The sequence below is a fragment of the Gymnodraco acuticeps genome, unplaced genomic scaffold, assembly GCF_902827175.1.
Source record: "Gymnodraco acuticeps unplaced genomic scaffold, fGymAcu1.1, whole genome shotgun sequence".
NCBI classification, from domain to species: Eukaryota; Metazoa; Chordata; class Actinopteri; order Perciformes; family Bathydraconidae; genus Gymnodraco; species Gymnodraco acuticeps.
Genome location: NW_022991390.1, coordinates 33823 through 178001, shown reverse-complemented (window position 1 = coordinate 178001; position 144179 = coordinate 33823). Strand labels below are relative to the sequence as shown.

The 144179-nt window shown below is 41.2% G+C and overlaps 4 protein-coding genes across 7 annotated transcripts; all 4 read right to left on the bottom strand.

Annotated features, from left to right (window-relative positions):
• Window positions 1–54228: 54228 nt before the first annotated feature.
• inhbb (inhibin subunit beta B) lies at window positions 54229–64088 on the bottom strand. Its single transcript, XM_034241354.1, has 2 exons — window positions 63044–64088; window positions 54229–56525 (listed from the first exon to the last, which is right to left on the bottom strand). The coding sequence occupies exons 1-2, from the start codon at window positions 63429–63431 to the stop codon at window positions 55705–55707; spliced, it is 1209 nt and encodes a 402-aa protein (XP_034097245.1). The 5' UTR covers window positions 63432–64088; the 3' UTR covers window positions 54229–55704.
• A 9057-nt stretch (window positions 64089–73145) lies between these two features.
• On the bottom strand, window positions 73146–92895 carry si:dkey-3d4.3 (ras guanine nucleotide exchange factor F). The gene is made up of 8 exons (XM_034241360.1): window positions 92818–92895; window positions 83077–83267; window positions 81323–81405; window positions 81110–81188; window positions 80339–80385; window positions 78372–78489; window positions 77428–77617; window positions 73146–75083 (listed from the first exon to the last, which is right to left on the bottom strand). The coding sequence occupies exons 2-8, from the start codon at window positions 83243–83245 to the stop codon at window positions 74468–74470; spliced, it is 1302 nt and encodes a 433-aa protein (XP_034097251.1). The 5' UTR covers window positions 83246–83267; window positions 92818–92895; the 3' UTR covers window positions 73146–74467.
• A 2180-nt stretch (window positions 92896–95075) lies between these two features.
• slc10a2 (solute carrier family 10 member 2) lies at window positions 95076–99697 on the bottom strand. Its single transcript, XM_034241361.1, has 7 exons — window positions 99634–99697; window positions 97496–97934; window positions 96894–97012; window positions 96718–96806; window positions 96423–96598; window positions 96129–96286; window positions 95076–95269 (listed from the first exon to the last, which is right to left on the bottom strand). The coding sequence occupies exons 2-7, from the start codon at window positions 97885–97887 to the stop codon at window positions 95076–95078; spliced, it is 1128 nt and encodes a 375-aa protein (XP_034097252.1). The 5' UTR covers window positions 97888–97934; window positions 99634–99697.
• Window positions 99698–106655: 6958 nt separating this feature from the next.
• Window positions 106656–132106, bottom strand: gtpbp8 (GTP binding protein 8 (putative)). 4 transcript variants are annotated; one of them, XM_034241355.1, is made up of 8 exons: window positions 132051–132106; window positions 131059–131255; window positions 129900–130053; window positions 127359–127457; window positions 124818–124948; window positions 123752–123851; window positions 119149–119267; window positions 106656–106821 (listed from the first exon to the last, which is right to left on the bottom strand). In XM_034241355.1, exons 1-8 carry the CDS (start codon window positions 132057–132059, stop codon window positions 106731–106733), a joined length of 900 nt encoding a protein of 299 aa, XP_034097246.1. In that variant the 5' UTR covers window positions 132060–132106; the 3' UTR covers window positions 106656–106730. The 4 variants fall into 4 exon arrangements, with proteins under 4 accessions (XP_034097246.1, XP_034097247.1, XP_034097248.1 ...); XM_034241356.1 differs by having other exon boundaries at window positions 131960–132093; XM_034241357.1 differs by having other exon boundaries at window positions 131059–131233; window positions 131960–132078.
• Between the last annotated feature and the right edge of the window lie 12073 nt (window positions 132107–144179).

Genomic DNA, 144179 nt, shown 5'->3' with positions numbered 1-144179 from the left:
TCAGCACGAGGCGAGAAGATTTATCGCCACGGGGAACAGCTGGGCATTGCCGCCCAGGGAATAAAAGAGCTGGTAGGACACCAGGCAGAGTTTCAGGAAAACTTTTCTATACAGATGCAACAACTGGCTGTAGAGATGAATCGTTTGATCACTCACCTACGGACTGCTCCAATACCGGCCCAAGCAGCCATGGTTCCGGCTTCACTATCGGCCCCAGTAACCATGGTCCCGACTCCAGTTTCGGCTCCAGTACTGGCTCTTCGGCCGATGCCAGCTTCCTGTGTCCTGTCGGCTTACCGACCGTCTCAAGTCTCCTCTCGAGTCTCTTCTCGAGTCCCCTGTCAAGGTATTTTTCAAGTTCCCTCTCGAGTCCCCTGTCAAGGTCCTTTTCAAGTCATCTCTCGAGAGCCCTCTCAAGTCACCTCTCAAGTCCCCTCTCGAGTCTCCTCTTGAGTCCCCTGTCAAGTTCCTTTTCAAGTTCCCTCTCGAGTCCCCTGTCAAGGTCCTTTTCAAGTTCCCTCTCGAGTCCCCTGTCAAGGTCCTTTTCAAGTCATCTCTCGAGAGCCCTCTCAAGTCACCTCTCAAGTCCCCTCTCGAGTCTCCTCTTGAGTCCCCTGTCAAGTTCCTTCTCAAGTCCCCTCTCGAGTCCCCTGTCAAGTTCCTTCTCAAGTCCCCTCTCGAGTCCCCTGTCAAGGTCCTTTTCAAGTTCCCTCTCCAGTCCCCTCTCGAGTTCCCTTTCAAGTAGGGATGCACGATAATTATCGGCCCGATAATTATCGGTCCGATATTAGGAATTATGACGTCATCCCGATAAACCCGATACCAGTATTAATAGCCCCGATAATATACAATATATTTTTTGGGTAAAAAAAAAGAAAAAAATACTGCGGTGTGGGTGGATTGGGATGAGGGGCGCTTGTTTTTCACTCGGCTCCTCCCGTTATGCCAGTACTGTGGTATTAGTGGTTTAGGAAGAGGGGAGTTCTTCACAAATCCAGCGCTCCCTAACTCATGCCTGGCTGTGACGTAAATGGTGTGCGGCCGTGAAGCCAGGACAGTAAACAAACATGTCGTCGGTGGTATGGGCGTTGGAGCTATGTGCAACTCAAGCATATATGCTCGAACCGGAGCTGCCTGGACGCTGCAATCATGTTGCGCACTATCCGTGCTGAGTATGCTGACTTTTCGTACAATGTCCCACTGTCTAGCTTCCTGCATAAAGTCAAGTGCTCGGCGCAGTTGTGGCGAAATGTCGCTCCTCTGTTTTCATTTAAACAGCTCCGTATATCCGTTAGCTCAGCTAGCTAGCACCAGATGCTAACAACAACAATGCACGTAAGGTCTCTCTCTCGCTCGCTCGGGCCACACATACACACACCCTCCCGGTCCTCCAGATGGCCAGTCGGTGCCTGCCGGTGAGCGTGGAAGTGTGGTCTGCCACAAGCGGGCGACAGGAGCGGGGCTGTCAGCATCAGCTTGTAGATGGTATTTTAAACTCGATGCGCTCTGAAACTACGGGGCGGCCGAGGAAAAAAAATACACATGCGTTAATCGCGTTAAAATAATTAGTGGCGTACATTTTTTTTTTTTATCGGTATCGGTATCGGTCTTGAGAATTAGGAAGTTATCGGTATCGGTATCGGTTTCAAAAAAACAATATCGTGCATCCCTACTTTCAAGTCATCTCTCGAGAGCCCTCTCAAGTCACCTCTCAAGTCTCCTCTCGAGTTCCCTCTCAAGCCACCTCTCAGTTTCCCCCTCGAGTCCCCGCTCAAGTTCCCTCTCGAGTCACCTCTCAAGTTTCCTCTCGAGTTCCCTCTCAAGCCCTCTCTCGAGTCCACACTCAAGTCCCTATTCAAGTGCCGTTGGAGGTAGTGCTGTGTACTAGTGTTAATTTCGTTGACTAAAACTATGACGAAATATGTTCGTCAACGACCTTTTTTTCCATGACGAAAACGAGACGATGACGAGACGGCACCGACGGCAGTAAACAATAACTGCAACGAAATCATCATGCAAGTGACGAGACGAAAATGTAGTTTACTAAATAAAAACTATGCCAAAATCTCTCTTTACTTTCGTCGACGAAAAATGAGGAGACAAAATATTATCAAAGATAACGTTACATCTCTGATAGTCAGTTTTTCTCCAAGCAGTTCCATTTCAGGTGCTGCGGCAGGGCAGCAGCTGTGTGTCTGTGCTGCACGCGGCGGTAGATTTGAATTACACCGGGCAGCGGCACAATATGAACTGTCAAGAAGACTCGGGTCTAACTCATGGTCTAACTAACCTTATTTAACAGAAAATAAAATGGCAACAACAGGGCTTAGGAGCATTGGTCGCACTTGCGTTAACCGAATACCCCCCGTCAGCGCGAGTGAGTGATAAATTGTGCACTCGACGGATAATAATGGATTATGACGGAAATGTTACGATCCTGTCCGTCAAAATGACTGACAACGAAAAAGTCTAAAGCCACCACTGCTTGGGAGAAAGAAACGATGTGATATTTGGGCCCATTTTCGGTACAATGAGGCGGAGAAAAAAAGCGAATGCATTGTTTCATCAGAAGGGAAGCAATGTGGCCATAATACAAAAACACCACAAACCTGAGCAGATACTCTCTGCAAAGCTTCTTAATCATTCAACCTGTGTTTTTCATCAAATAAGGACAAGATATAATCTTATTGTGAAATACGTTTGACTAAAATGACAAAATATTGGTTTTGGCTGGACTAGTTTGACTAAAATGTTCTATATAATCTGATGACTAAAAAATACTCAATAGTTTTCATTGACAAAAAGTAGACTAAAATAATTAGTTTGCTTTGACTAAAATAAGACTAAAATGCTCAGACTTTTAGTCGACTAAATCTTGACTAAATAAAAACAGGATGAAGGTGACTAAATATGACTAAAACTAAAAAGGAAATGTAACACAGGACTAAGACTAAAACTAAATAAAAAAATAGCTGACGAAATTAACACTACTGTGTACCTGGACTCACATTCAGGTTCAGGTCCGGACTTATAAGTCCGGACCTGTACCTGGACTCACATTCAGGTTCAGGTCCGGACTTATAAGTCCGGACCTGAACCCATGGCTTGTGTCAAGTTGTGTGAGTAACTAAAGTGAACTTATTGTGAGCTAATTATCAATTGAAAATTAACTCATAATCAACTCAAACTCATCAGGTTTATTGTGCTCCCGTCCAACTTGTGTCTACATTTCTCTACAAAGTACAAATGTAAAAAAAACACTTTTTGCCACTTAGTCTACAAATGACTTATGACAGCAACTACAGTGAACTACTACAAAGTTCAAACATTTATTTCATTTACCAAACTAAAGTAACCAAACAGTCCCTGAGCTGACTGAGCCTAAATCCCTAAAACGTTGCTGAAAGGTAGAGTGTACAGTAGACTATACGCATTACACTGTTACACATCTACTATACAGTATAGGCTACACTGTAGTGACTGTACAGTCAGAGTGTACTGTACTGTCTGTACACCATGTATTTTCTACAACTCTACATGTTTACATTATACAGTACATAGTGATGTACATACATACTGTTAGAAATTAAAATCAATGTTGATATGGCGTAATTTTGAATTAAATACACTATTTAATTTAAATCAGTTTTATTCTGAAAAAACCGGAAGTTCACACTATTAACTTAATAATTTTATTCTGAAAATTATTCACTTCCGGTTAGCATTAGCATGTGGCGAAATGCTACGTTTTTTTTCAAACTGTGAATCGAAGGTAAAATTACATGTGATGTTGCACACTGAGCACACTGGGATTAGCACTCATTTATTGACGCTGAATAACGTTTATCAGGGAATGTTTAAATAACCACAGACACCAGAATATACGTAAGTGCTAGTTTTTTTGCGAGTCCAAGTACCGGTTCCCGACGTTCCGGTTTTAACCGGACTTGAACCGAAACTTTTTACAAGTCCAGTACCGGTTCGGCGTACCGGTACGCAGCACTAGTTGGAGGTTCCGCTGGGGGTCTTGCCAACTCCATGTCCTGTCCCGTTAGGGGTCCCGCCGATTACTCTTCTGCCAGGGGTCCTGCCAACCCTGTGTCCTGTGCCGTTGGAGGCCCCGCCAACTGCTCTCCTGCCGGGGGTCCTGCCAACCCTATGTCCTGTGCCGTTGGAGGTCCAGCCGACACCTGTTTCGTCGGGGGTCCTGCCGGCTCCATATCCTGTTCCGTTGGGGGTCCCGCAGAGACCTGCTGCGCCGAGTTTCCTGCCAACACCGTGTCCTGTCCTGTTTCGGGTCACATCGACACCAGCCCTTGCTCCGTCGTGGGTCCCACTGACACCAGCCCAGGTTCCGTCCAGGGTCTCATCTACGCCTGACCCGCCAGGGGTTCCACCTGCTCCTGTCCGTCCTTGTGCCCGGCCTCCTGAGTTCCCAGAGGCTTTCGCCCTAGAGCCCGTGCCCCTGGACGTTCCGCCCGAGGACTCAACCATGAACTCTGCCTTGCCCCCGGGCCGTCCGCTCGAGAACTCTATTATGAGCTCTGCCTTGACCCCGGGCCGTCCGCCCGAGGACTCTATTATGAACTCTGCCTTGCCCCCGGGCCATCCGCCCGAGAGATCCATTATGGACTTTGCCTTGCCCCTGGGTCGTCCGCCCGAGACACCCATCATGGACTCTGCCTTGCCCCTGGGTCGTCCGCCCGAGACACCCATCATGGACTGTACTTTGCCTCTGGGTGTCGTCACGGACCCGTCCTCTGGACCCCCTCCACCCACCCTTTTTTGATTATTTTTTTTGTACGTCTGGAATCCGTCCCTTGAGGGGGGGGTTCTCTCACGATTCTTGTGTTGTGTCACGTTTTTAGTTTTGTGTGTCTGGTAGTGGGTGTTTTGCTTGTCTCCTTGTCATGTTTTCCTCCCTGTGTATTGTCTGGTCTTTTCCCCTGAGTTTTCATGTCTGTCGTTCGTTTCCCTGGTGTGTCTAATTTCCTGATTGTTTTCACCTGTCACCCCTTCTGTGTCTCCTGTGCTCATCAGTGTCAGCCCCGCCCCTGATTGTTCCCACCTGTGTCTTGTTACCCTGTGTTTAAATTCTCCTGTCTCCCAGTGTTCAGTGTCAGTTCGTTTTATGGTCATGGTCAGGTCTATGCTCCTTGTCTTTTGCCTTGGTCAGGTCTATGCTCTTTTGTGCTCTAGAAAAGTTTTGTTCCTCACCACGTGAGCGATTATCATTTTGTTCTCAATTTGTCATCTCATCCTGAGATTAGTTATTGACCATTTGTTACTGTATTTTGGAAAATAAAGTATTCTACCAATACTTTACCTCTGTCTCCCGGGTCGTGCAATTGGGTCCTACCTCCTAAGTCTCTGAGCTCTAACAAGTAGTTGTTACATTTACTTTTATTAGGTTATTATTAGGGCCGGGACTCGATTAAAAAAATTAATCTAATTAATTAGAGGCTTTGTAATTAATTAATCAAAATTAATCGCATTTTTAATCACATATAAATATTTGACCTAAGAACAGTGAGAAGCAATTTTTTTCACATGGATTTTAGTATACCATTAGGCGCATTCACACCGCAGTACTTTTCCCACAAAGGTTCATGAGAACTCTTTGAACCTGGGGGAGGATTAGGCAAATGAAGCCGCTGACGTCACTTATTCTTCTTCTGCTTTGGGTTTACTGGCAGGCCGCAAACCACTTCACGGCGTATACTGCCGCCCAAAGTCCCCGGCCGGAAGTCCCCGGAGTTGGGGACTGGCTTCAGTAGAAGCTGCTGGGAGTCCCAGCAGCTTCTACTGAAGCCTTCCGAGTAAATCACCAGAACGCCGACACCTCCTCATCTCCACCGCTCCCATGTTTTATTTTGTGTTGCCATAAATTAGTCTTTCTGCGTTTCTGCGCTGGGCTAATGCTAATGCTAATAATGCTAATGCGAGGATAATAAAATGGCGGCTTCACAAAACTTTTTTTGGAGTTTTACGGGGCGTGGTTTGCAATCCGCCCAGCCAATCAGAAATATAGCTCTTTTCTCACAAGAGAGCCGTACGAAAGTCCCTGCTCTCTAGCAGGGACTTTCGTGGGGGTAAAAAGGTTCTCATGAACTAATTTTAGTACCGGCTCTTTTTGGTGTGAACGCGATAAAAGAGGCTAACGTCCACGCTAGCTTCCACGCTAGCTGCTATATGTTTTGCATTGAGGTGATACTTGAGGCTTGATGTGCTGCGGTGATATGCAAATTCCTTTTTGCATAATTTGCACACAACCGTGCTCTTATCGACGCTTCCATCCGTCCGTTTTTTAAAACAACATTTCCCACTGTTGTTCACTGTGGTTTGTTGTTGTCTGAAGTCATGAATGTTAGTTGGTGCTCCAGTATAATCGGTATTCCTGAAACTCATCCAGTGAGAAACGTTCCGCGGTGCAAAAATAAGTGCGATTAAAATGCGTAATTTTTTTAACGCGTTAATTTTTGTGTAATTAATTAATCTTAATTAACGCGTTAAAGTCCCGGCCCTAGTTATTATGTATGACACCTCTATTAGGTTTTACCTTAAATTGTCCTTGGGCAGACACACACACCGTTAATATTGGGTATTTTATTGGGTTCGGGATTCCTATGGATGACTGCCTAGGAGAGAGCGCAGAGAAGCGTGTAAGACTGCGACTCCGCCTCCTGGTCTCAACTCCAGTTTGTCATGGATTAATAATAATAAATAATAATGCATTACATTTTTTATTAGAGCGCTTTTACAGGTGCTCAAAGCGCTTTACAATTACACATTACACATATTAGACATGTAAGAGTCATTACTGCGGACATTACTACCCACAGGAGCAAATGCGGGTGAAGTGTCTTGCCCAAGGACACAACGGCCTGACGCAAGTCCACAAAGCCCTGAAATGTTTGCCGAAATGAGATTTGCACCTTCCAAGATAGGATGAATGCCGTCTCTCTTAATCAGACTAGGTTTTCCCCAGAAGGCTGTCCAATTATTTACGAATCCCACATTGTTTGCTGGGCACCACCAAGACAACCGGCGCTGAAATGATGACATGCGGCTATACATGTCATCATTGATCAGATTGGGGAGGGGACCAGAGAAGATTACGGTGTCCGACATTGTTTTAGCATAACTACACACCGACTCCACATTAAGTTTGGTGCATTCTGATTGGCGTAAACGAACATCATTACCACCTACGTGAATAACAATCCTACTGTATTCACGTTTATTTTTAGCCAGCAGTTTAATTTACAGTTTTTTACTATGTTCAATCTGAATTTTCTTTAAAATAAAAAACATCTATATTGATTCTGACTATCCAACTCACAGGTTTATCATTACTTTGAGAAAAAATATTATTAATTTAACCCTTTTAGAAGGGAAGATATGGTCATTTGTTCTGGGAATGTCATGTTCGAGCCTGATACCTGAAAAACAGGCTCAGGGCTTAACAGGTTAACCACTCTCAATTACTCTTTTCTCTTGTTTGCTCAGAGAAATCTTGTTTTTACTGGTAACTGCTGAACTGCTGTGTAATTAGTTTGCATTACTTGCATCCTTTGTCACAAGCATTATGATGTCACACAAAAGGAAATTATAAAGTGCTCATGCTTAACTACGTGCTTAACGTGTAAGCAGATTATTGCCTATTTACATATCTAGCAGAGACGGACATTAGCTTTCCAACAAGTCCTCCAACTCACATAACCAAATAGGTCGATTGTTTAAGCGCTTATTATGACGAAATAGGTTGATTGTTCAAGCGCTTATTACGACCTATAATCATGTTTTAAAGTTTTCGACCTCTAGTGCTCCCGTTGACTGCAAACGCTCCGGTGGGTCGTATATTCACAAATAACCCTCTCTGGAAAATCCTAAATTGTAGGATAGTTTGGCCATTAAAATGCTTTTTGATTAGATTTCTAGCGAGAAGTGTATATTGTACGTTTAGAATCCACGTCCAGTGTATGTGTAGGATCTATAGTTTGATAGATATTACGAAGATTATTTGAGGTCTCGCCAGGAGAACGTGTATATACTACGTCTTTCCCCCTATTCATTTCTATTGACGGCAGCGTCCATGTAAAGTTAGCGTCAACCCTCACGGGGTGAAAACAGTATTTCCGGTCTCGAAGTTTTCATAATAAAACCGTATTCCCCTCACTGTCAAATTATTTTACAATGATATCTGCAGTACTCATCCACTAAAAAACATCAGTTTATCCTTGTTAATTACACAACATTAATTGGTTTAAATTGTGTTTTTCCCATAGGTGTCTCTCAGAATCGAAAGGGAAAACCCTTTTGATTCTGAGAGACACATTTATTTTTTCAGAGGTTTTGATAGGCTAAAACATCGAACTAGCCATAATCCTCAGCTACCGTTGACACTCGGTGATTGGATGTTTTAGCCGCAAAGCACGTTAGGATATGGTGTTTATGCGATATGAAATCATAATAATAAAAAAAAAAAAGAAGATAATGCTTTATTCCGAGTTTACTTGCTTTTCTCTTTGAAAGTCATCACATAACGGCATTGTAAATGCACGGTTTGGCTGCATTAAATGTTACACATCTGCCGTAGTTCTTTATTTATAGAGCCCTGATTAGAAGACCTTTGGACAAACTGTAAGAAATGCCACCAAAACTGAATATGTGACGTGGATCATAAATATATCAGCAATTAAACAACATCTTCAATTTCTCTTCACAATACATCTCCTTGCAGTATCAACACTAATTCGGCTGACTTTTATATTTGATCCAATTCGTAAATAGGTTATATTTACCCCATAACGGTGCACAGCTGATAGACAGGGACTTGTAGTCTTTAAAGATATTACTGATTTTCTTTTAATTAAAGGCAAGGCAATTTTATTTATATAGCACTTTTCAGCACGTGGCGATTCAAAGTGCTTTACAGATTAAAAGCAAAAGACATTTAAGAACAAATACAGCATACATTATTAAAAAGGCATTTAACGCGTTAAGCCCGAAAGACCCCGGTTCCGGGGGCCTCCTGCAATATCTTGCAGAAAACAGTGTTTGAGGGCATGTTCATTTAATAAACTATGAATGTTTTATATCCATGTAACGGAAAGAAACTCCTTTCACATCGTTAGGGGACACATAATCGATGGTTATCCTCATTATCACTCAATCCTACGAACTCTCGGAGATAATACCAAGAACACACAACAAAATATATGGAGCTAGTTAGCCAAAAACGGCAAAATGGCTCACCTGTATGGTAGTCTGGTCAAAAGTGGTCTTCAATGGCATTAAAACGATAAAAACGATGCTTAGGTTAATCCAATGTGTCTGTGTCACTTTGAATGATTTCTGATAATCCATAAGTAATAAATCTGCTTTTCCGTTTTGAGATGTCAGACCTAGAGACAGCTTCACTATGGAGCAAAACTGCTAACGCAAAGACGCCATTTTTTTTTAACATGAGTGTGTGCGGGACGATTCCCCTTCGATTCTATTGGCTCTAACGGTCAGAAAGAGATGTCACATGTCAAAATCGAACAAGGGGGGCCAGAGATAAGGAAAATCCACCCAAATGGCCCCAGAAGAGTTTTTTTTGCTAAATCTGTCTAAAAAGGTCAAATATCACTTGTTTTGCATCAATCTTGATACAGGGTACTTATTATATGTTGTACTTTGGATTCCTAAAGCTTTTAGTCTACTAACCCATCATCTAAGGTTAGTTTTCACTATAAGTACAAAATATATTTTGGACAGACACTATAATTAACAGTTTTTTTACCATGTTCAATCTGAATTTTCTTTAAAATAAAAACATCTATATTGATTCTGACTTTTCTACATCCAACTCACAGGTTTATCATTACTTTGAGAAAAAAGATTATTAATTTAACCCTTTTAGAAGGGAAGATATGGTCATTTGTTCTGGGAATGTCATTTTCGAGCCTGAGACCTGAAAAACAGGCTTAGGGCTAAACTGGTTAAAAACAGGCATAATAAGCAAAGGTAATGAAATAAATTAAATAATAAACACAGCAGCAGGTACAGAATACATGACTAAAAAGGCATACTGTAGTGTGAGTATGGGCAGCTCAATTAAAAGCAGCGACAAATAGGTGCGTTTTTAGTCGGGATTTAAAAATAGGAATTGTTTTGGCGGACGTGCACGATTTGGGCAATTTGTTCCAAATTGTTGGGGCATAATAACTAAAAGCTGCTTCTCCATGTTTAGTGGTTATTCTCAGAACAGAGAGCAGACCCGACCCAGAAGACCTGAGACTCCTGGATGCTTCATAGTGATGGAGTAGGTCGTCTATATACCTTGTTCCTAAGCCATTTAGTGATTTAAAAACTAGCAGTAGTATTTTAAAATCAATTATTTGGCCGACTGGAAGCCAGTGTAATGATCTCAGAACCGGAGTGAGGTGATCCACTTTTCTAGTGTCAGTGAGTACTCGAGCAGCAGCGTTCTGAATCAGCTGCAGCTTTCTGATAGATTTTTTAGTGAGCCCTGTGAATACACTATTGCAGTAGTCGAGTCTACTGAAAATAAAAGCATGGACAAGTTTTTCTAAATCCTGTTGCGACATTAGTTTTTTAATCCTTGATATATTCTTCAGGTGGTAGTATGCAGACCTAATAACTGTTGTAATGTGACTGTTAAAATTCAGGTCTGAGTCCATCACTACACCCAGATTTCTTGCTTTGTGAGTTACTTTGTAGTCTGCAGATTGAAGCTCTGTGATTACTTTTAATCGGTCCTTCTTTGCTCCAAAAACAATGATCTTAGTTTTTTGTTTGTTCAGTTGGAGAAAGTTCTGAGTCATCCAGTCAGTGATGTGCTCAATGCACTTGTTCAGTGTTCTAATCAGAGAGTAGTCTCCCGGTGTAATTTTAAAATAAATCTGGGTGTTGTCTGCATAGATGTGATAGATTAGATCGCTCTTTTTTAATATTTCAGCCAGAGGTAGCATATCAATATTAAAAAGCAAAGGTCCTAAGATGGAGCCTTGAGGAACCCCACATGACATATTTATCAGGGTTGATTTGTAATTGCCTATTGAGACAAATTTGTTCTGTCCTTCAAGTAGGAGCTAAACCAGTTTAGAGCTGTTGCTGAAACTCCCACCCAGTTTTCAAGACGGTCTAGCAATATGTTGTGGTCAACAGTATCAAAGGCAGTGCTGAGATCTAATAATACTAACACTGATATTCTGCCACTGTCTGCGTTCAAATGGATGTCATTTAAGACCTTAACAAGTGAAGTCTCAGTGCTGTAGTTAGGTCTAAAGCCCGACTGAAACACATAAAAACCGTCAGTTAAAAACATGAAATTACTCAACTGTTGAAAAACTGCTTTTTCAATCAAATTGCTTAAAAAGGGAAGGTTCGATATTGGCCTGTAATTATTCATTATGGTTTTGTCTAGGTTATGCTTTTTTAGGAGCGGTTTAATTATTGCAGTTTTCAGGGCCTGTGGAAATACACCTGATTGAAGAGACTTGTTTACTATGTGTAGTATATCTGAGGCCAAGCAATGAAAAAAAGTTTTGAAAAATCCTGTCGGGATGATGTCGAGGCTACAGGAGGAGGATTTCAGATGTTGGATAATGTCTTCCAGGTCTTTAGCATTTATCAGACGGAATTGTGACATGGTGTCTGAATTGGCTTTAGGTGAACACAGGGACAAAACATTGGCTGTACCTGATGCAGAGGCACTGACTGCTTGTCTAATTTGCATGATTTTGTCAGTGAAGAAGGAGGCAAAATCATTGCAGGCCCTGGTGGATAGACATTCTGAGGCTATCGACACTATCGACGTCTGTTGACGGCAGCAAACAAGGCACGTGAGTTGTTTTTATTTTTGGTAATGATGTCAGAAAAGAAAGACTGTCGTGCCTTTTTTATTTCCTGACTATAGAAACCAAGTTTCTCTTTATATATTTCCAAGTGAACCTTGAGATTTGTTTTTATCCACCTGCGTTCAGCTTTTCTGCACTCAGTTTTTGCTGTTCTCACAGTCATGGCTTTTCTCCATGGAGATATTTTCTTGCCAGATACTTCCTTTATTTTAATGGGAGCGATGGTATCCATGACATTTGTTATTTTAGAATTAAAATGAGCTCATTTACTGAGAAGTTAGCATGGGCAAGTGAGGGAGTAAAAATCTGGGCAAACATTTCCTCTGCATTTTCAGTTAAGTGACGTCTAGTGGTTATCTCTTTCTTAACAGTTGTATGGACGGTAATAGAGCTCTCAAAGAAAACACAAGAATGGTCGAAGAGCGCTACATCAGTCACCACAAGCTTAAAGAATGTAAATACTGAGTTGAGAGAATAGTCAGGGGTTTTGGGTGATGGGAGACACATCTATTGAATCAGAATTTCTATAGCTTACCATTAAATGACGGATATACTTTTCTGTCTATGATGTTTTACAAATCAGATATTAACCTGTTTAGCCCTGAGCCTGTTTTTCAATGACATTCCCAGAACAAATGACCATATCTTCCCTTCTAAAAGGGTTAAATTAATAATATTTGTTCTCAAAGTAATGATAAACCTGTGAGTTGGATGTAGAAAAGTCAGAATCAATATAGATGTTTTTTATTTTAAAGAATTGAACAGATTGAACATAGTGAAAAACTGTAAATGATAGTGTCCGTCCAAAAGACATGTTGTACTTATAGTGAAAACTACCCTTGGATGATGTAAGGTAGACTAAAAGCTTTAGGAATCCAAAGTACAACATATAATAAGTACCCTGTATCAAGATTGATGCAAAACAAGTGACATTTGACCTTTTAGAGAGGTTTAGCAAAAAAACGACACCTCTGAGGTGATTTGGGTGGAAATGGGGGTTTTACCGTTTCTCTGGAACCCATTGGTAAATGTTGGTGATTGACATCTCTTTCTGACCGTTAGAGCCAATAAAATCGATGGGGAATCTCCTCACTCACACACAGTCTAAAACAAAAAGGTGTGGGCTTCGTGCACGCAGTTTTGCACCAGAGTGAAGCTGTCTGTAGCTCTGACTTCTAGAAACGGAAACGCAGGTTTATTGCTTATGGATTATCAGAAATTATTTCAAAGGGGCACAGACACATTGGATTAACCTATGGATTAACTTCAGCAGTGTTTTTATCGTTTTAATGCCATTGAAGACCACTTTTGACCAGACTTTCGGCAAACATTTCAGGGCTTTGTGGACTTAATCCATGACAAACTGGAGTTGAGACCAGGAGGCGGAGTCGCAGTCTTACACGCTTCTCTGTGCTCTCTCCTAGGCAGTCATCCATAGGAATCCCGAACCCAATAAAATACCCAATATTAACGGTGTGTGTGTCTGCCCAAGGACAATTTAAGGTAAAACCTACTGTAATAGAGGTGTCATACATAATAACCTAATAAAAGTTAATGTAACAACTACTACAGTGCAACAAAACAGGAAGATTAAATGTGGTCTCTTAAACATAAGATCTCTAGCATCTAAAGCAATATTGGTAAATTATTTAATATCAGATTATAATATTGATATATCCTGTCTCACTGAAACTTGGTTGAGACATGAAGAATATGTCAGCATAAATGAGGCCACTCCACCCAGCCATATCAATACTCATATTGCCCGAAGCACGGGTCGAGGAGGTGGAGTTGCAGCAATCTTTGACTCAAGTTTACTTATCAATACTAAACCAACATTTTATTATACCTCCTTTGAAAGCCTCGTTTTTAGTGTTACGCATCCGACCTGGAAAACTTTGCAGCCAATCTTATTTGTTACAGTGTACCGTGCACCAGGTCCTTATTCAGAATTCTTATCAGAATTCTCTGAGTTTTTATCAACTTTGGTACTTAAAACAGATAAATAATTATCGTAGGTGACTTTAATATTCATGTTGGCAATGATAAAAATAGCCTTACTGTTGCATTTAACTCTATATTAGATTCTGTTGGTTTTCGTCAGAGTGTAAATAAACCAACCCACTGCTATAATCACACTCTCGACCTTGTTCTGACTTATGGTATTGAAATTGAGCAACTATTAGTCGAACCGCATAATCCTGCTTTATCCGACCATTTTTTGGTAACTTTTGAAGTACTGTTACTAGACTACAATGCATTAGTCAAAAGCTCCTGCAGCAGAAACCTATCTGTTAGTGCTATAGCCAAATTTAAGGAAGAGATTCCACCAATACTTAACTCGATAGCATGTCTGCATGTAAGGGAGGAAACTTATACAAAATGTACACCACCCCAAATTGATCATGTTGTTGATAGTGCTACAGATATGCTGCGAATAAAATTAGACTCTGTTGCTCCTTTGAAAAAGAAGAAAATAAAACAACATAGATTAGCTCCATGGCATAATGCCGAAACCCTCAAAATAAAGCAAAAGTCGAGACAACTTGAAAGGATATGGCGTTCCACTAAACTTGAAGAATCTTGTTTAATTTGACATATTACTCTCAATGAATATAAGAAAGCACTGTGTAAAGCAAGAGCAGCTAACTACTCTTCATTAATAGATGAGAATAAGAATAATGCAAGATTTCTTTTCAGCACTGTAGCCAGGCTGACAGAGAGCCATAGCTCGATTGAGCCTTCTATTCCCATAGCACTCAGTAGTAATGATTTTATGTGCTTTTTTAATGATACAATTGTTACTCTTAGAAACAAAATTAATGACCTCTTGCCTTTGACCAGTATAGTGTTATCAACAGCTCCAGGAAACGTAAGTTCTAATATTACACTAGATAGTAAACTGGAATGCTTTTCAGCCATAAACCTTGAACAATTAAATGCAATGATTATCTCTTCTAAACCATCAACGTGCATGTTAGACCCAATTCCAACTAAGCTGTTGAAGGAAGTTTTTCCATTAATTAGCACTTCTTTATTAAATATTATGAATATGTCTTTATTATCAGGCTATGTTCCACAATCATTCAGAGTAGCAGTGATAAAACCTCTTCTTAAAAAGCACAACCTCAATCCAGAGGTTTTAGCCAACTATAGACCTATTTATAATCTTCCGTTCCTCTCAAAAATTCTTTAGAAAGCAGTCGCAAAACAGCTGTGTGATTACTTAAAAAACAATGATTTATTTGAAGATTTTCAGTCTGGCTTTAGAACACATCATAGCACAGAGACAGCTCTGGTTAAAGTCACAAATGACATTCTAATAGCCTCAGACAAGGGACTTGTCTCTATTCTTGTTTTGCTCGATCACAGTGCTGCATTTGATACTATCGACCATGATATCCTATTGCAAAGACTAGAGCACTTAGTTGTCATAAAGGGAACTGCTTTAGGCTGGTTTAGGTCCTATCTATCTGAACGCTCTCAGTTTGTACGTGTCAACGATGAATCTTCCACGTAAACCAAAGTTAGCCATGGAGTGCCACAGGGCTCAGTGCTCGGACCTATTTTGTTCACATTATATATGCTTCCGTTAGGCAATATTACAAGGAATCATTCTGTAAACTTTCATTGTTATGCGGATGATACTCAACTATATTTATCAATCAAGCCTGATGAAATTAATAATCTAAATAAAATTCAAGACTGCCTCAAGGACTTAAAAACGTGGATGACCTTACATTTTTTCATGTTAAACACGACCAAAACTGAAGTTATTGTACTTGGCCCGAAGAATCTACGAAACTAATTATCTAAAGATATACTAACTATGGATGGCATTCATTTGGCCTCCAGTGAGACTGTAAGGAATCTTGGTGTTATATTTGATCAGGATTTATCCTTTAACGCCCACATAAAATCAATTTCAAGGACCGCCTACTTCCATCTACGTAACATTGCAAAAATCAGGCATATCTTGCCTCAAAACGATGCATAGAAACTAGTCCATGCATTTGTTACTTCAAGGCTGGATTATTGTAACTCCTTATTATCAGGGTGTACCAAAAAGTCAGTCAAGTCGCTTCAGCTGATTCAAAATGCTGCAGCTCGTGTAGTAACCAGAGTTAGGAAAAGGGACCACATTACTCCTGTTCTGACTGCCTTACACTGGCTCCCTATAGAACACAGGATAGAATTTAAAATTCTTCTTCTCGCCTACAAAGCCCTTAATGGGCAGGCGCCATCTTACCTTAAAGAACTCATTATACCCTACTGTCCTACTAGGGCATTGCGTTCCAAGAATGCAGGGTTGTTGGTTGTTCCTAGAGTCTCTAAAAGTACAATGGGAGCCAGAGCCTTTTCTTATCAAGCTCCACATTTGTGGAATCAGCTTCCAGTTTGTGTTCGGGCGGCAGACACCCTATCCGTTTTTAAGAGTGCACTTAAGACCTTCCTTTTTGATAAAGCTTATAGTTAGGGCTGATTAGATTCAGCCCCTAGTTTTGCTGATATATATATATATATATATATATATATTGTCGGCGGGACATCTTACTTCTTCCTTCTCTCTGTCTATACCTGTGTACTCTCATGTTCCTATTAACCCAGCTTCCCCAAATGTCTTTCTTTTTGGTGTCTATATACGCCGGGATCCGGAGTCATGGATGATCCTGCGGTCCTGTGTTCTGGATCGCGAGCCCTGGATCTTGAGTCGTGGCTGTGGTCCTGGATCATAAGTCCTGGATGGATATCCTCATGGATTCATCTTCCTATTATACACACATGCATTTCCAAACATGTGGACTACCTATGTTGCAAATGTATTATCTTTTCAATTTACACACGGCATCTATTGCACGTCTGTCCGTCCTGGGAGACTCTCCCTGAGGTTTCTCCCATTTTTCCCTTTAAACTGTGGGTTTTCTCCGGAAGTTTTTCCTTGTACGATGTGAGGGTCTAAGGACAGAGGGTGTCGTATTGTCATACTGATATTCTGTACAAACTGTGAAGTCCACTGAGACAAATGTAACATTTGTGATATTGGCTATATAAATAAACATTGATTGATTACGACACAGGTGAGCCATGTTAGCGTTTTTAGCTACCTAGCGCCACATGTTTTGATGTCTGTTCTTGTTATTATCTCCGCGAGTTTGTATAATTGAGTGATAATGATTCTGTGTCACCTCACGATGTGAAACGATGGGTTGGATGTGCAGCAAAGATAAATAATAAGGTTTTGTGAGTGAATTTCGGTGCAGTAATCTGTTAGCATTTTTCGCTCGTTGCTAATTCAGAGGCTCAGCATTAGCATTGTGGTTTTTTTTGTTGAAAAAACAATTAAAATGATCAGTTAGATGAGTTTCTTCCCGTTACATGGATATAAAACATTCATAGTTTATTAAGTGAACATGCCCTCAGACACTGTTTCCTGCAAGATGTTGCGGAAGTGCCCCGGTACCGGGGTCTCTCGGGCTTAACAGGTTAATGTGTAGAACTACAATATGTGGAATAATATAGCAATATCCTGTAACATTATGTGAAAACATGAATAAAACTACACATATTCAGATGTTATACATACATAAGTGTCCTGCATCCCGCAGGCAATAAGACTGTTAAACAACTGAACTGCTGAAACAATTTCATAACATTCATCTGCTACTTAGTAATTATTTATCTATTATCTAATATATCATTCCAATAGACTCGTATTGCACTATTCCACCTTTTTTTTTCTCACTTTTTTAAAAACAATTTTTCTTTTTGTATTACTTTTAATATAGTATTGTAGTGATCACTAATTTACTCATGTTACATAATTCACTCATGGAACTACAGGTTGGGGGTATTGTTTAGACCCTCCAGAACGCGATTCTGCGATCGCAGAATTTACCCCATAATCAGCAAAATGGCGCAGATTTTTAAAAGGCCGCATATTTATCAAAAGGCCGCATAATCCCCGCATTTTTCCACACAAAGTTGAGGGGAAAAAGAGTGAACTCGTCTTGACGTGAAGTGATGATGATGACGCAACGTCATCAGCTCGCGCATCACAGAAGGTAAACAACACCGTAGAGTGAACGTGTGGAGCTCACACGAGAGAGAAAACACCAAGATGAAAAAATCGAATCCATCTAATTTACCGACGAACATTTCTGCTAAAGACCGGGCAAAGCAGTACCCCGATGTCTTGCACGAAAGTGGGGGGGAACTATTCTGCACCCCGTGCAACTGTGTTGGAGCATAAGAGAACATCGACGGTGACTACCCACTTTGATTCATTCAAAGATTTGAAAATGCTTTCTGCTGCTGCGGACAAGAAAGCTAAACAACTCACGTTCACCGAGGCATCAACCTCCAAAACCCTTTCGAGGGCTACAAGAAACGAGGTGAGAAGCCTACAAGATTGAAGCTGGTCAGATAACGAACGAGTAAATGAAAACAGAATGAGGCGGAGAAGTGTGTGTGTGTGTGTGTGTGTGAGAGAGAGTGTGATTAAAATAGCCCAATTTATTTTAACGTTAGTGGCGGGTTGTGTGTGAGAGAGAATAAATAAATAAGACAGCCCAATATTTATTTTTTCCGCATATTTCGCAATTTCACCGCATAAAATCACATAACACCCTGCATGTTTGATCGCATAATCAAGGATTTTTGCCCGCGTTTTTCTGGAGGGTCTAATTGTTTCCACACTGACACATATGAGGTGTGCCCCCCTTTCTTCTTTCTCTTGTCTTCCCGGGCTGCAACCCGACAACAGGTGGTTTTCTCCTGCTTAATAAAGCCAACTTTGCACCTTCGATGCACCGCCTCTGACTCCCTTTTCTCGGCACTACAGTATATTTTAATATTGTTTTAATATTGTCTGCTTATCTGTATTATTGTGTTGCATTGTTGGAGAAGCCTGTGACCTAAGATTTTCAACGACATAATTAATCTGTAGCTATGTTAGTTTGACAATAAAGAACCTTGAACCTTGAATTCAAAGTTATTATGGCATTGTATGCTGTGTGTTATTTGTAACATCTTCAGAAACTACCTTTCCAACTCCTCACCAGTTGACTTTTACAGGTCTATACAGGTTCATGGTAAAATATATAAGCTTCAAATCGAGAGACTGAAACTGTATTTTTCTTTACCGTTCTGTTTTAATTTCACAATAAAGTTAATAGTCATATTATGTTTGATATTATTATATTTTATTAAGACCACTGGGTCATGTTAAGACCATCTTTTCTGTTGGTTTGGTGTTACAAATATCAAAACAATATATGTGTGGATAACAAAATAAATCCGTCATAAACTAAACTGAAAATTATACTGGAATGTATAATTTATTGTGTTAACACTGTAAACTTGACAGTTTTTTTAACCCGCACCACCTAGTGGTTAAAGCACGTTATTTATTTTTTGTGTTGAATATGTTATAGTTGATGAAAACATTTAAATATTAAGAGTAGCCTACATACAAAATAGGGGGAAAGTAGAAGGTCAATGATAGAAATATAGAATAGAAAATATCAAGAAGATACTGTAGTGATCTCTACAATAAAACAGTTTAGTGCAGGATGTCCAAAGATATTAATAGGAGGATGTGAAAAACAGACAAACTAATAAGGGTTTATTTAAACATTAAAGAATACTTTAAGGTCTTCTTTTGATACCACAAAGAACTTAACGTCAGGCTTAATATTTATATAGAAGTCCTGGTCAATGCATTTGTCACGTCCCGCATCGACTGTACATCCCGCGTCAACTACTGTAACGCCATCGACTACTGTAACGCCATCCTCTCAGGCATTCCCACCAAACTCATCAATAAACTTCAAATCATACAGAACTCTGCAGCCCGGATCATCACCGGCACCAAGGCCTCCGAACACATCACCCCCATCCTCATCCAACTCCACTGGCTCCCTGTTCAATCCCGTATCAACTTCAAAAACCTACTGCTCACTTACAAAGCCCTACATAACCTGCCCCCCCCCCCCTATCTGGCTGACCTTCTTCAGGAGTACACCCCCTCTCACTCCCTCCGCTCCTCCTCTGCTGGTCTGCTAACCGCCCCCACCCCACGTCTCGCGTGGGTGCTCGGGCTTTTAGCTGCACTGCTCCCAGACTCTGGAACTCCCTCCCCCCGCACATCCGACAGTCAGACACAATCACCATATTCAAATCCCAATTAAAACTCCACCTGTTCAAATCTGCCTACTCAGTGTAGTGCTCCCCATTATATGTTTCATTTGTGTCCACTTGACTGTCTCCTCCATGATTTCCTGTTTGTGTTTTTATCATGTTCTGTTGCCTATTAGCATTTTCTTTTTTAACAAATTGTACGGTGTCCTTGGGTGTAATGAAAGGCGCCTAAAATAAAATGTATTATTATTTACGTCTAATATATTGCACTTGACAATGACTTTCCCTGAATTTGACTCAGGTGTAACTAAAGTCTGCTTTAAGGGTTGTTTATATTTCACATCATTAATCAGAATCTGCAAAGTAACTCAAATAAATGTAGTGGAGTAAAAATACCAGGTTAACCTCTGAATTGTAGTGGAGTAGAATTACAAAGTAACAATGAGCTCTCATGTGGGTATATATTAATGCTGCTCATTATGGACACAAGCGATTTTCACCCATTTATTAATGATATGTTTTACATTTGATAACACCAATGTGTTTCCCATCGCCTAAACCTCCAGGGGTGTACAGTTTAATGAACTTCTAACTATGGGAAATACGAAAACGTCTTTTAAAACTACAATTCCCAGTAGAGACTTGTCATAGAACATGTTGCGAAACACAATTAGCCAGCATGTATAGATCTGGGGGGTGGGAGGTGTGGCTGGACACGTTCAAGTCCAGTTTTGAATAGTCTGCTGTGGTTTCATTCCATTTCAAAGAGCTGCTAGACGCTCGGCGTAACCTTGGCGCACTGCCACTCCGACATCCAATCACAGAGCTTGAGGACTAATCACAGGGTTTGTCAAGCAAAGCAGATGTTATAGTCCCAAATGATAGCTGAGGATTATGGGTAGTGTAGTGTCTTCGGCCATCCTTAACTCCGAAAAAACTATTTGTTTCTCCGAATCGAAGGTTAAAAACACAAAAGCAGTGTACACAATTTAAACCAATCAATGTTGTGTAATTAACAAGGATAAACTGATGTTTTTTAGTGGATGAGTACTGCAGATATCACTGTAAAATCATTTGACAGTGAGGGGAATACTTCTGGGTTTTATTATGAAAACTTCGAGACCGGAAATACTGTTTTCACCCCGTGAGGGTTGACGCTAACTTTACATATACAAATGAATAGGGGGAAAGACGTAGTATATACACGTTCTCCTGGCGAGACCTCAAATAATCTTCGTAATATCTATCAAACTATAGATCCTACACATCCACTGGACGTGGATTCTAAACGTACAATATACATTTCTCGCTAGAAATCGAATCAAAAAGCATTTTAATGGCCAAACTATTCCACAATTTAGGATTTTCCAGAGAGGGTTATTTGTGAATATACGAACGACCCACCGGAGCGTTTGCAATCAACGGGAGCATCAGCCCATATGCCGCAAATTGTTGTTTCTTACACGACCACTAGAGGTGCTAAACTTTAAAACGTGACTATGGGCCGTAATAAGCTGCTGAACAATCAACCTATTTGGTCGTTCTTTGGAGGAGGACAGGCTGTAGCTTTCATATGGAGCTGTATTTCTTGCCGACTAGCTAGCCAACAAAAAACCTGCCGATTAGTCCATTATGTAAAACTTGACACTCAAGAGAAAAACAGAAAGTCATTATTTTCTACTGGCAATGGTCATGTGTGAGTGTAGGTGTGGATGGCAATGGGAAAATGGTCTATTGCTGTTTTTCTAGCATGTGTACCATGTTCCCATTACCCACATATGTGACCAAATATACAAAATATTAAGCCTTGAGCCCCCTCTTAAAATAACGTTGGCTAAAAACGTGCAAACATCGATTACACTCATTACTTTATGTTAAATAATTTGCTGAATATTTGGAGAACAAACACAATAAAGATATATTTTGAAAGTTTAAATTCTCCTCCAACGGTGTATGTAACTCAACATGTGTTCCAGGGTCTAAGTGAGTGATTTTGATAGAGCAGGTCACAGCTTGTTTTGGTGGGAAAGGGGTAAAATGACTTTCTTCATTGGCTGTCTTTGTCTGCTGTTAGTGGTAGCATGTACCAAGTTTAAGTTGTTCATTTGAATCTTTTTGCAGTGAAGGCTTAGACTTAGAGTTTTAAAAAAGGCCAAAATGCCTTGCGTTGTTGAGAAGGTTGTTCATACCCTGGGATTTTGTTACAAAAGAAGAAGCAATGTGGTTGCAGATATGCATATTGGACCTTTAACTGAGGATGGGAATGGTTGCAGGGTGATAGAGACAGCTTGCAGCTTGCAGTGCAGTGTGGGTAGAGCTGCCCTCCGTGTGGCCAGTGCGCTGAAAGGCTGGTGGGCAGGCGTGACTCTGCCCTTTCCTCATTGTTCCCAGAGCTTGGTATTCCTCTCATAGCATGCCCCGGGCTCTAGAGGATATACTTTTAAAGATCCCAGGCCCTCCTAATGGCCCCACTCACCTCCCCAACTCACACTTTTTAACAAACACACCCCTTGAACTTACTTTCTTTATGTTTTACCTCCAAACTGATAGTGAGTGTATACAAACAAACGATGTAGCAACAAAAACACTAGCACTCCTGGATTATTATATATTTTTTAATCACACCCTCCTTTCTACCTTCTCCAAATATCTCCCTCTCTTCCTCTCCTTCTTTCATGCTTCCTCTCTCAGGCCTCTCACTCTGTCTCTCCTTCCTTTTCGCTGAGTGTCCCGCTCAGCTGGCCAGCACCTTTTCACTCTTTGCCTGGGGAATTGTCCCCTGCATGTCAAGTGTAGCCATTAGAAGGAAGGGTTCCGATGAGAGGTGCTTTTCAGGTCCCCGCCCCCCTCACCTTTCAATGGAGACAATAAAGCTGTTCTTTATGTCCAGATGACCACACACACACACACACACACACACACACACACACACACACACACACACACACACACACACACACACACACACACACACACACACACACACACACACACACACACACACACTGCCAGGAAACTTAGTGTCCTGCAGGATTGAGAGACGTACGCTACTCTAACATTTTCGAGAGCAGGGTTTATTACATAACTAAGCCATGTTTTGTTTTTTTGGAGTACTTGTTTATTACAAGACAAGGTCTACAGTAGCTCAGTTTGAGACATGACAAAGGGAGATGTAGCCAAGTCATCTCCACACTTTAGCAGAATGGGTGTTATCCATTGAGGGCCCAAATGGTCATATGTCAACCTTCTAAAGGTGGAAGAGTTATGTTGTTGACATGCTATTGGTTGGGGAGTTCAGTGTAAATCTGTCATGGTAGATTGCTATCTATTTCCCTTTTACTGTAAAATGTGTTTATTTTAAGCATGACCACGTTTTCTCCATATATAAACGTGGATATTTAATAAACCTGCAATGTGGAATATAAACATTTGTTTGCAATTGTACGGTGCTAAAAATCACTTTATGTTAAAAAAAGAAATGTTCATAAATGTCCCAAAACTTATTTTGAGGATGCAATACTTTAATATGCTATTCATGTCACTTAGTGTTACTTAAATTGCTTCACCCATGATTGTGTACTTATTCCTCTTTTATTTTATTAATAATGTCTGCTTTTCCTTTTTTTTATTGCATGCCTTTTTTTATCTGCCACGACAACATTGAGCCTTTTGTTTTCAGTGATTGTAATGTTGGGTTAAATGTCTGTATTGTGGTATCATGTCTTGGAATTTGTCCTTTTTATGTTGCAAGTGGAGCTGCTGTGATTCATACACATTTCAGACTTGATCTGACAATAAAGTATTATCGTAGCGTAACTATCTTCAACCATGACAATAAAGGTCAATTAAAAACCAACCAGGTTTAAACTACTTGACTAAAGCAAGCAACATGTTGTTTACCAATTAAAAAATAAAAGTGTGATGGTAACTTCATACAAATATAGGAAACCCTTAGGAAACATGTTGACTAATGCTAAAAATGCATCATCCTCAGTGGTGAAAGTTCAAATTTGAGCAGAACGTTCTAATCGCTGCTGCTACTGTTCAGTCATGAAAGAGCGGGATAGAATAAACCTGTACCTATAAGGCATGTCTTGTATGTAGATTTTGGCAAGATCCCTATCCAGGTCCATTGACTAATAGAGCTGGCTTCTTCTAATGAGACCAGCCGCGCCACAGATTATAGGAGACACCTTTAATTGTTTCTCCTCATCCGTGGCAGCCAGTCTTACTCAGGTCTCGAGGATTTGTCTGTCAGAGCTTATTCCAGGAGATTCATGCTTCAGGGTTTCCTCTGCTGCACCATGGCACAAAAGCCCAAAAGCTCCAGTTCAAATAAGGTAGACTTATAACTGGTGAGGCAAATCGTTTAAGGTGTATCACAGTTCAGCATCAAACCTCAATTGATAAAATAGCCTCGAATCAAAGGTCCTTCTGTCAAGGGATTAAATTGCTATTTTGTTTCACTTCATTATTTGAATGAACTGTGAGCAGCGATTCAGACGTCTGGAACCAGCGGACATTGTGTTTCCTTTGTTTGCTTTCATTTGATTTGAAAATAACTTTACACTAATCAGTTTATGTGAAGAGTATAGTATACCATTATATATCCCATCCAGTCTGACCTGCCAGGGTAAGAGGACGACGGGACCCGGGCCCAGACATCCAGCTTGGCAATCTTAAGCCCAGAAACTTCGGGGAAGCTTCTGGCCAAGGAAACCTAAAGCATAACGCAAACTTGGCATTCACCGCATTCTCCAGCAGCTCCTTTAAAGCCACGGGTGTCAGGACACGTTACTCTCCCTGCTAACTTTTTACAAGATGTGGCGAACCTTGACAACCTTATCTAAAAGGTCCCTTTAGTGCCTTGCTTTAGAGAGTGACTTACAGGAAGTTTTAAAAACACACACTAAAGCAAGCTGCAGGGGGATCAGAGAATGGAAGGGGGTCATTGTAAGTCTTACAAACGCATTCCCATTCCCACCACCACAGGTTTGTATAAGCCTTTACTGATAATGCGCCGTACAGTCTGCCCATGCTTGCCTCCTTGACTGACAAAGTCACTCATACCAGGGGATTAGCCGGCTGCAGAGGGGCCCTACGCCTCTAAATGGCAGAGGTTGTCTGTAATGTACCCATGATGGACGTGCCGCGACATGTAGCAGCTAGCTCCGCCACTCTCCACCTCTCCGTCCCTTTCATCCCTCCCTCCCTCTTTCCTTTCTTCACCGCCTCCCAAACCTACATCTGTGTTGAGCAGTATGAATCAGGTGGGATGCTTGTCCTCCCCCCGACTCCTACAAGAATGTCAAGATAATCTTCAGGTGGCTGGTACACACCGGCTTACTCACTGGGGTGATTGCTGACCTCTCCGGCTAATACATGCAAGGCTAAGAAAACACAGCACTCGAGGAAACATAATGCAACCCTTAAAATCGTTATTATAAAGCAGGCTTTCTAGTGCAACCTTCAGCAAAGGCGCAGACAATCCCTGCTGCTTACAGGCATTCCAACTGCATACAAACCCATCAGTCAGGCTTTAACCCTTCTCCTTGTTTCAGAGTGAGTGGTCTCCTGAACAAAAGCTAAGAGGGTGGCTGATGGAATTATTTCCCTAGATAATGGAACACCACTAGTGCATGCACAAGATATCATTAGAAACTATGTATAAAGATTGGTGCTAAGGGTGTAGGTCTTTGGATCATGTTTTGGTTTACAGAAAGTCAATTTTACTTCCATGTTAGATTACAGATCTGCACTCTCTCGTTTTTCTTGAGCTGTAGCTAAGTTCTGTATGAACATATTTAACAAAAATATGTATATTTACCTATAGTATAGGTCCTGTCCTGTGCATCTGTGTGTATTGTGTGTGTATTGGACGGTATGTAAATGAAACTGGGTGAACAACTGAATTCCCTCTTAAATATAGGGTCTTCTTCATCTTCTTACTTTTAACAGATGGACTGTGAGGTTATGCTATTTTGTTAATTAAGTTGTCACATGCAGCTCTTTAGAATATTTTTCTCTATCGTGTCTTCCCACTGGTGCAACCCTCCGGAAAAACTACCCATTAGCCCTAGTCGACGATAGGCATTATTGCATTGGCCAAAGCTCATGTGGCGTAAATCCTGGCCCTCCATAAAGATTGGTCTCTCACCTTAAAACCAGCCTTAAATATTCAGTTATCTGTCAGGTAAGGGCATTTATTTTACCATACTCTTAAATAAAGTATGTTCTGTACTGTTTCCACAGATGTTCATATTCTGACCAATAGTCATATAGTTTCCATCACTCACAGAACATGACATCAGTGGGTTATTATAGTGAGTGAAATCAGCTCGCATGCAGAGTCTCCAGACAGTCACTGTAAGGAAAAACCATTGATGAGGTTATTACTAGCAGGTCATCCAGGTGTGTTTAATCCACAGCTGTCTGGGTCCTGAACATATGGCTAATACCAAATGGGCCACACCTGTGTCTTGTGCCAAGCGTGTGTCAGCGCTGTGTGTGTTTCACTGTATAACCTTATAAGGACTGCTTCCTATGTACCCTTGACGTTACGAGATGTTCCGGCCAACCTCCTGCACGCATGAGTTATGAAATGACTGTCTGCAAGTTGTCAGCATAAGGTTTAATTGTTCCAAACCCCTCCCTTTCCCTGACGCTTATTTTTGCTCAAGCTCGTGGTGTGGTTTCCACATTGCAACCGTGTGTGTGTGTGTGTGTGTGTGTGTGTGTGTGTGTGTGTGTGTGTGTGTGTGTGTGTGTGTGTGTGTGTGTGTGTGTGTGTGTGTGTGTGTGTGTGTGTGTGTGTGTGTGTGTGTGTGTGTGTGTGTGTGTGTGTGTGTGTGAAGCCAGACAAATGTCTGAGGCCAGCTGCTCCCAGCGATGAGGTGGAGCACCTGCACACCGACTTACTCATTGACACACACAAAGCACTTCTATATATATACACACATTGTAGATTGTCTAGCCTTGGGATTACAACTAGCTGTTTGAGTCACACTGTGTGTTTGAGATAATCACCAAAATAAGGAAATCACTTAAATTCAGTTTGAGGCAATCTCAAGTATACCCGCTTTGTTAGTCTACATAATAAACCTTGATTGTGAATAAAATCAGGTAAAATGTTGTAACAATAGAGAATCAACAGAACAATGATGCCAGCCTTCAATATATAATTATCCAGAATAAACATTAAAGGACTATTAACTGACAGATTGGGACTCAATTTGGACATGCCCTTAAAGCACTTGACATGAATAAGATGACACAACTGACTTGAGATTTGAGCTGATAGACATGACACTTGACCAAGACTTGTCTTTTATTACTTGAGATTTCAATTGGATGACTTAAGTCCTTGGCACCGGCACATTTCTGCAGACTCGCGCTACTTTCCTCAGTTAGCTTCAGGCCCCACTGAGGAGAAGTAAGTGGAACGAGTGGTGTCATAAATGTTGTATTTTATATGTTAATAGATTGTTTAATGTTACACTTCACACAAGCCAAACTTGCTAGCAGTTAATGTCTATATTTTGCCGTGTGTAACTGTAGTTTATATAATGTGCAGCGCTTCAAACAGTGTTTGTGAGCTTTCTAAAGTTTAGCTATGCTAACCTAACATGTGGGTGTTCTCTTCCACTGAAGGTGTTCATTTAGATAGCTGATGAAGCCATTCCCTGCTGTCATTATATTCTGTTTTGCACAGGTATGTGGGTATTCTTTTTGTGTTTTGTAACTGTAAATTGTATTGTTTGTTTTGCAAGTGTAAATTAATGGTTATATTTTTATATATTAATTTACAAAGAAAAACCGGTTTGCCAACATGGATAAATGTATAGGCCTATGTGTTAATTGTATTATTTAGAACTCTGTGTATACTTTCTGTGTATACCTCACTGAGGAGAAGTGTTCATTTAGAAAGCTGATGAAGCCATTTCCTGCTTAAATTATATTCTGTTTTGCACAGATAATAAATCCTGGTTGGCAAGAAAGAAGTCGTTCGCATTCACACAACACAACACAACGCAGAGATCACATGTGGCGTCAAACCAGACCGGTTACAGTGGTGCCGTGACCCGGATTCACAGTGCTTCAGACTGTTCCATCGTCGTTCCTGAGGCTGTGGATCAACACCAGCTTGGTCACCAGAGGTTGCTACACGCCGCACACTTACTTTCATGTATTGAAGAAAAGGAATTACATAGAGGAAACTGTTTTTTTTGTTGTTGTTTTTTCTCTCTGTAATTGTTTTACATTCATTGTTTAGAGAGTACATTTGTCATTTCTGTATTTTATTGTATACTGAATTTTGAAGTTTGGTATACAGGGTTAAAAATGACATGTTACTGGTAAAATGGATGAGGACAATGTTCTAACTGACAGTTTTAGTTTCGGTTTTGGAAGAGGGAAACCCATCAGCGGGTACCCTTTTATCCCAGTCAGAGGTACAGCTAATGTAGATTTGCCAGCTTTTTGTTCTACTCGCATGCCAGGTCATGTAGCATCTCCTCAGAGGGTGGAGGATTCACATTCAAGCCTTCCAGATACAAATGATGCAGCTTTAAATAACCTGATAACACACATTGCTCAGCAGGTAGGACAGACTATAAGAGATCAGTTAAGGGGGGAATGTGAAGAAAGGGGTGTTGGAGCCACACCAGCTCAGAGCGGTGTTGGCCAGTTACCCAGTGACCACACTTACCTCAACTTGACTGGTGCAAAGTTAGTGTTGCAGTCAGATGTGAGAGAGCCTCCAGTCTTCAGAGGAGATGGATCTGACAAGAACACAGTCTGTGAGTGGGAAGAGTTAATGGGAGTGTATTTCAGGAAACGAGTCACACCTCTGAGAGAACAGCACATTGAGATAATGTCTAAGTTAATGGGCAAGGCTAAAGACATAGTGAGGATAACTCTGAGGAGCTGCCCATCCATGAAGCCTCAAGATAACCCACAATTGATCTATGACATCCTCAGACAAGACTTTAGTGATGTGACCTATTCATGTATGCCCATGGCTGATTTCTACAGTACAGTTCCAGTGGCAGGAGAGTCCACCGTAGAGTACTGGCTTCGGCTAAACAAGGCAGTTGATGCAGCGGAGGAGGGCTTGAAGAGGCTAGGGCGGAAGATGGAGGATTCTTGTCAGGAAGTAGCGATGATGTTTGTCAAATACTGCCCAGATCCCACCCTTGCTGCTGTTTTCAAGTTTACGGCACCAGATAAGTGGACAGCTAGTGAAATCCAAGAGCATAATGATCGCTACCAAACTGAAATGAAAGAGCAGGTGCTTTCCAAAAAAACAGAGAAGACACCCTCAACAGTGGTGATATTGAAACTCATTATATAAAAGCATGCGCAGCAGCACCAGCCGATGCTAAGGTAATAGTGCAAAATACACAGAGAGTGGGCCCTTTTGATGAGTTGTTTTACACCCCTGTTAGCATTAACAACACATTTCAGGTGCAGGGGATGCTTGACTCTGGTTCCATGGCTTGTACTCTCAGCGAGCAGGCAGAGCAGAAGATGTTGAGTGAGAATATACTTTCAGAATCCATTCCTTTGACTCAAGAGATTGTGCTAATAGGCTGCGGAGGGACACTTAGCAAAACCAAGTGTATGTACGAAGTGGAAATGAAACTGTATGGGGAGAGCTGTATCGTACCTGTCCTTGTGGTGCCTGGCCAACGAGACGACTTAATCATAGGCACAAATGTCATCAGATTTATCATGCATCAGCTGAAAATAACCAGTGACTATTGGCGCCTGGTTTCCAGTGGCAATCTTCTCCCAGAGTGTGAACAGTTCCTTGATCTCATGGCAAACTCATCCAGGTGGAGAGGCGAGGAGCTTCCAGACAGAATCGGGACCGTTAAACTCCAGCATGCGGTTACGCTATTGGCTAAGAAAGAACATCTTGTTTGGGGTAAGTTGCCAAATAATGCTCCGATGTCTCCAGGCAGCACAGTAATAGTTGAGCCCATCTCATCCAAGTGCATGCCTCGTAACATCATGATCGGTCGTGTTATTACACGATTGTGGGGTGACAGATGGATCCCAATGAAAGTCACAAACGTGTCAGACAAGCCTATCACCCTGAAAAGAAACAGCAAGCTGGCGGACGTGTTCCCCTGTCTAGCTGTTGAAGAGTTTGAGGTTTTTCAAGGTACCAGCCAACTCAACAACGTTAAGGAGGAGGAAAGTCATGGCAAGGCTAAACCTACAGATTTCAAGCAGCGACTTCAACAGGTTGGACTCACTGAGGTTGATATCGATCAGTGCCAGGCTGGCCAAGGAGGGAAAGAGAGGTTGGTCGCGCTGCTTGAAAAGTACAATGACATTTTCTCCAAACATGCTCTGGACTGCGGTGAGGCAGAGTGCTTCATGCACCCCATCAGGCTCACTGATGAGAGACCATTCCGTCTTCCTTACCGGCGGGTGCCACCAGCCCATTACCAGAAACTGCGACAGGTCCTTTCAGAAATGGAAGAACAGGAGATCATCAGGAAGTCAGTAAGTGATTATGCCTCTCCCCTCGTACTTGTGTGGAAAAAAGATGGCAGTTTGAGACTGCACAGACTTCAGGTGGCTGAATGCGAGGACGCTCAAGGATGCGCACCCATTACCACACCAGTCAGACTGCTTGGCTGCCCAGGGTGGGAACACCCACTTCAGCACAATGGATCTGACCTCTGGCTTCTATAACATCCCAATGGCAGAGGAGGACAAGAAATACACTGCATTCACTACTCCAATGGGACTGTATGAATTCAACAGGATGCCCCAAGGTTTGTGCAACAGTCCTGCCTCATTCATGCGCATGATGCTCAGCATATTTGGAGACCTGAACTTCAGCAGTTTGCTGTGTTATCTTGATGATCTGCTTGTGTTTGCTGCAACTGAAGAAGAGGCGTTGGAGAGGCTGGAGGTTGTTTTTCAGCGGCTTAGGCTTCACAACCTTAAACTGAGTCCAAAGAAATGCCACCTGATGAGATCTTCAGTCAAGTTCCTAGGTCACATTATAGATGGTAATGGAGTGGCTATGGATCCAGCAAAAATTGAGGTCATATCAAAAATGTCAAAGTTGGACCTGATGGAAGACGATGGTTGCACACCATCAGTAAAGAGAATAAAGTATTTTCTGGGGATGGTGTTCTACTACCAACATTTTATCTCTAACTGTTCTGCTATGGCCAAGCCACTGTTTGCTCTTACTGCAGGCCAAAAGAGACGAGGGAGAGTCAAGCTAAACTCCAATACCGGCTCCTTCAGGAAACTGAAACCCTCTGATTGGACAGAGGAATGTGATGCGGCTCTTTGTAATCTGAAAGACAGTCTCTTGAGCTACGTCGTCCTCTCACACCCAATTTCTCTCGCCCTCTTATTCTATCTATTGATGCCTCTCTGGACGGGCTAGGGGCTGTGCTATCACAGATACCAGCTGGTGAAGAGAAAGCATGTCCCATTCATTCATTTCATTTCAAACCTTTATTTATCCAGATGTATCCCATTGAGATCATTGATCTCTTTTTCAAGGGAGACCTGCTCAAGTAGGTTGCACATGAAACATAAAAACATAAACAGAACAACAAAAAGGACATTTTACAGCATCATTACAGGGATTACAATTTACATAACTATCCACATGAGCAGGTACCAACAGCTTCCGATTGAGTAGCATCCAACCGAGCTTTAAAAACATTTAGTGGCACCAGATTGCTCAGTTTCCATTTCAATTGATAATTGATAATAAAACTACAGCATGCGATCTCAGGCAGTAGCCACTTACAATTCGCCGTGAGATCAGGGAGCAGATATAGGATGGAAGTTTCCCTAACATGGCTTTGTATATAAAAATGTAGCAGTGACTGAGCCTCCGTACAGTTAGCGAAGGCAAACCAGCCCTTGCATACAGGGTACAGTGATGGGTTAATGCTTTACAGTTTGTCACAAATCTCAGTGCGCTGTGATACGCAGCATCTAACTTCACCAGGCGATTGGCAGGTGCATTCATATAAATCAAATCACCATAGTCCAGCACAGGTAAAAAGGTCACAGTGACTAGCCTTTTCCTGGCCTCAAGCGAGAAACAGGACTTGTTCCTGTAGAATAAACCTAGCCTAACCCTCAGCTTTTTAAGCAGGTTATTGACATGAAGTTTAAAAGTGAGACAATCATCAAGCCAGATACCTAGGTATTTGTAACAGGCAACAACTTCAAGTTTTGTTCCTTGTGTAGTTACAATATCTACAACAGGCTCTGGTGTCTTTTTAGCTTTAGAAAAGTGCATTACCTTGGTTTTATCAACATTTAAAAGAAGCTTAAGCTCAGAGAGCTGAGTCTGAATAATGTTAAAAACTGCTTGCAATTCAACAACAGCCTCCTTAATGGAGGGACCTGCACAGTTCATCACGGTATCGTCCGCATACAAATGTAAGGTTGCTCCATCGACATTTTCACCTAAACTATTGATGTTGATGGAGAATAAAAGTGGACCTAAAACAGAACCTTGAGGAACACCATTAGTAATGTTTAACCACTCAGAAGACAGCCCATCAAAATGAACACATTGGGACCTTTCAGAGAGGTAGTTCACAAACCAACCCACTGCATGGCTGGATATGCCAATACTGCTTCAAAATCCGATGATCGATGGTATCAAACGCTTTGGACAGGTCAATAAATAGAGCTACACAACTCTGCTTATTATCTAAAAAACTCGCCACATCATTCACCACTTTCATTGTGGCAGTGATGGTGCTGTGTTGCTTTCTGAAGCCTGACTGATGTTTAGACAGGATGTCATTTGTACATAAAAACACCTTTACCTGTTCACTCACTAGGCGTTCAAGAACCTTAGCCAGAACTGACAACTTAGAGATGGGCCTATAATTATTTAATAAAGTGGCCTCCCCACCTTTTAGCAAAGGCAGGACATACGCTGACTTCCACAATTTTGGAATTGTGTTTGAGCTGAGGGAGAGGTTAAAAAGAGTAGTGAGAGGTGGAGCAATAAAATCTGCAGCTATCTTTAAAAAGAAAGGCTCAACGTTGTCCGGGCCAGCCGGTTTCTTAGGATCTAACTTGGTTAAAGCTTCACGAACAACATCAACAGTAAAAGGGGTAAAACTAAAAGGGTTTTCCAACACACGTTTTTCAGAGTCACATACTGTAGTGTTCACAGAAACAGAGTTAGTGACAGAATCAAACAGAGAGCCACAAGACACAAAATGCTCATTAAAACAATTTAGCATAGTGGCCCTGTCCGATATAGTGCCAGATGCTGTGGTAATGCACGGAGGTAGCTCATTGCGGATATCACCGGTGGATATCGATGTTATGGCTTTCCAAAATGTTCCAGGATTATTCAGATTCTTTGTGGTTACTGACAGATAATACTTAGACTTAGCACTTTTGACTTGCGATGTGAAGCTATTTCTTAGCTGCCTAAAACGCAGCCATTCTACCTCTGAGCCTGAATTCCTAGCCTTTGCCCAGGCCTTGTTTCTCTCATGAAGGAGACTGGACTGTTCAGCAGAAAACCAAGGATTGTCTCGTCCCTTTACTCTAAATGTACGCAGGGGTGCATGTCTATCAATGATCTCCATAAAACCAAGATAAAAATAAGACCATGCAGTTTCTACATCAGCACACAGATTGATTTTTCCCCAATCAAAATCAAACAGATCATATACAAAACCCTGCTCCACAAAATGTTTGATGTCTCTCTTAATGATAATACTACGAGGTTTAACCTTTTGGACCTTAGTGTCCCTAATTGTGGCTACAACACAGTGGTCACTCACATCATTTGCAAATACTCCCACAGATGAGTATTTATGGGGAACATTAGTTAAAATGAGATCAATTAGGGAGGATTTATTAGGGGACTTAATGTTAGGGCGAGTAGGACTGTCAACAATCTGAGTAACATTTAAAGAGATACAAAGGTTTTTAAAATCCTCTGACACTGCAGTTAACCAGTCCCAGTTAAAATCTCCAAGTAGCACTATTTCCTTGTAGTCTAGTTGCGATAAGCGAAGACAAGGAGTCCTTGACAGCTGAGGGGGGTCTGTAACAGCCCACCACCATGACCTGTTGCCCCTTTGCCACTTCTATATTTAAGGCTAAAAATTCGAATTGCTTACTGATAGATTTGGAAACTAATGTGGTTACACTGAACTTATTCTTAACATAAATGGCAACGCCACCACCTTTATTAGGCCGGTCGGTACGATACACATTATAACCGTTTAAGGCAATGTCAGAGGCCAAAATAGATTTATTTAGCCATGTTTCTGATAAAACAATGACGTCAGCGTCAGTCGAGCTCGCCCAAATGCGGACAAAATGTAGTTTACCTAACAGACTGCGCACATTCAAGTGGATGAAACCCAACCCAGACCTAGCTTTAAAATCAGCAGGAGTAGCGATCTGACTACTACTACTGGGCGGACCAGGGTTAGGTTGTACATTTCCTGACAGTAATAGCAACAAAAAAACCAGGCATCTTTTCCTCTTAAACGACACACATACATTGTCATCTACTTTAGAAACACCGGAAAAGTCTGCGAGAGTGTGATTAGAGCTTAAGAAGCAGTCCTGAAGAACCATCATCGCAGGAAAACAAAAAAGACAAACATATTTTGTCGAGCAGATTGACTGTGACAAGGCAACCGGTAATTGTTTGTGTAACACATCCAAACCTTTGCAGGGGATGCCCACTGCGGGTGGCAGAACAGACCTGAATCCAGTAGACTTCTCAGAATGACTAGAGATCTTCTCATAGTCCAATACAGTTAACAGGCACAGCAGAATCCCGATATGGGCCATTTTCCCAGACCAGCACACAGTATCCGCGATGTTCCTGGAGCAAAATCAGCACAGCAGCAAAGGACAGGCGAAAGCAGCAGCGTGGAAATGCTCCGGTCCCTCCGTGGTATCCCCGGGGTGAAAGCAGGCCTCTGCAACAGCAGAACCAGGACAGGTGGAAAGCAGGCCCCAGCCGTGGTAAAAGCCTCCTCCGCACAGCAGCACACGCCCGGTGGAAGCAGGCCAAGCCATTGCATTTGCAAGTAAGACTCTCAGTGGCTCTCAGAAGAGATATCCCGCCCATAGACTTGAGTTTCTGGCCCTGAAATGGAGTGTGTGTGAAAAATTTAGCCATTGGTTAAAAGGCCATGCATTTACAGTATGGACTGATAATAACCCTCTTACCTACATCCTGACGAAACCGAAGCTTGATGCGTGTGAACAGCACTGGGTGTCAAGGCTCGCTCCTTACACATTCGACCTGAGACATATACCTGGCACCAAGAACATAGTGGCTGATGCTCTCAGCAGAGATCCCTTTGCAAGATCAGTAAGCCACAGGGTTACAGATGGTCCGCCATATTGGACAACTCCGGACGGCAACCCAAGTAGGACATTTGACACAGTGGCTTTTGGCAAAGCTCAAAAATAAAACTCGGGAGAGATGAGTTATTGTTATTACAACGTGACTTCACTATTATTTAACAACTCTTTTTATTGGGTTCTTTTATTTGGGGTTGAGTACATTATCAGAATAATTGAGAAATGAATTGAACTTCTGTTAGACAGCTATCATACTGAATACGTGAATGTATGCAAAAATGTATGGCATATGGCTGTCTAACAGAAGTTAAATTCATTTCTCACTTATTCTGACAATGTACTTAACCCCAAATAAAAGAACCCAATAAAAAGAGTTGTTAAATAATAGTGAAGTCACGTTGTAATAACAATAACTCATCTCTCTCGAGTTTTCTTTTTGAGCTTTGCCAAAAGCCACTGTGTCAAGTGTCCTTCTTGGGTTGCCGTCCGGAGTTGTCCAATATGGCGGACCATCTCGCACATGCGCAGTACAGATCGGGCAGGGGGACAGATCGGGTAGTGACAATGGTTCACACGTAAGTACTAGCATCCCTGCTCCTAACATGCTCTCACTCTCTGCTAGAAAGTGCTGGCGGTGCTGCACCGCGTTTGGAGGCAGGACCAAACCATTACATGTAAATAGAAGGGGGTGTACAGAGGCTTTGGATAATTAACTTTTGGAAGAAAATAAGTTAAATTAATTGTAAGTTTAGTGAGTACATTATCAATATAACGTCCTAGTAATGTTAATTCTTGATGAATGATGAAAGGTTACTAAACATTTTTTTCTTCATGTTCGAAAATTGTTTGGGCCCCCGTGGTGAAGGTGTTTGGGGTGGCCAATAGGGTGGGCAGGATTCAGCTGGGGGTGGCCGTGGCCACTCCCAGCCACCCCCCAGCTCCGCCACTGGCTTCAGGCCCCACTGAGGAGAAGTAAGTGGAACGAGTGGTGTCATAAATTTATGACGTTGTATTTTATATGTTTATAGATTGTTTAATGTTACACTTCACACAAGCCAAAATGTCTATATTTTGCCGTGTGTAACTGTAGTTTATATAATGTGCAGCGCTTCAAACAGTGTTTGTGAGCTTTCTAAAGTTTAGCTATGCTAACCTAACATGTGGGTGTTCTCTTCCACTGAAGGTGTTCATTTAGAAAGCTGATGAAGCCATTCCCTGCTGTCATTATATTCTGTTTTGCACAGGTATGTGGGTATTCTTTTTGTGTTTTGTAACTGTAAATTGTATTGTTTGTTTTGCAAGTGTAAATTAATGGTTATATTTTTATATATTAATTTACAAAGAAAAACCTTTGCCTCCAAGGATAAATGTATATCTGTTAATTGTATTATTTAGAACTCTGTGTATACTTTCCTGAGTTAGCTTCAGGCCCCACTGAGGAGAAGTGTTAATTTAGAAAGCTGATGAAGCCATTTCCTGCTTTAATTATATTCTGTTTTGCACAGATAATAAATCCTGGTTGGCAAGAAAGAAGTCGTTCGCATTCACACAACACAACACAACGCAGAGATCACATGTGGCGTCAAACCAGACCGGTTACATGAGTGATATTTGATGTTTTCGGGAAGATGAAACTATAGGTTGCATCATAACCAATAAATAAAAACTATCACTAAATCAATATATAGACATATAGATACAGATAGATAATAGTTTATGTAATTTTTGTTTCTTACTTTACAAAGGTCAATACTAAGAATGAGGATAGTTCAGTTCATTAAACCAATAAATATCCCAAAGCTATTAAAGCCTTTCTTTCAATGAGTTATGTCCATTGGGTTTCCACAATTACACACAAGGACCAAGGCTATTAATATGTTCATTATAAGTACGATAAAATAATAGTTTCATGTGCTAACTTCAACAGCGGATGAGACTGATAGGAACCCCCCACCCCCTCCGTACCAGGACATTCCAAACAGGTCCACTCTGTGATATGTTAGGGAGAGGGTGTTCTCTTACTGCTGCCGCTTAATAAGTTGATGATACCCCTTGTGTGGGTTTTCTGTTAAATCCCCGTGGCTTTACTACCGCTTGGTTAGACTTAAACACAACCCTTCCCTGTTATTGCAGGGGATTGTCAATGAAGCCTACCGCAATAGGGCTACAGTTACCACTGATCCTGTTGGTGTTGGGAAAGCATGCAAAGCATCTGGGTCTGTCCCGGCAGGAACCCGATTACTCACGATGGATAATCCTGATGGGCCTATATGCAACACACTGAAAAACACCTGAAAATCTGAGCGGAAACAAAGAGTGAAAAGGGGACAGGTAAGGACACTGGAGGCACAAGGAGGCAGGCAGAAAGGACGGCCAGAAAAGACAAAAACAGGGTTAGATACAAATAAAAAGGGAAGGAGACAAGCGCTGATAATATGGAGTTCTTGGACCTATCACCCACTGGTTAGCCTTTAAATGTAAAAAAAATCCATTACATTTCAACTGTTCCTCCGGCCCTGTTTCTTGCAGCTGTCAGTCATGTATGGAACTGGGCTCACTGGCCAATCACAACCAAGTAATTTAAACATGTGCAAGTCATAGTCTCCTCTATAACCAGTGTTGTGCTAGTTACTGAAAACCAGTAACTAGTTACCATTACTAGTTACTTCATTTCAAAAGTAACTCAGTTACTTTACTAGTTACTTGCACCAAAAAGTAATGCGTTACTGTGAAAAGTAACTGTTGCGTTACTTGACAAAATTGTTCCCATTAATGCCCTTATAGTCTTCATTTCAGTACTGTTATTGCATTGGAGAATAATACAATCTGTTGATCAACTTGACATGCATTATATGCAATCTGGATTGCATCGATATTAGCTGGCTTTCCATTTTTGTATATTCTTTCTCCAGGTAGTTGGAAAAAGTTTTCCGTCCCATATGCCGTGTGCCGCCCGGACATGCTATCATGCTAACTAGCTCCCTGAAAGCGGGTGACTCCACTGTAGCAATAGCCTGCATGTGTTCTACAACATACCGTGCAATGGCTTTATCGACTTTTCCCTGGCCAGCAGTCCTTTGGTTAAAATCCAGCCGCTGTTGCTTAGGTGGAGGTGGAGTGGCGTCGGCTGAGTCTCTGTGGTCTTAGCTACTAGCTTCGTCCCAGCATGTTGTTTTTGCAGATGTTTTAAGAGATTTGAATTACTGGTTTGGGCAGTAGATAGGCTCTTTGACCCGCCAGGACACAACTTACATTTAACAGAAACTTTCTTTTCTTTGTGCTCGACAAAAGTGAAATAGTGAGAATATCTCCAGGTAGAGAAACTAGACTTGAGCTCCGCCGCCGCCATGATAGTCTTGTTAGTAAACAACACAAACACGCCCACAGCGCGTCTCCGCATGTGACACAGGAAGTATCTAAGTACATTTACTCAAGTACTGTACTTAAGTACAGTTCTCATCTCTGTTCGCCTGGCTGTTGACTATATAAAAAAAACTAACGGAGTAACGCACCATGTAGTAATGGTAACTGAGTTACTGAATTAAAAAAGTAATGCGTTAGAGTACTAGTTACTGCCAAAAATAACGGCGTTACAGTAACGCGTTACTGTAATGTTTGTCCCAACACTGTCTATAACATACTTTCAAGCTTCTGTTCAAGATTCTGATAAATGTGGTCAGGTGACATGTTGAAAGATGATAATTAAAGATTGAATTATCCTAGTCCCCAAAATGTCATAGGGCTAGTAACACAGCACACGTTAATGGAAATTAAGAAAATGGAATTCAAGTTAGACTCAACGTCAGCAGTGTGTTGCTCAAGGCACCTCAGGAGTGGAACTGGTACTTTTCTATGAACCAATCCAAACCCCATACTTGCTTGGTTTGTAGACTGGGACTGGGGACCTTCTACTTCCCAAGCCAAGGCCCTACGGAGACACGACCACCTCTATGTATTGTAAAGCGTGTTCACATGTGACAACAGGAACACAGCACACACAGTGCAATGTATACTCTGCATTAAACCCATCCTAGTATTATGTGTTGTAGGCAGCTTTTATAAACACAGCGTCCCGTGCCTTGCTCAAGGTCACTTCAGCAGTGCACAGGTGGCAAACTTAACTTAAACCAGCAGCCCTTAGGTTCCCTAAACAAGTCCCTACGGGCTGAGGTCCCGCCACTGAAAACTTCAAAGAGCAAAGGACATGGCTGAAATAAAAATAAGGGTTACAAATACAAACATTTGAAAAGAAAAGGCGCTGCCTTTCCAATGCTACTGATACTGATACTGTTTACGAAGACTCAAGCGATATGATGGACGTTTACTTAATTTCTTAATGTTCTTAATAAGGTAAATAACTCCATAAGTTACTTTGTTTATAGTCTTACATAGTAATTTAAATTATGCAAATCTTACATTGTCACCACCGGCAATTAACCACTGACAAAGTATGTAAAGTTTTCCTAAAATAAATTCAATGATGATGTCCTGAAATAAAAACATACGCAGCGAGCCAGTTGTTCAGACATTAAACTCAGACAGACATATGACGTGATTTCCCGGCTAAACTTTCCTCTCTTACATAAGGTCTCTGAGATAAGGAGCAAATGAGCATATTCTTATTAAAATAGAATGTTGTCTGTACATGTGATCCACTTTACCCTGTGCCACCTGACTCCCAGGCCCAATCTAATCAGGTTAGTGCAGCCAGGCCACTCCATCCTTACCTCAGCTGATATGCATGTGGTCAAGAGAAGGAAGTGGCTGAGATAACTGAGGCGTTTCTCAGTCAGACAGGCATGAGGTAAGGCATCAGGAATCTCTCACAGGGCATTACCTCAGTCTGCAAGCCTGTGGTGTCTAGAAAAATAGATAATTGAGTAAAACATCCCTGGAGATTGGTACCTATTTTAAGGCTACTTCGCCCTTATGATCGTATGTCGGAGAAAACACCATGACTCATGACTTCACATCATGAGGTCGGGTAGGTTAGTGCGTAATTAAAGAATGTGCCTGCTCTTGTTTAATCGTGCAGCGTGTCAATTTGTTAAGTGATTTCACACGTAGTGATCTCACTAGCTGAAATAAGCAGAGGTGGGGGAAATTCTCAGATCTTGTACTTGAGTAAGGCCCCATCCACACGGAGACGATTTCAGTTGTATCCGCTAACGTTCTTTATCGTATAGACGGTTCGTCCACACAAAGCCGAAACGGAGCCGCGGATTCGGAGCCCGAAAATGATACACTTTGAAAACGGCTCCCAAAGTGGGTAAATCTGGAGACGAAACGCTTGCAGCTCCGTGTGTACGCTCTATACCAGGGGTGCCCAACCTTTTTTGAACCGAGAGCTACTTTTAAAGTTGCCAGTCTGCCGAGATCTGCCAGTCCAAATAGAGAGGCCATTACTGACAGCCTACTACCAGGTAAATACACACTTCTACTTGTATAAAACTGACCTTTGTACGATTAATACTTCATAAAATACTGCAGATCCTTTATCTTACCTCTTTCTAATCTACACACATACAAGTATTTAACTGAAGTTACACAACAGTGTTGTTGATACAGAGTTGGAGTTTATTCACACGTCACAAACTACAGTGGGTAATGTTTTCAAGAAACATTGAACAGTGCTGCCACATATGACACAGGAAAAAAAGAAAAGACTCTGAACCCTTTCTTTGCCAGTATATAAAAATAGTGTTGCTACAAAAGTATAAATGAGGCTTACTAATAAGACAACTCGGATCTGAAGCTACACAGGAATCTGCTGCCAAAGTGCAATAAAAAAGACAAAATTAATAGAATCAAACCCTTTTTTGTTGCATTTTAGTCGAGTATAAAAATAAATGTCTTTAAAATAGGATGCAAGCAACACTGGTTTCTTAACCTGAATTGATGATAGACTATAATCAATTTAAGTTTGCATTCTTATACCATTTTGTACAATAATTATAATGAATAAGTTCAAACAAACTCAAACTTACAGCTGATTAATAACGGTATCTAACTTGAGTTTTTATCATATCAAAAACCTGTTGAAATGCTACTGTTATTTGTATTACGCATCGGCAGCGTCCAGGAAAGCTTCTTTCACAACTTCGCCGTCTTTGAAAGACTTCATGTGTTTCGCAAGAACGTGACTGACACGATAAGATGTTGTGGTAGCAGCCTTGCTCTTGTTGTTGGGCCTGGTGAAAAGGGACTGCTGTGCATTTAGCTGTCCTTTCAGGCCCCTCCCCTTTTGGGAGCGTAGGGCAGAATTAGGAGGGAATTCCGTCTCGTAGCGTTTGTGCACTGTTTTGAAATGCCGCTCCTAAATTACCCTTCTTCGATAAAGCCACGCTCGCATTGCAGATGAGAGACGGATGGACTTTGAATTGGAATAGATACAAAAATAATCATCCTCCCACTCGGAGTGAAAATTATATATGTTTTGCTTCTGCCATAATTGCGGTCTTGTGTGCGGACTGTCACTCCTGTTGACACGGACAACATTAGCGAACTAGTGCACTGCCCACTGCTCACCAGCCACGCCCCGACACATGGGGTCACGCCGGCCAATCACAAAGCTTTGATGCGTTCAAGTGCATTATTCTGGCACAGGAAGATTATGTTACAGGACATTAACGATAAAACAGAATATTGTTGTTCTATTTTTAGACACATCTCGCCTGGGAATCTCCCCGCGATCGACCGGTCGATCGCGATCGACTGGTTGGGCACCCCTGCTCTATATGATCATTTCCTGAAACGATGATGCCATAGCCCCGCCTCTCCCCACCTCTCCTGCTCACCCCGCGTCATTGCTAATGCGTAACAACAACAGGGTTGCGTTAGTGCTCCAGACGCTACTGACCACGATACAGATTTTAGTGCAAAATCTACAGCTCCTCGACCACAACCATCAGCAACAATAATAATATTATATAATAACAATAATCGTCATCGGTCTTATTCGCTGCTTTTGGTGTATTTTGTGGCGGAAGTACAGCGCCACTTACAGGCCTGGCATATGTACTACAGCGTCTCCAGCGGGTCGAGCGGTCTCGTGTGGACGGACACGTTTCTTGAGCCATTTCCGTGTGGATGGAAGACTTTTTTGAAATCGACTTTGGTTCGAAATCCGTTTAGTCTCCGTGTGGACGGGGCCTAAAAGTAGAAGTACCAGAGTGTAGGAATACTCTGTTACCAGTCAAAGTCCTGCTGTCAAAATGTTACTCAAGTAAATCAGGAAAGTAATAATGAATGTATGAAAAGTAAAAGTAGTCATTGTGCAGATTGGTCCGTGAGCTCTGAGTGTGTGCTAACAGCTAACGGCTGATGTGTTGGGACATATTGGGCTGTTGGGTGCTGACCAATCACGAAGCGTAATTTCTTGACTGGCAGCAAAAACAACCAATCACAGCAGTGCTTCTCTGGCTGGCTCTGTCCAATCACAAACAATAAGTGTTCTCCCTAAAGGAATACCCTTTCCGTCCAATGTGAAATGCTGCAGCGTTTTCTGAAATACTGTGGTGTCTTGCACTCCAGGCCAGGGCCACCGTACATTTCAGAATAATATATATGATATGTTTTATAATGATTGATCATGAAAGTGTTCTCAAAGCTGGTAAAGGTGCAGCAAGTTTGAATGACTTTGTATACTGCAGGGTAGCTTGTGAATTTACTCCAGGTGGAACTAAAGTCTGATTCAACACTTGGTTAGATTTCACATCACATCTGTAAAGTAACTAAATGTATTAAATAAATATAGTGGAGTAAAAGTACACCATTTACCTCTGAATTGTAGTGGGGTAGAAGTACAAAGTAACCAAAAATGTACATTACTTGAGTAAATGTACTTAGTTACTCTACACCACTGGAATTAAGTAGCAGATTTGTCTGGGGCGATGTGTGTCAGGCTGATGTTTTTGAGCCTTGTCTCGTCTTGTTATATCCTCAAAAGCAATAATATGTTTCGTCTTTAACCTGGCCCGGCCACAAGGAATGTTCAGAATGCAGATAAAAAAAGTCAACAATAAAAGTATTTAGAAGACATTAAATTGCACACAATGAGCGCCTAGCACAACAGATGCCTTTGTTGTGTGTGCTCTGAGCTCGCCACAGAGGTACAGCACAGCCAGGGATCCTGTTCCTGTAATCTGAGATAAAAAAAGAAAAGGAATGGGGGGAACGACTTCAGATGGTATCTCCTCCTGTGCATCATCATCAGAGGCTGTGTGTGGCACACTCAGCCACCCTGATCCCGAGCCAAGGCGCCACAAAATTAATTTTGATCTAACCGATATCCACAAGCTCAAGCCATGGGTCCACGCCCAGAGAGGACCCCCCCCCCCCCATCCCAGTCCCTTCCCCTCTGATGTTCTTGACTCCGTGCCCTCTGCAGCGCCTCACTCACAACATGGCTAAATATACAGGAATGTCAAAATACAGAACAAACTCATGAAGCTATGTGAACGTGTCCCATCTGATAGCGTGCAAAAGTAAACGTTCCTCTGTCGCTGTTCATCACCTGGAGATACCGGGGATTTGTTTTGATGTTTTTACGTTTCTTCCTCACCTCTCGTTTTTATCTCCTTTGGCAGCTGGCGCCAGGCATGTGTTTGGAGTGGAGCATTGTCAGGGAGGCCGAAGAGAACCTGAAGAAACACACACACACACATACACACATACACATACACATACACACACAGACAATAGTTTAAGGGAAAGGAAAAGGTTGCGATATTTATAAAATAAAATGCAATATTTTGGGATCATAGAATTTAACAGAAAATTGTAATAAAACATTGCAATATTTTATTAACTTTCTTTAGCATTCTTCAACTTTCTTCTGACAACATCCTGCCTTATTCAGAGTGTTCCTTTTGATCTCAATCAAACATAAACATCATAAACATCCTCAAACATTTTCTCATAGCGTTGTCACTTTCTTTCTCATGCTACATTTCCCCCAAAATGATGACTTTATTTTCAGACATTAGAACTAAACTTAAAACTTTCTTATGAACATTCATAACTGTCTCTAATTATAACATTATAACTATACAAAATATAATAAGACTTTGTCTGGAAATATTACCAAATGTATCCAAAGTAGATACTACTTTCATTTCCAAATACTTTATTCTTGAAATCTAATTTCTATTATTTGTCTACCAAATGATAATCACCTCCACTGGAACCTTCTCCACACACACTTCAGTTTATCTTAAGATGCTGGCGAGACACTCTAAGACTCACACACATGCACGCATGGTCAGATTAAAAGACAACAGCATCAGTTGTTCTTCTGTTATTGAAACATCTGTCAACAGCTCCTTTGTTGTATTTATTCCAGAGAAAAAGGACTTTCCCATGAGGTCATACACACAGACACGCACAGTCTCTCTCCCAGCGGGGGGTGTTAGCGCCCTACAGTACCTCACTCCTGAAACCACAACCAGCTGACATTACACGGGGAAACTCACCAGGAACGACCCAGAAAAGGAACAAAAATGTCAATTTAAGGCCAAATGGGGGGCGCTCCTGCTATGAACTGCAGAGCGTCCCGTCATGTTTCACTCACACACTCATCCTCACATCAGGGTCTTTATAGTGGCCGCCACACCACATCCAGCCTCTAACCACAGGCTGTCCCTCTGAACAAAGCCTCTCCTCTTCTTTTGATGCCACACTTTGAGAGTCTTCTTCACTTTGACTCACCCCCCCCCTCGTCCTCCTCCCTCTTCTCCTCCTCCTCCCTGCATATTTTGGTGTTGTGTTTTTGGTATGCTCATGAAAAGGCCCGCAAAGACGGGACAATAGGGCACCTGCCAGAATAATGAGCCCTCAGAGAGAAATGCAGCTGGGGCCGAGAGTCACACAGGAACGCTGATGATGGCCCGCTTTAAAGTGGTCAGAGAGGATCCTCAGACACACCTCACATCCCCCTGGATGGAATTTCCCCTCTGACACACACACACACACACACACACACACACACACACACACACACACACACACACACACACACACACACACACACACACACACACACACACACACACACACAGAGACACACAGATAAACACACACACATGTACACACATATACACACACATATACAAACACACACACACAGAGGACTTTGATTCATATCCTTTAGATCTGTCTTGTTCCCATAAACCTTCAATACATTACAATACAAACACGTAAAAGATAGTTTTGATCAAAAAATACTATTGATATTCTTAATATGTACACACACACACGTACACACACACACACACACACACACACACACACACACACACACACACACATACACTGGTCACAAAGGAACATGAGTGTTTGTCTTTCCTTCGGAGTATGTGAGTAGGTTCATTCACACACACTGCCCTCATGCCTGCCAGCCTATCAGTGAGCTGATTAACACACACACGACGTCAGTGCAGTGTGGACAGAAACTATGGTCGGTCCTCGGAAACAAAAGCCAGACTGTTTACATACTGGATCTACTTTTAACTCCCAACGTGGACTGGACGTTAGTCACCAGGATTCCTTTCCCTTTTAAAGGATGTAAAAAAATCCTCATCTGTCCAAAATACCATCAGTGAGCTACATTTAACTGGTCAACATGTCTCGGGGGGGGGGGATAACAGTAAGATGTCCAAAGGCATGAATAATGTGGAGTACAGGAGGGGGGAGGGTGTTTGGAGCATGTCTTGGAGCAGATTCATTGGGCAGATTAAAGCCGCTCCTTGGCTGAATGACTGCAGTGTGAAGATATGTAGGACACTGTTTTATTACAAGTATTGTTATTTATTGTGTCTTAAGGGCCAGCAACTGTAAGGATTTAGGTAATGTAGCAAGCAAATCAGAAATCTTCATTTACTGAATGATTGTACTTAAGTACGCATTTGAAGTGCTTGTTCTTTACCCAAGTATTTTCATTGTATTCTACTTTATACTTCTACTGTACTACATTTTGGAAGCCAATTTTTGCTTTTTCTCTGCACTATATTCATTTTAGAGATTGTTGAACCAGTTTCTAAATGGATATTTTGACAGACAATATTTTTTAGTATAGCATTGGAAAAACAAAACTTTAAATTAAATCATACAGCAGTATATTAAAGGTCTCCTATTATGCTATTTTTAGGCATATAGTATAGGTCTCAGATATATACAAATATAAAAAAAACATGTCTATGAAGTGTTTTGCACAAAATACCAAACAGATCACCCATTCTAGCCATGCCTCATATCCCTCTATTTCAGCCCTGTTAGAGAAGTGCTGATTCTGGCAGGGCCGGTCCTGACCAATTTGCTGCCCTAGGCAAGATTTTAGCTGCCCCCCCCCCCCCCCTCCACAGGCCGCTTGCATCACTGTCAATTTCAATGTTAATAAAGGCACACAGAAGCTTTATACGTTTGTTTGAGTTTGTATTATTTTAATTAAAATCTAAATACAAAACAAGTAACATAAAATGAATTATAAAATACAAATAAAGGTGACAAATTAGAGCAGACACAACAAATGATAATATATTCTAAATATAGTAAACTACAGTATAAATAGCCTAATATACAGTATAATTGATGTTGCTGTTGCAGTGCTGGGCGGAAGGTGTCTGCAGGTGACCCAAAATATTTCAAAAGTGCATCTGAAGAGAGAAGATAATTATATGTGACCATCAAGAGATGCATTATATTTGCTAGACCTAAGACATATTATAGAAATCATGATTACAGGTGCAGCTCACAAAATGATTAGAATATCATGGAATATAATATTGCCTCCATACCATGTTGAATGTATGCAAAAGGAGCCCCGACCAAGTATTGAGTAAATAAATGAACACACTTTTCAGAAGGTCGAAATATCTGTATTAAAAATCCTGTTTTGATTGGTCTTATCTAATATTATACCATTTTGAGATACAGGATTAGTGATGTTCATGATCTGTAAGTTGTAATCATCACAATTAAAACAAAAAAGGCTTGAAATATTTCACTTTATATATAATGAATCTATAATCATTTTTTGAAATAAATTACATGAAAAATAGTTCTGTGTTATCATATAGTAATTGTTTGAGAAGCACCTGTAGAATGAGCTTTAGCATCTAACCAGATGGCAAAGAAGCAGGTGAGTGCAGTGTGATATAGCATATTAAAGATAACGGCTAAGGTATTCAGTATTTACAGTAATGACGAGCATTTTAACACTGATGTAAACTTTACACTATTTAGACAGCATAAACTGTAAGGCAATTAAATAAAGGCCTACAACTATAAATAATGAAGGGGATGTTCATTCCTGTACTAAAAGCAATAGCATTTGAATGACTTTTAGGTTTATGGGCGCTCTACGCAATGTACGTGTAATTCTGTTAAGATGAGATAATAAGATGTACTTTATTGATCCCAAATTAGGAAATTGTTTTGTTATCAAATATCTTTAATAGTGTTTTTTTTTTTTCTTCCTCCCAATTGTCGGCGCCCCGATGGATGGATGCGCCCTTAGCATTCGCCTATACTGCCTATGCCAAGGGCCGGCCCTAGATTCTGGGTCTGTAGCATAAAATAAAAAAAGAGGGGGCTTATGCCTGCTCATGCCTGAGAATTCTACCCAGATACTCAGCCAAATGCTGCCGTGATTAAACGTCATCATGTTCAAAACCACTTCAAGGATTATTTCTGAAACAGTATGGAGCTCAAATGCTTTTTCTCTCGCGGGTTTACCAAAAGGTGAGTTCCTTTTTTTATTTCCTGCTTTTTTACACTTGCTCTCTCCAGTACAGGTTAGCTCTGAGTGTTGTGATGCTTACTAATGTAAACAAAGATCATATTACTTCGAAAACACGGCATTGTTTCTGATAGCGGCGTTTCTGATAGGGCCGTGGGTGTAAAGCCAGCCCACATTTCAGATATTACGTTGGACGCAAATCTGGATCAGCTCCGTTGTTCCCCCGTTTTTAGAGATGTGGGTGCGGAGGGAAAGAGAGAGGGTTTTGTTTTCTGACACTTTGTGAGTTCCCTGACACACCGGGGGACACATCTTTATGGATAAAAGACAGCAAAAAGTGCATTTTGCATGATAGGAGACCTTTAAATTAACTAACACCATGAGTGGGTTAACAGCAGTACATTTACTTAAAATGTAGTATTTTTACAGTGTGGTATTAGTACTTTTACTCTAGTAAATAATCTGAATACTTCTTCCACCACTGTCTGTTTATACCATTGTTGGCCTTCATGTCTGTGGGTTCTGGGAAATCCTCTGGGACCTCTTTCATTATATTCTGTCATTTAAAATGATGATGAATATCAAACAGATGGCCTGATCATTCAAAATATTATTAGCTAATGAAAGAAATGTCAACTTCTGAACTTTAACTTAAGCATGGTTTTGAATGAAGGATTTCACATTGAGTATTTCGTACTTACTGGGGATCTAAACTGCATCTCCCAGTGTTCATCATTGGCTGGAGTTTGCTCAGTTGTCCGACACATGTATATGGACAAACTGTCTTCATCACAACTGAGCATCTACCTGCAGAGGAAGACTGAGTTATGGAAACTCTGGATGATGCTGGTCCTGTTTTCAAACTCAAGTTTGGAAGGATAACAATTAGTTTGCAGTTTATCAAGATTAAGTGTGGATGATGAGCAAATAATAAAGAGAAACAAGTGTCATGTTGTTGTTTCTGTTGGTTTGTCCGCAGGATTACAGAAAAAGCTACTGGCCTTTCGGAGCAGATCTGATCGTGGGACAGATTCAGGCATTTGTTTTCACGTCTGGAACTGGCGTTTAATAAGGTCTGTGCTCTATCAAAAGGACTCACTATCAGCTCTGAACACATGGGACGTCATTACTGAACTGGCTAGGATATATTGACTGATAGCATATTGCTACATTTTTGTGGTGTTTTCTCTTCTTTTTATTTTGTTGACTGCATCATAACGGCTCCCTCATTCAAAAGCAATGGGACTTTATACTTTGGATTTAGCAGAAAATTAAGCTCTGAGGCAAACACACGTCTGTGATACGTACACATGTTGATCTCCACATATAAACACCACTTTAGGATTTTTGAAGTAAAAAGCTAATGTTAGGCTATAGGAACGACGTCAGGTCACATGACTTCACATCATCACTGCTAAGCTGAAGGCAGCTAATGTTCGGGGTGTCTCATTTAGTCACTTGTTAGCAACTACAGTTTTGATGACAAATTGAAGCTTCAGACATGTACGAATGGGAGAACTGACATATTCAAAGTTGCAGAACAGAGTGTGTAAATCTCTTCACCTTGTGTTACCACACATCTTATTTCAGGCTTCTAAGCAAAAACAGACTTAGAGATCAGGGAACCGGAAGTCAAACAATGTTTAGTCGCTTCTGGGTTTTAGGACCCATTACTGCACCACTCTTTTTTAAATGTATATTTTTAAAATATTTAAAGAGTGCCAAATAAGTTAACCCTTGACTCTTCTGCACAAGCCTTGATTCAAATCAAGGTGCAGAAATGCAATCGTTACATGTGTCTGCAGAAAAGAACACAAAGTGAAATTGAGCTTGCAGTCTATAATCAGTAACAGGTTTACACACGAGGAGTTTGCTTTGGTGTATATGGTGCATACTTAAACACAGTTCAAGAAGATACATTGTAACTGACTAAATAACCAAACAATAATCATAATAACAAAATCTATTAAAAAAAAACTTCATAACTTTAATATATAGAGTGATATTTACATGAAATATAGATATACCAACAAACTACGCACTGTATAATATGACAAAATAATAAAATAGAATATGTGCAGAATTATTGCAAAAAGTGGAAAGACTGACAATACTTAAATGAAATAAATAAAAACAACATATTGTTCGTATTGTGTGCATTAATGTAATGTCCATGGAGTGGCTGGGGGTCCATCATGGCCCCACCTTCACTGCCTCCTTCCACTCCCAGCACCCCCTGATGGAGGTGAACCTCATACCACACCAAACAACACAAATGAAGGCTTTGTGGCCCCTGAGTGTGCCTTCAGTGCTTTGGGAGCCATGGGGTCAGCATGGTGGAAAGTGAGGTGAGGAGGTGGGAGGTTTAGGGGCTGAGGGGGAGACATGGTTTGGGGGGGCGGGGGGTTTGGTGACAAGGCTTCAGTTGTTTTGCTAAAACGGGATGAACAACCCTGACATTATGACATTGTGGACTCACAAAAATACACACACACACCATCCAGTGTGGCCCGCTGACCCCCTCACCTCCACAGCTACAACATGCGGAGAGAGAAAATATAATTACTGATCTGCTAAGAGCATTTAGGGCCAGTGTTAATGGTGTTTTCTCAAAGCTGGACATATGTAAAGGTCTGGTGTCAGTCAGCTCCAATGCTGCTGAGAATGATCTGCAGAACATGTTCAGTTTCCCTGTTTTCAGTGGACTTGTATTGACAAACAGAGGTAGAAGAAGTATTCAGAGGCTTTACTTGAGTAAAAGTACCAATGCATTATTGTCAAAATACTTCATTACAAGTAAAAGTCCTAGATTCAAAATTGTACTTAAGTAAAAGTACCAAAGTATTATCAGCAAAATGTACTTCAAATATAAAAAGTTAAAGTAATCATTGTTCAGAAAAAATGGCCTTTATGTGTACATATAATGAAATGTTTATATGTGAATTAGGTTCAACGTAATACTATTGCTTTCAACTAACCTAATACAGTTATATACATTTGTTGACTTAATACATTTCATTTAAGTCAACGTTTCAGTTTTTTCAGTGTAGCATTTGACTTTTACTGATTTACTTTTTGTATAATAATTCAATTGTTTTACTCTTTTGTAACTTAAAGAGTTTGTCTAGTTTAAGTTTTAAAGATGAATGTTGGTAAAAGTAGCTAAAGCTGTTAAATGAATGTAGTACATTATTTCCCTTAAAATGTTGTTGAGAAGAAGTATTAAGTCAAACGGAAATACGCAAGTAAAGTACAAGTATCTCAGAATTGTACTTAAGTACACTTGAGTAAGTACTTAGTTACTTCCCACCTCTGCTGACGAACATGATTCCTGTGTTCAGAAGTCAATAACAAAGCGGCAGCAGCATCATTAACCTGGCACTGATTACAGAGTCTGTGTGGTGAAATACAACCAGTATGTTTTCTGATGCCGTCTATTAAAACAAAACAAAAAAGCAGAGAGGAAATGCAGCAACACTGAGCGCAGCCATTAAGAATGATTGGATTAATGACGTTTTTTCTCATTAGTGCTCACAAATATGCTTTCAAGTTGCAAAGCCCCTTTTACTCCTGCAGTAATCCGCCCGTGAGAGAGAGCTTGCAGGGACCTCAGTCCGAGTTGCTCCAAAGGTCAAAATGTCACTTTAGGTTGTAGGGAGAAGTAAACAGGGGTGGAATAAGCCTCCTGTCTTAAGGGCCCACACCATAAATCCTTAGAATAAGAGTGCCTTTACATGGTCTCTAGGGCTGAAACAAAGGGTCACGCTTTAATCGCCGGTAATCGAAAATCCTGTTGTGTTAGCTCAGTGAACTTTAGCAACGGGCTGCGATCATAGGTTAGGGGGGGGGGATCTTTGATCGAGTCAGAAAATGAAAAATAAATCCCTAGAATTCCATTGGTGGAGGATAAGCAAAACAAACATCAACACACGCGCCACATTTCTCCACGGAGCCAAACGCCAGCGAAGAGGAGGAATGCCTGGCCCCGGGCGATGAAGAGTCATACATTCATTAAGTAAATGTGGACCGGGCTGATTTTGGAAGAATGAATGCTATTGCATTGATAAACCAGGTTGACCCCATCAACTTGGCAGCTGTCATGACCTCAACCTGTGGCGGGATTGGATGAGTGAGGGCAGAAGGACAATATTTGTTTAAGCTGATAACTAGGGGTTGTGGAGGTTGTGTGTGAGTGTTTAGTGTTTTATTTATAGTGCATATGTGTGACTTTGGGAAAAGGCCCGTGACAGTGCGTGATAAAGTGTGCTCAGCGGTGGATCCGTACCTTTGTGATTATTGATAGAATGCATGCAAGTGTGTGGCCCTGAGTGCAGAACATGCTTAATGGCCTTCAGCTTTTTGCTCAGCGTCATTAACATTCCAGCTGTGGAGATCTTGGCGTGCATTAGGCAGCGTGACGAGACAGCTACACATCTCTCTCCCCGCTCCCAGCACAGACTGTCATCTGTGTGCAGGCTCCACCAGAGGAGACTCCGAACAACCCCAGATCAGCTCTGACAGCACATTTATCTTCCTGTCAGTCACGTGCACCGTCACACTGATTTGTGATCTGAGAGGAACAACGTGTGACTCCTCCAGCCAAGTATAGGGGAAGAGGTGTTCACTCTGATCCCTCCCTAACATGCTATTTACCCCGCAGCCGAACACATCTCATTGCACTCCTTGGCAGATCCTATAGATATATTTAGAGTAATTATCCGGCTGATATTTCACAGACACGTGGAGCCCTGCAGAAACACTACATGGATCCGATCCGTTGGTAGGTGTTGGCACAGGCAGACGTTCAGCCGGGCAAGCCTCGTGCTGTTACACAAAGTGTTGACACTCACAGCAACTTTAAAGCTACCTTGGGAAACAAAAACATGGTGAGTGTTGATGGGGAGAACCACTCTGATGAAACACACAACACACAACAACAGATACTGTACGAATGGTGGTGCAAGTAGCTAAGTAACCTTACTCAAGTACTGTACTCAAGTATAAAGTCAAGAAACTGGTTCTTTACTTTCTCTGTAGATTAGATTCGACTTTAGTCATTGCACAGAGAACAACGAAAAGCTGTTTGCATCCAACCAGTGTGCAAACAGCAATAAACTCACATAACAAACAATGTTGTAGTAATGTACAGAAAAGTATAGATAGGAATAAATACATTTGGATAAGGTGCAGATTTGGAAAGAAATGTACTACATTTATCTGACAACTTAAATGTATTTGTTTGTATGATTATAGTTTGTAATCACCTTCCTGTCCAGTAAGAACTGTGTATGTCCTAATTGTTGGGACATTTTAGTGATAATGGATGAAATGTTTCTTAATAAAGGCTTTAAAGGGCTCTCTCATAGCCTGGACAACGCATCATTACAAAGCAAGCTTTAGAGATAATTAGTTCTCAGACAAAGCTCCCAATATGTGAAGATCTCATCACATGTGACCCATTGCTGCAAGTTCAACTAGTATAAACTTAATATGTTTAGCAGTTAAATTGAGCACAACCCTAAACAGCCTCAGCAGCAATATGCAACGAGGAAGCAGCAATTATAATCTGGAAAAATGTTATAATAGTAAACACTGCAGTATTTCTATTGTACATCTCACTGATATTAAAATATACTTTCAGTTTTAAAAGCAGGATTTGACATGTAGTGTTTTCAGTGAGGTTTTAGAACTTTAGAATCAAGGATCTGAGTACTTCTTCCCCAGTGATGCGAACACACCAGCAGACGTCAGATAGGAGTCAGCAGGTATGTGAGGCTCTGCAGGCTGGCAGCTCTGAGGATGCCAGGGAGCTGTTAATCATGGTTGTAATTACTGTTCTACAGCTCAAAGAGACACTCCTGACAGACAGATATTTTTATGTTTCAACCAGTACAGACGAGGACCGCGTGTGTGACAGACGGTACCCAACTATTTCTGCCTCACCTTTTTGTTTATTGAGCTACACGCCCATAACATCAGGATTACTATATACTGTAGGCCCAACCTCATCAAGAGAAAAAACCACAAACATGACACAGGAAAGAATTTAAGGTTACAAAATATTTAAGAAAACATTTTATTTTACATAAACTGTACAGATGACATTTATTTGACTAAATGATTCTTAGACGGGAACTAAAATAACTGTCTTATTAAATAGAAAACTGAAACAAAAATAGAATTAAAGATGAAAAAATGAAGTGTTGCTTATTGTACAAAACAGAGAATGAAAATAGAGCTAAGAAATGAAATCATACATCGTACCCTGATACAGTGGTAAGCCTATTGCAAAATGATTAAACAGTATTGTACACAGTAACTCAATGGCCTTGCCATCTTAGTACAATAGCTCAAATATTGGCCTCTTTGGTTCCTTTAATTAGGTAAAATACATTTGAAACTAAATTCAATTTACTTCTATAAAAATAACTTTTCAATGGCAGTTTGTGTGTCACTAATCCCGCAACTTTTCAGTGCAAACGTCACAACAATCATTCGCTTAGGAAAGGAAGCGATAGATTACATTTCAAGTATTGATAAAGAGTCGAGGATTGAAGCGAGAGAGAAGGAGAGAAGAGGATTGAGTCTAATAGAGCAGGCTGGGTATGGGGATAGGTTACTATACATTGCATAGCTCATGTGGCACTTATTAAGCGATAGGACAGGACACTCAGTACCCTTGGAAGGCATTTCTTTATACAAGTGCTATCAGGGTGTGCATTTCAGTTTCTGGAAGTGCTGCACTGCACTGTGGGGGGGGGGGGGGATCCTACTGAGCCTCAGCGGACCGTTCTCTCTCCGTCGCTGCAAGTGCTCAAGTGAAGTGCACTTATGAGGTCTACCTTCACCTGGTTGTCATGGTAGCAGGGCCTGCACCTCTCTGGACAAGCAGGAAGTGGAGGCCCATAGTCAGCAGGAGGACAGCAGCTCTGTGGAGGACTTTCTTCTGCCTTTCTCTGGAGGTATAATCCTGCAAGGCATTAAGCGCTGCCCGTCTAATTCCACCAGAGAGGACAGTCGGACTGTGTCTGTCGGCAGAGTAGGGAAGTGCTGGTGTTCTGAAGTGTATAAACTGATGAATTGTCAGTGCTTTATAAAAAACAAAAGTTTGTCATGTGCTTAAATTACTTAAGAGGGTCCGAGGAGCGGGGTCTGGAGTGTTGGGGCTACGCCAATAATGTCCTCGGCGATGGCTGATCCTGTCACTTTCCTTAAGCGCTTGTTATCTTCATTCAAGAGGAGATGATGAGCCATTATTTTTGACTAGAAATGGCAAACTAGAGCAAAGTATCATTTGGTGATATAATCGTTCCCTTCTCGACCCATCACTGACCAGTCGTTGCTGAGCGGACAAAACACGGACGGCAAGCATGTCACTCAGTCTGATAAATACACACACTCGCACGAACACCTGCAAACACACACATGCACACGTGGACACTGGACTGCGCTGACGCTTGCATTTGCGAGACGTGCCAGTGTGCGTGTTGCTCGCACATACAGTAGGTATAGATATATTGTATATGTGTACCGTACAATAACGTCCTGTTTGTACAAAAGGCCATTCTGACTGTTCCGAGTTCAACAACAGTGAAGGGAGCGGACTCAAGCGCAGCCACACTCCTCCACGATCATGTTGGGCACGTCCCTCTTCACGATGTTGTACTCATCGTCGAAGTAGAGCATGGACATAGTACTGAGCTTGGTGGGGATGCAGCAGGAGTTCACCGAGCCCGGGCTCATCCCTCTCATGCGGTACTGGTTCACCACGGCGGTGTGGAAGGATGAAGCCGAGCCCGGCACGCCCGCCATGTAGGCCGGGCAGCTGCCCTCACAGTAGTTGCCGTAGTAACCAGCTGGTGCAATGATCCAGTCATTCCAGCCAATGAGGCGGAAGTCTATGTAAAACTGTTGTCGGCAGCAGAGGCCCCCGACGGTGCCGTCACACTCCAGCCCCCTCTTGCGGATGCGATGCTTTCCGTCCACCTGTCGTGCTCGCACCACCAGGAAGGGCCGGTGGGAGGGGTCCAGGGGGTCCACCAGCACCGGGACCACACCGGACGTCTCACAGCCCTCACAGTGGACCTCCAGGTCCTGCCGCCGGTTGCCTTTCCCGAAAACAGCTCGTATTGCCTCCGAGAGGGGGAAGGTGTGCCAGCCGCTGCGCTTCAGATCCACACGCTTCTCCACCAGGGCCCAGCGACCGGTCCCTCCCCCTCCTCCCCCGGGGCCTCCCTCTGCACTGCTGGTGGTCCCGGCCTCCTGGTAATGGATCTTGACCGTCACCTTCCTCCGGAGGCCCTTCTCAGGACCGGCTGGCAACACGCGGAAGTAGAGCCACAGGTTGGCCTGGGACACGTACAGGTTCTGGTTCCCCTCGTTGGAGACCACGAAGTACAGGGTGGACTTGGCAGATAAGCGATCATCTGTTGGAGACAATAAAAACAGGAATGGTTCATTCTCAATCTGACATCCATCCAACATAATGATACAACATAAAGTTCAAAAGCTTTATTGTCATATGCACAGCTACAGTGTAGTTATCAAAATCTTAACTCTCAGGCTCCTCCAATCATGCAACATAAATATTTATAAGACGTAAACAAAGGAAAACAATGTTGCAAGACTAATATGCAAGTGATGCAGGATAAGATGAGCTAAAAGTAGAATGCTGCACAGTGAAATAAAATACTGCTTATGGTAATAATAGATAAATATGTGAGATGCAAACAAAACGTATAGATAGCATGTTTCAAATTAGTTGCAATACGAGATGAAAATGATTTATACACAATAGTGAGTTCTTGTGACTTTAGAAATAGTGATTTGACAAAGAACACTCATTCTAACAGCTGATCTGAGGACAGGTGAGGATGAGCTCTGACCTCACGTTTCCAAAATTCTTTACTTGATTAAACTTGAACCATCACCATGAAAACTGAGCAAACCTTATCTGCTGTTGAGGGCCATAAGAAAGCTTGGGTTCATTTCCAGTAAATGCACGTGCATGTGCCCACATGGAAAGCAAAAGAAACTCCCAAGAAGTGAACAGCTCTGGCTCTAAAGGGCTGGTTTCCCCTTGTTTTCTCTGTTAGCCCTCAATCACTATCAGGTGACCTCGTGGCTACTCCTGATAGGCCAGCTGTGACGGGCCGGTTCTGGGATCAGGCCCAGTTGGCCCCAAGTCCAGCTTTGTAAGTGACGGGGGCCAAAAAGACAGAGAGCGAAAGAGGGATAAAGAGGAACAGAGGAGAAGACGAAGGACAGCAGGAAGGATGCAAGTGGGAAAGGTGGGAGGGTGGCGGACATGGCCAAGGCCCCCAGGGGGTTCATTGAGTTCGCTGTTATTACCCCCCCCTGCCGAACCCCACTACCACCCTACCCCGCCCCTTCCCCCCCCTCCCTCCAGTGTGAGTACCCTGAGAGTGACAGCACAAAGCGGGCTGTGAGGCACGGGGAGACAGCCGCGCTGCAGCCGCCTTTCAAACGCGTGGCTTTCCAGCAAAAAGCATGATGAAGCAAAAATAAAAGCCATTTACATGACACTGGCTACATTCTACAGCCGCACAATGAAGAGATCCCGGGAGTCTTAAGGTGGCCATGGGCTCTCCCTGGCAGTATTTTTTTTCTAAGCCTAATGATGTCTTCCAAATTCCCCCGAGGTAACTTGAAAGGTTTCCATTTCAGGAGATTTGGTACAATGTGCTCAAGCGGAGCAGCGCCTTTGAAAGCAGCTAAATGACTTTGTTTGCCGACTGATTAGTGTGTGTCAGTGTCAACAGGTGGCCACCAAAGACGGGGCCCCCCCTCTCTAAAGCGCCTCACGCCTCTTCCTCCTGTAAACCGCGGCTTTACATTCACACAGGGACCTGTTGAGACCAGCTCTCCACTCTGTAGCATGTCAGCTGGGAGCTCAAGCACTTCACACACATTTGCACCCAGCCATGAACACACACCCAACCCCACGGTTAGCAATACATCAACTATCAGCCTTCTCAATACCCGAGCCTTTGGGCAATGTATCAAGTGCACAGTGGGAACGTATTGAAATGAATCTGAAGTGAGCGATATAAAGGAATCAGCGGAGCAGCAGCTTCCACGGGCGTAAAGGCGCCTCAGGGCTACAAGTAACTAACCTCACCTCATTAGCACCGTGCCTTCCTACTTGCCTCGACAGCTCCGAGCTCGAAAAAGGGTGAGCACACACTGCTCATACAGAGCTGGGGGGTATAACTGATGCATGGTTAACAGTTACACACGATTTGATTCGTTTGAAGGAAACCTTCAGACCTTTATGTTGTCAATCAATCCACCATTTAAAGAAAGTATTCATTAAATGTCATAAAATAGTGCTCAATGCCAATCAACAATACATAGAGTCTTCACTAGATACATTTTTCTGACTGACCAATACTACTACATCTTAAAACCTCATGACATCAATTATACCATCATATAGGATAGGACAATGCATTACATTAGTCCCACAACATTCTCTTGCCCTTTTTATTTATGTTGCATTGTTAGAGGAGCCTGGTACTTAAGATGTTCATTGCCATACCTACACTGAAGCTACTGCATATGACGATGAAGCCTAAATCTTTATCCTGAATCTTAAAGCGTGATGATTAAATGATAGGAATCATTGCTGGAAAAGGACGGGTAAATAGTTGTTTTATCCCCATATGACAGCTCTCAGTTATCACAAGAAGCATCAAACAACACCCAGTGCTGATGCTTTGTACCAGAAACCAAGACTAAACGTATGAAAGCATCACCTCCACAACAACAGAACAGTCAATCTCAGTATCGTTCTGAGATTTAGGATAAGACTACTGCAACAACTATGAGCTGCAGACAGGCCAGCCTCATCACAGGACGCTTCAGTAGGGGCTCTGCAGCACATGGACTTGAATCAGAATGAAGTAACTCAATTTAAATATCTACAATCCCAAGACGAGTGACCAAAGACATGATAAAGTTCACGTGGTATGGTCAAAGGCTACTAAAACAAACGTTGAGGAGTCAACTGAGTAGAGCTGACATGTTTTAGTCTCTGTCAGTATCAAAAACAATCTTGATCTTTTGGCTCCATTTGTATTGACAGTACATACAAACATACCCAGGGTTGGGAGGGTTACTTTGTAAATGTAATTAGTTACTGAATACTGAATACATGGCTCTGAAAGTAATCCGAATACAGTTACAGTTACGTGTCTTAAAAAAGTATTCAGATGACTTTTAGATGACTTTTAGAATACTTTCTTTTTCCATAACAGATGGGTATGTTTTGGTGAGCAGGAGACACTTGTTTTACTGTTTTAATGGCTTATCAAGAGCACAACTCAAACACGACATCTTGGTGTCATTCTGGACAGCTCCCTCTCATCTGCACCCCACATAACAAACATCCCCCGGACTGCATTCTTTGTCCTGTCTTAAACCTTTCCTTAGAATATTTTATGAATTGTAAGGTGTCTTTGAAAGGCGCGTCTAAATAGAATGAATTATCATTATTATTTATTATTATTATCTGAAACGATGTAATAACTTTTTTTTTACTTTTTCCAGTCACTTGCCCCAGGCATTCAGCAGCAGCAGGCCATTCACTTTGATTTATCCCGTTATAAATGTCATCATTTCAACAATAAAGAAATGCTACATAAACGTTATCTTGCACATCTTATCGAACCATCTCCGTTTCTAACTTTCAATATATTTAAAAATAGATCTCTCTCTCATCTGGGTGCGGGGGCGGGGCCTCACAGACACGCTGCAGCTCTCTCTCTCTCTCTCTCTCTCTCTCTCTCTCTCTCTCTCTCTCTCTCTCTCTCTCTCTCTCTCTCCTCTCGTCTCTCTCTCTCTCTCCTCTCTCTCTCTCTCTCTCTCTCTCTCTCTCTCCTCTCTCTCCTCTCTCTCTCTCTCTCTCTCGCTCACAGACACGCTGCAGCGCGGTGCACACAGATCTGCCGGTAATGACAACATTTTGTGAGGAAACTTTTCCACCAATAATTATTTAAGTATATAAGTATTCCAAAATGTATTCACTTCAGGTTTACGAAAGTAACTATAATCAGATTACTCGTTCTTCAAATGTAACGCAAGCTGAATACAGTTAGCCTACTTGATTTTTGTATTCTGATTACCTAACACCGTTACATTCCGTTACAACCCAACCCTGAACATACCACAAGACTTTCTCCACTGAGGTCCTTTGAAGGAACAAATTGTTCTTTCCATGCAGTGTTAGAGCTGCCCGGACACGCCTCGCCTGACCCCGCAGTGGAGAAGTTCCTAGTGAGTATCAGCAGGCAGGACACCTGGGTGGGCTTGTGTGGAGGATAAAGAGCTGCTTCAGCATGTCCCCACCTGTGCCACCAAGTCAGGGAGGAGGCCATGGAGGCAGGCCGCCCCACAGTCATTAGTCAAAGCTGCTGTCGACAAGACCACACGCCGTGGAAGGACCAGGGTGCAGCGTGAAGCATGCAGGACTGGACCATGAGCAGACGAGTGCTCCTGTCTAGCACTCCAGGAATTCCACATAGGGTGAGGGGGTGAGGGGATGGAGAGGCAGAGATGCGTAGGTGACGAGAGGTTAAGGCCTCCGCAGCAGCACTGGCTCTGTTGTTGTTAAAGCTTTTTGAGGGGCATTTTTAATAACGTTGCATACATCATTTATAGTATCACAATCTATAGAGAGGCAGCCAGGCCCAGTGAGGACTGAAACACACACTTGAGGGTGAATGTGGAAAATGTCTGGACCAGGTCCAGCAGGACCCTGACTGACAGCTCCTCATGAATGAGTGGTGTCCTGAAGTAAACCTGGCCAACCCGAGTCCTCTGGAGGAACCGGGCCGGAGTTAATGACCTTCCATAATGAAGTCAGCGTCTTGGACCGCTCGCCGCGAGTTCACTGGGTCCGAACGGCAATAGTGAGCAATCAAGAAGTGCCGATCTGAACTTCTCCATCGACCCCTCTCTCTTTCGTCCTCCCCTCCACTCCTGACTGTGCTCCCCGCTCCGCTTCCGTGGATACGGGACACCAAATCCCTCAGCGAGGACCCACGGGACCATGTCAGGAGAGAAAGGCGATTGGCATCGTCTCCCTCACCTGCCCGGGGCCGCTTGGCAGACCTCTCCCCTCTGTGCTGCCGCAACCAGAGATAAGAGGCTGCCTGGCTGACAAGCAGGCAGTTAACCCTGTGCTGAGGGGGGGCCAGCTGACCCACACCTATCCACATCCCTTCACTGGCTACTGTTGGCTATACATGTGCCAACCTCACCCCCCAACCCGCCTGTGACAACAACAATTCAGGCTCCCTTATGCTTTGGGGGGACAAGCTCCCCTGGCTGCAGAGTTTTCTGGAGACCTTTCCTCTGAGCCGTGCCCCGGCTGGCAGCATCCGATCTGGGGGGCGTGAGCCAGCTGGCCAGGAGGCAGACGGGGTCCAGGGAGCAGGGAGCCCAGCCAGCTCCATGCTACAATGCCACACAAAGGCTCAAAGGTGTGAGGAAGAATGGAACCAGAAAAAAAAACACAGAAGTAGAAGAAGAAGAAGAAGCAAAGGAGCCCAGCAAACCTTTAGAACGACAAAAGCATTCTTTACAACACTGCAATATGGGCACACAATATCACCCCCCTTCCACCATCAACCAACACCATCCACCCACACTCCCCCAATCCAACCCCACACACTCAAATGTCTCATGCATTATTCTGAGCAGTTTCTTTTGTTTTCCTTGCTTTTTCCCCCTCTGTTCCATGTTGACATGTTGGGTTCAGCAGGAACACACAGTGCTCTTATAATAATAGCCCGGCTTTTGTTCCCTTGTCATGAAGAGCTCAGATCATTCCCATCGGAAGGTGGGACCAAGCAGCCCATTCAGGCTAATTGTAGCGGCAGGGCCAATGGGAAACTACAGGATGGTTTTACATGTGGTTGTTTGTGTGTGTGTGTGTGTGTGTGTGTGTGTGTGTGTGTGTGTGTGTGTGTGTGTGTGTGTGTGTGTGTGTGTGTGTGTGTGTGTGTGTGTGTGTGTGTGTGTGTGTGTGTGTGTGTGTGTGTGTGTGTGTGTGTGTGTGTGTGGTGTGTGTGTGTGTGTGTGTGTAAGATACCCTATTTGGTGTATTTAATTGTATGTTTTCTTTTTTCTTTTTGTTAAACTAACAGTTTGTGTCGGTTCTCACACTGCCAACTGACAATTATTGGATTCTGTCAAGCGCAGATTATTTTAGTGTGTGTGTGTGTGTGTGTGTGTGTGTGTGTGTGTGTGTGTGTGTGTGTGTGTGTGTGGTGTGTGTGTGTGTGTGTGTGTGTGTGTGTGTGTGTGTGTGTGTGTGTGTGTGTGTGTGTGTGCATGTGTGTGTGTGTGTGTGCGCGTGTGTGTGTGCGTGCGTGCATGCGTGCGTGTGTGAGGAAAGGGTGTTCTCTTTGGACTTGTGAGAATTAGTTAGATACACATTCTTAGAGCAAGGGATAAATGGCCAATTGAGGGACTTTGTCCGTATTTAAAAGAGGGCTTTATACTTTGGAGTATTGAGTGTGAGCACAGCTTTAGTGATGAAATTGGATTCAGAGGCTCTTGTTATCCCCTAGACAACACATGGTGGTAATTTAAGGACTCTGTCTTTAGTTTGATTCCTTTTTGAAATTGTATTGGGCTAAAACAGGAGGATTTAACACCAGGCAGGGCTGAATTGCGATGCAATAAGAAGATGAACAAATGATGAGAGGATCCAATTAGTTTATGGCTTTTGTGTTCATCTCATCTCTGCTGCTCAGTCATTTCAGCATGATAAGCTCTGCAGAATGACATTTCATCTGAGTGATGTTAAGTTATTAACTCACCTGCTTCCCGCGGCTACCTGTTACATCAACTCAAAAGGTGAGTGGGTTCACCGAATGGTCGTTTCAGATGTGTGTGATGAATTATTGATGATTACCTGATTCTGCGAAGCTGATGATCTCCGAGTTCTCCGTCTGAACCTCGTTGTTGTACGCAGCCTGTCCGTCAAAGCTGGGGATCTCCACCCGGCCGTCCTCGCGCACTTTCCCGGCGTGCAGCCTCCTCAGAGCCGTCACCATCGCAGCCTTCGGGATGGGGTGCGTGATGTTGGGTCTGTCTCTCATCTGCAGCCGGTTCAGGATGTGCCTCTTGACCGCCTCCAAAAAGTCTATATTTACCCGCTCCGCCTGATCCGGAGCCCTGAGGCCGCAGGACGCGCACGATTCCAGGGGAGAGCTCTGAGCCTCCACCCCGGCCACCGAGCTGCAGCGCACGGACAGAACGCACGCCACCAAACAGGACAAAGTCACACCGTAGATGCTCATTTTCCCTAGTTTACAGTCCGAATACAATACAACAACAAAAAGAAGGGGGGGAAATATTACACTCTTAAGTTAAAGCTGTTCTTGTTTCTTTTCAAGTTCCGGGGAGAACATCCACTTCCAAAACAGAGATATCCAGAGAAGCCAATGAAATATTCCCAGAGTGCTGCTGAAACTTTGGGGCTAATTAACTCCAGGCAGTCATTGTGCATTCAGGATCCAGCAATGCGGCTTTTCTCTGCACACAAGCAAAGTTTCATCCCTCTCAGTGACACAAGTTTGGATAGTTGACGCGCTTCTGTCATAACACGCTCCCGTCAGACGCGTAATCTACCAAAACAAAGCAGATAAGACTAAATAGAAACAAGAACCTTAGTGTCCAAAGGTGCTCAGTCCGCTCTCTCCCATTCAAACGTGCACAGCTGCAGCTCCACAGAGAACAACAAATCTCGCGGAGTCCCGTGCCTTTTGTGTACGCGCCTGGCTTGGGTACCGTGTCCGGTGCGCAGCTGTATGTGCAGCTCCGTGCTTCCTGCGGGATGCTGCTCACTGAGACCTTCTGCTCCTTTGAGATCGCGACAACGGGGGCTCCGCACATCCAAAGTTTTTATACAGGAGTCGTAAACCACGTGGGGATTTCCACCAACTGGACGCAGGGGATTATTCACTACTACGCCTCAGAGCCACGACGCACTGATGGAACACGGTTTTGTTATGGTGACACGCCGGCTGTAACGCAAACCTCTTTGAATCAAGTGATGTCGTCATGCAACTTTAGGATCCTTTAAGCTATGGTTGTGTCTCTGTGACTCATGTAAGATCACTGTTCCTACACTCAACGAAATATAACTTCTGAAACAAATTAAAACACAGTTATATGTCTGTCTTTTTATATCATTAATTCAGAATATTAAAACAAAGTTCAAAAATTATAATAATTACAATAATGATAATAATAAAGAACAATTTGAATTAAGTTAATGTTTATAAAAACTATAGTTTACAATAAAAAAAAATAGAAAATTACAAAAAAAGCTTGAAGGAGTATGCTGCTGATTAATACATGCATGGCGCCATCTACCGATGTAAACGTGTCATTACACACTGATAGGGCGATGGATGGAAAAGGCAAGTTATCAGAGCCATCACTATGAATTACTACAGTACACGATGAAATACTACACTATGAATTACTACACTATGAAGTACTACACTATGAATTACTACACTATGAAGTACTACACTATGTACTACTACACTATGAAGTACTACACTATGAATTACTACACTATGAAGTACTACACTATGTACTACTACACTATGAAGTACTACACTATGGAGTACTACACTATGGAGTACTACACTATGGAGTACTACACTATGAATTACTACACTATGAAGTACTACACTATGAATTACTACACTATGAAGTACTACACTATGGACTACTACACTATGAAGTACTACACTATGGAGTACTACACTATGAAGTACTACACTATGGAGTACTACACTATGAATTACTACACTATGAAGTACTACACTATGAATTACTACACTATGAAGTACTACACTATGGACTACTACACTATGAAGTACTACACTATGGAGTACTACACTATGAAGTACTACACTATGGAGTACTACACTATGAATTACTACACTATGAAGTACTACACTATGAATTACTACACTATGAAGTACTACACTATGGACTACTACACTATGAAGTACTACACTATGGAGTACTACACTATGAAGTACACTATGAATAACTACAATATCAATTACTACACTATGAAGTACAATTACTACACTATGAAGTACTATACTATGAATTATAAGGGTATTATTTATATGTGGTATTGTTCACAGTGTTTAATGTATTACATGTCTGTTATATGTAATATAATGTAAAAATAAATATAATGAATTATTATAATAAAAGCAATCATTTGTAAAACATACTCAGTCACAAGTCCTACATTAAAAAAAAGTAGTACTCAATATGTGTAATGGACCATTTCATGATTATATCATTTTGATGACCGGATTATGATTATTGATGCATTAATCGCAGCTGGTAAAGATGGAGCTTATTTGAATGACTTTGATGGATATCTTATACTGTATGTATACTGTATATCATAGTTAATTTAAAGTTGATTTATATTTCTGTTGGCTGGTAATTGGAATTAAGTAAATTAAGCTGCTGTAAAGTAATACATATATTGCAATAAAAAGTACAATACCGGCTTTGAAATTGTGGTGGAGTATAAGTATCATGTCATAAAATGTAAATACTCAGGAAAAATACCACAGTTCAGTACTTGTACTAAAGTACTTGTAGAGAACATGTATTTTGTTACAATCTACCATAGGATAATTGTATATGTTGTAAAGCAGGGTGCAGGGTTGGCTTGCATAATTACAGATCTGTTTAATACAGGGGTAGATGTACATGTATCATTATATATTATTTAAAAGTAGTATAATTGAGAATCAGAGTTAGTGTGTGCACAGACAGGAATTTAAAACATGTAACAGCTTGGTTGGAGCAATGCTGTCTGCAACTAAATGTCAGTAAAACTGTATGTATGTTCTTCACCAAAACCAAGTCCTCCTGCGTTGAGCCAGATGTGTTTGTGTCCGGGGAGAGGCTACAGGTGGTCTCAGAGTACAAATACCTGGGGGTCTTAATTGATTCAAGACTCAATTTTAAGGCTCAGGTGAAAAAGGTTTGCAACAGGGTCAAATTCAGTATGTTCAATTTGAGGTTTACCAGGAACTGCATGTCAACAGAGGCGGCTCTGATGTACATGCACTCTATGGTTCTATATCATATCACCAGTGGCGACTGGTCATTAGGGGCAGGTGGGGCACAGCCCCACCTAGTGTCAGCAGAAAGTATTAAAAGTAATGATTACAAAAAAATGCAAAAAATAAATTAAAAAATATATAAAATATATTTTAAGATCATGTTTAATCATCTGATTCGTCTGTACATTGCTGTGTTAGTCTGTGTTCGTCTAATTAGTGTCTACAGTGTGTGCCTATTGAGCTGTTTTGAGCCATGTGGGACAAAACCCGATCCTGCCCCTCCCTCTCCCTGTTTAAGTCAATGGTGACTGTAAAAACTACACTGCGCATGCTCAGAGTATTGTCCTATTTAATGTGTGTGGCAAAAAAATAATCACCATAGGGGCATAGAGCTGCCATCCCCACCATACGTCATCTCACATAATTCAGAGCTGATTGGCTGTAAGTACGTGTGCCGCGAAAAGTGTGGTGTGTGAAGAGGAGGAGAGAGAGCTGCAGTGACGCGTCCTAAAACCAGGTAGTAAGCTGCGCATGGCTTCCCTCCACAAAAAAGCAATGATATTTCTCCATAGGATTTTAGAAAATAGCTCCAAATAAGATCTGTGGGAAACAAACCTGTTAGATAAATGCACGTTTTGTTCAGCCGGATAATATCCACATGTCTACCCTACTTTTATAATTTTCGAATCATAAATCTATTGATTAGATCAGATTTATGATAGACTTTTGAAACTACAAGAACATAAGGAGGACTTTTACAAAAAAGTAATAGAGATTTTTGTCCAGAAGGATAGGCAAATGAACTTCATCTTCAAGTCAAGGTAAGGCCACAATTGTATTGAAAATGGGATCTTACTAAGAGAGAACAATTCAATATTTAAATGAAAAAAGTACATTTTTTGGGTATCCTTCTGTTGAACTGTCTGTTTAAAATTAATTGAAGCATCAGACAAAAAAAGCTTTTGAAAATAATATTATATTTTGATTTAGGTCAAAATATAATATTTGTAAACCTGAAGAGTCAGAGCCTCACCAGCCATGAACCTCAGAAGCTTATATATAGACATCTAAGTTTTTTGTGCCCCACCACTTTTGTACATATAAAAACGCCACTGCATATCACCTACTGCTTAACAACCTGCTCACATGCCGCACAACCACTCTTAAACCCCTGGAATCATTATACAAACAAACACTTAAAATAGTAGATAAGAAGTCAGTTTATTCTCATCATTGCCCAATACTCACAAAACATAACTTGTTGAGCTGGGAAAATGTAATGAGATATGCAAATGCTTGCCTCATGTACAAAATAATACACGGCCTTACCTCACCTCCGCTCAGGCATGTGATCACCATACGCACACCTGTAGGTCAACAAGAGCTGCAACAAGAGGACACTGCGTTGTTCCATTAAGGAAGAGTTCATTCAGCCAATCTTCTTTTTCTTTTAAAGCTGCACAACAGTGGAACTCAATCCCAGTTAAGATTAGAGAACAAAACACCTGCACTTTATTTCAATCTACCTTAAAAACATGGTTAGTGGAAAGTCAGCTCTGTCAACACTGACACAATGTGCACTTTACAACGCTCTGTTTGTACATATGCCTTGACCTGTTGCTATCTGTCTGCTTTGTGAATATGTATTTTAGTTCAGTTTTTATGTTTTTATATATGCTTTTATCATAATATAAGTATCTCTGTTGAATGTTGTTTTACTGATTGTATTTACTTGTTATTTGAAGTGAATTTCAGTTTTTAGGATGACTTTTAACATCTGTCCAGGGACTACAGACGAAAAATAGCCTGTTGGCTAACTCTGGCGCATTTACAGAAATGTCAATCAATGTGCACTGTCCCTGTCAAATAAATATATAAAAAAAAACAAATACAAAAAAAAGATATACAAAAAGATTATATATTTTAATACAAATTGTAAACATAAATACATAGTGTGCAAATGCTGGATACATATGACATAACAACGCAACATGTTTAACAAATGATGGAGAGCATGTGAAGGCAAACCTTCATGTTGCACATGCAGCTTTGAGCGGTTTCTGGGAGAAGGCCATAACAAAAAGAAAGAAAAGAATAAACACATATCCCACTACTTGGAAAAACACCAGAAGAAATTGATGAATAATAAATACATTTACTGATTCCTAGTAAATGAAGTATATGGAATGGAAAAAACAACATGAGAAATTCAGTTCAGATCTGTGACGATGGATGGGGACAATGACACAACACACACATTAAAAATGAGCCTATGGTGAGATGATGAAAGGTATATATTCTTATGAAAATGAATGATGTGTCAATTATCTGTTAAATGAATCCTGTAAATCATATATCTGTTTTCCCTCTTTTCTGATGTGTGGATTGTTATTTCATGTTGTTGTGTATGCCTTAATCATTTCTTAAAATGGAAATAAAAGAAGTAGATAATGCAACATGTTGCTTTATGCATGAGGTAGATGAATAAGGCAGTGTATATAATAATACACAGTGTATTTTAACATGAGAGCAGTGGGTATTTCAACTATGCAATATGGTGATGTTACCTCTACTACTTTTTCCACAGTACCTCGTTATTTTCTATGGATAATAGAATAATATGAATAAATACTGAATGTTTTGCACCTCTTGAGCAGATTGAAATGATTCATATTATAATGGTATGACTGGTGGTGTCAACACCAATGCCACGACCTGTGAAAAGAAGAAGGGTCAAAAAAAGGTAAAGAGTTCCACTGATACAGTACTGAAATATTAATGAAGCTGGTATTACACACAGAATATGACACACAGAGCAGTGGGTAACACTTTATAGTAAGGGTACATGAATCATCGTCTAACTATCAGTAATGTACAGGTATTAATAGTATCTCATGCATGACGTAATGCAGGAACAATACCTTCATTAATGCATCAACTAAGGTATCTCAATCCTCATGACTTCTGAGTTCTTAATGATTCATATAGATCTGAGGTTAAAGTGACAGGCCAAACAACTGACCAGTAACAGCAGTTCCAAGTGTTGTAATCATGATGATCAGTACGATATAATCAGTACGACAGTACTGCGGCAGGACCGAGGCGCTTGCGCCGAGCTCCGTACGCCTGTACTGGAGTACCAATAATGACGTTAAAGAACGGCCTCAAGTGTATGATTGCGATTCTATAACACAAACTATCATTGTAATCAACAATATCGTAAAATAATTTCATAATGTGGGCTAATTTGCTCCCAAACCTTCACTTTCTGCTTGAGTTAATCTCCGTCAGAAAGTAGTTCCTATAAAGTAGTTCCCTCGGTAACGAGAGCCGATCAATCGAACACTCCTGCTTCCCCGCTTACAGTTATTGATATAATTATAGTAAATAATATATTATTAACCAATGTATTGAAAACAATTTATTGACAACAATTCTTGAATTAGGCTATTTATTTATTTATTTCCATATTTAACATTTTGGCTTCAGAATGAAGGTGGATGTTCATGCTGCCATTAAACGTGCAATTTTTGAAACAACTCATGAACCCCATGACAGACTTTTTTGCAGTTGGTGCTGTGGTGTTCACGGAAGAGCTTTCCTCCAGTGGCCGTTTGGCGTGTCCCGGACCGGCAAAAAGCGCGTTGCTCCACATTTTTCTGTTGTCCAGATGATAACTATAAAATCTGACATTTTTAGCTAACGATTTTCCAACGAGAGACAATGTAACAATGTAACGGCTGTGTGTCGCTATGGAAACCACTACTTCTCCGCTGCTTTCTTGTTCCAGTTTGCAGTTAGCTTTTGAATTGTGGTACTTTTCCAGTTGGTCTACCTGCTCTTCACGTAGCTCTGCATGTTGTCGTTTAGGTGCTTTTTTTTCTAGGCACTCCTCAATCCAGTCCTCCACAGTAAGACCCCCCGGAGGTTGAAGTTAATCTTAAATGTTTCCATATTATGTTTGGAAGTTTGTTTCGTAACGTAAAAAGGAGGGTTTCTGCCCCGTTACTTCTCCGCTGCTTTCTTGTTCCAGTTCGAAAAGCAAACTGCAAGCAGTTTGCTTTTCTGGCCAAGGGTGTCTTAAATGACATGATGAATTGGAAATGGGGGACCCTGATGTAAACAAGACGAAAGTCTTTCTCTGGTCTGCATCCCCTTAACAATTGTATGTTTTGAGCTGTACTGTACTGTACCCAATATACAAGCTGTTAATAAACTTTTCAATCAATCAATCAATCAATCAGGGTATACCGTTTTTCTCAGACGCGGAGGGATACTGACTTGTTGTGAAAAGGCACGTTCTATTTGACCGTTCTTTGATCGTGGAATCAAACACGCCTATTGACCAATCAGAGAGCTTGCTCACACCTATGTGTTATAGAATCATGATTAACTCACTGACTTCAGATATGAAGAAGATGGACGTTTCAAGATAGCCCCTGTTCCTGCCTCACATCTATTATCATTACATATGAGTCAGGAGTTTTTTGTAAAAACAAAATCACTCCCCTTTCAAACTGTATTCTTGTTTTACTGCCATATGGTATTTCATAACTGTTTTTCATTTATTCTCTTATTTTTTTTATAACGATAATGATCATATGAAGGTGTGCAGCGGATATAATATTTTGAATAATTTGACCCACTGAGATAACGGGAAATTACAGCCCTGCCGTCCTCTCTAGTGTCATGATGAGGTTCACGTAAAGCACGGTTAATGTATTATATTATTAAGGGAGAATTGTCCGGTGCTACAGAAAAAACATACAGGGCTTAGGCCAGGCGACGCCACTGCTGCTGCTGCTGAATGCATGGGGCAAGTGACTGGAAGAAGTTTTCAAAGTTATTACATCGTTTCAGATAATAATAATAAATAATAATGATAATTCATTCTATTTAGGGGCGCCTTTCAAAGCACCCAAGGACATCTTACAATGCATAACATATTCAAAGGAAAGGTTTGAGACAGCAGTGATTCCCACAGCATGTTAATACTTTGGGGGGCCCCCAAAGTATAATGGCTCCCCCCAAAGTATAATTTGTGTGTTTTTTGTTTTTTTTGACTCAGTGAGCACTCATTTGCATTTGCATTGGTGGCAATGAGTGCTCAGTGAGTAAAAAAAACTTAAAAAACCATAAATTATACTTTGGGGGGAGCCACCCATAAATTATACTTTGGGGGGAGCCATTATACTGGTAAACAGCCTCTATGGGCGCGAGTCCAGACCCACTTTTGGAATCAAATGATGACGTCAGTGGGATTATCTCCTTTATCAACTCCTAAGCATCCCCGGGACAACATCACTAGCCCCGCCCCTAAAAAGGTGTGAACTTGAGCCAATCAAGGACTACTACTACTAGGTCGTCCTTAGACGAGTTTGCCAACGGGTTCGCCAATCCTCATGGGCCTCCATACACCCGGCCAGCTCTGTGGAGCTTTCCACCCCCACATCCTTCCTCAGCACCTCCACGTATGTTGGCGTGGGGCGCCCTCTTGGTCGGTGCCCGTGTGTTGGCTCCCACTTGGTAAGATGTGTGTGTGAAAGAATACCACAAAAAACATCAGTGACTGCTCTCAGCTGTTTAACACTTAAAGACCTAGACACCATCACCAGTTGTAGGTTGTCTGAAGTGCAGTGTTACTATGAAAATTCACTAGAATGCAGGAATTGAGAAAAAAAAATCTCAACATTTACCCCCCCCCCCCGAGTCGATCCCCCAAAGTATATTTCATTTCTGCGGGAATCACTGGACAGTACAAAGAATGCAGTCCGGGTGATGTGTTTTATGTGGGGTGCAGATGAGAGAGCTGTCAGAATGACACCAAGATGTTGTGTTTGAGTTCTTGATAAGCCATTAAAACAGTACAATACGTGTCTGCTGTTCACCAAAACATATCTGTTATGGAAAAAGAAAGTATTCCAAAAGTAATCTGCCACCGGTAGGCTACCAGCGGGGATGTTGTTAGCTTCTGATGCCAGAAGACAAATCTGGCCCACCCTATTTTTTACAGGCCCACCCTAAAGTACATTTCTGCCTACGCTACTGGTTCAGAGTGTAATAATCAACATTCCTCAATAGACTAAACAGCTGAGGACACTGAATCACAGTTGTTGTCTCTTATGGCTCGGGGTCATCTAACCCCGAGAAGGATGTGTTCCAGGTGTCCCACAACAATAACTATCTCTGACCGACAGTTGCCCGGTCATAAACTGGTAACAACAACACAATGCTAGGGCAGCCCCTCCGTATGGGAGATAGCGGCTGCTCAAGGTTGGTCAGCTGTGTCAGAGGGCGAAAGGTAAACAGCTATGGAAATTATTCCCTGACAATAAGAATAGTAATTATTAAACAAGTACAAGAAATTGGTTAAAAGATAAGAACTGAATGAACTCACTATGGAAGAATATAATGAATGAGATTTATGGAAGGGAGAAATGAACCATGAGAAGCAGCCACCAGGTTCATATCTTTGATGAGAGATGGGTCAAATGTGTAAATGATAGACCACACAACATTAATGAAGACCAGGTGGATAGGATCTGACAGTATGTATGCATCTTAATGTTTTATCCATTATGAGTAAACTATACCTTATAAGTTCATTTGCGTTTTTTCTTTTTTCCTGACTTGTGGTTTGTTATGTAGATGATGTATCTGTCTGTTTGTGATGTATGCCTTGTAATGAAATCCTTTCTTAAAATGTAAACAAAGAACTACAAGGTAACATTTGACCCTTAAACTGGCTGATGAAGAGACTGCTGGAGGGCTGAGACACACAGATGATTGACAGCTGTGTGTCAATCATTGACAGTCCCGATTGATTTGAAATCTATGGGTTTACAAGGATGTTCTATATAACGTATCTGAGTCTGAAGACAAGCACACATCACCTGAGAATGTTTATGATTTTCTTTATTTGCACAATGAAACAAAGCCAAAGAAGCACAACAAAAAAGAAAATAAGCCAGATGTCCTAGAACCTCCAGACTCAGGCTACTGAATGGAAGGAGGGGACAACAACTGAAAATAATATGAAATGAAATCATATTTGGCAAACATACGATACTAAGTTGCACGCACGAACGTATGGACGTAGATGCCATGGAAACAGCCATGGAAACAGCTCGTTGAGCCTGTAAAGGGAGAGAGACCATTCAGATGTTTCACTTCACACATCGACTTGACTCTTTGAGTTGAACCTGCAGCACCTGGCAACTACACACCATGTACAACAACCATTTCTTTAACTTGATGTTAGCGTTTGTGAATGCATCCCTGTAAAAGCACACAGAGCTGTATCAGTTCATGAGTTAAGCTTTTTGACTTTCAAGGTGGACACTTGATAGAATGTTTGCAGGCCTGATGGTCAAACTCAGATTTGGTGAAAGCAGAAAATCATTCCACGATTTTCCGTGTAAAATGAATGTTTGTGAAGAAAAGGTTTCTGAAATACAGCTGGACAGGAGAGCAATGTAATAACAATGAGTGTAGTGATTTGAAAGCACTGTTCATTTGATTTTAGGCCAACAAATTGTGGACATTTAATATCAAAATGCAGAGATATGTTATAATCCAGGGGAGTCCCACTCATCTCAGTTCAGGGGCCACATAACGCCACATTGGATCTCATGGGCCGGACCAGTACAATCATAACAACATGTAAATAACCACAACTCCAAATTGTTCCTTTTGATTTAGTGCAAAAATACACACAATATTAAGTTGTTGTAATTATACGAATTTGTATGTAATCACTCTATTCTTTAAATAATGTTTGCAACAAAGGTATTAAATCAATACATTCTATGGAGATCTATAAATTGAGCTCTGGCGCCATCGTGTGTAATCCAGGTCTTATTGCATTATTATCAGCTCCATGTTTGCAGTTCCTAATAAATGAATTGTGCAATATGTCTAACAGCCTGTGGGGATCAGGCAGTGGAAGATAACACCGTGTGTGCTGTGTTTCTTCACTATCGTACTAATGCTCTTTGTTCAACAACTGAAATAATGTGACGCTTTTCTTTAAATGTTTCTATATTTCATTTGATCACTGCATAAAGGAAAGCCGCAAAACATTGAAACTCAAAACGATAATATTATGAAAATATATATGTCCTTATTCACAGCATGTGAGCTGACGCCTGGTGATATAACACTGGTGTTGTTGATCGTACAGCCGACATGTTTGTACTGTACACTAGTTTGTATGTTAGTTACGAGTCAGTGAGAGTCATATGCCATACGGAGATAGGACTGGCCCTGGAGCAGGGTCTCCCCCCCAGCACCAGCAGCAAGTCAGGCAGATGCTGAGCTACCACCACCTCCTCCTCCTCCTCCTCGGTGCGGCTCCACTGTTTCCTCACAGCCTTGTTCTCAAAGGTCAGACAGTTTTGGATGAGCGGGGGCTCAGTGACCGTGAAGCTCTCTCTGATGTAGTCCTGTTTGGAGCATTGTGTCGTGCCCCTGTAGCAGCTGAAGGTCTCCAGCTCGATGGCCCCCTCCGACCCCAGGAAGGTGAGCTGTGCAGGGAAGCACTTGTTCTTGAAGGGCCTCAGTTTCCCGTCCAGCAGCCCGGGCTGGAGCTCTGAGCTGGGGGGAGGGCTGCTGCTGTCAGACCTGTAGCTGGCCCCCAGCCCGGTGCAGCAGTGGTGAATCTTGTGGGGGGGGTTGGAGCCTGGGAGCGTGGCTACCTGCCCCCAGGACTGGCTGCTGAAGTGGTACCTCCAGAGGCAGTTCTGTGGAGAGTTCTGGCTCTCGCCCCCCCCGAACAGAAGCATGCTGTCCCTGTAGGCCACCGCGGAGTGGCCCCTCAGTCTGGAGGGGCCGGACCTGGGGGAGTGAAGCAGAGGTAGGAACACAGAATCAGCTTTATTTCCCCTGCTGTATATGGTGCATACAGAAACACAGTTAAAGAAGATAAAGTGTAAGAAAAACAACCAACAAATTAAAACTATTATAAAAAACCTTTACAATTAAATGATGATCATTTTTAATTTAATAATGAATTGTTATGAAAAAAGAGAAGCTGTGCAGATTTAAGGTTGTGTACACAAATGTCCTCTAAGGCCACGTTTAAGGTTAATGTGTTTCTATTTATTATGAGGTATTTTTGAAGTATTATTGGTGGTGGGCGTGCACTGGGGTTTGGGGTGGGGTAAGAGGTTGTTTAACCTGGCTGCACTCACCTGCTCAGAGTGCTTTTGTATGGAGAGAGAGGGGGTGAGTCGTAAACGTTCTGTTTACCACAAATGCATACTGAAATCCTGCAACATTTTTCCACCGCAATATCCCTAACCATCAGTGGCATGGCAATGGTTATCGGCGCTTCTGTTTCTCCTGCTATACAAGTTTAAACAGAACGGAAGGAGTGGAGCATTTGTGTCTGAAAGTGTTCATCTTCCCGTGTTTAGCCCCTTGCTGGCCGCTTTTATTGGACTGCCTATAGGCGCAACAATGTCAACAGAAAACATGTCAACTGCAGCGTTGGTCTATGGAAATTGGATGCTTATAGCGGATTCCTTGGATCGGTCTGGAACGCTGTGGACCTTAAAGGTAGGGTAGGTCATTTTGGAGAAACCAGCTCGAGTGCGCTAGAATTTGAAAAATACACAGCCGGAAGAAATCTGCTACTTCCTTCCAGAGCCCCTCCTCCAACACACACGAACGCGCACATGACCAATGAGGGCACGAGATAAGTTTGTGCACCGATGGAAGGCTGACAGGCAGGTAGGCCATCCAGTTACTTTAGCCGGGCCGGCTCAGATGATTGGTCGTGCTTTTTACAGAACTACGGCTTCCACAGATGACATTTTGTATGGATTTATTGTCAAAGCACTTCAGATATTCATTGCTATCGGATGTTAAGAGCATTCCATGGAATATAACTAAAAGTGTTTCTGAAGTGAATTACCTTCCCCACCTTTAAAGGAAACATTCAAACACCAAGATCACCGTTTTATTGGAGTAGGGCACAAGAAAGCAGAGGCCTGCTGCTACGAGGTGAAGCCAGATAGCCATCGACACGGACGGCAAGTTCCCATTGGGGACTCGTTGCTTGCTTGTGTTGGTTTTGCTGCTCGCGGTTTATCTATTGCTTGTGGTTATTCTATTTACAGCAGTAAATAGTTGTATTGACTGATTGACTTGGCTGCGTGGATTGTAATATTGTTGGTATGCTCACTTAATGGAAAATGCCAAATGCGAATCAAAATCGAGCTCTGAGGTCAATGTGTCAAACATTGATGGACAAAAGAGAGGAATCAAAGTCGCTGGTTAAGGCATTGGGAAATCAAATGGAAAGGCTCCAGAAAGAGCGTCATCAAAGGTTCTCAAAGTGAAAAGTGTGATCAAGGCAATGAAGGGTCTCATGCAAAAGGATGAAAATGCCCCACAATTAAAAACTCAACAGGGGAATTTCATTCAAACGGGTGAAGAAACCACAAAGTTGCATGAGTCTATAATCCCTTTACTTCTTATGGAGGAACAGAAAAAACAAAATACATGGTTTACCAACGTACTTAAATGCAACGATGGATTTATTGAGGACGTTAAGCAATGGCTTTCTAAAACTATGAGACAACTATGCTAATAAACACCACGATACTATGTCTCATGTCTCCAAACACTCTGGGCAAAATGTGGAAGCCTCTGTCAAACAAGATTATATCAACATAAGTAAAGACCTTGCTACGAGAGCATTTTGGGAACCCACAAAAAATAGTTTCTGCTTACATGGACAAAGCTCTTACATGTCCACCTATAGAATAAAACATGTATTACATTTTTTTAAATTGTAGATATTTATGTCTATATACACCGGAGGCTGTGGCTCAGTGGGTAGTGTGCTGGATTTCGAATCAGGGGATAGCAAGTTCGAGTCCCACTGCGGTCAGCATGTCGTTGTGTCCCTGGGACACTTCACCCCAGATTGCTCCTGTGGGGATTCTCTACAGTACTGAATGTATGTAAGTCGCTTTGGATAAAAGCGTCTAACAAATGACATGTATGTACCGTAAGTACATTATAAGCACAAACATTAAAATATTTGTTTTTAAACTAACTCTGTATATTTGATTAAACACAGTACAAGTGTTTTGCGTCAGTGGTGTTTTTAGCTGTGGACCTAAAGCGCCCCCCCGTAGAGGACAGACTGACGGATCATGTGACTTCTCACTTGTTTCTGAGGGGACTCCACATGTGGCTGCAGGAGTCCCACTTCCAGAAGTCTCTCTGCTCCCGCAGGCCCTTCAGGCCCCCGAACAGGTACATGCAGCCTTGGTGGGCCACGGCTGAGTGACTGTGTCGGGGGCCGGGGCCCAGTGAGGCCTGCTGAGAGCCGCTCAGCAGGGACCAGGCCATGGAGTCTGTCATGAGGAACAAGTAAACACATACATGTTACTGTCACAATATGGACACTGTTTGGTGTGATGAGCGCAATGAGAAGCTCCTTCCACCGATGTTACACTTCATTCATTGTACAATAACTGGCAATTATCTTCACAACGGAAACTTGAAATATCTGAAGGCATTTGCAAATGACAACATGTTTCAGTTTTACCTCTTCCATTCAACTGTTCAAAAAACTAACATTTCAAATCAAACATTACTATGCATTATGTCGATTGTATTATGTCAACAGAATTCACATAACTGTATAAGGTTAGTTGGAAGCAATAATAATACATTTAAATAGGTTCAACTTAATATTATTGCTTTCAAGTAACCTCATATGAAATGTGTTGACTTAATACATTTAATTAAAGTCAACGGTTCAGTTTTTTCAGTGTACTTTTCTAAAATATTTAGTCAAAGATGATATATTAGAGGAAGCCAAACGTGTATCTTCCGATGTATCGGGAATATAATACAGTGTATTAAAGAACATTATTCTTCTTTGCTGTTTGTCTGCCATATCCTTTTCTCAGAGAACAGAACATGTAGTAATTACATCAAATCACATTTTTGACATCTCAGGCGACTGTTTTAGGTGAGGCTGAAAATCAGGAGGCTTGGTCCCTGTTGTCGTGTAAATGTGTCTGACAACTTGGGTTCGCTTTATGCTGCAAACATCTATGAGTGTTTCCTCCTCTTGTGGGAATAAAGAAACGTCAAACTCACCAAAATCCAGACTCCAGAAGTCCTGTGAGGTTCCCTTCATGTCGATGATACCTCCGTACAGCAGCATGGAGGAGCCCAGCACCACGGCACTGTGGCCCTTCCTGTTGGTGGGCTGGCTCTATACACACACACACACACACACACACACACACACACACACACACACACACACACACACACACACACACACACACACACACACACACACACACACACACACACACACACACACACACACACACACACACACACACACACACACACACACACACACACACACACACACACACACACACACACACACACACACACACACACACACAAATCCCAGGAGTCTATTATCACTAGTGTTTTTTGAACGCTTCTACATTTGTGTTGTTAGGATCCAAGGACTGTCATTGAGCTCATCCTCCAAAAGATTACCACGAACACACTAATCAATGAAGTCCTGATTTTTGTTTACGACTACCACACCTTTCTTCCTTGGTGACAATGAGTTTTAGCTTTGTTAGTTGCTACTGCTGAAGACATGACGGCAGTGTTTCTGCTACTTGTTCAAAGAAACTGCTGCTGAAGAGGAAAGAGGCTGTGGCTCAGGGGGTTGAGCAGTTTGACCCCCAGCCCCTGCAGTTAACATGTCAATGTGTCCTTGGGCAAGATACCCAACTCCAAATGGCTCCTGATGGCTGACAGTGTGTGAGTGTTTTTGGATCTTAGTAATGTATGAATTCTAAGTTGAATATGTAAATGCCCTTTGAGGGGTTGCAAATAATGAAAAAGCTACATTACACTATATTATAAATCCACCTGATTTAGCATTTAAAACAGGCCAACTTCCACGGAGGAACTACTTTACCTGAGAGTGGGCATGGTGCTGTTCACCATCATTTTATTTACATTTGCAAATCCATTCTCTAATGCAGCCGTTTTCAAAGTGTGAGGCGCGGCTCCCCAGGGGGCGCCAGAGAGCTAACGAGAAGCAGTGAAATCTAGCTAGTTAACTTCAGCTAACTTTATGCGAGCCGCAACATGGATCGATTGTTAGTGAAGTTACCTAAAGTGAGAGCGGAGACAGCGTCTGGCAGAAAACGTCACTTGCACACTTTTGGCTGTCTGTGGAGACCCAGTTCCCCCACCTCGCCAAACAGGCTGTAAAAGTGCTCATTCCCTCCACCTCCACCTCCCTGTGTGAGTGCGGGTTTTCCACATTGACTTAGATTAAAAGCAAGTGCGGGTCAAGGCTGCAGCCAGAGGAGGATCTGCGTGTATTCCCGTCTACATTGCATCCCCGCATCATCCGCCTGTGCGCTTCAAAGACGCAGACTCATTGTTCCCACTAAAGTAGGGCCGAGTGTAATAAGGAGGCAAAGATGACGTTCAGTGTGTTTCCGGGAGCATAGAAGGATTTATCCACCATGTTGAAAATGTAAACAAAAACAAAAACAAAGATAAAAAGGTTTAAAAAAGTTATTGTTTCATGTTTTAAGGAGGTGACGCTACTCAGCCAATCAAATCGGTGCAGTCAGTGAGTCAGCACGATAGATTCAAACACACAGAGAGACGAGACAAGAAGAGAGAAACAGTCGGAGTCATTTCAAATGGCGTGCTCAAAAGAGAGAAAGGTAGACAGCGAAAACAGAGCATTCAATGACATGTTCTCTTACTGGACCTGTTTGAAATGCAATTGAATACCGCTGCATTATAGCAACAACAACAACAATATTAATAATAATAATGGGGGGGCTGTTCTTATGTTCTCTGAGGGGAGGCTCACCTTCCCACACTTTGAAAACCCCTGCTCTAATGTATCATAACGTGATACATGTCATTCTATCATTTGTTGTCATGATTGATATGCAGTGTATGATCACTTGGAAAGGGGATCTAACTAGTTACATTCTGTTGTCGCTAACGATGCTAAAAAAAGAAACGTTTGAAAGAGTTTCCCCATGACAGGCGCTGTGTACCTGAGGGGAGCACTTCTTGCTCTGCCAGTGCACCCACTTCTGCTGAGCTGAAACACAACACAGGAAAACAGAGGAACTTAGTTCAAAACAAGCTCAAAAACATGTAACCGTATCCAAACAAGTGGAAAATGGAATGTGAAAAATCACCTAAATAAACACACGTTTGCACGCTGTACACATATTTACAATTACTATTGTACAAATACCCTTGGTTTTAATAAACAGAACATCATATGAAACAATGTGAGAGTCCATACATGAGTATTTTAATAATACAATTGTGTACACATCTGCTACATATACTGTACTGTATACTGTATCTGACATACATCACAAGCCAATCTCAAGGACAATACACTAGCTGTTGCAAAACAGATGCAAACATATAACTGTTCTCACACACAACACACACACACACACACACACACACACACACACACACACACACACACACACACACACACACACACAGGAACCAACAGGTTGTGGTATTTGTACAGCAGGAAGCATGTCCTGTTATGGAGTCACAGCTGAATCACAGTGTAGCTAATCAACAGCAGAAACCACTGTTTACATGGTTAGCATTTCTCAGCATACATTTCATTTTTATGTTGTTTAATAATATTATGACTTTTTGTTCCAGAAAAATATACATTTTCATCTATAATTCTGAACTCTAGCGCTGCAGTAATATTATCAGTGGGGGTTGGAGGCGTGGGGTGGAACTGACATGCAGCAACAGGTTTGCACCACCTCCACAGTGAAACTCACCAATGTCAAACACCCAGAGGGGACATCTCCACTTGGTGTATGCAGAATCCAGCAGTCCTCCAAACACGTACAGGAAGCCCTGAGGACGTCACAGCGTAATGTTCACACACTGACACATCGGGGATATCAGCAGAGATACAAGCAACATAAGATCCTTTATGCTTGTTATGGCAATACAAGTAATACATACAAATCCACTTGATGAGTTTGTACCTCATGAGCCACCATAGAATGTTCCTCTAGTTCTTCTGGTGCAGCGTCACTGGTGCAGGCTAACTCTGTCCACTCGTCACAAACTGAAATGTTGCAAAATGAGTTTGATAAGTCGGGATCTTGCAACACTACCCATCTTTCCTGTCCTTTGTACTTAGGGTTGCAAAGGACAGGATATTTCCGGTACATTTCCATGGGAAGTTAAGCTGGGGAATTTTGGAAATATTCCATATTTTAAATTAATTAATTAATTAAAGTTGTCCGCACTCTTGTGGGAATATCTCAGAAATGGAGCGAGCTTAAGTTTCACTCAAGTGGTCCTTGGTATGAAAAAGTTTGAGAAACACTGTACTAGATGAATACCTATTTATTCCCTTAAATTCCCGTTTATTCACTTAAATTCCCGTTTATTCCCTTAAATTCCCATTTATTCCCTTAAATTCCCGTTTATTCCCTTAAATTCCCGTTTATTCCCTTAAATTCCCGTTTATTCCCTTAAATTCCCATTTATTCCCTTAAATTCCCTGTTTATTCCCTTAAATTCCCATTTATTCCCTTAAATTCCCGTTTATTCCCTTAAATTCCCATTTATTCCCTTAAATTCCCGTTTATTCACTTAAATTCCCGTTTATTCCCTTAAATTCCCATTTATTCCCTTAAATTCCCGTTTATTCCCTTAAATTCCCTGTTTATTCCCTTAAATTCCCATTTATTCCCTTAAATTCCCGTTTATTCCCTTAAATTCCCGTTTATTCCCTTAAATTCCCTGTTTATTCCCTTAAATTCCCGTTTATTCCCTTAAATTCCCGTTTATTCCCTTAAATTCCCTGTTTATTCCCTTAAATTCCCTGTTATTCCCTTAAATTCCCTGTTTATTCCCTTAAATTCCCATTTATTCCCGTTTATTACCTTAAATTCTCTGTTTATTCCCTTAAATTCCCTGTTCATTCCCGTTTATTCCCTTAAATTCCCGTTTATTCCCTGTTTATTCCCGTTTATTCCATTAAATTCCCTGTTTATTCCCTGTTTATTCCCGTTTATTCCCTTAAATTCCCTGTTTATTCCCTTAAATTCCCTGTTTATTCCTTTAAATTCCTGTTTATTTCCTGTTTGTTCCCTTAAATTCCCTGTTTATTCCTTTAAATTCCTGTTTATTCCCTGTTTGTTCCCTTAAATTCCCGTTTATTCCCTTAAATTCCTGTTTATTTCCTTAAATTCCCATGGAAAGTTTCCATCTTTGAAAATTCCCGGAATTTTGCAACCCTATTTGTACTATCATACAAATCCATTTTCTACATAATGCATACAATAAAATGCTTCCTAACATCTGTATTACATTCATATTTTTGTTTTGATTGGATTTTTTTAGAACGTACCAAATGAAATTCGATTGAGTTTTTTCGAATGACGCAAATCTCTGTATTTGATGACGTCATTTATGCTGTATTGATGCTTAGACCACCACGTTAATACAGGTTTGTGTCTTCCTTTGAGTGCAGCACGGCGGAGAGCAAACTAATGTAAATTGAAGCTGAATACGTTGTTGAAAAAAACATGTTTTGAAAACGATTACATCTATCTCTTTTCTATTAACGTTGACTTTACAATGGTCTTGAGTAATTGGAATTTATAAAAAACAATATATTTAGCTTCAAAGTATTCGGTACAGTCCTGTATTATTTTTGTCATCCAGTAGTAAAATCCTCCTTGAGGGCACTAAGGTAAAGTGGACAGTAGCTGTGTGTAGCCCTTACCTACGCTGTACCTCCAGAAGTCCCTCAGACTGCTGTTGTCTCGTCCTCCCAGGATGTAGACATGTCCACCAGAGCTGCAGCATGCGTGCTTGTAGCGGTCACAGGGGGTCCGGCTGCTGTGGGGGAGCCGCGTCCACAGGCAGGGACCACTCTCACTCATGTCCTGCATCCTCTGCGCTCATGACCATTTTCTAAATGAAGCAATATTTGAGAAAAGTTAGCACATAATGTAATAAATGCACCTTTAACCAAGTCTGTTTTCATACAGCCTTCTATTACACCCCCTATGGAGTGGTGCAATAAGGATGTATTGTTGTAGGCTGACACATAAGTTAGCATCACAACAGGGCTCCCTCTACTACAAGCAATGGGATTCTTACATTGGATTTCAGAATATTGCAGAAAATGAGCTCTTTGGCAAACACACGTTTATGATACCTTCATGTACACCACAACAGATGAAGCTTAAATGCAATCACTAGAAGTAAAAAGCTAACTCTATAAACTGACTATATCATGGTCACATGACATCACCACCGCTAAGCTTGCAGCGTGATGACGTTTAGTAGTTTAATTTAGTCACTTGTAAACTGTTGTTTTTAATGACACATAGAAGCATCAGACGTTTACCAGTGGTGTATGTACTGATGTATTTGACGTCATCAGAGAAATCGTGAACATCTCTTAAACCTGTGGTAACCACATATTATACACTTTATATCAGGCCTCTCCCCAAAAACACAATCAAAAATGAAACAAGTTATTTCCACATGTTCGGACTCACTCCTGCACCACTCTTCATTAGTTTACTGACTGTAGGTCAGTTTGGTTGGGCGACCGTGGCTCAGTCTGTGGAGACTAGGGTTCACGTCCCGATTGGACCAATAAAAGCACAGAGTGGACTGGAGGTGCCAGTTCACTTCCTGGGCCCTGCCGAGGTGCCCTTGAATAAGGCACCGAACCCCTAACTGCTCCCTGGCGCAGGTTCCGACTGGCTGCCTTTCCGCTCTGGACCTCTACAAAATACATGTGCAATGCATGTGTGCACCTGTGTGTATTTGTACTGTGTCTTGTATAACAAAACATGCATGTTCATGTGCACCTATATACTTGTACTGTGTGTTTGAAACACTGTGTTGAAATTGAATGTACTACTAGGGGAGATAGATAAAGATTCATGACTGACTTGTTCTTCTTTTTCTACAAATAACAACCAACACACAACTTTAAAAATGACATTTTGAAGTTGGGAAAAGTAGTATCACACAGCCCTCCTGGTCATTTTCTAGCGATGATGTGTAACAACAAAAACACAACAGAAGCAGTCCAGCGGGGTTAGTGTCTGACACACTGTGCTGCAGGAGTGAGTCCTCCACTTCCTGGTTAGCCAACAAAACGACATCATCCCTGTAGGACTTTATAGCGTGGGAATCGCGTTGGAGCAAGTCAAATATTGCCCAGCTGCACTCTTAATATGTGATCTGTGTTTGCATCAGTGACCTTGATCACAGTGTTGTGCTAAAGAAGAGCCGAGAACACAGCACTGATCCACCACACAAACGTCCTGCTTCAGCAAACCACCATCGTGCTGAGAAAACGAGCGTCAGGTACACTGAAGAAACTGAAACGTTGACTTTCATTAAATGTATTATGACAACAGATCTCACATAACTGTATGAGGTTAGTAGAAAGCAATAATATGGTTTTATTAGGTTCAACTTAATAGTATTGCTTTCAACTAACCTAATACAGTTATGTGACATTTGTTGACGTAACACATTTAATTAATCAAATCAAGTTTTATTTATATAGCACATTTTTAAACGAGCCAAAGTGCTGTACATATAATAATTACCTTACAGTAAGGACACTATACAGTAAATACAACAGCACAGTTTTATTTGTACAGAATATCAGTATGACAATACGACACCCTCTGTCCTTAGACCCTCTGTCCTTAGACCCTCTGTCCTTAGACCCTCTGTCCTTAGACCCTCACATCGTACAAGGAAAAACCTCCGGAGAAAACCCACAGTTTAAAGGGAACATGGGAGAAACCTCAGGGAGAGCAACAGAGGAGGGATCCCTCTCCCAGGACGGACAGACGTGCAATAGATGCCGTGTGTAAATTGAAAAGATAATACATTTACAACATAAGTAGTCCAAATGTTTGGAAATGCATGTGTGTATAATAGGAAGATGAATCCACGAATCTCAATGAACTACATCTCCCGTCTCGCACCACACACCAAGACGGCCGTCACGTTGAACATTTCACTTCTTTCTTTCAGAACGAGGCGGAAAGTATTAAACGAGGTGAAAATCACTCCAAGTCTGGGCACGTTGAGAGCTGCACATACACACAAGGGGAGTTAGTCGGTTCCTGAGAGCCAGCATGCGGGACCGGGACTCTGGGATTTGTAGTCTTTCTAGTTGCTTATTTTTCATAGTCTTATATTTCAACAGTTTTACGACAAACTGTGACTTTTTTGACTTGGAAATTATTTTTTAAGATTGACAAACATCATATGTGTAATTTGTGGCACAATTCAAACGGGGTCGAAAGATAATCTTTCTCTCTCCTTTGACTTCAATACATTATTTTTCCCAAATAAGGTCCCATGGACCGGAAGTAGATGGGCGTGACTTCGCCACTCTATTAGTGTTGCACGGTGTACCGATACTTGAAAGGTACCGCGATACCCTGCCGTTAAAAACGTTACGATTCCTCCGTTTCATTAGTATCGGTACTTTAAGAATGACGGGGAAAAGTGCTCCGGTGAGAAAGCGCCGTTTTAATAAGAGCCGTGTGTGTTCAGCGCTCTGCTTCCACTCCCTGCACTGCAGCCGTGCCTGCAGTCCCTCCCCTCTCAAGCACGTTCTAAGTCCCTCCCCTCTCAAGCACGTTCTAAGTCCCTCCCCTCTCAAGCAAGCTCTAAGTGCCTCCCCTCTCAAGCACGCTCTAAGTCCCTTCCCTCTCAAGCACGCTCTAAGTCCCTCCCCTCTCAAGCACGTTCTAAGTCCCTCCCCTCTCAAGCACGCTCTAAGTGCCTCCCCTCTTAAGCACGCTCTAAGTCCCTCCCCTCTCAAGCACGCTCTAAGTCCCTCCCCTCTCAAGCACGTTCTAAGTCCCTCCCCTCTCAAGCACGCTCTAAGTCCCTCCCCTCTCAAGCACGCTCTAAGTCCCTCCCCTCTCAAGCACGCTCTAAGTCCCTCCCCTCTCAAGCACGTTCTAAGTCCCTCCCCTCTCAAGCACGTTCTAAGTCCCTCCCCTCTCAAGCACGTTCTAAGTCCCTCCCCTCTCAAGCACGTTCTAAGTCCCTCCCCTCTCAAGCACGCTCTAAGTCCCTCCCCTCTCAAGCACGCTCTAAGTGCCTCCCCTCTCAAGCACGTTCTAAGTCCCTCCCCTCTCAAGCACGCTCTAAGTGCCTCCCCTCTCAAGCACGCTCTAAGTGCCTCCCCTCTCAAGCACGTTCTAAGTCCCTCCCCTCTCAAGCACGCTCTAAGTCCCTCCCCTCTCAAGCACGCCCTAAGTGCCTCCCCTCTCAAGCACGTTCTAAGTCCCTCCCCTCTCAAGCACGCTCTAAGTCCCTCCCCTCTCAAGCACGCTCTAAGTCCCTCCCCTCTCAAGCACGTTCTAAGTCCCTCCCCTCTCAAGCACGTTCTAAGTCCCTCCCCTCTCAAGCACGCTCTAAGTGCCTCCCCTCTCAAGCACGTTCTAAGTCCCTCCCCTCTCAAGCACGCTCTAAGTGCCTCCCCTCTCAAGCACGCTCTAAGTGCCTCCCCTCTCAAGCACGTTCTAAGTCCCTCCCCTCTCAAGCACGCTCTAAGTCCCTCCCCTCTCAAGCACGTTCTAAGTCCCTCCCCTCTCAAGCACGCTCTAAGTGCCTCCCCTCTCAAGCACGCTCTAAGTGCCTCCCCTCTCTCGTGCACGCGGCCACGCGCTAGCTGCCAGAGCATGTGAGAAAGTGAGAAGCATGGCTGCAAGTGGGAGTGCAACTGCCGCTGCGCCTCGGCTTGTTGACACAAAAGACGCCAGAAGCGAAATGTGGAAGTATTTGAGCAATATCTCTGACAGTGAGGGCAAGCCTACGGACACCACGAGGCCTGTCTGTGAGACATGTTTTAATTTTATTTAAGACGAATTCTTGTCATTTATTTTGTTTATTGTTCTCATTGTTTAAAAGTTTGTGTTATGGTTATGGTTCTGGTGTGAAATAAAGCACAATAATTACATTTAAGACTGTTTCCCTTTTTTTAAGTAAAGTATCGAAAAAGAATCGGAATCGCAATTATTGACTTGGTATCGGTATCGAAAACCAAAATGTTGGTATCGTGACAACACTACTCTCTATAGAATCCAAGTATTTTTGTACTAGAGTCAGGCCATTTTTGCTTCATGTGCCACTGGGCAACTTTCATAGGAATGAATGAGCCCATGGATGATACCTGATCACCTGTATTTAACTACTGTAGCTCCTACACTGGCAGACTGCCACATGGCACGAGGAGCTGTTGTGTGTTACAGTACAGGGTCAGTTGTTAAGGCTGTACCAGGCTGGGACCTGGTGTCGGGGGGGGTAACACACACACACACACACACACACACACACACACACACACACACACACACACACACACACACACACACACACACACACACACACACACACACACACACACACACACACACACACACCACACACACACACACACACACACACACACACACACACACACACACACACACACACACACACACACACACACACACACACACACACACACACACACACACACACACACACACACACACACACACACACACACACACACACACACACACACACACACACACACACACACACACACACACACACACACAGTGAAGCCTGGCTCTGGGGAGAAGCTCTCCTGTGGCTAAATGTTTTGTGCAGTAAAGAGTGCCAGTCTTGATTATTCATTATTGTGGTTTTATTTGATAACTTAGTTGATGTAATGTATTTAAAATATGTTTGGCAATCAGAGCAACACTGAGACAGATGTCAACGTTCTTGAGATAAAAAATAACGATTTTATATAATTTGTTGTGGATAAAATGGTTACATTTAGTAGTAGTTACATTATAAAATGGAGTGTTCAAGGTCATGACACCATCATTATAGAGCCAAAATCTACCAAAACACAGCTGTACCTGCAACACGGTATTGTATAACTGTGCCAAAGGAAATCATTATTTGAAAAATTATTGATTCTAAAATAATATGATACAGTACAGTACAAGTACTGTACGTCTGGGTCTCTGTGTTTCATTCAAGCTCGGCTCTGTGTGTGTGTGGAACGAGCCATTTTGTGTGCGTGCGTGCGCAGAGCGAGAGACAGAGAGAGGAGAGGACGAGGAGAGAGAGAGAGAGAGAGAGAGAGAGAGAGAGAGAGAGAGAGAGAGAGAGAGAGAGAGAGAGAGGAGAGAGAGAGGAGAGAGAGAGAGGAGAGAGAGAGAGAGAGAGAGGCACCGTACCGGAGATCGTTGGTTGTTGCTTTGGTGCTAGCGAGCTACGCTAACGGATATAAGGAGCTTTTTCCACAACAAGGTGGAGGAGAGTCCTCTCCTGTCAGACTGAGAGACTCAGTGAGCTAAAGGACTCTCATTGTTATCTCAGTGGGTCTCAAACGTTTTGGTCACCATTAATGTAAACAATTATTTCCGAGGCACACATTTATATGATCATTATAGTTATAAAAAAATAAGAGAATAAATGAAAAACAGGTATGAAATACTATATGACAGTAAAACAAGAATAAAGTTTAAAAGGGAGTGATTTGTAAAATATCCATGAAGAAAAAGTAAATCTGTTTACAGTTCTGTTTCATATGGGTGTTGAGCGATGTATCCATAGATCTCTTCATTTTGCTCTCAAAGTGCACCAGATTGATGCTTTCAACTTCAACATTTAAAAATAAATCCTCCCGGGGGAGCATGCCCACGGACCCCCCTATGTGAGGGCCACTCCCCACACAAAAATAGCACTTTACCCCTGCTTACACCTATATGCCTCGAGCCTTCATTGTAACAGTCGCGGGTACACTGTGTATTTGTGTGGGGAGTGTTGCAGTAGAACATTCCTCTGTAGCGACCGGTACATTAACGGGAAACCCTAAATGTTTGAGCACCCTCTATGAAACGTCAAGCTACCCCACAGCACCCCCAAAAGAAATCTCTGGCGCCGCCACTGAGCCTGCAACCCCGTTGTGAAGAAATGTGCAGTGCCAAACAGGCTCATTGCAGCCACTAATGCTGTGATAAGAAGACACACTTTGCCAAATATCAGCATTTTCTTTCTTTTCAGTTTTTCGCACGGATTGCAAAGTGGCAAAGTATTATAACTTATTGTTCTAGCAAAGGGATTGCACAATTGTATTATGTTTTTTTTTTTGAGCACACAGACTTATGGAGCATTGTTTTATTATCACTGTTCTAGCAAAGTGATTTTTTTGAAAGGAATGCTCACGTTCATATTGATGTATTTTAATTAGGGCTGTCAGTCGATTAAAATAGTTAATCGCGATTAATCGCAAATTAATCGCACATTTTTGATCTGTTCTAAATGTACCTTAGAGGAATATTTTTCAAGTTTGTAATACTCTTATCAACATATGAGTGGACAAATATGCTTTATGCTAATGTTTATTATCATTTGAACAATGACAAATATTCTCATGAATATTAAACACAACAACCTCTGAACATTACAAATATTCGCCTCAATTCAACCTGGAACCTCTCTGGTGTGTGTGTGTGTGTGTGTGTGTGTGTGTGTGTGTGTGTGTGTGTGTGTGTGTGTGTGTGTGTGTGTGTGTGTGTGTGTGTGTGTGTGTGTGTGTGTGTGTGTGTGTGTGTGTGTGTGTGTGTGTGTGATCATTGGAGCTATGTGCAACTCAAGGCATACTGTATGCTCGAACCGGAGCTGCCTGGACGCTGCAATCATGTTGCGCACTATCCGTGCTGAGTGTGCTGACTTCTCGTACAATGTCCCACTGTCTGGCTTCCTGCATAAAGTCAAGTGCTCGGCGCAGTTGTGGCGAAATGTCGCTCCTCTGTTTTCATTTAAGCAGCTCCTTATATCCGTTAGCGCAGCTAGCTAGCACCAGATGCTAACAACAACAATGCACGTAAGGTCTCTCTCTCGCTCGCTCGGGCCACACATACACACACCCTCCCGGTCCTCCCAACAGCCAGTCGGTGCCTGCCGGTGAGCGTGGAAGTGTGGTCTGCCACAAGCGGGCAGCAGGAGCGGGGCTGTCAGCATCAGCTTGTAAATGGTATTTTAAACTCGATGCGCTCTGAAACTACGGGGCGGCCGAGGAAAAAAAATACACATGCGTTAATCTTGTTAAAATAATTAGTGGCGTTAATTTTTTTTTGCATTAACGCGTTATTAACGCGTTAACTTGACAGCCCTAATTTTAATAAATGTTAACTTGGCCCATTACGTGACTACTTGTGTTGGGAGGGCCCGACTTTTTTTTTCTCCAAAGGGGGGGCCTGACAGAAAAAGTTTGAGAACCACTGCATTAAGTCATGTGACTGTGACGTTGTTTGTTTACAAAGCTAGCTTTTGACTTCAGCACATTTGCGCTTCATGAATGATTAAGAATCATTAAAAAAAAACTTGACATTTCATAGATATGAGTTTGCAAAAGATCTTATTTTCTGCAATATTTCAAAAGTGAAAAATCCCATTGCTTTTTGTTGAAGGAACCCTTGCAATGCTTACTTCCAGGTTGGCCTGGCAAAATGTAAAAGTAGAAAAGTATTCTCATAAAAATACACTTAAGGTAGCGACAGTAAAAGTAGTCCTTGTGCAGATTGGTCCATTTCAGAATAATATATATGATATGTTTTATAATGATTGATCATTAAAGTGTTCTCAAAGCTGGTAAAGGTGCAGCTAGTCTGAATGACTTTGTATACTGCAGGGTAGCTGGTGGATTTACTCCAGGTGGAACTAAAGTCTGATTTAACACTTGATTATATTTCATCATTAATCAGAATCTATAAAGTAACTAAAGTTTGAAAGAAGAATAAAATCCAGCTGCTCCATGTTGCTGCATTTGACCTTTGAAAACAAGAAAGCCTCAACTTTTTGACAAGGATTGCATTCAGGAAGCGGCCCATGACTCACTTTAACAAGCTTTTACAATATTAATGAAGAAACACTTCATGTTAGGCGTGGTTTCACATTTCTGCTTTTTGAGTGACAGTTATTTTCCACATGCTGGTGCAATGCTCTCCTCTCTATTCTCCAGGACAACATGGTGGTTTCTCTAATTCATCTTATCACCCGGTTACGTGAGCAAACAGCTCGGAGGTCATGACCAAACACCTCGCTCTGCCTTGTTCAAACACCTGAGTGTTAATTGTGTAAAGAGCAATGTGGTCAGTTAAATAAACAAAGCCAAAGACAAAAAGTCACATAACTGTGATGTGTTTATAACCCATTGGAAATCAAATCTGGTGAGATAAGAAAGGAACAAATTAAGAATATCAAATATACTGCCCTCGGTCATTGGAAGAGTGACTAGCATTCAAATACATTATTATAATGTTCTATTGATTCTGTATTGTTATCTTCAGTGTAACTGCGTGAATTGAGGTTGGAATTTATAAACATATTAAGACCACTAATCATTTAAATTAAATAAATAAATACAAAACATCCTTTCAAATGTTTAACCACATTTCTGAGGATGTATTTTTTTGTCGTTTTATTAGAATGCATTATATTGCCATTAATAATATTATAATTATAATATTATTATTACTAGGCTATTTACTTAAGTAAATATATTTATATATATTTCTACTATCGAATATGTATTTATGAGTGTATTGTAATTTCACTTGATACTCTTAGGGTATACAACAGGCCTACCAAAATAGTCTTTACCATTTGCTTATTTCAACAAATGGGAAAGTGCATATAAAAGATAGGAAAAATAAAATAGGCAGATTATCATATTAAATAAAGAGGCTTATGTTATTTTGTTATTGTATTAACTTAAGTAAACATCCAAGGTATTCAAAGAAGTAGCAGCGTTATAGGCTAACTGGTTAACTGACTGTGTTCACTTTAAAGCGTACATACGTTGATGGTCCCTTTTAGTATTCTTGCATTAGTTCAGGGGGCGGACATTGACGAAGTTGGGTCGGCGTGTGACTAACTTCTATCTTAGCCAACGTAAAATGACCTAAAGTGTCATTGACTTTTTAGATGAACCATGCCATCTGAATTATTATCCCCACCCAGTGTGTTAACATGCTACCGAGATGTGTTTACGACGCTTCGCTAGCTGTTAACGTCACTAACGTTAGACAACCGCAGAACAAGCACAGAGGAATGAGAGCCGTTCATTTAGGGCTCAGTTACCAGGGGAACACCACCAACTAACTATATTTAGAAGCTTACTTGATACAAAATATTGTTCGTTTTAACTTACTGTACGTCTGTCCCTGTATTGTCCTGACTCCTGACCATTGTCAGCGTTAATAACGGTAAAGTTGAAGAAGAGGAAATAAGGAGGTGAACTTTTTTAGAGCTTCTTTGCGGGTAGCAGATGGTATCCGATGCTAAAAAAGATGGGACATCGTAATGTACAATCCGTATTACATTGTATACTTGTAAAATAGTGTGACAGGCATTCCGTGTATACACTTACTGTAAAGAGGATTTCGTTACTTACCAGATGTCCAAACTGCTCCTCTAGGTCTGATTTCTGTCTCCCTGTAAACGTACATTTGCTGCATTCAGGGTCTGCTCGTAATCCTCACTATCTCAATTAAAAAGTCTTGAAAATAACAACTTGAAGTTATCCAAAATAAATCTCCTAAAGGAAGAAAATAAATGTGACAGCAATACCAACAATGACATTTATATTACAGATAATATACAACATTGAGGTACTTGTTCTTTACTTGAGTATGTTCACATTATACTACTTGTACTTTTATTCCATTACATTTTGTAGGCAAGTATACTTATTACCTCAGTAAATTGATCTGACAGCTTTAGTGACTTTGCTGATTTAGGTTATTAATGAAAAATCTAAATCAACTAATACACTATAAATTATTATCTGTTAAGATACTCAATAGTACAGTAAAAAGAGTATCTCAAATTCACCCTATCTTTACCAAATGCAACATTAAAATGATGAACACATTTATGCGTCAATAATTAATATTATAGGTGGGGTAGGTAATTTTGAGAAACCGGCTCGAGATACACTTTTTGTTGTTTGTAATAATAATAAAATACAATCATTTAATATGTGTTGTTTAAATGTTCCTCCCTGCATAATGAGTACTTTCACATTTGAAAATGTAGTAATGTTACTTTTTCTTAGGTAAATAATCGGAATACTTCTTCCACTGCTGGTATTGTGAAATTGGGAAGATATGTCATTTTTTGCAATCTTTGTCATGTGGAATTGCGAGAATCCCCAGTATTTCCATCAGTCAGTGAAGGCAGCTGCAGTGAGGGGGAGGAGCCTGTGAAGATGGATCACTGAGGAGCATCTGTGGCTCAGCTAGAGTCAGTACAGTCACACAGGTGAGCAGCACGTCTGGAGTCACATGACAGCACTTCGACATGAGACTGAGAGTGCTTTAGCTGCCACAGCTTGGACTTTGAACAACTTTAAACAACATTTTAATTGGATTATTTTATGGTTGGAGAGTTATGTTTAAGACCTTGTACATGTGGCCTATGTACATCAAATACTTTTAAAGAGCCAGTTTGTCTAAATGGCATAGATGTCATTGACGTTTGAACTTTGGTTCCTTTTAATTACAACATTTTAAAGAAATGCTTATATTCTCAAAATGTTCACTTCTAGTAAATACACAACATTGGGGCTAAGTTAACACATTAATATGTTTATTGATTTGGATAACAAAACTCACATTCACATCAAACCATTACAGCAAACATGTTTTTTCTTTTTTTAATGAAAAATAAACATAATTTCAGAAGGCATATTTCCCAACAAAGTGGTAAATAGGAAATACAAAATACTATATTATTGATATATTATTATTTTACATCCATGGAAATGTGTATTCATAGTTTGTTCTCATTGCACATTTATACAGAGGACTCATAAATGAGCAAATATGTCTCAGAATGATATCAGCATTCCAGTATACTCCTGTTGTTCCATCTTGGAAGGATATGTTAAACCATAAAAATGACCGGTTGGGACGAGAAGGGAAACTAGAGTGATACCTGAGGATACAACGATTTCACAACATCATGTTTCAAAATTCTAAAATGCCGCTGTGCCCCATTACCCCTACTGTACTTCTATTTAGAAATGAAAACACAACAGGAGTTTGTGCTGGGGCCCCAGTTCCAAACATGGTTTGTAGTTCCCACTGATTTCACCAGCTGTCAGAATCAAGTATTACAAAAAACATACATAACTATCTTTCAAACAAAAAAGCAGTCGGCTCTTTTAGTAGGTTTTAGGACATGGAAAGGTTGTCTCTCAGCAGTGTTCATAATTCTCCTCATCTTGACACAATAATGTGTCTTATCAGATCAATTATAAATGTCACACACATTTAATTCCATCATTCAAAAACACGACTGTAGCTAAATATCTACAATTGATCAAGGAACATGCGCATAACATGCGTTCCAAAGAATGTAAGTGGTTGCACATGTTAATATATGAATACATTAATGTAAAGGAAGGCATATCAATACAAGGCATAATATGATACAGTGTGAGAGTCAGTTATTTGCCATACTAGGGAAGACGTTTGGGAACCCGTGTTCTTGTGAAGTATTTTCCAAAGTCGAACAGAACGGCACGTGTAGTGCACACCTCCGGCCTGCAGAGTTCACTGTGTGCTCACAGTGTGGAGTTCAGATGTCTTCAGAGGGTCTGTGGTTTTACTGAAAGTCCAATGTCTGGGATTAGCAGGTTCTGTAAACTCACAGCTGGGTGGCGTTCTTTACATCCCTATTCTTCTCTTCGCTCTTGCTAATGTCGTCAAACTCAAAGCCACCATTTTCCACAGCATGTATGTTCTTTTTTGCTGATTCACCGTCACCAGCTTCCAGGGCTGGAGAATCACTGTCGGCATCATCTGAGCCAGGTTTCCGATACCTCTTATACAACTGGTAGCCTGAAGAGGGAAAACACATGGGTTCAGAAACACTGAGCGGTCATCTTGAGGCTTTTTTTAAAGAGCTTTGAAATGTTTTGGGCTTCAGTGAATGATTTTATTTTCCAACATTTGTCCTGACAATGATAGATTATCCTTTTTTTGTTCTGCAAATGATCTCTTTAAACCAGGAATAATGCAATGAATGAAGGCAGAGGTCAACACACACAAGCTGATTTGTTGTTTGTGTTATACTGCAAACAAAGTGTGGTCAGACAAATGTCTAATGAATTACAGCTTTCTGGTTGTTTGTTTTGACTTCAGCAACACAAACAATGACACCACCTGAAAACTATTGGAAAGTCGCCTGTTAACACTTTAACTTTGATAACATTCCTTGATCTCAGTCCAGCCAATCACCTTTCCTTGCCGTTGTATTTAATGTGGTTGATGCAAGAGGAGCCATTTTGGATTAGTTACGGGTAAAGGAGCAAGACAACATTCAACATGCCATCATGCAGCCTGTGTGCCGGGAGAAGCGTTTTGAGCACAGTTTCTGTCAGAACATGGGAAGTGACAAACCGTCACTCACAGTTCACCTTACAGCATCTCTGTTTGGATCAGCCATGAAAACGTTTGAACTCAGACGTGGTTGAAACCTGTACAAAGCCATTTTTTCTCGTAAAACCTGCCAGTAAAACCCATAAAGGCTGTGTTTAACATTGTTGCCTTATGGAGGAGCCAGACAGCTTTGTTCACCTTCATTATTTTGGTGGTAGAAGAACAACCAAAACTCCATGACCATCCCGTTTTCTAGAAAATGCTAGTGTGGTTACCATCCTTTACTAAGTAAGTAAGTATCTGCCTGCTAAACTCTCACCTCCAACGGATATGACGGACACCAGCAACTGGAAGATGCTGTAGATGAGGGGGAATGAAAACATGACCTCCAGCTCAGCAGGGCTGAAGGACAGCTGGACGATGGTGCTGCACAGCTGGGAGTTCTGAAGACCCGTCTCCAACCCGATGGTTCGACACCTGAAGAGAGCAGGCAATGATCAACGACCTTGTAAATGAGTTTTTGTCTATGGATAGATGATTAATACAACTGAATATGACTCTATCCCAATCCAGAAGCTTTGTGTAACAAATGCAAACATCGCTGTCCTCCTACCTGTGCCAGGGTTGCCCCGCAAAGCGAGCAAAGAAGAACCCCAAGCTGAAACCAATGAAGGGGTAGATAGTTCCGATAATCCATAAGGATGGATCAATGTCCCAGGAGGACTGGTAGAGAATTCCTCCAACCACAGCTATGATGAGAATAAGAGCAAAGCCTGCAAAGGACCCCACCTGCGCACAGCAGACACACAGACAGTACATGACATTTCATTGGATGAAGACATACATGGAAATGGAAAGTCACAACAAATATCCTAATCAAATAGCAGACAATATTTCACGTTTCTTACCTTAAGGATTTTTTTTGCATAGTGGGGCCACTTCCGTTTAACAAGCATTCCCAGACCGGTTGGGACGAGAAGAGAAACTAGAGTGATACCTGAAGATACAACGATTTCACAACATCATTTTAATAAACCTGTACAGTGCACATGGGTTAGCAATCAACTAAGAGTTTCTTCCTTACCAATACTGTCGTATGGGATCTGGATGCTTCCCGTGGAGGTCCAGGTGGCGGTGTATATGAGCAGACAGAGAGGCATCATCCCCAAGGCCAGGATGGAGGAGCAGGCGGTCATACTGACACTGAAGAGGGGAGAATGCTGTCAGGGTCTATCAAGCTTCTTTAATAACGGATGGAGATTATAAGCATGGAATAAGTTGAGTCATGATCAACTCATATCTCACTATGGGATTTGCTCATTGGGTCCATGATGGCCCAGTCATTCTTCCATACTGTTCACAGTATGTTGAGGACACATAAAGGGGCCCTGAGAATGATTTATAAATGTACGGTAGCATTGTACACTGTAAACTGAAACGTTGACTTGATTTAAATGTCAGCAAATTACACAGATTGATTTAGGTTGTTTGAAGGCAATAATATTCAGTTTAAATGAAATTATAAGGTTCAACGTAATATTATTGCTTTCAACTAACTAATACAATTATCAGTTAACATAACAAATGTAAATAAACTCAACATTTTAGTTTTTGCAGTGTGAAAAGATATTCAATTAATCTGCTGATTATTGTCTCGATTTATCGTTTTGTTAATGAAATGAAAACCTCAGGTCCATGTCTCCATCCAGCCAGTAGCAGATGACGTTGGAGCCGGAGCCCCCGGGACAGCAGCCCATGATGATGATGACGATGGCCTGCACAGGCAGCACGTTGAAGGCCGTGGATAAGGCGAAGGCTGTGAAAGGCATGATGCCAAACTGGCAGAGGAAGCCGATGAAGATGCCCCAGGGTCTCTTGATGTGGCCCCACAGCTTGGAGGCGTCCACAGTGCAGCCCATGGAGAACATGACCATGGCGAGCATCACGGTGAGCACGATGCTCATCGCCAGGCTCAGCTTCTCATTGAAGCTATCGAGAGGAACGAGGCAGTTTGCCCCTGAACACACCGCGGCCAGAGGCTCGCAGCCGGTGGGCGCTGCAGTTTTTAATACAGACATTGTGGACAATGCACGGCAGCACAAGAAGATAAGCAGTGGCTCCCAATCTGAAAATAGAAAACGAGCTTGTAACTCTTAGAATCCACAAGACTTCTTCAGTTTCTCCGTCTCCAATATCCAAGAAGATGGTGGCTTCAGTGACGAGAGCTCTCTGCTCTTTATACCCCGCTGCAGCCAAATGCAGTTGGGAGGGGAAATCAGCTGAAACTAAATAAAAAATTAACCAATACTTAGTGTTTTTATGGGGTCAGTGTTCAGTAGCCCATGCATATAAAAAGAGAATCATTCTGAAATGTGAAATGTCATTGCAACACAGTTCCAACTTTGACTGCCCTTTGCCCTCTGTAAACTTTATTGGGCAGCTATGCAGCATCATCACGCTGCGGTGCCAGTAAGAGGGAAGACGCTAACACACCCTGAGGCACAAGCTATTCCTCCTATAGGATCTATAAGACAGACCCAGCTTAGCCTCTTCAATGAGAACATGGTCTCAGATGTCAAATCTAGTTCAATCCAGTGGTTCAAGAATGACTCAGATATATTACTTTAGTAAAAGTAGCAATACTAAATTGTAAAACAAAATATATAAAGTTAATGTACCAGAAGTAGAAGTACTCGTTAGGCGTGATTGCTCATTTCAGAATCGCATATATTTATTTAATGGATTATGATTATTAATACATTCATGTGTTTACAGCTGGTCAATGTAGAGCTCATTTGAATTACTTCATATACTGATGCTGGATCTTAAATTATAATTATACGTCAAAGGTTATTTCATAATTGATTTATGTTCTGTGTTAGCTAATCATTTAAATACAAAAAATAACTTGTATGAGCTGTCAAATAAATATAGTGGAGCAAAAAGAACAATATTAGCTTCCAAAATGTAGTGAAGTAGAATGATAAAGTAGCATCAAATAAAAGGTACTTCGAAATTGACAGACGTGAAACCATTGGTTCAATCTAAATATCTGTGTATCTAAGTGTAGAGTATAGTATATTCTAACACAAAAGCTTGTTCATCATTTTCTTTTGAATTCAAATGTTTGCAACATGCAGGATATGTATGGGAAGGATAATCAGGAGTTCCCGAGGCGAGGATTATTCCACAGTGTGCGGAGAGGTCAATGGGCACAGCTGCAAATGTGAAACTGCATGGGTTCACATGGTTCACAGGCTGTATGGAAACACTACTGTCACTGTGCCACTCTGGAAGCACACATGTGACATTCAATGACATGCATAGTGGAAATATCATTACAACAAATCAGTGCCTTTGTATCAAATGTGTTGGAAAAGTATCTGATAACTTGTTCTGCTTTGTGAAGAAGAAGATATTTCCAAATGTACAAGAATAGACTAGCTAGGAGTCTCACAGCTTTAATATCTCATAAAGATGTTTCTCGTGAAAATTACCTGATCATTCAGTAACTAGTTTATCATAGATTTGTTAGTCGTTTATAATTATCAAATAGCTTACATCTATGAGTCTTATATTCACCCTAAATGTTGTAAAACAATAACACATAAAAAGATGGGTGTGAATCTGTTTTATAAGCACTTTACGTGCCCATGCCAACAATGGACACAATAAAATAGTTGAAGTGTGATACAAATCTTTTCATAATGTTCTGCAGCTGTGCACTCACTGTGCTTTGCACAAAGTCAATGATTCAAATAAAACCACACAATATTAGCACGTTTACTGTACAGAAATGTTTTGCACTGTCAAGTTGTTCTTACCTTCTGAGGGTCCGACCGAAGAGTGTGAGCCTTTGCAGGAAACAGGTAATGCTAAACTGTAAAGTGAAAGGACAACTTAAGAACAAGTTATATATTGTTTTTAGAAATGAAGCTGTCTATGCCACTATGTATTTGGAAAATAAAATAAAAACATGTTGTGTTCAATCTGGACAGTTAGAGCATTAGGAATCTGTCACATGTTGCATTTCCAGTCTTACTGTGTTCAAAGAAGAAGACACAATGTGTGGTCTGAATGATTGACTGCAGGCCAACCAGGTGAAACTGTGCCAGACAACATTTGGTTCAATGAAGATGTTGCAAGCTGTAGTTAGTGGTACTGTTTAACTTGACAGGGGGGCTACACATCCCTCATTTCAATGTAACACTTTTTACATTTGTTTTATTAGACTAGCATCAGGACTGATATCCAACCATTTAAAACATGTTTAAATATTTTTGGGCTTTCAGTTTTATTTCAAATATTAATGACTAAACTAGTGTTTTTTAAAATATTTTCTAAAATGTAAACGTGGAGAAAATTCAGGAATACGTAGTTGATCTCATATTAAAGAGGCTCTATTATGCTTCCTGTGTTTTCCCTCTCCTGTAGAGTGTTCTATAGGTTTTAGTGCATGTCAATGGTCTGCAGAGGCTAAAATCCCTGTGTTCCCTCCAGAGGGACTTTCTCTCCCACACACTCCCCCCCTGCCTGTAACATATAGGCATCACAACACTCACGCTTTTATTGGCTAGCGCTCCAACACATTGTACGTGATAGGCTAAGGGGCAGGACATATCTAAGCTGTTGACCAATCACAACAGAGCTGGCCAGCTAACCAATCAGAGCAGACTGGGCTCTGGTTTCAGACAGAGGGTGAAAAGAGGTGCTGCAGCACAGACAGTATGAGAAAAATAAAGAGCTTTTTGAACATTAAAGCATGGAGACATGTAGAGACACTACATACTGATATACACCTGAACATCAGCAGGAGAGGACTCTTTAAAGTAGAGACACTACATACTGATATACACCTGAACATCAGCAGGAGAGGACTCCTTAAAGTAGAGACACTACATACTGATATACACCTGAACATCAGCAGGAGAGGACTCTTTAAAGTAGAGACACTACATACTGATATACACCTGAACATCAGCAGGAGAGGACTCTTTAAAGTGGAGACACTACATACTGATATACACCTGAACATCAGCAGGAGAGGACTCTTTAAAGTAGAGACACTACATACTGATATACACCTGAACATCAGTAGGAGAGGACTCTTTAAAGTAGAGACACTACATACTGATATACACCTGAACATCAGCAGGAGAGGACTCTTTAAAGTAGAGACACTACATACTGATATACAGCTGAACATCAGCAGGAGAGGACTCTTTAAAGTAGAGACACTACATACTGATATACACCTGAACATCAGCAGGAGAGGACTCTTTAAAGTAGAGACACTACATACTGATATACACCTGAACATCAGCAGGAGAGGACTCTTTAAAGTAGAGACACTACATACTGATATACACCTGAACATCAGCAGGAGAGGACTCTTTAAAGTAGAGACACTGCATACTGATATGAACCTGAACATCAGCAGGAGAGGACTCTTTAAAGTAGAGACACTACATACTGATATACACCTGAACATCAGCAGGAGAGGACTCTTTAAAGTAGAGACACTACATACTGATATACACCTGAACATCAGCAAGAGAGGACTCTTTAAAGTAGAGACACTACATACTGATATACACCTGAACATCAGCAGGAGAGGACTCTTTAAAGTAGAGACACTACATACTGATATACACCTGAACATCAGCAGGAGAGGACTCTTTAAAGTAGAGACACTACATACTGATATACACCTGAACATCAGCAGGAGTGGACTCTTTAAAGTAGAGACACTACATACTGATATACACCTGAACATCAGCAGGAGAGGACTCTTTAAAGTAGAGACACTACATACTGATATACACCTGAACATCAGCAGGAGAGGACTCTTTAAAGTAGAGACACTACATACTGATATACACCTGAACATCAGCAGGAGAGGACTCTTTAAAGTAGAGACACTACATACTGATATACACCTGAACATCAGCAGGAGAGGACTCTTTAAAGTAGAGGTACTACATACTGATATACACCTGAATATCAGCAGAAGAGGACTCTTTAAAGTGAAGACACTACATACTGATATACACCTGAACATCAGCAGGAGAGGACTCTTTAAAGTAGAGACACTACATACTGATATACACCTGAACATCAGCAGGAGAGGACTCTTTAAAGTAGAGACACTACATACTGATATACACCTGAACATCAGCAGGAGAGGACTCTTTAAAGTGGAGACACTACATACTGATATACACCTGAACATCAGCAGGAGAGGACTCTTTAAAGTAGAGACACTACATACTGATATACACCTGAACATCAGTAGGAGAGGACTCTTTAAAGTGGAGACACTACATACTGATATACACCTGAACATCAGCAGGAGAGGACTCTTTAAAGTAGAGACACTACATACTGATATACACCTGAACATCAGCAGGAGAGGACTCTTTAAAGTAGAGACACTACATACTGATATACACCTGAACATCAGCAGGAGAGGACTCTTTAAAGTGGAGACACTACATACTGATATACACCTGAACATCAGCAGGAGAGGACTCTTTAAAGTGGAGACACTACATACTGATATACACCTGAACATCAGCAGGAGAGGACTCTTTAAAGTGGAGACACTACACACTGATATGAACGTGGAAATTAGCAGAATAGGACACCTTTAATGTGCCAACATTAAAAACTAAACATCCTTTAGGAATAATAACATATGACATACATTTATTTGGGATAGGGACAATTATTCAGAATCTTTTTGGAAAAGGTTGACGTCAAAGGTGTAAAGTTGGGGGATGAGGCTCTGCTAACAGATAACACACTAAAGTGTAAGATGTTTACCTGCGGCAGAGGATCCATCATGCTGTTTGTTTCGGCCATGCTTATCTAAGACATCATGAAAACTCTGCAGAAAATGAAATGTTTCTGTTTACATAAAAGCCACATTTGTTAAAAGAAGTTGCCGCAAAATGTAATTCAAAGATTTAAAGATTCAAATGCTTTAATGTCATATGCGCAATGCAGTGTGGTTTTAGTGATTAAAATCTAAAGTCTCTGGATCCTCAAATAATGCCACATATACAGAATGGGAAGACATATATTTATTATAAGAAAGAACAACCAAAAAGAAATACTATGCTTTAAATAGTAAAGTAATGGGGATCTGGGTAATACACTGAATATAAATATTTCAACTGCACTACTCATATTTCCAAACCTTTGATATTATGCGATTTTCCAGATTTCATCTTTTATTTATATTTTGTATTCCTTATTTGTTATGATAATTATTGTATTGATATTTTAAATATATTTTTCATGGCCATATGTTGCGAAGGGTTGTCATGGCAGAGGATATCCTGAACAAAGCAATAAAGAATGGCATTTATAGTTCAAACCATGCCCACAATCTTATCAGTGTATCACATTTATCTTACAGTAATATCTCCAAATCACATCCTTCAACTGATTTCAAAGGAGAACACAAGTTATCCCTTTAAAAGCTTTGTGAGGTGATTCGTACATGTCTCATAAAGTGTGAATGTGTGTGTGGAGTGTTGTTCTACGTCTACATCCTCACGGTGTGGAATGAGGAAGGATCAGAAAAACTTCTAGGTGCCCTTCAGAGGAAGTCTTATCATGTCTTTATCTGCCTTTATCTCCTTCTCTCCATCTGACGTGTGTGCTTGGTGCAGCACGCAGTAAATGTTAAGTATCCTTCTGTGTGTGAAGCTCCATGTCACGTCAAGGCCATTATATCAGGAGATCTGAGAGCAGATAACAATCTAATCAGATGAGCTGCATGTATCTGCTACACCGTTAAAGAAGGAAATAAAGGTTGGATACAAAAATGAAGGAGGATACGATGAAGTTCAGATTGTGACCTTGACCCTATAAAAACGAATGAAAATGACTGCATGTCTGTCCATTGATCTCTGCAGACTGGATCCATCATATTCAAACGTGTCGTTTGATTAATTAAACTAGCTTTAGCTGCTCAGCAGAATTCTTTAAAGCTGTCTGAAAACAAGGGAAAGAGTTATTTAAAAAACAACAGTTGTTTGAGAGGTTGCATATTGAGCTGTTGTGAAACATACATTTGTATGTTTGTCAATTGCATAATAAAGTGATTAAAAACAGGTGAAGAGAAGAACTGTGGAACAAAGACATTTGGATTATACTTTCCTAAATCCGGGCACCAATATAAAGTGGGTTCGAAATTATAAATGGCTTCAACTGTCTGTAATTATTGTCAGCTCCATCATTAAACAACCCATTAGTGTTAAACTAGAGAGTCATAGTTGGTGCGTCATAGAAAAAAGACGTGGAAATATGCAAGTTATTTTAACCCTTTGATACACAAAAATGACCCATGTATGCAAGTGTGATAGAAATGATAAATCAAAACATACTAAAATAATAATTTGGATAAAAAGTATTATATTATCAGTGATTTGGACCAAACAATACATTTAATATTTGAAATCTTTATTTGTCACTTCTTCACACTCACAAATAACATATATCATCCAAAGGACAACAGTGATATTTCACTGTTTCTGTAGCGTAACTATTGTACTGTGGTGAATGTATACAATGATTGAATACAAATCAAACTGATTGCGCAAATTGCCATGTCAGTACCTCACAAATGACATCACACGTCTGTGCCCTTGCACACAGAGCTGCTTCACTTGGAACACCAGCTGCTGGCTTTTCGGTCTTTGCCAGCTGGCAGATCTTGCAGCTCTTTCTTTTCCCTTGTCCCTCCTGTCTGGTGTCCTCCTGTGGCTGGGTGGTGTGTGCACTCTTTTTAGCCCACATATTTCCATTGCCCCTGTGATGTGCTCTTGGAGGTGCGGCGTGCCCTCCATGCGCCTCTTCATATGTGGCATGACAAGCTCTATGCCCAGCTCATTGATGAAAAGCCGCTGTGCATTGGTCACCCCCCCCCCCCCCCATGTCATCAGGGTGTTGTGCAGTAAAGATGGAGTAGGCATTGAGGGTGGCAACATCAGTACATTGTGCCAGAGCAGCATGGGCCACCTCCCTGTTCTCCGCTTGCATGTGTAAGTGCCAACCATCTGATCCATTGTGTCCACTCCTGATTTTAACAGAAAGTTATCTTTCTGCACAACAGTTATCCCGGAAACTTTGAGAAGACAATAATGATAACAGTATAATAAAAAAAAAACACAGAGCAAAGCAAAGCAAGGCCTTGTCATTAACATGAGTTGTTTCCGGAATTAGCTTGATGATTAACAAAGTGTATTTATACAATTCATGCTCCTCTTAACTGCTGCAGGTTTAAAGACCGTGTGAAACAGGTGTAATATACTTAGTTTGAAGGCTGTGTTAGTTATTATATATTCAGTGCTACTTATTGTACCGCTAGTCTACATAATGTGGGGAATGATTCAGTCAGCACTCGGTTGCTGCCAAGCCTTCCTCTCAGTGAGTCAGTCAGGTTACTAATTACCCAGCCATCCATCCAACCATGTAATAGTTATTGTTTAAGATGTCCACTCAGCACACCAAGAAAGCTAGATTGTGTAGAAGACTATGAGGAAATTAGCCTAAACTTCTCACTTGATGTATTACCTCAGTAAACATTTTCCTGATGAGTTAAGGGTATGCTTGGGGCAGGACTTGTGATTGACAGGTCACATCCACAGTGTGGTCCGGTTTGGGTGTTGTCTTTTTTTGTTTTATATTACTCCAGGTTCATCTCTTATTCATTAATCCCTGGTCTCTTAAAAGCAGTTGACACTTGTAGTGCTGTAGCGACGCGTCGACGTCGACTTCAAAATATCGTCGATGACATATTTCCGCGTCGACGCTTCGCTACACACACGTGGGTCACCCAAAGCAACAAGCAGTTCGCAATCGCACTTCAAACACAATGGAGACTGAAACGGCTACCACCTCCTCCTCACAGGATTGCGCACGAAGCCCCCAAACGAAAACATCTCGCCCTAGGTCTTCAAAAGCATGGGAATATTTTAAAGTTAGTCCAAAACGCAAAGATATTTATATATTTATATCTCACTGAGACTGCTGCATAGCCTAGCAGAAGCAGCAGCTAGCTGTGGTGGCTACCATTAGCAGCTAGCATTTGCTCTCCGATTTTTACATAAAATGAAATTATGGATTATAAATTCAATCATTTTTTTATACATAGACGTTAAAAACCTATGGATTAACCGATTCAGCCGCGTTTTTTCTCATTGTAATGCCATTGAACACGTCTTTTGATCAGATTGACAGCTACGGTGGTAAGACGATCTCCCTAGAAGCTTTGTAAAGGTACGTGTTGTGATGACTGTATTTGCTTCCCCTGTCACGAGTCCGGATCACTCAGTGATGATACTATATACCTACATAATCTGTGGAGTCTCAGCTTTAATCGGATATATTGTATGTGCAGCTACGATAAGTAATAAGGGTACTTTTATCTTGAGTTCTGTGCCAATGTCCGTTAGCATTTTTCGCTCAGGGGTCATTTAGATGCTTCTTATGAGACTTGTGTTTTGTTTTGGTAAACATGGTTTGTATCGTCAGTTAGCTGAGATTATTTCCGTTAATCTGGTATAACACATTAATAGGTTCTTAAATATTAAGATCCCCTGAGACACAGTATCGTGAAATTTATGTTTTTTACATTACGTTTTTTATGAATTGAACAACAGAAAAATAATCGTTAGATTAGTCGACTAATCGATCAAATAATCGCCCGATTAATCGTTTTCAAAATAATCGTTTCCCCCCAGCACTAGTTGACAGCATCATCATCATCATCATTATCATCATCATCAAGTTCCTGGATCAGGGCCACTTTAGTACAACAAGTTCGCTGGACCAGTGAATGTTTTACATTTTATTAGGAAATAAAAACAACAGTTAGGCGAGTCCCAGCTCCCAGTCTGCTGGCCTCAGGTCAGCTGAGAGAGGTGTCTGTCAAACTGATGCTCCCCGTTACATGAGCGATGAAGCAGCGCAGCAGGTAGATCCCGCAGAAGTTCAGGGAGCTGTTGCAAAGACAGAGAGAGACTTCTGAATTATGGATGATTACAAAGAGACATTACATCCTCAGTTATTACTGCAAACAGCTCAATTGATTAACTAAGTTGATCTCTGTAAAAATGATGGATGGATGTTTTTGTTACATATGCTTTTTCCTCTTCTACTGGAGCGGTTTTACTGATTGTCTTATTCATCTGGTGAAAGGACAAACAACACAAGGCAGCCCGTCACGGTTCACTGTGTTCCTGATCTTCAGGGATCAACACAGTAGTCTATACTGCAGTGGAAGAGGAGTAGAAGCTGGTCAACATGGATGTAAACATTTCTGGATTTTAACTAGTTTAAAAATCTGCTTTGCAAATGTTTTGTGTAACATGACAATTCGAAAGAGACGTTAACAATAATGTAAGACTGAGTGACAAAACAAACAAATATAGAACCAATTGAGAATAAAAAACAACAATAATATTTTTGTCAAAAAGAGAAAGACAGACAGTGCCGAGAGTATATGTGGAACGAGATTTAGAGGAACCTACCATCTTAACACGTGAGCATGGAATTAATAAATTCACAACCGTCCATAAAACATTCTTAAAACCCACTATGTAACCAACACACTCTCACTCCCTGAACGTCCAATAGCGACGCTTGGTCAGGGTCCCGTGGCGTGCAGTTGGGACGTGCCAAGGCTCCTTCAGCTTCATAAACGGACGCAAAGAGCTTTCAACTGATTGCAATGTAGGGCTGTGCAATTAATCGTATTTTAATCGCGATTACGATTATGGCTTGCGACGATTATGAAAACAGCATAATTGACAAAATACGATTATTTTGCTGGGTGCGCTTTCGCCCCTCCCTAAAAGCCCACTCGGCCACGTGGGAGTGACATGTGTTGTGAGTGTTCAGCGCGAGCGAAGATGTCAGAACAAGAGCAGCAACTCGTTAAAAAGAAGGGTAAAACTATTTCCACTATTTGCAAGTACTTTGCCATTACATTTCACATCGCTAAAGATATGTGCCCAGTTAGCACTGTTAGCAACCAAGGCTTTAAGCAACTTGTCAACACGTTGGACAAGCGTTACGCGATGCCGTCTCTGTATTATTTCAGCAGGTCTGCGCTGCCTGCACTATATGACAAATGCCGTGGGGAAGTTGAGAGAGATGTGGCTTCAGCTGACTACTTTGCTACCACAACAGACCTATGGTCTAGCCCAGGGGTGCCCAACCAGTCGATCGCGAGATGTGTCTAAAAATAGAACAACAATATTCTGTTTTATCGTTAATGTCCTGTAACATAATCTTCCTGTGCCAGAATAATGCACTTGAACGCATCAAAGCTTTGTGATTGGCCGGCGTCACCCCATGTGTCGGAGCGTGGCTGAGGGTCTTCAGTACAGGTGGCAATATCGTCACCTGCCTGCGCTCATCTCTGAAACCAGACCATGTAAACAGGCTGGTGTTTCTTGCAAAAAATCTTTAAGAGATGACATGAGCAGCCCTACCAGCATTTGCCATGGTGGCCTAACATTTTTTATTTGGTCTTAAATTGTAGTTCAACATTTATTTCCTGTTACTTCTGGACCATGACGGTTGGCCAGCCTTCAACGTTTAACTGAGTGGAATATGTTGAATATGTTTTACCAAAATGTTGGCTATATGTTAAGGAGTGTTCAGTAGGTTGTGACTGCACTGCAACATATTTGATTTCATTTATTTTGGTCTAATTTATTTGTATTTATCATATTAATAATATATGTTTAGTATGGTTTTGGAAGTGCGCTCCAACATATTTGTTGATCTTGTTTATTGGTAAAATATTATTTGTTTTAAAGTTCAATAAATGGTCAATGAATAATCGTCAAAATAAATCGTGATATCAATGATTGACCCAAATAATCGTGATTATGATTTTTGCCATAATCGCACAGCCCTATTGCAATGTATTCCCATCGGCGGCGGTATTTGACGCTCATGGAAGCACCGCATACATTTATGTCGGCAGCTCTTAAAGGCAATGTGAGCGTCCATTCCCATTGGATAACGGAGAATTGTACACCCAGAAGTAAGAACTGTGGATTGATTTGACAGTGATATCTCCACTACTCATCAACTCAAAAGCACCAGATTACCTTTGTTAATGAAACAACATTGATAGGTTTAAATTGTGTACAATGCTTTTGTGTTTTTCCCCTTCAATTCTGAGAAACAACTTGTTTTCTCTGGGGCTGATTCTGTGAGCTGCAGCTGACCACGCCCCCCTGCAGGAGAGGGGAGTTGCCAGTTACTTTGGCATTAGGGCAGGGATATCTAGATACTTTCCAAGGTTTGACATCATGAATTGTGCTACTTTTAAAGCAAGCAGCGATGTTTTCAAATCTGTAATCAAAAAGCTCCTCAAAAACGCTATCAAAGCAGTTCCTGCCGTTGGTACGTTAGTTCAAACGGTAACAACGGACTATTTTTCTTAGCGGATGCATGTCAATTTAAATCAATACAACTATTTTTTAAATCAATAAAATCATTTTCTAAATCCATAAAAGCATTTCAATTAATATTGGGAGTCATGTCGTTACTTTGTCGAGAATGTGGTCATGTAATAAGCGGGATAATGTGCACATTGCATCATGTGCAGGGTTCTTACACCTTTTCCAAAGTCAAATTCAAGCACTTTTCAAGCATTTTCAAGGTGCATTTTCCAGCTTTTCAAGCATCTTACAACTGTTGTAAATTACATATTTATATACACATACTCAAATGATTATTTCCCTACCTCACATTAAATCAGATGTTCTTTATGCTATAAACGACCAAATGTGTGTTTCGTGATAGCCTTCTACACGAGGATGAAAAATTAAAGAAAATAAAACTAAGTTTAATATTTCAAAATGAGTGACCTATCTGTATGTCCCATATAACCTGTCTGAGCCAATATAAAACAATCAGCCAAATAACTTTTCAATACATTATTGATTACTATTTTTGAGGTACTTTTAGGTTGGCAGTAAACACAAGTCAGAGGTACATGGTGTACTTCTACTTTATCCGTCAATCGAGTTCGCTAATCAGCTAGCTAACGTTAGCTTAAACAAACATAACATGCAACGTTAGCCTAATCTAAAATGCTCTACTACGGCGTACCTTTCATGTGGCTCGTCAGCGCAGACTCTCGCATCGTTATTTTGGCAAACTTTGCAGGAGGCTACTCGTGGGCTTGACCCTCGTCTTAGCCATGGCTTGTATTTGTCTTCTGCTAGCCAACGCTCGTTGAAACTGCAACCTCCTGGCACACAGTCATCTATCACTCTCATCAGAAAGCCCAGGTCACACGTAACACAAACACTTGCAGGTCGCGCGCATAGCGCGGGAAGGCCGCAGCGGAGCTGTTTTATGTAGAAGCAAAGCAATTCTTTTCTTTTAATCTAAAAAGCGAACTATTCAGTCAGACAGCAATTTATTGTAAAAGTAAAGCATTTACATTTTCAAGCACTTTATCTCAATTTCAAGCACCATTCCCAAAATTCAAGCACTTTCCCAACCTTGAAAACACCACGTCAAATTTCAAGCATTTTCAAGGATTTCAAGCACCCGTACGAACCCTGAATGTGCCTTCATGCCGATCTAGATCCCTCCGCTTCGCGTCGGGCTCCTGATCAGCCTGTCGGTGTTCTTTTCCCCATAATGACCGCGTCGCTGCACATTATCCCTTATATATGATTATATAGAGTCATTATTCATTTGTTTTAAAGCAGGAGGCGCAAACGCTTGCCTCGGGGAGGGAGAAAAAGAGCCACAGCGGAGAATAAACAGAAGGGCAAACATGGCAACCATGCAAGGGAAGTCTTCTTCGCTGATTTTGTGGCAGACTACAGCGCCACTTACAGGCCTGGCATATGTACTACAGCGTCTCCAGCGCTTTCGAGCGGCAATGGCCGGCCGTGGCCCAACCTCTCATTCCCCTGATAGGTGGAGAATTGACCAATAGCCGTAGCGCCACCGTCCTGACGTCAGGACAGTGTTCAAATCTGGATCAGTCTATATCAGATCCGTTGCAGCCCCTTTTTTTTTAGATTTGGGTATAGAGGAAAAGAGAGTGGGTTGTGTTTTCTGAGACTTGGTGAGTTCCCTAGAACACCGGGGACACATATTCATGTATAAAAGACGTACAAAAGTGCATTTTGCATGATAGGTCTCCTTTAAATAAAAATCAGTAGGCGAGGCTGTAATTTCGCCAGCTGTTACTCTCATGAGCGAGGCAGAAAATAATAGTTTTATCATGCCAAAAAGCTGCTGTGTCGTTTATTGCACCTCAAACATTAAAACAAATCCAGAGTAACGTGTTTCTGTACTTCCTCTAAGAAGAAGATCTCTGTGCCGTTCAAATGACAGCGTTGGTTTCCCCAAAAGTGGGCGGGGCTGTAAAGTGACGTAGATTTTACTCATCTATTATTCAAAACCATTCTATTTATTCTAACGTAAATTACATGCCAGTGTTTTATCTTTTTATTACTTATATTTTTATTAGGGCTGTCAGTCGATTCAAATATTTAATCGCGATTAATCGCATGATTGTCCATAGTTAATCGCAAATTTAATCGCACATTTTTGATCTGTTCTAAATGTATCTTAGATGAATATTTTTCAAGTTTGTAATACTCTTATCAACATATGAGTGGACAAATATGCTTTATGCAAATGTGTATTATCATTTGAACAATGACAAATATTCTCATGAATATTAAACACAACAACCTCTGAACATTACAAATATTCGCCTCAATTCAACCTGGAACCTCTCTCATACAATACAAAGTGTGTGTGTGCGCGCGTGTGTGTGTGTGTGTGTGTGTGTGTGTGTGTGTGTGTGATGGATCGTTGGAGCTATGTGCAACTCAATGCATATGCTCGAACGGGAGCTGCCTGGACACTGCAATCATGTTGCGCACTATCCGTGCTGAGTGTGCTGACTTTTCGTACAATGTCCCACTGTCTGGCTTCCTGCATAAAGTCAAGTGCTCGGCGCAGTTGTCGGCGAAATGTCGCTCCTCTGTTTTAATTTAAACAGCTCCTTATATCCGTTAGCGCAGCTAGCTAGCACCAGATGCTAACAACAACAACAATACACGTAAGGTCTCTCTCTCGCTCGCTCGCGCCACACATACACACACCCTCCCGGTCCTCCCGATGGCCAGTCGCTGCCGGTGAGCGTGGAAGTGTGGTCTGCCGCAAGCGGACGGCAGGAGCGGGGCTGTCAGCATCAGCTTCTAGATGGTATTTTAAACTCAAGGACAAAAAATACACATGCGTTAATCGCGTTAAAATAATTAGTGTCGTTCATTTTTTTTTTGCGTTAATGCGTTATTAACGCGTTAACTTGACAGCCCTAAATGTTATACTTTATTTGCTATGAGTTATATCTGAAGCAAATTATGTTTCTGAAGATGTGTAGTCAATTCAGCCCTCAATAAATGGGAACTCTCATTACAGGAACAATACCGGAAACAGATGTAGGAAAGATCCTCAGCTCGCTGATTGGATGTTTTAGCTGCAATGCACGATTTTAAAGATATTACTGATTTTCTTTGAATATAAGAATGTAAATCCTGAGTTGAGAGAATAGTCAGGGGATTTGGGTGATGGGAGATACATCTATGGAATCAAAATGTCAATAGATTACCATTAAATGACGGATACCTTTCTGTCTGTGATGTTTTACAAATCAGATATTAATGTGTAGAAGTAAAACATGAGAAATAGTATAGCAATATCCTGGAAAATTATGTAAAAACATGAATAAAACCACATCTTCAGATGTTATACATACATAAGTGTCCTACACTAATAATACAAAGTTATTATTAGTATGCTGTGTGTACCTTGTGTGCACCGCCTAGTGGTTAAAGCACGTTAATGAATTATTTTTGTTGAATAATGTTATTTTTGTTGAATAATGTTATTTGATGAAAAACATATTAAGAGTTCATACTTTCATAGGGGGAAAGTAGAAGGTCAATGATAGAAATATATAATATAACAAATCAAGAAGATACTGTAAGTGATCTCTACAATAAAACAGTTTAGTGCAGGATGTACAAAGATATTAATATGAGGATGTGCAAAACAGACAAACTAATTAACCTTTATTAACACATTAAAGAATACTTTAATAGGTTAATGTCTTCTTTTAAATAAGAAAAAGCTTTGGGGGTATCTATCTACAGATAAATATTAAGCCTAACAAAGTACTTAACGTCTAATACAGGGGTGCCCAACCTTTTTTGAACCGAGAGCTACTTTTAAAGTTGCCAGTCTGCCGAGATCTACCAGTCCAAATAGAGAGGCGTAGCCATTACTGACAGCCTACTACCAGGTAAACAAACTTCTACTTGTATAAAACTGACCTTTGTACGATTAATACTTCATAAAATACTGCAGATCCTTTATTTTACCTCTTTATAATCTACACACATACAAGTAATTACCCTCTTAAAGAGCCTGTGACACGAGTTTCCCCCATCATCCAAACCCATCAATTTGAGTAAATATTGTCCCCTTGAAAACCGTTACTGAACTGATTTTGGATATTTGTACTTTGATAATGTTGACCATATTCTGGATCTTCTCGGGGATTCTTCAAATCCCGCCAAATTATGTGTGATGTCATTGTGGGCACAGCGCTCCAGCTGCACCGTTCAGGATCCCAGCATCTGCATGTAAACGCACGATGGCGCACACAGCAGCAAGCGATGACAGCGATGACAGTTTAATTTTGAACGTGTCTGAGAGCTCATATGAAGCTGAAGGATCGGTTTATGTTTTATCTGTTAGAAGTTTAGGAATTAGGTGCGTCAATATGGGCGATAATACGGTCATGTAGCCAGTGGTGGAATGGGACTAAAAATCAGCCCGGGATTCCCGACCGGCCCACTTCGGTACCGCTAGTAAATTGCAACGGGGGGAGTGGGGGATGTGCTAGTGACTTATCCGACCGGCCCACTTCGTTACCGGCCCATCGGGATTCGTCCAGATGGCCAGTCCGCCACTGCACCCAGCCCAGCCCACGTAAACTGTCAACGGGGGGAGCCTCGCTGCGGGGAAACGGTGGACCTAGTGTCCCGATCGGAGTGGGAATAATAATAATAATAATAATCATAATCCGTGCATTTTATCCATTAATTTCCCCAACATTGTGGTAAAAAAAAAAACACATGTTTAAAAGCATCGGTTTGTTTTTTCATCAGGAAATGCAGACCGGCTCAAACAAACGGTTTTTAATCATCCTCACGATCATTTAATCTATCATATGTTCGCTGAATTGACATGAAAGCACTAATAAATGTAGTTTAATCCACTTGAGTTTACAACTACAAAAATAATCGATTTGTTTTTATATCACATCCGACGGGAGGAAATTCAGCAGCTCTCACTACCGATTTTTAATCCTAATTTAATCATCATCTTCACCACGATCATTTATGTTTATGTTCGCCAAATTGACATGAAAGCACTGACAAATATGAATATACTGTAGTCAACTTCATTAAAACGTTATTAACGTGCCTAAACTCAGTAATTCACCACTTCTACGCATGACAACACACTTTGTCCGTGTTTGGCTCTCTCGCCGCACAGTGAAGCATTCCCGCATTGACGTCACTTCCGGCTTACCCCAAAACTTCAAAATGAGTCGAAGGAATTTCCCCTCGATGTTCGAAATTATTGATATTTATCGGAACGGTATTGCACCTTCTTTTTTAAACTGACGGTTCGAGATTACTAGTAGCCCAATATTTCATTGCACAGCAGTTGTTGGGAGGCTGTCACAGGCTCTTTAAGCCCCACGGACCTGGTTCCGGGGCCGAAATCGCGTCATTTGCAGGAAACAACGTCTAAGGAACCTTAATATTTAATACACTATGAATATTTTATATCCATATAACAGGAAAAAAATCATTTAACTGATCTTTTTCATTTAAAAAAAACACACACAATGCTAACAGTGAGCCTCTGAATTAGCCCGAGCGAAAAATGCTAACCTATTACTGCACCGAAAATCACTCCTAGCTCCCTTATTACTTATCCTAGCTGCACATCCAACACATCGTTTATGATCGTAAAGACACAGAATCTAACGGTGCCCACCTCAAGACTGAAAGATACAAACTTGCGACGTTATCAACAAAAATGTACATCAAAACATGTGGCGCTAGGTAGCCTACAACGCTAACATGGCTTACCTTGGTTTTGTCTGGTCAAAACTGGTCTTCAATGGCATTAAAACGATAACAACGATGCTGTAGTTAATCCATAGGTTAATATCCAATGTGTCTGTGTCCCCTTTGAAATGTTCTGATAATCTATAAGCAATAAAACTGCAATTCCGTTTTAAAATATCAGAGCAGGCCATTCCTACGCTCTGCAGGTAGATTGAATGCACAAAGACTAACCTTTTTTTTTTAACATGAGTGTGTGCGGGACGATTTCCCTTGGATTATATTGGCTCTAACGGTCAGAAAGAGATGTCACATGTCAAAATCGAAGAAGGGGGGCCAGAGATAAGGAAAATCCACCCAAATGGCCCCAGAAGAGGGTTTCTTTTTGCTAAATCTGTCTAAAAAGGTCAAATATCACTTGTTTTGCATCAATCTTGATACAGGGTACTTATTATATGTTGTACTTTGGATTCCTAAAGCTTTTAGTCTACCAACCCATCATCCAAGGTTAGTTTTCACTATAAGTACAAAATATTTTTTGGACGGACACTATAATTTACAGTTTTTTACCATGTTCAATCTGAATTTTCTTTCAAATAAAAAACATCTATATTGATTCTGACTTTTCTACATCCAACTCACAGGTTTATCATTACTTTGAGAAAAAGGATTATTAATTTAACCCTTTTAGAAGGGAAGATATGGTCATTTGTTCTGGGAATGTCATTTTCGAGCCTGAAACCTGAAAAACAGGCTTGGGGCTTAAGAGGTTTAACTAAAGCTACACAACAGTGTTGTTGATACAGAGTTGGAGTTTATTCACACGTCACATACTACAGTGGGTAATGTTTTCAAGAAACATTGAACAGTGCTGCCACAAATGACACAGGAAAAAAAGAAAAGACTCTGAACCCTTTCTTTGCCATTAAAATTAGGCTTACTAATAAGACAACTCAGATCTGAAGCTACACAGGAATCTGCAGCGATAAAAAAGACAAAATTAATAGAATCAAACCCTTTTTTTGTTGCATTTTAGTAGAGTATACAAATAAATGCCTTTAAAATAGGAAGCAAGCAACACTAGTTTCTTAACCTGAATTGATAATAGACTATAATCAATTTAAGTTTGCATTCTTATACCATTTTGTACAATAATTATAATGAATAAGTTCAAACAAACTAAAACTTACAGCTGATTAATAACGGTATCCAACTTGAGTTTTTATTATATCAAAAACCTGTTGAAATGCTACTGTTATTTTTACTGTCCCCAAAAAGCGTGTCGGCAGCATCCAGGAAAGCTTCTTTCACAACTTCGCCGTCTTTGAAAGACTTCATGTGTTTCGCAAGAACGTGACTGACACGATAAGATGCTATGGTAGCAGCCTTGCTCTTGTTGTTGGGCCTGGTGAAAATGGACTGCTGTGCATTTAGCGGTCCTATCAGGCCCCTCCCCTTTTGGGAGCGTAGGGCAGAATTAGGAGGGAATTCCGTCTCGTTGCGTTTGTGCACTGTTTTGAAATGCCGCTCCTAAATTACCCTTCTTCGATAAAGCCACGCTCGCATTGCAGATGAGAGACAGATGGATTTTGAATTGTAATAGATACAAAAATAATCATCCTCCCACTCGGAGTGAAAATTATATATTTTGGGCTTTTTTGCTTCTGTCATAATTGCGGTCTTGTGTGTGTGCGGACTGTCACTCCTGTTCTCACGGACAACGTCAGCGAAATAGTGCCCACTGCCCCCCAGCCACGCACACATGGGGTCACGCCGGTCACAAAGCTTTGGTGCGTTTAAGTGCATTATTCTGGCACGGGAAGATTATGTTATAGGACATTAACGATAAAACTGAATATTGTTGTTCTATATTTAGACACATCTCGCGATCGACTGGGAATCTCCCGGCGATCGACGCGATATTAGACCAGGGCACCCCTGGTCTAATAAGAAATGTGCAGAATATGACAGTTTAATGGTGGAGGTACACACACATATTGATAGATGTCTTATAATGCACTGTTGAGGAACCTGGGGGGGTCTGGGGGGGTCCGAAAACCAGGCAGTATCTGGTGTGAGGGGTAGGGTTAGGGTAATGTTGTGAATTGAGTGGCCTGTGTTCGTCGTCCATTACATACGCCTGCCCATACCATAACCCCACCACCACCATGGGCCACTCGATTCACAACATTACCCTAACCCTACCCCTACTCCTCACACCAGATACTGACTGGTTTTCGGACCCCCCCAATAAAGCAAAACTGCACGTTTTAGAGTGGCCTTTTATTGTGGCCAGCCTAAGGCACACCTGTGCAATAATCATGATGTCTAATCAGCATCTTGATATGCCACACCTGTGAGGTGGGATGGATTATCTCGGCAAAGGAGAAGTGCTCACTATCACAGATTTTTTCAGATTTGTGAACAATATTTGAGAGAAATGGTTATTTTGTGTATATAAAAAATGTTTTAGATCTTTGAGTTCATCTCATGAAAAATGGGAGCAAAAACAAAAGTGTTGCGTTTATATTTTTGTTCAGTGTATATACAGTTTTTAATTAACTATTAGTAGAGAATAACGAGTAATGAATATACTTTATAGAGATCTGCAGATAAATGTTTAGTCTTCTCAAGCACCAAATATCTCTCCTGATTGTTGGCACTTGACAATCACCTTCCCTGAATTTTACTCAGGTGTAACTAAAGTCTGATTTAAGGGTTGTTTATATTTCACATCATTAATCAGAATCTGCAAAGTAACGAACATAAATGTAGTGGAGTAAAAATACCAGGTTAACCTCTGAATTGTAGTGGAGTAGAATTACAAAGTAACAATGAGTATATATTAATGCTGCTCATTATGGATACAAGCGATTTTCACCCATTTAGTAATTACATGTTTTAAATGTTTACACACCAATGTGTTTCCTATTGCCTAAACCTCCAGGGCTGTACACAGTTTAATACTGGCAACTTCTAATTTTGGGAAAAACGAAAACGTCTTTTAAAACTACAATTCCCAGTAGACACGTCCCATAGAGAACATGTTGCGAAACACAACAGCCAGTATGTGTAGTTCTGGGGGGCGTTCAAGTCCAGTTTTGAATAGTCTGCCGTGGTTTCGTTCCATTTCAAAGAGCTTGACGCTCAACCTTGGCGCACTGCCACTCCAACATCCAATCCCAGAGCTTGAAGATTAATCACAGGGTTTGTCGCAAAGCGGACAGGAGTCGTCACAACAATAGCTGGGGATTGTGGGTAGTGTAGTCTCTTTGGCGCTCCACATTTCAGAGAAAACAAGTAGTTTCTCAGAATTGAAGGGGAAAAACACAAAAGCATTGTACACAATTTAAACCTATCAAAGTGGTTTAATTAACAAAGGTAATCTGGTGGTTTAGAGTTGATGAGTAGTGGAGATATCACTGTCAAATCAATCGACAGTAAGGAGAATACTTACTTCCGGGTGTACAATTCTCCGTTATCCAATGGGAATGGACGCTCACATTGCCTTTAAGAGCTGCCGACATAAACGGATGCGGTGCTTCCATGAGCGTTAAATACCGCAGCCGATGGGAATACATTGCAATCAGTTGAAAGCTCTTTGCGTCCGTTTATGAAGCTGAAGGAGCCTCGGCGCGTCACAACTGCACGCCACGGGACCCTGACCAAGCGTCGCTCCTGGATGTTTAGGGAGTGAGAGTGTGTTGATGTAACACTTGCACTTCTTTTGGCTAGCACTCATTGTACATCATAGGCTAAGGGGCGAAACATCTTCAAAAAATATCTAAACAGTTGAACAATCACTACAGAGCCATCCAGCTAGCCAATCAGAGCAGACTGGGCTCTGGTTTCAGACAGAGGGTGAAAAGAGGTGCTGCAGCACAGGCAGTATGAGAAAGATAAAGAGCTTTTTGAACATTAAAGTATGGAGACATGTCACAGTAGAGGCACAATACTGATATACACCTGGAAATGAGTGTAAATGTTTTTGCACGCACAGAGGGAGAAGATGCACATGGCTTTAATACCCACACACATAACTTGTTTGAGCTTTGTTTATGAACTAACATATCAAATCTCAGCAGCCTGATTGTAAAGTAGAGAACAAGCAGAATGACTGACCTGATCAGCAGTGGCTGGGGGTAGCAGCTCGTGGTGTTCCTTCTGACAGTATCCTGCAGACTCATCAGGTTCCTCAGCAGAGTTCCATTTCCAGGTTTGTCAATCTTAGTCAGCACCATCTGCACAGCGACATGTGACGCGTTACAATTCTACCCTCCAAAGAATAGAGCTCAGACTTAAAGGAACACAGCTCTGTCAGCAAACAGATACTAATAACAGAATCAGAATCAAAGAAAATTGGGTTTCCTAAACAGTTGCTTCATTTTAGAATGAATCAACTAACAGATAAATAAAATGTTGATACAAACATAAGAAGTTGAAGTAAAAAAAACAAGATTAAATGAAATAGTTATATATCAACATAAGAAGTTGATGCAAGAAAGATGTAAAAATAAAAAAATAAAATAAAGGTAGTAAAAATAAAAAATGTAAAAGATTAAATAAAAACAATAGTTATAGATAAGAAGTTAAAGTAAACATAGTAAAAGTGTACACATGTATACAGTAGGGATGGGAATTTGAAAGCAAATGTATATTTGAATATTCGACCCCCAAAAAAACCGAAATCACCATTGAACTGGTGATCACAGTTTGAACAGTTGACAGCTATAGGCCTAAAGCTTTCATGCTTAAAACATAACTTGGTTTTTAAGAAAGAGGGATCATACACGAACAACATAACGGGTTAGGGTAACGTAACAGAGATCAACAACCTATAACAGGGCCTATGCACAGAATGCAGCTATTCAATACTCATTCTTGTTTAAGAATATGAGCATGTCTACATGCTCAGGGGAGAGGGTCAATCAGGCCAGCTGTAGAGAAGACCCTCTCAGCTGGAATCTGGGCATAAGATGAGGTTTGAGTCTGCGTGATCTGCGTGTAGGGAGGGGCAGCAGCCATATCATTAGCTAGAACTAGCTAGATCTGATGGATTTGGACATAAACACGAGTGAAGTATAACCGGACGCGTGAGAGAGAGATCAGCACCTGCAGCTCTGCCCGCTGTGAGGGACCGGTGAGCGGAGCAAAACACACCTTTAGACCTAACACACTTAGCTATGGCACTGTCGTATACATTGAATAATTCCATTTAATTATATGTAATCAACTTAGGCATCACTCCCAAAAAAAAGAAAAATAATTACAATAAAAATATTCTCATATTCGAATACCTGAATTATTTTGAATATTCTATGAAACGTTCCCATCCCTAGTATACAGTTGTTATCTGTAATAACAGATACTAATGTCTAAATCCACAGCTAAAATGACTGAGTTATTTAGCTTTAGACATCCCCCATAGACTGACTATATTATTAGTTTGCATCTATTCCATTCTATTGAACGCTGAGAATTACTGAACAGATTTAAATTGATCCATTTAAAACTCGTCATTTGGTACCTCATAATGTAACGAGCTGCTGTTAATTATGCTCTGCATCGTATCCATACCATAGCCACAGGAGAGCAGAGCTACAACTCTTTCTGTTCACAGCAGCTGACACAGCCTTAATAATGGTCCAAGTGTTTAACAACCAGAGAGCATGAATAATTGACTGCAGAGAGCGGGGGGGGGGGGCTTCATTATAATGCTCAGAGGGGACAGCAGTTTTGAATAGCTGAGTGAGAGCGCTCAGCATTAACTCACTGTGGACATAATGATAAGGGTCTGTAAGAGATATGAGTAAAATGTGAAGAGGGGGGGGGCTGGTTAGCATTAAAGGGAGAGTTCAGATAGTATGAATGGTTAAATGAATCAGTGTATCTACTACAGTAGTGTACAGATAGTGCATGTTTGTAGAAACAGACAGGAGTACAATGCTAATTAAACAACAAGAACTGTGCGAAGACAAATGAAGAAACAACTTAATGAAACACTGCATAAACGAAACGCTGCAAGAAGCTCACAACACAATGGAAACAGGGACACTAAAAAGTGACGCACACAGCTGGGACCGGAGCAATTGGTGACGTTCGGGCATCATAAAGTTGGCCTACTGCCTCTGTCACCTACAATGTTTTATGGGTTTATTTAAATAATGTGATCACATGATTCCCTCCTATGTCATTGCAGAATGTTTTGGGGCAGTTTTCAATGGGAGAGCTCATGCCATCTGATGCGGTGCACACCCACGGTCTCGTTTCAGAGCACAACAGTTTTATGTGCGGCCGCTACGAGCACTTCAGGTAGAAATTCAACATTTCAGGAAAGAGCTTGTGACATCACTGTATACATTGGAGGAGAAGCTTGTTTTTGGCTCATAACAAAGACCAAAAACGTGTTTCTTTCAGCAGACCTGTCGAGTGCTGTGCTTTTATCTCAGTACACTGATCGCTCTGGGGGTTTCTGACTGAGCGCTAAAGCTCATTTGAACAAAGTGTGAGAGCAAGCATCTTCAGGTTGTGCTTATGGTGAAAAAAACAATGTCAAACAAATAGTGAATAGCTCAACGAGATAATAAAAAGGAACTATGCTAGTCGGTCGTAGAACAGCGGTGATCGGTTGTCAAGATATATGAAGGATAGAAAGCTCTCTCCACGCCATGAAAACAAAAAGAAACGAATAACCCAGCATCCCCGACAAGTCTTTTTGGTGTCTGTGTAGTCCTGCATCCTGAGTCGTGGCTGTTGCTGTGGTCCTGCTGCCTGACGCTCACCTTACTACTTCTCTGATGAGCCAGAGGATTGTTGACATCCTCCTGGATCCATCTTTATCTTCTGAATAGACACATTATGTTTTCTAGAGTTTGGTCTACATATGTTGCAAATGTATTATCTCTTTGATTTCCACACGGCATCTATTGCACGTCTGTCCGTCCTGGGAGAGGGATCCCTCCTCTGTTGCTCTCCCTGAGGTTTCTCCCATTTTCCCTTTAAACTGTGGGTTTTCTCCGGAAGTTTGTCCTTGTCCGATGTGAGGGTCCAAGGACAGAGGGTGTCGTATTCTGTATAAACTGTAAAGTCCACTGAGACAAATGTAGAATGTGCGATATTGGGCCATATCAATAAACTTTGATTGATTGATTGAACACAGGGCCTAATGGCATGTTTCCACTGCAGCGGGTAGCTCGCTTTAAGCGTGCCGAGCCGTGCGGGGCCCGTTTTTGGATGCGTTTCCACTTGGCCTAGTTTTGGCCCGGGGCTACTTTTTCACCTTTTTTCTGGCCCGACTAAATCGTGGTTCTAGGGCCAGGAACAACCAGGCTGAGTCGGGCTGAGTATGCTAAACTAGAGAGAGAATCGCTGGCAAGGGGGCTACAACTACAACAAGATGAACATATTTGACCGTGATTTAATTTTAATACACGTTTCTAAATGATGCCGAAGTAACAACATACTGATACCGGTTAGTAAAAACCATGAATTAATGCTTTGACAAGTCTGCAGACAGACGGCAGGCGAAAAACCTTTAAAATGCGTGTTTTCTAAACGGAGCTTGGCTAAGCTAACGTTATATATGCTCCGACCGTCCACACTCACAACAACGGCCTATACAGACATAAATAAACCAGCGACTATATTCACCATGACACAGACAGTCTGTGGTTTGTACTTGTTTAACTTTTGTCTAGTTTCTGAACAGATATGAGGAGCTGTGAGCTCTGAGTGCTAAGAGCTAATGGCTGTGTTGTTTTTCTGGGGCTCTCATTGAAGATGACGTCACGGCTCCGCCTACACTGCGTTACTATAGTAACTACCCCAGTTCCTAAACTGTAATGGAAGCGCAGCATTAAAGTGAGCCGGGCCTAATAAGGCCTAACCAAACCGAGCGAGGCCTGCAGTGGAAACGCGCCATTAGAGTGCTACCACAAGCTTACATTCAGTCCGTTTTCATCCCACAGTTTGGGGCAGACGTAAATGCAGTGATGGTCTTTGATGGTTTCCAAACAAAACCTAGTGCAGTTTGCATTGAGAACCTAGTTTGATCCAAATGCAGAAGGTGAACTAAACGCTGTTGTCTGTCAGCAATATTAGAATATTACATCAGCATATTACAGCCTGGAGCTGCTCAAAGTCTCTGTGGCACGCTCTCCGTGTGACTACGTTAGATGATTCCCGTGTTTACATTCGAACCAACTCTCACCACACAACATGCCACACACACAACTGCTATCAGGCAAGTTTGTAAATAAGTGTGTGTCACAGTGATGCAGCATTTATGTAAGTGTTTTATGGCAGCAACAAGGGATTATTGTCATTATTGATTTATCTATCAACCGTACAAATGTTTGGCATGGTGAAAACTGCTCATCATACGTTCTCAAAGTGATCTGTTCAAATGTGTCTTTTCCGGTTCACACACGTTGCATATCGCTATGTTATTGTCTTTTTCGGACACCTTGAAAAACTGCCAGACCGGTGAAGCCATTTTGGCGAGCTTCTTTTGCCGCGCACAGAGAAAGGTTTCATGTATTTTGCGTCATCTGATCGGCCTTTATAGAGAGCACCGATCACACTAAGAGTGAATATCAGCCGATAATGACCGGCAGCCGATCGATCGGAGCATCCGTACAAAACATTCACAGTTGAGAAGTTAGAGCTAGAGATATTGGGCTCTTCCCTCCCCCAACCCCCCCCAAGTTGTGTGTGTGTGTCCTACCACGTATGGACGTCTGATCTCCTCACACATCTCCATGGCGATCAGGTCGGCCTGCTGCAGACCAACGCTGCCATCGACCAGCAGGAAGGTCCTCACCAGACTGAGGAGACAGAGATAGGACAACGAGCAGGAAGTGACTGATCAGTTCTTATTAAGGTCCTTTAAGGTTATTAAAATAAGAACATTAAAATCTCCAGATTGGTTAGTACACTAGAAAAGTACTCCGTTCCCTTTGGATAAAGTATCATTCATTTTCTTAATATACAGGGTCTTAAGTGGTCTGCTCATCATTGCTACAGAAACTGTAATCCAGATATGAGAGCTGCATTATTACAGCGCCACCTTGTGGAGCAGGTCACAGTCCACAGGTGGAGCAATCCGAAGAAAAGTGAGATCTTTGAAACGTATGGTAGCAGGCCTGATATTACAGATATCCCTCTGCCAGTCATGGGAAACACAGAAACAGACCTCATAAGCATAACATCTATTTGCATGCAGATTTCTCCCAACAGGGTTGTGCAAAATACAACTGGAAAAGTGCAGAAATGTAACTAAGTGTATTTCCCTCTGTACTGTAATTTAGTACAACTTTGCTACTTCATTCTTCTTCTCCATAAGTACATAAGTAACATGTTGTATTTCTTACTGTATCTATCCGACAGTATACATTTACAAATGGGTATTTAACATATTACAACATTTTCTATTATTATTTAAAAAAAAGGTAACTACCTAACCTTTTGACAATGCATCATAATAGCTGCATGATAAAAAGAAATAGCTAACTGCATAATAATAATAATAATAATAATAATAACAACAAAAATACGTTAGTTCTGCAGATGGAAATGAGCTTTTAGTTTTAATCTGGCACATAGCACATTTTCTCTCTTTGAGATTAATGTCATTTTATGTATAATCCCAGATCAATAAAGACATAATAATTAACTATATTTGTAATATGTTAAATACCCATTTGTAAATGAATGCTGTCAGATAAATATAGTAAGTAATACATCATATAACATATGTACCCCTGAGAAGTATGAATGAGGTTTATTCTTACTTCTCTCTGATGAAAAGGTACGGCTCCACCATATCCACAAAGTCTTTGGGCGATCTGTGTCCGTACCCCGGCATGTCCACGATGGTGAACGCTCTGCCCACCTGGAAGAAGTTCATCTTCTTAGTGTGACCCTGAGGAGGAGAGAGAGAGAGAGAGAGAGAGAGAGAGAGAGAGAGAGAGAGAGAGAGAGAGAGAGAGAGAGAGAGAGAGAGAGAGAGAGAGAGAGAGAGAGAGAGAGACAAACGCTCAGGAGACGGCAAGGAAACACAACTTTAAACTAGACATTACATTTAGCTGACGCTTTTATCCAAAGAGACTTACAATAAGTGCGTTCGACCAACAAAATACAACCTTGAAGAAAACAGAATCATATAAGTACATCAGGTTTCATAGAGCAAAACATTTCAAGTGCTACTCAACTGGCTTTAGATAAGCCAGCCCTTTATTAGTATATAAGTGCTTTGTTAATAGTTCTAACGCTCGAAGTGGAGTCGAAAGAGATGAGTTTTCAGTCTGCGCCGGAAGGTGTATAAGCTATCTGCTGTCCTGATGTCAATGGGGAGCTCATTCCACCATCTTGGAGCCAGGATAGCAAACCCACGTGTTTTTGCTGATGGGAACTTGGGTCCCCTTCGCAGTGAGGGTGCAGCGAGTCGTTTGGTTGATGCAGAGCGTAGTGCACGCGCTGGGGTGTACGGTTTAACCATGTCCTGGATGTAGGAAGGGCCAGATCCATTCGCAGCACGGTAAGCAAGTACCAGTGTCTTGAAGTGGATTCTAGCAGTTACCGGAAGCCAGTGAAGGGAGCGGAGGAGCGGCGTGGTGTGGGAGAATTTAGGAAGGTTGAAGACCAGACGAGCCGCTGCATTCTGGATGAGCTGCAGAGGTCGGATGCAGGTATCATGACAAACCAAAGAGAGGAATCACACACTTTAAATCACACTGGTGATGTGTGTGAGGCGCTGGATTTCAATTTAGTGTAATGCAATGTTACACTAATATATGTTCCATCTGATGAGCAGTGTGTCATTGTTATTAATATGACTATTTCTAAGAGTCCCAAAGGCATTTCCAACAATGCAAACATTTTAGGTTAAGAAATAAAGAAGCATAAAATTGGTCAAATTAAATCAGACACAAGGAAACAAATGTATGTTAGTCATAGGGCTGTGCGATTATGGCAAAAATCATAATCACGATTATTTGGGTCAATAATTGATATCACGATTATTTTGACGATTATTCATTGACCATTTATTGAACTTTAAAACAAATAATATTTTACCAATAAACAAGATCAACAAATATGTTGGAGCACACTTCCAAAACCATATAAACATATATTAATATGATAAATACAAATAAATTAGACCAAAATAAATTAAATCAAATATGATGCAGTGCACTGTCACAACCTACTGAACACTCCTTAACATATAGCCAACATGTTGGTAAAACATATTCAACATATTCCACTCAGTTAAACGTTGAAGGCTGGCCAACCGTCATGGTCCAGAAGTAACAGGAAATAAATGTTGAACTACAATTTAAGACCAAATAAAAATGTTTAGGCCACCATGGCAAATGCTGGTAGGGCTGCTCATGTCATCTCTTAAAGATTTTTTGCAAGAAACACCAGGCTGTTTACATGGTCTGGTTTCAGAGATGAGCGCAGGCAGGCGACAATATTGCCACCTGTACTGAAGACCCTCAGCCACGCCCCGACACATGGGGTGACGCCGGCCAATCACAAAGCTTTGATGCGTTCAAGTGCATTATTCTGGCACAGGAAGATTATGTTACAGGACATTAACGATAAAACAGAATATTGTTGTTCTATTTTTAGACACATCTCGCGATCGACTGGTTGGGCACCCCTGGGCTAGACCATAGGTCTGTTGTGGTAGCAAAGTAGTCAGCTGAAGCCACATCTCTCTCAACTTCCCCACGGCATTTGTCACATAGCGCAGGCAGCGCAGACCTGCTGAAATAATACCGAGACGGCATCGCGTAACGCTTGTCCAACGTGTTGACAAGTTGCTTAAAGCCCTGGTTGCTAACAGTGCTAACTGGGCACATATCTTTAGCGATGTGAAATGTAATGGCAAAGTACTTCCAAATAGTGGAAATAGTTGTACCCTTCTTTTTAACGAGTTGCTGCTCTTGTTCTGACATCTTCGCTCGCGCTGAACACTCACAACACATGTCACTCCCACGTGGCCGAGTGGGCTTTTAGGGAGGGGCGAAAGCGCACCCAGCAAAATAATCGTATTTTGTCAATTATGCTGTTTTCATAACCGTCGCAAACCTTAATCGTAATCGCGATTAAAATACGATTAATTGCACAGCCCTAGTTAGTCATTTAAATTAAAACAAAGATATACAAGTAAACTCTGACCAAATAACTAAACAATACTTTTGAACTTTTTAGGGAGTGAGGTTCCACACACAGATGACCCTTCATGTATAACAGAGCTTTAGCCTTACATTATCAACAGAATAATAAAGGAAAGAAACACACGGTGCATTGTGGGTACTCACAGGGGTTTTGGACACTCGGACCTCTACCTCCGGAGTGAGGGAGAACAGAGCTCTGATGAGAGAGGATTTGCCCACGTTGCTCCTGCCGATGAAACACACCTGGAGATAAACACAAGCTGCTTTATTTTGAAATATTGTGTTAAATTACATTACACTGTGATAATGATAGTGGAGGCGTGTGGTGCAGTGGGTTGTGTGTTGGTGTTGTGATCAGCGGGTCACAGGTTCAAACCCCACTGCAGTCAGCAAGTCGTTGTGTCCCTGAGACACTTCACCCCAAAGTGCTCCTGTGGGGATTGCCCACAGTATTGAATATGTAAGTCGCTTTGGATAAAAGCGTCTAACAAGTGACATGTAATGTAATAGTGACTCAATGACATGCAGGCTATTGGAGGAACGGATTACATGTGACAGGATTAGGTCATCAGGATACAAACAATGTTAACTGTATTCCATTACAGGTACATACAAAATCTGATTACTGTTTCATTTCCATAAATTAGGGATTTCTAGCAGGATTACATTGTTAGTCAACACTAAAAAGAGCACATAGTGTTTGTTGTAAAGGATCAGATGTTCTCTCTTCTCTGTGAGCTGTACTGTTCTGTAGGCTAACTTTAAGAGTGAGTCTATACGCCTACTGCCTGAGTCTGCTTTATGGTTTTCACTTTCTTTGCTCTAAACCAAACTTGGTCTCCTGTGTGGGCGTGACCTTTCCACAGTCACATGGGGTCGGCCAAAAATAACCATCAGGCCTTTTTTTTTTTTTACGGAGGATATGTGGCAGAGAAGTGCCTATATGTTCATACACAAGTGTGTGTGAGCTGAACTGTGTGTATTAAACTAAAACGGAGCATTTTCTGTCACCTCAGATTTTATTTTAAACTGTAATATGTGCTCATGTGTTTCAGTGTTGGTGTATAGCCGCTGCCTGAATATGCCTCATGAAAGGCAGGGTTTCCCGTCAATACAAATCTCTGAGCGACAGACAACAGACAATTAACCCCCCTCGCTTATCCAATAATAACTGTTGGCCCACTGTGGCAAAATCAGACCAATCACTTTGAAAAATAACGCTTTTGATTTTGGGAGAGATGCTGTTCTCTATAAGGCTGAGTTGCCTCTTAGCGAGACGCTCAGCTGCTCAGCAGTGGTCAGGTTTGATGTAAAGGGCTTTTATTGTGAAAGGTAACAACAGGAGTTGTGATTCTCCTGTGTGCCTTGTATGGCAGCCGTGCCTCTGTATGGATGTGTGTGAATGGGTGAAAGCTGTCCTGTACATGTTGAAACACTTTGAGGGGTCTGGAAAGCACTACATAGATGCAGTCCATTTACCATCACCTGCTCTGACTGTGGGGGGGGGGGGGGGGGGGGGGGGGGGGGGGCTCATCACTCACTCAGACAGACAGATGGATGCAGGGAGCTCACATACATCATCAGTGACAGAGCGGAGAGGGGGGGGTGACTGAGCCCCCGCTGTCCTACCAACACTGTTCCATTCTGACGCCCCCCCTGAACACCACTGTCTGTAAGGTTACATATCTGCTCATGCATCATCAGCTGTCAACTCATGCTTCATTATGTATGAGGCTGCAGAGACATTACGCTTCCTTGTTCACACACTGAGTGTCCACGTTTCGAGCTGAGGAGGGACAATGTGAACCAGCATGGTTGTCACCAACAATCCTTTTTTGTCTGTCTGTCAGCAGGATTGCTTACATTTTTGTAGCGGATACACATATTATGTTTCACTCTGTGCTGCGTTCATGTGTCATAAGAACATCCAGAAATGGAGTTCCCCTGACATGTACAACTCACCTGGACGCCCCCTGAATTCAGAAACACAAGTCAAACTTGCTGGTCTTAGCAATAAAACAAAACACATCTGTGTGGTTTCCACTTAGGATACGAAGCTAAGGAGCACAACAAAGTGAGGTCTGTGCTCTCAGAGACATATGAAGGCTTTTACGCTAGAGTTTGGGCGCTTTTTACAACACTTGTTCATTACAGAATAACTGCACCTGTGTTTGATGTGCCTCTGACATGGACTAATGCAGTTTGAGGAATGCAAATCTGAAAGTGACACAACATCTGCTCATGGTGGACACAGAGCATAAGAGAACACAGGGTAATCCGACTATCAATTCATCAACATCATGATGTAAGAAAATGTCCTTGCATGTGCAATCAATTTGAATATTTTTGTAATTGTATTTACAGTTTAACTTTATCAGATGAAGGGGAGATTTGCGAGACCCGGGGTACATTCTTCACTGCCTGGCTTCTTCAAATAACTATTTGTTGCACACCGCCACAGCATCATGAATTATTGAAATGGTAGCTTACACAAACTCTCTTTGTGTACCCTTTAATAAGACACCTGCATGTGAACAACACAAGGGTTGTTGGGAGGAGTTGCTTTAGGTTAGGCATGAAAAACAACCAGGAAGTGTGTGGGAGGAGTCCATGGGTTTGAATGTACCAGATGCCAAAAGACTGCACAGCTGGGGGGATAACAGTGAGAGGGGGCTGCCCACTGACCTCTGGTGGCTTCAGGACAGGAACATGGTCCAACCGCTCTGCAGAGATGCGGTAATCGATCTTATGAGACGGCGAGGAGAGGAAGAGAGTTTCTGCTTTCGTCATGTCCTCCACGCTGGGATGGAAGTGCTGGAACTGAGAGCGGTCCACCGACCTGAAAGAGGCATTCCATTTCACTTTATACAAATCACATTCAGGGGAGATGAAGGAAAACATGGGGAGAATCATCTAGTCAAACATCCCAGATGCAGTCGTTCAAAGTAACAAAGTACATTTACTAGGTATTGAACGTTGGTACTTTTGACATATTTGTACCTTACTTATTTCCATGTTATGCTGCTTTTTTCTTCTACTCCACTACATGTACTTTAACACAGTTACGTTGGACGTATGACAACATGGTACAATGCAGTACTACTAATCTGCACGGTATTTTCAGTACCTACATTTAGTCCACATTGAGAAAACTGCAATACTAAAATGCTGTTACTTACATGTGTAAAGACAGGATGATACAATAACCATAACAATAATATACTGTCAAAAGATCCCTTCTGTTAAACATGTACTTTTGATACTTTACCAACATTTAGCTGATAATTCTTCTGTATTTGATGTTATTATCAAATGGGTCATTTTACACGCTGCACTCAAGCCTCTGCTATAATGAAGAGACAAAGGTAAAGAGTGCACTCTACGTATATGTTGATGCTAATGCTTTTCAAAGGTTTGAATGTCCGATGCACATGCGCTACAGCGTAGACATGGCCATTCAATTCTTCTGACCCGAGCTCCTCCAACGATGCAACATATATAATAAAATACAAAAAAACTAATACAAAAATAGTGCAAGAAGTCTATATACACGTAAATAGAATATGATATATACAAGAAAAGAATGTCAAATTAAATATTGTACAGTAAGACGAAATTCGATAAGGTTTATTACGGTGATAACTATTTAGATAAATAAGTCGATTTTAAGATGACAAACAGATGAATGTTTATCACTCACTTTTGTACTTTTACTTATGTAACATTTTGAAATCTGGACTTTTACTTCTAGTGGAGTATTTTAAGACGATAGTATTTGTACTTTTACTTAAGTAATGGAGTACTTCTTCCAACACTGTCTGGATGTGGACAGAAAATACAGTACCTGTCCAGGTAAGGCTCCACCTGACTGAAGGGGTAAAGTAAGCTTTGGACTTTCTTTGGACCAAGCATTCTGACATTCTGGACTGAAGCCAGTTTATGGAGCCTCTGCCGGGGGACAGAGCACAGCTGTGTCCCAGGAAGAAGCCCCCGGGACGGGAGGAGACAGATCATGGTCCCTGCGGTCAGACCTGCCAGCAGCTGAGGAAGGACAAGGTGTTAGTGAAGCCTCGTTAAAGTAACCAAGTAGATTTACTCAAGTACTGTACTTGAGTAAATGGTGTGCTTTTACGCCTACATATATCTAATACCTTTAGTTACTTTACAGATCTGGATGAATGATGTGAAATCTAATCAAGTGTTAAATCAGACTTTAGTTCCACCTGGAGTAAATCCACCAGCTACCCTGCAGTATACAAAGTCATTCAGACTAGCTGCACCTTTACCAGCTTTGAGAACACTTTCATGATCAATCATTATAAAACATATCATATATATTATTCTGAGATGGACCAATCTGCACAATTAATACTTTTACTGTCGCTACTTTCACTATATTTTGATGATAATACTTTTGGACTTTTACTTGAGTAACATTGTAATGCAGGACTTTTACTGTAACAGAGTATTCCTACACTCTGGTACTACTTATTTTTACTTACAAGATCTGAGTACTTATTTAGCTTTATTATGTATTATACTGAGCTATAATAACTACTACAGCATTATACGAAATACATATCTGCATTTCTGCATTTGAATTACATGTTCAATTTATTTTAATCCCACGCATTTATAAAGTGTTACATGAAAGTATTCCCGTATGATTAGCACGTTAGCAAAACATCACCGTTACATGTAACAGTGAGGTTTAACACGTCACAGGGGTTACTGTCTCCACTTACCTGAGGGTCAGTACTAACATCACTAATACACTAACAATGAAGGCAGGTTTTGCTGCAACTGAGCGTTATTTAATGTAAAAAGATGACTGACTTTGACCATTTGTTTTCCTCCATGTTGTGTGCAGTGCTTAACTGAGTTCGGCTGGAACAACCGTACTTGAGTAAAGGTTCCGCTGATTCGTTTTTTTAATTTAATAAAGTATTTTGTTATTTATTGACTTATTTATTTGATTTTACAACTGAAATAAATTAAAATGAAGATTTTTTTTAAATAAAAACAAAAAACTTGACAGAAAAAATACAATATATTATTGTTTTTATTATAATGTATTAATATTGTTACTTTTATTATTATTATAAATATAAAACAGGATCAGAATTCCTTTATTCGTCGAGGGGAAATGTACATTGGTACAGCAAAGTATAGATAGAGACAACAAATAATACAACATTATTAGTTAAAAGGCATGCACATCATATTTAAAATAACAATTTTAGTGAACTTTTTACAAAATTACAGATTCAGGTAGATAAGTATGTAGCAGTAGTATTTGTAATTAATAATAGTATTACAATGACTGTAGGAATTCAACTTTATCTTCTTACTTTTACTGCTCGGAAAGGCTTTCTTCAAGCCTTTGCTGTAATGAAAAACTCACGCATTTAATAAAGAAACAAACCAAGGTAAAGAACAAGTGCACTTTTTAAATGTTCACCCCAAAAACCCTATTTTTTGTAATTTCACTACAGACTAGTCATTACACAAACGTGTGAGACACTGGGAACTAACAGACAGAGGAATGAGACCATGAGGAGGCTAAAACAATGTCAATGCGAAGACATCTCTATCACCAGGCTTTTCTAATATTACATTGGGGCATAATTAATGAGCATGCTCCTCTTTTAGCTTCAGCTACATCCTTCACATTGATGCATGGCTGCTGAAACATACAGAAACATTCCTGCTCTAAGGGGGAAACGTGCAGTTCCAACTGTCACATACATCCTCCATCACCCTCTTGGTGGAGATTATTGAGGATTATAATACTGACATTTATGTAGAAAGCGCCAAAGAAATGTCTTCATAAATGTGGTTATAGGAGGTGTCAGTGATAAGGTGACTCCAGGCCTCGCTCCCACTCTGCATTCTTTCAGTCTCAGGAGGAAATAGAGTTTCATCAATAGTCACGTCCAAGTGGTTCTCAGGTTTCATGGTTCAGAGTGGTTAGCCTTCTTCCCACAGTAGTTATTCTCCACATGTTTCCCTAGGGGGACCAGATCAGTTCTAATATTCATCCAGCTTTGATTCATAGTTTGAAAAGTCATTTGTATTTGAATGGTGGCACTCTTTGGGGAGCTCAAGTGTAGCCAATGGTGTCATGTAGTGAAGTATATACTCAAGTACGATTTTGGGGTACTTTTACTTATTTTTGTATGCTACTTTAAACTTCTACTCCACTACAATTTGGCCGCCAAATACTGTACTTTTTTCACTACAACCTTTTGACAACATGAGTTACTAACTTCACAGATTCAGATGAGCTAAAACTAAAATATAAATGAACTAATAAATAAACTATGACAAATAATTATAGGTTAAAATATCCTACTGAAACGTTGGCAAATGTGTTGTGTGTGTGTTATGTCAACTTTCAAAAGCAATAATACTAAGTTGAACCATCTATGATGTATTCCACATCAATGGGACATTTAGCACAGAAAGTACTTTTACTGTTGGTACTTACATTCTTTTTTTGGTGCTAATACTTTTGTACTTTTACTTAAGTAAGAAGTATTTGAAATGCAGGACTTGTAACAGAGTATTTTTACACTGTAGTATTACTACTTTTACTTTATTAAGCTACATTACATGTCACTTGTTAGACGCTTTTATCCAAAGTGACTTACATATTCAATACTGTGGACAATCCCCACAGGAGCCATTTGGGGTGAAGAGTCTCAGGGACACAACGACATGCTGACTGCAGTGGGGTTTGAACCTGTGACCCGCTGATCACAACACCAACACACAACCCACTGCACCACACGCCTCCATAGGTACCTAATTACTTCATACAACATTGCATGTATAAGCACGTCTAAATAAACCCAGCTGTCCCACAGTTTGACTCTTTTCTCCCCACATGGTGGCAGTGCAGACTCGTGAAAGGTATGAAATGTTAAATATCATCTCCACCACCTTGTGCCAGTCCTCCCTCTCTGCTCCATCTGGGTTTTATGACCTGATGTGATTCATAGTATGTTCGCCAGACAAATTAATTCCCAGATATCCAATTACAGCTCTCATATTCTCCCTGTCCTTTTGCAATGGAGTCTTTTATTCTCACACGCCACATGGCGACGCCTGCGCCTTTTTAATTCATCACCCATTTAAGAGAATATAGATTTCATATGAATCAAGTGCTTTATTTAACGAGTAAAATTAAATATGCAATTGATTTATACTCTCCGTGTCTGTCCTTCCTTCTGGTCCCTTTATTGCATGTGTGTCTTGTGCATCGTTAAATGAGCGTTACACATGTGTTCGGCTGTTAATGAAATAGCTCAGACTGAAAATGGGAATAAAAGAAAGAGCAGTGTGCTCCTAAGATTACTTAGCTAATTAAAGGCTGGTAGCTGCATTACTTTAACGTTCATTATTAGACCTCTGACAGTCATTTATTCGGCTTTTAGCACAACAGAACCCTGGGTAAAACCTTTCAAATCTTTAAAAGCACACCTCCCCGGGTTTTAAGAGGCACTTCTGTGGGAAACAAGACAGTGAGGGATGTATGGCAGCAGAAGGGACAGATACATGATGGAAGGAGCAAAAAGGGTGACATGGGTGGGGGACTGAGTGGTGGTGGGGGTGGGGGGCGGCCATGGGTGCTCCCATGATTCCATCTCCCCATCCTTCACCGTGAGCTCAGAAGATCAAATGCCAGACCAATCAATCGTCCTCAAAGCAGACATCTATAGTGCAGCCCATGATGGCATTTACCTCCCCAGGGAGCATATCAATAAAATAAAAAAAGATATCATACAAAATTGATCGTCCCCAAACACACCCACACCATCAGGCCGGCCATCGCCATCAGTGTTTGTTCCCTGGCTGCCCATTGGCTGTCTGTCCCTGTCTCCTGTCTGTCTGTTTCAATTCTTTCATAGAGCTTGATTGATGTACAACAGACATGTTTACAGGGTTACAAGGCAGCATAGCAGCCACTGAAGCCCCCTACCCACCGGACAAAAACCCAACCCACCCACCCACTAACATCAGGCTTTTGTCTCCAGTGTGAAAAGTGACAATCTGCATTCTTTCCCGGGACAAAAGCCTCTGCATCGGCCTCGGTATTTATCAGCTCCAGCTCCGATCAGCAGGGATGAAACATAACACAAGGGTTGACATGTTACTTTGGGATTTGGACATTTTTTATATAATGTATTAATGTACAAAACATATATTTGATATGATCACCAGACTCCATTAACACAACGTCATGTTACCTCACTCATCTCGTTAAACGCAATACATTCAAAATCATTGTTGGAAAGTAAGTGAGTCGGCTATTGTACAAGTAAGTACACATTTGAGGTACTTTATCCGATTATTTTTTATTATCTTCTACTGTATTACATTTTCGAAGCCATATTTTACTTTTGACTGTACTAAATGTATTTTCAATTTATTTACTTTTTTTTACTCCAAAGTACATTTTCCTAATCATGTTTATTAACTTTAATTTAAGTACAATTCTCAAAGCAGTACTTTTACATGAAATGTAGTATTTTACGGTGTGTGTTTTAGTAAAGAATTTCAATACTTTTCCTCCAGAAACAAGATATGTTCAAAGTCATTAAAAGTGTCTTTGTTTTACCTTTGTTCCAACAATCACCAACTACTCTACTGGCAATTACCAAATAAATGACTATTATGTGCAAATGTTGGTAGAAAAATAGGTGGTTTTCTTTACATTGTAGCTCAAGGGAAAGAGTCCAGCTGCACTGCTGACCATCCACCCACACACACCCACCCACACACACACACATACACACACACACACACACACACACACACACACACACACACACACACACACACACACACACACACACACACACACACACACACACACACATACACACACACCCACACACACACACACACATACACACACATACACACACATACACACACACACACACACACACACACACACACACACACACACACACACTGTAATCTGACACTGACTTATCACACAGTTTGACCTGAGTGACCCTTTCAGGCCCAGAGAACCATTAATTTGCATGTTAACTAGCGAGGACTGCCCCCCCCCCCCCCCCCGGCACCCCCCGGCACCCCCCGGCCTATACCTCCCACCACGCTGTGACAGGGGCAACAATGGGACGTGCGCCTGCAGAATACCAAAGTCTAATACTTACGCTTTTGTTTGTCCAGGAGGATGAAGTACAGAGAAGTGTATCAAGTCGAGAGGTCAAACCATCAATACGCCTCGTACAAACACACAGCTGTCACACACACTCGCCTCAGGGGCAGAAAGACAAGTAGAGATTAACACGGCTGTATTTGTTCTGGGCGCCCATCTGGCCAGACGCGCTCTGTGTGGAGAGGTGGAGAACCTGCTTATGGAAGAAAAGGCTGTTTCCTTCAATGATGCTGGAGCTCTCCTCCTGCAGCGTTCCCCTCTCTGTGTCTCTGTTAGATGAATACAACGATCAGAGCAACAGCTGATTGGGGGCAAAGACCCCGATCCAAAAGAGGCAATTCACACATAATATTGTAAAATCCTGCACAACATTTGGCACATTTCTGCTTCCATTACCTATTTTTAAATCTGCACAGCTCTCCTTGAATATAGTATTTGTCATATATTATTATATTTGACTGTACTCAGTCACTCACAAAATCATATTTTGTGTAAATATGGTCATTATTTTTAATTTGTCACAATAGTCTTCGAATAGTTTTTTTAAATAGCTTTTATAATCGTGGTATTTTTGCATGTATTCTTCTTTCTGTGTCTCTGTATGCACCATTTATGTCAAAGCAAATTCCTCTTTTGTGTAAAACGACTTGGTAATAGGTTAGTTGAACAAAATAATATTAAGTTTAGATACAAAATATTAGGTTGAACTTAATGTTATTGCTTTCACCTTACCTAATACAGGTATGTGTATTTTGTTAGCATAACACATTTCATTAGTCAACATTGAAGTGGTTTCAGAGTATGAGAGGGGCACATAGTGCAGGACGAAAGAGACAAAGACAGTGTTCAACATTTAACATTGTTAGTTTTATATAAAGTCATCGTGCACAAAACCAAAAGGACCAAGAGCTCAATCATTGGTGGGGTTTGTGTTTGGTAATAGAATGTGTCTGTTATGTTATTCAATTAAATTATGAAAAACAAAATGCTTTCCAGTTCACTTCGGCTAATTACTCTATTGTCATTATAAACTCCTCTTTTAAGGGGGACCAAACGGGGGTCAAAACTCATTGTTACAGTTACACTGGCCACCACTGCACCCCCCCCCAGAAGCACCCATGCACAGCACATCAATAACATTCCCCAAATATGTGCTAAGACGGAAAGAGTTGAGCTGTTCACTGTGCTGACTCTGCAACATTTAATAAGAATCGCCATAAACTATCAATCAAAAGAGCGGCAGTGTTCTATTTCAGATCACAGCGGGCTGTGTCTTTCCTTGTCCTTCTGTGAGTCTCTCTAAGCATCTCCCATGAATACAGCATCAATATTTTGGCAGGTGGTGTTTGGAGGATATTAGAGCACAAGCACTGAGCGCTCAGGGATATCGATGTAGCTTTAGCATCGATACCTCGAGGAGAGGAGGTGAATGAGGAGGAGTGACCTTGAGCCAGGAAGCAATCCTCCTGACAAATAAAGAGCCGGGAAGGAAATGCAGAGAAACTAAACACGGAAGAAGTCAGAGTGCAGCGACCGGGGGGGGGGGGGGGTGAGGTCAACAAAAACACAATGAGGGGCTCAACACACATCAAGGGTTTGGGGTATTTGATATTTAAAGCTATTTCTTTTTTGTTCCTATTGGTATGGATTTAGAAGCAGTATTCCATGTTCAATGGGAAAAATACATGAATATCTGGAATTAGAGATACCTGTACATCATCTATGCAGAGAAGATGGAACCAGCATCCTCAGGGTTGCAGGCGGATCACAGAGAACCCAGCGTGAACAACTCCCACCTCTCAGCAGGGCACCCAGCAGAAGAGAAACATATGTTAATCTCCTTCAAGTGGAAAAGAAAGTGCCACACAAACACAGCAACACATATCCCAGTCTACAGAGGACACTTCAGATGTAGCACAGGATCATTCTCTTACATTACGTGCAGAAACCTCATTGGAAACAACTCCAAAATGAAAAAGGCTAAGTTTGCAAAGTTTTTGATGAAATCGTGACTGGGAAGAGTTACTGTGCTGAACGTTATTATCGTTCTGTACCTGTGAAACAATTCATCCATTACATGTGCACAGTGCACAAACAGGACATGTGTTGAACAGTGTCAAATGGGCCTTCAGACTCAAAGCAGCTTCATGGATTATAATCCATTGGCTCACCAGTACCTGCAGCTGCATGCTATATACGTGGATTTATAATACATGTTAGCAGCGACCAGCAGCTCCAGAGGTCACTGTCAGTCGGTCAGTCCTCAAAACAATTCTCCTTTTCTAGCCGTTTCTCTCGGGCTCTGCACCCACCCAGAGCCCGAGAGAGAGAATTTGATTAATTATATATTTAATTAATTAATATTAATAATTTGGACACTGTAGCCTCTCTGCTGCTGCAAGACACAACGCTGGAGAAGATAGCTTTGCCTCTGCGCTGATGGGCCTGACTGCATGAAATCTTGATCTGGTTTATTCATCTGATGAATTCATCCATGTGAAAATGAGGAGTGGAAGCAGCACTGGTAACCCCTCAGCTGCTTATCAACAGGTTAACAGTGGTGGACAAAGTGTTAAGGTTCTTGATTACAAGTACTAATAGCAAATCTTCACATTTGAGAAGCTGGAACTGTGAAATATCTTTGAAAGAAAAACTTGAAATAACATTGCTGCCACTTTGTTTTCTGTTAACCCTCACACAGTTTTAGTGACTTACATCATTATAATGTTGGATGGTTCAATCAATACCAAATAATAATATGTCAAGTTATTCCTGAGTTTGATCTAAATCTGAATTGATAGACAGTAGTAAACAAATCTGTAAAACAAATGTAGTAAAACGTACAAAATTGGCCTCCAAAGTGTAGTAGAGTAGAAGTATAAAGTAGCATCAAATCAAACACTTGGGTAAAGTACCTCAAATGTGTACTTAAGCACTGTAAATGTACTTAGTAGCTTTAAACCACCGTTTTTTAGACCTTCAGAATTTCTTATGTCATGTTCCAGGAGTTAGATTGCTCCCTTTACCTAATTAAGACCATTACACTGCCAGCACCTCACTCTCTCCTCTGTACACACACACACACACACACACACACACACACACACACACACACACACACACACACACACACACACACACACACACACACACACACACACACACACACACACACACACACACACACAAACACACACAATCCTCCACCCGGCTCGTTGCGTCTACCGTCTTTCTCTCTTTCATTCCACAGAGATGATTTATTTTGTTTCTCCCCTCTCCTCCTCCTCCAGTCCTCAGCGCCCCCGGGGTCAGCGCTGAGCTCCATCACTCTGTCTGGATTCTTAATCCCCACACTGGAGACGCCCGTGCCAATACAGGAGAATAACAGATTAAAAAACACAGGCCGAGCTCCGAGTATCTCCCCTTTCTCTCCCTCTGTCTCTGCCTCCCTCTGTCCTCGCTGTAGATAAGTGGAGAAATAAACTTGGGGAAGCTAAGCCGGAGTGGAGAGGCGAATCATGGAGCCAGGGATGACAGAGAAGCTTCCAGTGCCGAGTTAATGAAGGTGATGCAGCAAAGCAAGGCCCTCTGCAGAGTTATAACACCGGAGCCTTGGGAGGTGACACCACCGCAGGCGGGGGGGTTCCACTCGGCTGCAATTGTCTAAGGAAGATACATGGTTGACCCCAGACACAAATATAAGTAGCAGAACATTAAAAATAATGAAACCTGAGGCTCCATTTTCACATAAGCACAAAGAATGGCTCTTTCACCTATAGGAGGTCACTGCTGAATGGGGGGAGGACGGGGCGATAATGGAGACAGAAAGATCAAGGGCTTTTATTATAAAGAATCTATAAATAAGAACAGTGAAAGAAAAAGAAACTGGCAAGAAAGGGTTAGAATCTAGAGGTCGAATTCACAAAAACTCGGCATGCCTTTCCACTGATCCGAGACCAGTTCCGCTATGATGTCATGCTGGTGTTTGCATGACGTCACAACCAAACAGTGACCTTAGAGCAGAATCTTTGACAAAGCTGATCAGACTCCTGTCCCTGTTGTGTGAGAGCTGGGTGGAGGGGGGTGAGATCATGGCTGTGTCAGTTTCACACTGCTCTCCTCATAAAGGCGGATCCAGGAGGAGGCTGAGAGGGAGGGAAGTGCACGTGCATGGACCTGTGCACGAGGGTCAGTGCATGCAGGTCTGCATAAACTTGAGCATGCGTGTTTGATTTACATTTAGCCCAATCCATTGCCTAAATGTCATTTATTGACCATGAGACTCCGAATTGAGTTGCATCGTTTTTCTTTAGCACACAAAAGTTTAAAAGCAAATTTGTTTAATGCCTTACACATTTCCATTGTTATTTTAGAGTATCAATTTGAAAGAAGAGGCTCAGATTAGCTTCCACCAGTAAGCTGCACATCATGTTGAGCTCTGTGTGTATCAAGGAACAATACTTTTTACACATTTGGTCCTTTGAAGCAGTAGAATTGTGAAATCTCGTGAGATGTGTAATGTTGGATACTCTGTAAACAGGGGCTCCTATCATTTTGCTACTTTATTATTTGATATAAGCCACCTGTTTAAAGTGACCTTATTATACAACTAAACTGAATTCTTAATGAAGTTGCAGGTAATATAGTTGCTCCGGTATTACATTTGCAGTTTTAATCATGTGGAAAACATAGTAAGTTAAAACAACAAAGCAAGACCACAACAACATGACTTGGTTTGATTTAGAAAAAGGTTCATGGTGTTTGGGTTCAAATTAGAATGTTCATTGCATAATTCAAGCAATGGAAAACACATAAATCCAAATGTGTCAAAATGAACTTTCAGAGTTAAACAGGACTTGAGACAGAACTGTACACACACAATGCTGGGCTCAATACCTTGTTGTATAGTAACTTGATTTATTGGTAAAAGCCAGGGGAATACTGTCACACTGTTCCCTTGCCTTCTCATGGCATCCCTAGCATCGAGAAGTTAGAAATGCTGAAAGTAAGTTTTCCCTTTTTTTTATGAATAAATGTTAACACAGAATGGTTATGTTTTCAAGAGGACATTTGCACGACTTTGTTTATTTGTAGCCTTTATTTAACCAGGTGAAGCCCCTTGAGATCAAAAGATCTCTTTTTCAAGGGTGACCTGCAGGACATTAGTTACACATGTAACATCAAAACAACAGAACAACAATAAGGATGACATACAACATAATGTGCAGGGTACAGTTTACAAACTCTATTTACAGAGACAGGTACCATGAGTATCAAACAGCATGTCACCCAGCCGAGTTTTACAATGATGCAGGGACAGTGGCGGTTCTAGAACATTTTACATGGGGTGTCAAAGGGGGGGCAAGAGGTCATGCCAGGGTGGCATAGGAGGGCAGACAGTATGTGGTATTTTACACTGTATATAACCTATTTATTGTTAATTCATGCCCTAACACAAGTGTTCTTAATGCACAAGAGAAACAAGGTGTTCAGACAAAAAATCGGGTGCCCTTTGAGTCCCCCAAGCTTACCTCAACCATTTTAAATGAAAGGAAACTACAAAATGTATTTTAAAGCAATTAATTAATGGAACAGGTTTTTTTGCATTACAATGTAAAACTAAATATATATTTTGTTTTAAAAAAATTGGTTTTCTTAGTATTAGACAGACATATTTGCATGTCCTCACTAAGCATTATTACATATTAATTTAATATTAAACAAATCAAAATGGCCAATTATCCCAAAATGTTGCTGCTAATATAATCATATGCTTGTCAACTTTAACTGATCAAAAATAAATTCTGAAAAAATACTTGAATTATCTATGAAATTGCAATATTGTCCCTCAGTTTGTTTCAACCCCGTCACGCCATACCATTTACCCTCCTATTAAAATAATTGATCAGTCCATGTGTGATCTGCATTGAGGGAATTACATCACAAAAGTGTCAGTTTCTTCTCTTACCTATATTTCAGTTTTTGTATTTTCAGATTAAGATTGACATGCTCAACATTTCAACTCTGTTATATGAATTAATAATAGTAAATAATTGTTTATTACAAAATAAACAATAGTTTTGCAAAATATTACAATTTTGTAATGTCCTTGATTTCCATGTGGTGCCATATCTTAGCTAAACAAGGTCTCATGCCTACTTTTTGTCAAAAACTTCAACCCTGTTACATTTTTTCAAGTAAATTCCTAGTAATTATTTATATTTTGTGCCTGAGGTGGGAACATGTAAGTAGTCCACTACCAGATGTTATGACCAAACATTTTGGTTTCATTTTTCAAAGATATAAAGATCCAAAAGGCACCCGATTCAGAGAATACTCTAATTCTGCATACTGTAAGTACTTAGTTATAATTAAGTACACAAATGACATGACCCATCTCTTCAGAGAGCTAAAGGTGACCTGTGCAGCAACACATTTCAATCAATATTTGTCAATACTAAGAGCTGCTAGATTGTGCTGCTGTAATGGAATATGTAAGGAGAATAAGAACATACCATGTGGTCCAGCTGGAGTTTCATCTGCCTCCTGATCCCTGCCTCTGGCCCTCTTTCTGATACTTCATCTTTATTCCTCACATATATTTCTTCTTCTTTACTAATGTCTTCATCTCCTCCTCTTCCTCCTGCTCTGACCCTCCTGGTCTCTTCAGTGAACTCTCTTTTCCTTTTCCTCTTTCTGTTCGTCCTGATCTCTTCTCAGATATGTCTTTTTGTTGTTGTTGAATCACTCCAGCTACTCTGGCCTGCAAGAGTCTACTTGTGAAAAGCACTGGTACAAATGCTTGTATAACTTTACACGTTAGGGCCATGTAGCCTAGCTAATAAGTAGCATATCATCAGAAAGTATTTATCAAACGCACACAGGCAGCTGTGTTTGGATCCAGTTTTTACGGTAAAGGATGTATCCTGGTTTCATTGATCTGGCCTCATTGCTGTGATGTGTAGTTTACGTGGATTTAATAGTAGGCTACCGCGTAGTTTAGCAAAGTGATCGATCTCCCAGCTAACGCTGTCTGCGTAGTATTTTGTAACGTAACGCCCCAAACAGCGCCCATCTGTTAAACGCTATCGATTCAAACGGCAGCGTTTTATTAATATTTAGTTTCAAACTCTCGTCCTTAGTAAAAACAAAACTAGTGGAAAGGGAAATGCTCCCAGGGGAAGCTGACCCATCGGCGCTGGGACAGCTCGCTCCCTCTCTGCAGCTCTGTGAGCCGCGGTCTGTGTGAACGCCGCTCCGCAGTTTAATGCAGGGCCGTAGCTGCGTTTTTAACGGGACTAAAATGATATTTAAAATGATTCACTTTTAACTAATGTAATGCTTGTTTCGTTGCTTGAGAAGCTTGTGGAAATAGTGTAGGTTTGTTTTAGTACAGTTTTAGGGAAACAAAAGTTAGGGGGGCAGCTGGGGGGGGCAAGGCTCTACAGTGGGGGGCAGCTGCCCCCCCCCTTGCCCCCCCCCGTAGATCCGCCCCTGTGCAGGGACTTGTTTGCTGCAACAGTTAATATATATATTTATATATATTAATATTTGTATATTGGCTTTATATTGTACTTAATGATGTCCCGGATGGCTTCTCTCTCAGGATAAATCAAAACACTTGTCTTTGATGCTACAGTTTAAAAATGTAGGTATTGGTGATACTATAGAAAGACAGAAAGAGAGGGGTGAGGAGGCGTGTGGTGTCCTCTAAATCACCATCACCCTTTCTCGTCCTCCCTCCACCTCTGTCCCACTCGCTCTGTGTC

Excerpts from the sequence above, each read along its gene's own strand:
- si:dkey-3d4.3 (XM_034241360.1), bottom strand. The coding sequence starts at position 83,245 with ATGCAGGACATGAGTGAGAGTGGTCCCTGCCTGTGGACGCGGCTCCCC. Across the intron at positions 80,386-81,109 it reads CCTCTGGGTGTTTGACATTG|CTCAGCAGAAGTGGGTGCAC; the intron begins GTGAGTTTCACT and ends GTTGTGTTTCAG. Across the intron at positions 75,084-77,427 it reads TGGAGTCCCCTCAGAAACAA|GTCCGGCCCCTCCAGACTGA; the intron begins GTGAGAAGTCAC and ends TCACTCCCCCAG.
- slc10a2 (XM_034241361.1), bottom strand. The coding sequence starts at position 97,887 with ATGTCTGTATTAAAAACTGCAGCGCCCACCGGCTGCGAGCCTCTGGCC. Across the intron at positions 96,807-96,893 it reads GATCCCATACGACAGTATTG|GTATCACTCTAGTTTCTCTT; the intron begins GTAAGGAAGAAA and ends TTGTATCTTCAG. Across the intron at positions 96,599-96,717 it reads ATGCAAAAAAAATCCTTAAG|GTGGGGTCCTTTGCAGGCTT; the intron begins GTAAGAAACGTG and ends TGCTGTGCGCAG.
- gtpbp8 (XM_034241355.1), bottom strand. Across the intron at positions 130,054-131,058 it reads GTGGAGCCTTACCTGGACAG|GTCGGTGGACCGCTCTCAGT; the intron begins GTACTGTATTTT and ends TGCCTCTTTCAG. Across the intron at positions 119,268-123,751 it reads AGATCAGACGTCCATACGTG|ATGGTGCTGACTAAGATTGA; the intron begins GTAGGACACACA and ends GTCGCTGTGCAG.
- inhbb (XM_034241354.1), bottom strand. The coding sequence starts at position 63,431 with ATGAGCATCTACGGTGTGACTTTGTCCTGTTTGGTGGCGTGCGTTCTG. Across the intron at positions 56,526-63,043 it reads CATCAGCTTCGCAGAATCAG|ATGATCGCTTATCTGCCAAG; the intron begins GTAATCATCAAT and ends TGTCTCCAACAG.